The 144,179-nt window shown below is 42.4% G+C and overlaps 2 protein-coding genes and 1 pseudogene across 3 annotated transcripts; 1 reads left to right on the forward strand and 2 right to left on the reverse strand.

The window, feature by feature from the left end:
* Positions 1-18,191: 18,191 nt before the first annotated feature.
* On the forward strand, positions 18,192-99,930 carry EIF2AK3 (eukaryotic translation initiation factor 2 alpha kinase 3). Of its 2 annotated transcripts, XM_043988029.1 has the most exons (17): positions 18,192-18,645; positions 41,963-42,092; positions 62,483-62,677; positions 64,153-64,283; positions 67,507-67,741; positions 67,938-68,100; positions 69,530-69,670; positions 70,238-70,360; positions 71,745-71,965; positions 74,136-74,248; positions 78,871-78,993; positions 82,312-82,461; positions 84,410-85,184; positions 89,228-89,395; positions 91,071-91,172; positions 95,549-95,611; positions 98,776-99,930. In XM_043988029.1, the coding sequence occupies exons 1-17, from the start codon at positions 18,320-18,322 to the stop codon at positions 98,950-98,952; spliced, it is 3,336 nt and encodes a 1,111-aa protein (XP_043843964.1). In that variant the 5' UTR covers positions 18,192-18,319; the 3' UTR covers positions 98,953-99,930. The 2 variants fall into 2 exon arrangements, with proteins under 2 accessions (XP_043843964.1, XP_043843965.1); XM_043988030.1 differs by lacking the exons at positions 18,192-18,645; positions 41,963-42,092 and adding an exon at positions 43,210-43,258.
* Positions 38,761-39,213, reverse strand: LOC122743231 (annotated as a pseudogene).
* A 23,534-nt stretch (positions 99,931-123,464) lies between the features above and the next one.
* Positions 123,465-127,931, reverse strand: TEX37 (testis expressed 37). Its single transcript, XM_043982474.1, is given in 4 exon segments — positions 123,465-123,857; positions 125,627-125,719; positions 127,531-127,572; positions 127,833-127,931. Coding segments are annotated over 4 exon segments (627 nt in total).
* Positions 127,932-144,179: the final 16,248 nt, after the last annotated feature.

Raw genomic sequence — 144,179 nt, forward strand, 5'->3', positions numbered from 1 at the left:
CTGCCATTCTAATAGGAGCTCCTCTGGCTTCCACAGGGAGTCTTTGTGAATCAGTCTTTTTTAAAATTTTCTTTTTTTCTCTCTTTTGTGTCTTTCTTTTTCCACATGGTCTGAACCAGCACCCTAGACTCATAGATGGAGCTGGAATACATACCCCTAGTCCAGCTCCTTAGTTTATAGTTGAGGAAACTAAAGCCCACAGAGGTTAAGTGACTTCCCTGAGGTCCTCATGCAGGCAGGCAGTGTCAGAGGTCCAATGTGAACTGGGGTCACCTAACTGCTTATGCTGCTCCCAGCTTTGTGTGTGTGTGTGTGTGTGTGTGTGTGTGTGTGTGTGTGTGTGTATGGTTTAATATTGGCCATTTATAATTTTCTAGATTCTAACAATTCATAGTAGATAGAGAACTGTATTTGGAGTCAGGAATCCTTAGATCATAGTATCACATTGCTAGCACTGAATCAATAAGCACCTACTGTGTGCTAGGCAGCTAGGAGGCACCATAGTGCACAGAGTGCCAAGCCTAGAGTCAGGAAGACTCATCATCCTGAGTTCAGATCTGGCCTCCGACACTTACTAGCTGTGTGACCCTGGGCAAGTCACTTAACATCTTTTTGGAGAAGGAAAGGACAAACCACTCTGGTATCTTTGCCAAGAAAACCCCAAAAGGGCCCAGGAAGTGTCTGACTCGACTGAAAACAATTGAACAAGTGTGCTAGGCACTGGGAATACAAAAACAAAATTAAACAGTCTCTGTCCTCAAGGAGCTCTGATTCTCTTGAAAGACCTGGGTTCAAATTCTGCCTCGTATACATACTTGGACAGGTCACTACACCTTGATGAGCCTCAGTGCCTTTCTCTGTAAAATTGGGATAAGAATAGCAACTACTTCACAAAGTGGTCATAAAATGAGAGAAAACGTGTAAAGCACTTGGAAGTGTTATATAAATGTGTTAGCATTCACATCAGTATCCTTACCAGTTTATAATCATCAGTGATAGTTATCATTATCACTTATCAGTTTCTCCAAAGAACTTGCTATTCCTTTCCTTTCTTCATTATGTCCTAGCATGATTCATACATCCCTAGGGCTCCGCTGGAAGGCTTGTCACCTTTGCCCAAAGGCCAAATAATTCGCAGGGCACACATTCAGTGGTTCAGCACTTCATAGGTTCATGATTTCATTGGTGAAGATCTTTGTAGAGGCTGATCTGAACTCCTCTGCTTGGTAGATAATCTTTAAGAGTAATTGTGGGAGTCAGCTAGGTGACACTTCAGTGGATAAAGCCCCAGCCTTGGATTCAGGAAGAACTGAGTTTAAATCCGGCCTGAGACAATTGACACTTACTAGCTGTGTGACCCTGGCCAAGTCACTTAACCCTCATTGCCCCGCAAAAAACCCAAACCCAAACCCAAACAAAACAAAACAAAACAAAAAACAAACAAATAAAAAAGAGTGATTGTGACTAAATAATTCATCACCCTTAGGTCAACTCACTTATGGGCAGTCTCTCTATCTCTGTCTTTCTCTCATATCTTCACTCAGCTAATCCTTGGCATGTTCATAGTCTGTCTTCCTTCAAAGAATTGCAAATGATTGGCTTGAGGCCCGAGCACAAAGGAATTAGATATTCTGGTCATGGCTTCCTTGCTGATATAAACCCAGGGGAAATTGGCTAGAAGTTAGGAGCTACCAGCTTAAGAGATGACCACTACCACAGCACTGATAAAATGCTTGCAAAAGCGAATACTGTATGTGCTTGCCCGTACAACCTAAGAAGACTGTTTATGGAAATTCCAAATTCCTGTGTAAAAGATGTGAATTTGATCCTGGAGACAGAATAATCCCAGAATCTATTGAGTCTTTGAGCCAGAGAAGGGAGACTTTAAAAAAATACAGTTTTATTAATATCTTTTATTTTTACATCATCTAAATTTCTTCCTGTGTCTCATCCTGCAAAGTTATCCCACGTGACAAAGAAATTTTTTTAAGAGGAAGAAAAGAAAAAATCAGCAAAACCCATCTATACAATGAAAAAATCTGCCTGTGAAATGTTCCATACTCCTAGACTCTCCTATTATCTCTCCCTTCCCCCCCTACCTTGCCCCCCCCACACAAATGAATGGAGGTGTCTTCTTATAGATCTCTCTTGGGGCCCTGTTGTTCTTTGTAATTTCAAAACATTCATTTTGGATTCCTTTGTGATGGTTATTCTTTCCATTTACATTGTTGTAATCATTGAGTTTATTGTTTTCCTGAGTCTGCCTACTTCACTTTACATCAATTTGTGTTGGTTTAGTCATGTATCTCTGTATTCATCACTTTTTTGGGGGGAGGGAGGCAGGGCAATGAAGGTTAAGTGACTTGCCCAGGGTCACACAGCTAGTAAATGTCAAGTGTCTAAGGCCAGCTTTGAACTCAGGTCCTCCTGAATCCAGGGCCAGTGCTCTATCCACTATGCCACCTAGCTGCCCCCCCTTTAATTTTTTTTTATTCATCACTTTTTACAGAACATTTCATTATATTAATGTACCACAATTTGTTGAGCCATTCACCAACTAATGGGCATTTGGTTTGTTTCTAGCTCTTTGCTATCGCAAAAAGTCCTGCAATAAATAATTTTGCATGTATGAGGCCATTCCTTTTATCAGTTCCTCCTTGGGATATATTCTTAGCAATGGAATATTGGGATCAAAGAGTGTAGACATTTTAAACATTTTATATGCACAATTCCAAACTGCTTTCTGAAATGGTTGTATTATTTTACAACTCCACCAACAGTATATTAATTAGTATGTCTGGAGATTTTAAAAATAGTTTACTTATATTTTTGGAAATCTATTTTTATTCTGAAATTGACAAACAGCAAATAAAATGGTCGTATACATACATGTACATGTACACACATATGCAGGCATATATACATTTATATACATACATACATATGTATGTATGTATGTATATAAATGTATATATGCACATACATATTGTAACGATTGGAATGATGCCACCTCCTGGAGACTTGCTGTGGAAAAGCTCCACCAGGTGGTGAGGGCCTCTGAGGGTAAGCCATGTGGTCAAGGTCCTTGGCGTCAGGAAGTGACATTTGCTCTGGGGGCTATCTATCAAGGCTACCAGCCAATCAACTTGAGGAGCCTCCCATTTCTGGGAGGGGGACATGAAGTCTGAGGCGGACACTGGCAGAGGGGTTCTGGCTCTTTTTGGTTCCTGACCTTGCCATGGTGGGTCGGATGATAGGGTCTCTTAGAAATAGATGTTTACCTTTCTCTCTGATCCTAATGCTCTTTAATAAATACTTAAACATTTAAATACTCTTGCTAAAGCTTATAATTTATTGATGACCACTCATTAGATTTTAGATAGTATAGCTAGAATTTTAGACCCTTACAATATATACCTTCTAGTGAGAGACTAAATTTCAGGAGTGTGAGAAAATGGGTAGTTGTCTCCTCTCAATGTGGATATAACAGTCAGTCATATTCCTCTTGACCTATTTGTAGGACAAAGGTCTCAGATCCCCTCCTCCCCCTCAGGTTAACAAAATCACATGGTTCAAGGTGCCCTGGTCTCAATAAGGTCCACTCCAGAGTTGTGTCCATATAAGGAAGTATAAGGTCCGCCCCTGAGTTATGCCCATACAAGGAAGAGGGGTGGGAACACTGCATTCTGATTAGCTAGTTTTTGCATGTAGATTGTAACCCTTGAGTAATTGACCAGTGATGAAAAAGGGGAGGGTCCATTCCTGTTAGGGACTAGGGTATAAAACAGGGCTTGTGAGCCCCCTTTCTGGGCACCCATTAGCTGCACACTAGGGTGCCTCCTTCTCATGAGAAGAAAATAAAGAGCCTTTGCCACATCCCTGTTGAGTTCCTGAGAATTATTGAGAAGAGGATGTTTTTTTCCCTCACAAGGGGGCACCATGAATCTTGAAGGGACAGTATAGGGCTATGTGGGAGGGCTTAGTGATTCATCCAAAGGTCAAAAGTTTACCCTAGTGACAACCCCAAATTTAATTCCTTCTAAGAAGAACCACTATAAGTACCTTTGCAATATTACTTTAGAGGTTCCTGTGAGTCCTCTATATCATATCCATTTTCTATAGGATGAAGTACCCTCTTGCATGTTACCTGGACTGCCCATATGGAAGCTGAAGACCCTATGAGCCACATTCATGGAAACTCAAGGGGGACTTTAAACAATGAGTAATAACAGTCAGGAAACTGACTAGATAGGAAGATAGGGAGAAAAACGAGCATTTCCCTACAATGGATTTTTAAAAACAAATTCACACACACACACACACACACACACACACATATATGGGTATATATATGTGGTTATCACCACAATGTCATAACAGAAAAGCATTGGCTCACTTGGTTCCAATTTCTTCAAGACTCTTCTTGGAAATTATTTCCAACTAGAAGCCTTTTCTGACCTCCTGATTTTAAAGTTCTTTTCTCCTCTAGTTGATAGCATATTTACTTTATCCTCTGCTGGGAGATAAGTGCTATATCCTTTAGTAAAATGTAAACTGCTTGAGGGCAGGGTCTGGTCTTTATTTTATCTTTGTATTGTAGTGGAACCCCAAGAAATCCAAAATCCAAAAGATTCAAACTCCTTAGGCTAAGGGGAAAACAGCTCTCTCTCCCACCTCAGGTTTGACTGGCAGACATGACCTCAGTACTCTGACAAGCAATACTAAAGTCTCTAAGAGGATATGGATGGATGCCACACATCCTACTGATACCTGTTATCAAAGATTAGTTATCTGACCCCAGTTTTTGCATTTCTCTTTGCTTTGTAATTCCTTTCCCTTTCTTTGTTTTGTAAATATACAAAAGACCAGGTCTTCTCTTACTCCAGTGAGACAGATTTTCCATAGTCTGTCTCCCAGCCATATATCCTCTCTCCTAATCAAGATTCATGGTAAGCTTCCAATTCTTTGGGTGGGCTAGCCCCCGAACCAGGTAGGAAGTTCTGCAGATCACGTTTTGGTGCTGAAACCCAGGAGAAGTCGTCAAACAGGTAAAAAAGGGGTTGCTCATCTGGCTCTTGGATTCCCCAGGTGGGGTGTACACTGTGCTTCTCTCTTCTGTCAGGAGCCTCAGTCATGTTGGGTGGGCCCCCATAGGCTAAGGTCAGATTAGTCAGGCTACTTCTGAATCTTTGTTTCTCTACAGTTGGGAGAAGTCCTGACTAGAGAGACAATTACCCACTCCCACCAGGGCAATGAGGGTTAAGTGACTTGCCCAGGGTCACACAGCTATTAAGTGTCGAGTGTCTGAGGCTAGATTTAAACTCAGGTCCTCCTGAATCCAGGGCCGGTGCTTTATCCACTGTGCCACCTAGCTGCCCCCAAAACGCTTTTAGACTTTTTTTTCCCCCTCAGCATCCACTTGGACTCAAGTGTGGTCTCTTGGTATCTTGGTGTGGTCTAGCCCAGCCCACCACAATGGGATAAGGAAAGAACATTCCATTTGACTCCCCTCTTGGGGAGTCAAAAATTGGAACAAATTGGATTTAGGCAACTTAAAAAAAGAAATGAATGATATTCTATTGTAACACTGAATGGCCATTATATAGTTTAGAAAATCAGGAGAAATGGCCCATGAATGGTACTTTAAATTATAACACCATCCTTCCATTGGATCTCTTTTGCAGGAGAGGAGAAATGGACAGAAGTCCCTTATGTTTTAGCATTCATGTCTCTGATTCAAGATTTGGAGTTATGGGGCTCCTTACCACCCCTCTCTTGTTGACATTCTTGATGAATGCTCCTATCACTCACTCCCCCTATGGGAGGGAAGGCAGAAACCCCTTCCTCAAAAACATTACCCTCCTCTGCCTCTTCCTTTTCCCCACCCCAGCCCCCCACCTTATATCCCTAAACCTCTAGCACTGATCCCTTCTCCAAAATCTCTTACCTCCCCCCCTCCCCACTTCTCTGCTTGCTTCTAACCACAACTCAGTACCCTAGGTGTATCCCCCTTTATATAGTGCCACCACTCCTCAGCTGAGCCCTCTCCACATTTGTAGAAGCCCACTGCTACAGTAATGATGAAACTCCCAAGCCTCAACTTCTGCCCATGCAGGAGATCTCATCAGAGCATGGGATAATTTGAGTCCATGTCCCTTTTTCTTTTTCTTTTTCAAAAATGTCTTCTTATTTTTTTAGGAGCAATGAGGGTTAAGTGCCTTGCCCAGGGTCACACAGCTAGTGACAAGTGTCTGAGGTTGGATTTGAACTCAGGTCCTGAATCCAGAGCTGGTGCTTTATCCACTGTGCCACCTAGCTGCCCCCCCATGTCCCTTTTTTTATGACAGACTTGGCCCAGATTATAGAAAAACTTGACCGCTATTCAGAAAATTCTACCAAATTTATCAAAGGCTTCAAGTCTATTACCCTGCAGTTTGACTTATCCTGGGCAGACCCCATAATTATATCTAATTGTTGTACCCCTGATGAAAAGAGGAGAATGTTTCTAAGCTGTCTCCTTCCCTTGAGGTGAAGTCTTTGACTTCCTCTCAGTCACTTTCTCTAGTGCCCAAATAAAGGACCATTTTAATTCTTTTTTTTTTTTTTTTTTTTTTTTTTTTTAGGCAATGGGGGTTAAGTGACTTGCCCAGGGTCACACAGCTAGTAAGTGTCAAGTGTCTGAGGCCGGATTTGAACTCAGGTACTCCTGAATCCAGGGCCGGTGCTTTTAACCACTGCGCCATCTAGCTGCCCCCGGACCATTTTAATTCTAATTGGACCATGTGTGAGAGTGTAATTCTTTACAGAGGAACACCTAAGGACCCCTACCACCTATTTTTCCCATGACAGTATCACTAGTATCTATCAGTGCACATTTTACAATGGAAACTGTAATGGTTTTAGCATAGGGAACACCCAGTTCCCTCCAGCTACCCACTACCATGTTGACATTTGGCAGTCATTGCTTACTTTTCTAGATGTTCACCAACCATCTCTTTAATGTTCTGTTCTCACTACTATATAGCTCTAGAGAGTCACTGAGGAATTACAAGACTTGCCCAAAGTCACATAGCCAGTATGTGTCACAGGAAGAACCGAAGCCCAGATCTTCCTGGGCCAGTTCTCTAGGGATTGCATCACACTGCCACTCACACTGTACCTAGGAGGCAATAAACATTTGTTGGACTGGAGGTGACCATATGGTCTACCAGCCTTGCATTGGTCATCTCTCTTAGGTTATGCTCTGCCCTGCCAGGGTCATCCTTTGTGTGACATCCAGTTCCTCTTCAGAAGTCTTTAGGGAGGCATTCTGGGAGGCAGAGTTGACCATCACCTCCACCCTTGGGAATTTGTCAGATTTCACTGAGACTATGATTACAAGATTTTGTATAGCCTTGTAGGCTGTGAGGTAAGGGTGGCTCTGGCCATTGCCGTCTCCCTGCTTAGCCTCCTCTATGAACTGCGGAAGCAGTGTAGACCAGTGGAAAGAATGGTAGCTCTGAAGTCCAAGGATATGGCTTCAAATTCCACCTTTGGTGGTTATCTGCAGTATAACCTTGGATAAGACAATAAATCTCCAGGGCCTCACCAGTGAAATGAGAGGGTTGGACAAGATGGCCTCTGAAGTCCCTTCCAGCTCTACGTCTAGGATCCTATCCATTGACCAACTCTTGTGGAAGGGTGACTGGTTAGTGTTGTTAGGGACTTGAATGAAAACAAATGAATCATTTGATTTGAACTCAAGTCTTCCTGACTTCAGGTCTCATGCTCTATCCAGTGTATCACCTAGCTGCTCTGTGAGCATTTTATAGCTGATGAAACTGAGGCTGAGAGAGATTAAGTAGCTTACCTGGGGTCATGTAGTTACTAAAGGTCTGGGATGGAATTTGAACTCAGGTCTTCCTAACTTAAAATCCAATACTCCATGCACAACAGCACTTTAAGGTTTGTAGAATGCTTTACAAATATGAACTCATTTGATCCTCTCAACCACCTGTCAACAGGCAAGCCCCTTTAACAACTTTTAACACACTCTATGAGGTTAAGTGCTGTCCTTACCATTTAACAGATGAGAAAACTTAGGGTAAGAGTAAATTAGGGGGGCAGCTAGGTGGCTCAGTGGAAAAAGCACTGGCCTTGGATTCAGGAGCACCTGAGTTCAAGTCCAGCCTCAGACACTTGACACTAGCTGTGTGACCTTGGGCAAGTCACTTAACCCTCATTGCCCCACAAAAAAACAAAAAAAAAACATAAAAAAAAAAGTAAATTAGGTATGGGGGCAACTAGGTGGTAAGGGGATAAAGCACTAACACTGGATTCAGAAGGACCTGAGTTCAAATCCAGCCTCAGACACTTGACACTTACCAGCTGTGTGACCCAGGGCAAGTCACTTAACCCTCAATCCCCCTCAAAAACAAACAAATAAATAAATAACCAACCAAATAAATAACTAAATAAATGAACAACTAACTAACTAAATGAATGAATAAATGAATGAACAAACAAATTAATAAATAAATGAACAAATGCGTAAATAAATAAATAAAAAGAGTAAGTTAGGTATGTGAAAAAAAAAGGTTCACCATGAAATCCTAGATTCATACCTGGGAAGGATCTTAGAATCCACTGAATCCCATTCATTAATTTTATAGATGAAGAAACTGAGGCACAGAGAGAGTAAGTGATTTGTTCCTGGGGTTATAAAGCTAGTAAATGCCTGAGATGGAAGGCTTTGGTGCCTTTGTTACTTTAGTGTGACTCTGTTAACTTTAATTAATGCAGGGCATATATTTCAAGCCTCTCTCTTTAGGTACATAGTTTTACAAAGTTCTACATTTTAAAAGCTCCAAATAAAACAAATGGAGAGGAAAGCTTCAAGGTTCTGTAACATTCTCCTCCCTTTTCAAAGGGCTTCTTTGAAAATGGCTTCTCTGAATAAAATCAGAACAGAAACCTTGTGGTCAGAGCTGCAGCTGGAATAAAATAACTGAAGATGGACGACACTTTCCTTTACTTCCTGGGTTGGTCAGTAGTGTTTTGCCTAGGAACAATCACTACTTCCTTTTTTCCTTACCATCTCTTTTACCTACCCCAATCCCTTCCCTATAAAGGTGCAAAAAAAAAAAAATCTAAGTTGAATCCACAGACCTACATGGAAAATAACCAGTTGCCATCTGGGAGGGCCCAATCTTGACTGGTAATTAAAAAGCTATTTGAATTCCAGAAATCTCTTCCTGGATGACCACATTTCTGAAACCTAGGATCAAGCTTTCTCTCTGAAATCATAATCCTGACCTGTCAAGATCTAGAAGAGACCTTAGGGCTTGATTATATAATCCAATTCCACCATTTTACTTCTAAGGAACTGACGACCAGAAATGGGAAGAGACTTGGCCAAGGTCACTACTACTACAAGAGTAGTAGGTACCAGGGCCATCTACTTAATTGGGGAGCTTTTTTTGAGAAGGTCAGGAGAGGCTATTAACATATTCAAATTTTTGCTGTTTTCAATAACTCCCATGGGATGGGGAGGTTGGGGCCAAGTGAGGACATTTACTTCTTCCTCTAGGTTTTTCTGGGTCATGATCAAGGCTGGCATACAGCAAGCTGTCCTCTAACTCCAGATGGTAAATAGAAAGACGAAGGTAAGTCAAGGGCAAGAATCCTTCAGCTCCCAACCTCCATTGCTGAGCACATAGTCTGCTGAACTTTAGCCAACTTTACTAGAATCCTCAGGTAAAGAAGGGCTCCTCATCCTGGTGGGCCTCACCCTTCTTCTTATCAATCCACTGCCCAAACAGTGCTTCCTGGTCTTTAGGGGAGAGAGACCAGCTTTTGTGCCCTTCTACCACCCTTGGCTCATAATTCACGGGGCTTGTTTTAGAAAAGCAAGGAATTTGACCACTTACGGAGACCATATTTACTACACTCGGAGACAGAAAGACCTGAGTTCCAATCCAATCTCAGACACTTGCTAGCTGTGTGACCCTGGGTAAGTCACTTAGGCCTGTTTGCCTCAGTTTCCTCATTTATAAAATGAACTGAAGAAAGAAATGGCAAACCATCTTAGTATCTTTGCCAAGAAAACCCCAAATGGGGTGACAAAGAGCTGGACGCAACTGAACAACATTATTGTTGAGACAAGATACGTAAAGTGCTTTGCAAACCTTAAAGTGTTATGTAATCTGGAGAAAAACACATATACACACAATACACATATGTATACACACATATATGTATATATGTGTATTCATACATACATGTATACATATGCATACACACAATACATATATGAAAAGAGAGGGAAAAAATTGAGAGATACATTAACAAAAGCTAAAGGGGGCTCCCCTTTTAGCAGGTGGACATTACATATGTATACACATATACATATATGTATCTATCTATATACACATATACATATGTGTGTATGAGTATATATATGTATACACACATATACATACACATATATATACATATATATATATATATATACACACACACACACACACACACACACACACACACACACACACACACTAGTTTTTATTGGGATTCTTGGAAAATATATGCGGCATGGGGAAATTGCTTTCACCATCAAGGAATAGCTTAAGAAATCCAGCGTCAGGAAGCCAGGCACTGCTACTGCCTGCCCTCCTTGGAAAGGAGCCATTCCCCTTAGTCTCTCTTTCATCAGCCCTTCGGTGAGGGCAGCGTTCGGGGAGAATGGGCTCAAGTCCCATGCCTTCAAAGCCCTAATGCTGCAGTCTCTTTGGGGAGAAAGCCTCAGCTAGTTGGAGTGAGGTGGAATGCCTGGCAGCTCCACCCATCAGAAAGTAACAACCTAGAACTGTGGTTCCTTGGGGAAGGAGAATAAGGGCGGGAACTGACTTGATCTTTGGCTGCATAGATTGACTGGAGCATTTCCAAACACAGCACTGTAGAAAGAGGGACAGAGTCTGCTAGTCAAGCCAACTGGCATTTATGAGGTGCCTGCTATGTTGGCAGCACTCTGCTGAAGACCAAGGATCCCATCTTCCCCCAAATGGGCTAATCCTTGCTCTTATACTCTAACTGTATAATTAAGTCTCTCCCTAACCTGGCCCCTTCCTACTTTTCCAGACTTCTTACACTTTAGGGGCAGCTGGGTGGCTGAGTGGATAGAGCATTGGCCCTGATGATGGGAGGACCTGAGTTTAAATCTCACCTCAGACTCTTTTTTTTTTTTTGTGGGGAAATGGGGGTTAAGTGACTTGCCTAGGGTCACACAGCTAGTAAGTGTCAAGTGTCTGAGGCCGGATTTGAACTCAGGTACTCCTGAATCCAGGGATGGTGCTTTATCCACTGTGCCACCTAGCTGCCCTCGCCTCAGACTCTTACCAGCTGTGTGACCCTGGGCAAATCACTTAACCCCAATTTCCTTAAAACATCCAGTTGTCCCTGCCACCTGTTATGTTTAAAAACTAACTGTTATGACTAAAATCTAATGTGTGGTTGCCTTAAATTAGAAGCTTATAGCACCAGTCTTTGGGCATTAAGCATTTATTAAAGTATATTAGAAGTTGGCAAAAGAGAGAGGAAGAACATGTGGAGTTCAGAAAGAAAAAGCCTAGCTACGCCAGCCCTGCTGCTACCACTGAGACCTCCAACCCAAACTGAGGGAGATGCTCAGTCTCCTAGAGCCGAAGCTCCCTATGGGACCCAAGAGGGGCGATTCCCCACACACAGCTCTTAGCTAATTGGCTGGTAGCATTGATTGACATGACTTACTGGCGGTTCTATTAATAGATACATCTATACTTCCAGAAGCCAGGCAGCTTCTGGATGATATTCACATGCCTTCTCCTCAGGGGGGGCGTTGCCCTGGTTCTCATAATGTCTTTCTCAGCAGGGTGGGTGACACCCTGATTTTCACACTCCCCCTCTGTGCTTCATGAAGAAACATCATTTCCTTACATGAAGCAATGCCATTACAGATACTTATGATTAACAAAGTAAAGGGAATGAAAAGAGAGGAAAAAAATTGAGAGATACATTAACAAAGGCTAAAGGGGGCTCCCCTTTTAGCAGGTGGACATTACAAACAGAGAAAAACTAAAAGGTCACTCCCCTTTAGAAAGTGGACATTATAAACAGTGTATACGATGGGGAAAAGGAAAACAGGAAAATGTCCATTTAAGTCTTTGGAAGTCTTTTCTCAGATGATTCTTGGGATGTCTTCTGGGTGTAGTTGTGGAGTGAAAGTCTTTCAAGACTAGCAAGTCTCAGCTGTAGAGTTTCAGGTGGGATTGTAAACACCAGACCCAAATGGTTCTGGAGGAGAGAGCCCTTGCACAGCCCTCCCTCACTTAAATCCAATTCACTGCAAGTCATGACATCACTTCCTGATGTCTTGGTCCTCTTTGAGAACGAAGGACCACCACCAACAACCTTATGCTTTCCTCCTGTCCACACACTAAGATGTCTAGCCATAGTGGTCTGTTTGCTGTTCTTCGAACTGGATATTCCATCCACCCTCTCCATGCCTTTGCACTAGATGTTCCTGCCTCCTAGTTTTTCCGGCTTCTTTCACAGATCCCATTCAAATCTCACCTTTTGCAGGAAGCCTTTTCTGGTCTCTGTTCTTCCTCTAACCCTACCTGTTACTGCCTTCACTTCTGAGATGACCTTCCTTCTGCCCTGTGTCCATTCCCTATTTACCTTGTTATTTACACCATTAGAATGTAAGTTCCTTGAGGGCAGACCTTTCTTTGTGTCCCCAGAGCTGAGCAGCGTGGAAAGAAGGGATAGTTTAACTTTATATTTCAATTCCACAAATCTTTATCAAGGACCAGTAGTAGGTGCTGAGGGTATAAAGACAGGAAAAACAAAAACTTGTCTCTTGCTTTTAGTGGGACAGGAGATGCATAATAACCTTCCAAAGAAGGGTGAGAAGTCAGTCAGGTAGGTGGAGTGTCACAGAATCCAACAGTGAGAGTATTCAGGGGCTTTATCCACTGGGCCATCTAGCTTCCCCCTAAGGGGAACATCTTGAGGATTCAGCAAAAGAACTTCAAAGAGCTGTGAGTTACCCCTTACTCATATGTGTTTTCTGAGCTTAAGCCTACTTTCCCCTGGATTCTCTATATACTGGTGGGAGAATAGCACTGATTTTTTGGGGGAAGTTTGGTGCCAATTATTCTCACTATACTACATTAGTAAATACTCCTTTCTAAAAACTAATTCAGTCTGGAAGAATAATTGATAATTAACCCATAATCATTGTGGGAAGTACACCAGTGAGAACTTGTTAACTGTATAGAATTAGAAAAGAACACACCCCAACTCAGCCTCCCCATCATAGCTACCCTTAGGAAAGGCATCTGGGAATGGGATTTGGGATAGTCCCCTTAGAGCATGCACTAACTACATAGATATTACTCTCCTCATTTTATAGATGGAGTTGGTGTTGTCAAGGTGTTGACTGGAGCGAACCTGATTCCCTCTTCTGCTGAGCATTGATTTCCCTCTGTTTCCAGTGTTTGGTGGATGGGGTTAAATTCCTCATTCCATCTTTGGGAGAGTCTTATTCTTTCACGTTAATGATTCAGCATTTCAGCTTACCATCTAGAGTTTCTCAAGCATCAGTGGTTGGTGTGAGCTGGAGAGTAAATGGAAGACTCTGCAATTAGGTCAATAGATGGAACCTTCCAAAAGATTAACAGGTAAGAGAGGTCCTTGCCCTTATAATAACAGCTTTGATGCTTGTCCTTGCACCCAGGAACCTTTTGTGTCATCTCTTCCTTTTAATTATTTGCAAATTCAGCTTCATGTTCCCTAGTCTTTATAATTCTGTGGGTCAGGAGAAGAGAGGGCAGCAGCTCTTAGATATATCTCTTCATCTTCCACAACCCTATTCCTGAGACGGAGTAAGAGTTTAGTAAAAACAAACAATTCCTACCATCAAAAAGTTCATTTCATCTCCATCTCCATACTTTTGTACAGGCTGTGACACATCTCTACAATGCAATGAAGAGCTGGCAGGCCCATTTAGCTAGACTATAGAGTACCTGAGTATGAGTGATATGAAATCAGTTTGGAAGGATAGGTTGGAGGCTGACTGTGAAAAGCTTTCTGCTCCAAACAGATGAATTTGTATTTGATCCTGGAGGTGGTTGAGAGTTTCTTGAACAAGGAAATCATGTGGTCAGAACCATGGTCTAGGAAGATTAGTTTGCCAGGTTGAATGAATTGGAAGGGGAGAGATTAAAGGTAGAGACACCAATTAGGAGGCTATTGAAATAGTCTAGGCCAGTGGTGTCAAACTCAAAAAGAAAAAGTACGACATAATGATCCCTGTGGGCAGCACATTGACTTAGAAAATCAGATATTAACATGATTTATGTTTTATTGTATTTTTATTTATTTTAAGTATTCACCAATTACATTTTAATCTGGTCGGGCCATGTGGGAGTGTTGTGGGCTGGTTTGTTGGACACTTCCCAACTAGGCTAGAGATGATGAGGCTCTGAAGTATGGTGGTTGTGGTGTGAGAGAAGGGACATATAGCAGAGATGTTGTGGAAGTAGAATAGATAGGACTGATTGAGGATAGAGGGTAAGGGAAAGTGAAAGTTGAATCTGGACAACTGAAAGCATGGTGACACCATTGGCAGAAACAGGGAAGCTAAGGGATGGGCTTTGGGAAGAAGAGAATGAATCCTGTTTTGGGCAGGTTGAATTTGAGACGATGACGACATACCTAGGAGGAGATATTGACTAGGGAGATGGTGATATGGGACTGGAGCTCAACAAAGATGGGGGCTATCTATAAATATGGGAGTCACCTCTATAGAGATAACAAGGGAACAGGTGAGGGTCCCAGACAAAGCCCTGGGTACACTCAGGGAGAAACAGCAGGATGGAGCCAACACATAACTGTTATGATGATCAAATGAGATGGGAATTGTAAAGTGCTTAACACATAGTAAGAACTATATAAATGTTAGCCATTACCGTTTTTATTAGGCAGAGGGGCTGATAGAGGAAGCAAGCTTCTAGAGGAGATGGAAGGCAATGGGAACAAGACACAGGGAGCAGTACTGGTCTGGGCAAGGAGAAAGGCCCTTTCTTCCTCTGAAACTAGAGGAAGAGGATGTTGAGGGGCTTCCAGTTCTAGATTGTGGAGGTGGGTGATAATGAGATCAAGGTTATGACCATCCCAGTGTGTGGCTGAGGAAGAGGTCATGGAAGTGGATGAATCAAGAAGCCACATTGTTTGAGGCCAGGATTTGGAGGGGTTAGAGCACTGGGTTGAATCTAACAAAATGAATTCCAGTAGAGACAAATGCTGACTTTTATACTTGGGCACAAAAGCACAACTTCACAAGCACAAGGCATGGTTAGATGGGAGTTTTTCTGGGAAAGACTGAGAGGTTTTTAGTGGTCTTCAAGCTCACCATGAATTAGCAGTGTGATGTGGAAGCCAGAAAAGCTCATCCAGTTTTGGGGTGAATTGAGAGACAGAGCTTCCAAGAACAAAAATGTCCCACTGTATCTGCCTTCCTCAAACCTCATCTGGACCATACAGTCAATTCTAGGTGCTGTAGTTTAAGAAGAACATTGATAAACTGGAAAGAGAGTGGTGAAGGGCCTTGTGTCATGTCACATTGAGGGTAACCGACATGCCTCAAACCCACCAGTGAGTTAAGGGGATATCTACCCCAAGCATGTGAAGACTTCCCCCAGCAGAATGGGCAGATGAGAACAGTTTGTTCCAATGGCCATGAAAGTGGCTGAAGCAGGCTCTGTTGAGCCCCAAGAGCTTGGTGAGACATGGAAGACTCATTGACTTTTGTCTTGCCACTGGGCTTCCTCTCTCAGAAAGAGAGAGTGAGTCTGATGACTTTCTGCAACTCAGCCTCACTTAAATCCAATTCATGCATGAGTCAAGACATTACCCCATGATGCCATTGGTCCTCTTTGAAAATGAAGGATCAATGACAATATGAGGATTGGTTGAAGGAACCACACATGCTTAGGCAGAGAAGAAAAGACTTGGGGTGGAGGAACAATGTAGCTGTCTTCAAGAATCTTTAGGGTTGTCACCTGTAGGGGACATTAGACTCCTTCTCTTTGGCCTCAGAGGGCAGAACTAGGAACAATGGGTACAAATGGCAAAGAGGCAAATTTAGGCTGGGTCAGAACTGGCCAGAAGTGGAAAGAGCTGGCATGGAGAGATGGTAGTGGTGGTGGTGGGCTTCCCCTCTCTGGAGGTCTTCAAGAAGAGGCTGGATAAAACCACTTTGGGGATATAGTATGGTAGGGGATTCTTTTGAAATATGGGGTGGATGAGATAGATGGCTACTGGGGTCCCTTCCAACTCTCAAGTTCTATGATTCAGGTTGTATCCCCCATAGTGCACACTGCACACTGAAGGCACTTAATGGATATTTATTAAATCTAATTGGGGTGCAGCTAGGTGGTGCAGTGGATAAAGCACCAGCCCTGGATTCAAGAGGACCTGAGTTCAAATCTGACCTCAGACACTTTACAATTACTAGCTGTGTAACCCTGGGCAAGTCACTTAACCCCAGTTGCCTCACCAAAAAAAAAAAAGAAAAGAAAAGAAAAGAAAAAGAAATCTAATTGGGAGGAAAAGACAAGCATTTGTTAAACACCCACTATGTGTCAGGCGCATGCTAAGAACTTTACAAATATCATCTCATTTGTTCCTCACAAAAACTGGGATGTAGGTGCTCTTACAGTCTCAATTTTACAGCTGAAGAAACAGACAGGTAAGAGATTAATCGACTAGCCTGGGGTCACATAGAGTCTCAGGGAAGATTTGAACTCAGATCTTATTGACTCTAGTCCTAATGCTCATTAGGATGCTCTTGGATTACCAAGAACCAGCCTGGCTTCATCAAAAAACAGGCCATGTCAGGCTTATTCAGTACTAGGTTAGGAGAATGCTCTGGATATAGTTCGCTTAAATTTTATTTTCTTTTCTTTTTCAATTTTAGCAAATCTTTTGATAACATTTTTACTTCATTTGTTAGTTTCCTCAAGTGACAAATGGTGATAATAATAGCACCTCCTTCCCAGGGTTATTGTGAGGATCAAATGTGATTCTGGCACATATAGGCGCTATGTAAAAGCTAGTTATCAATATTATGATATTCTTATGGAGAAGATGGTAAGATTCAGACTAGATGATAACCTACTTAGATGGTGTCAGAACTTGGATGTCCAGAAAAGGACGTGTCGAATGAATGAATGGTAATAATAATTTATATTTCTATGTCATTTACAAAGCATTTTCCCTACTACCACTTCGTGAGACAATTATACCCACTTAGCAGTCAGTGAAATGGGTTCAGAGAGGTTGAGTGAGTTACCTAAAGACACACAGCCTGTGTCAGAATTAGCATTTGAACCCAGGTCTTTCCTAATTGCTTTTCCTACTACAGAGTCACTGGGCCGGACAGCCTTCTGGAGATGTCCTCTTTCCTGGAGGAATGACTATAAATTACTTGGGATTTTAATCGACTTCAGTTACTGGCACGAATACGAACTCAAAGAAAAATTTTTTCTAGTTACCACTCCTTTAAGGTTTAAGGTTGGCTCCGCCCCCACTTTGGACTCCGCCTTCCACTTTCCCTTTCACTTGGGAACTGCCCGGTTGCGTCATGGCCACTGCCCCACCCCTTTACAGTCAGAATCAGCCACGTATGAAGTGCTGCTTCCAGCCAATTAGAAAGAAAGAACTGCCATCCCTCGGAATGGCGTTAGTTTAAGCCAATCATTTTTCAGTAATCTTACAATTCCCCAGCCTGAGGGGAGGTGATCATTCGGCTTCTGACCAATCCTGTGCCAGATCGATTTCCGCGAGTTCTAGCGGTACCACCAATCAAATAGGAAAAATGTGGGGAGAGGAGTCTTCCATTGGTCAGTCATACCCGGAAGAGCGACGGGGTCCGGGAGCTCCAAGTACGATTTGATTGGCACGCGCTGTGTTGACAACCAGAGAAAGCACGCCCTCCTCCCAAGGCTCTGCCCCAGGACACTGAGTGGCAGCTATTGGAACTAACAGATGTACTTAACTCCTGGGGAGGGTCAAGATGGACGAGGAGGCTACCCAATGAGTGGCCTCGGCGCCTGGGGGGCCGCGGAGGAGGCGGGCCTTAGACGTGGCCCGGGGAACCGAGCTGACTGTCAAAGCAGTCTGGGTGTCGGCGCGGCAGCCGAGTGCTTCTCCGCCCGGCCCGGGCTTGTTCGGATCAGCGGGAAGAGGTTCATTACGGCGGCGGGGTCTCCATGTCCGCGCGGGCGGGGCGCCGCTGATGGAGCGCCGTGGCCCCCTCGCTCTGGCTCTGCTGCTGCTCGGGCTCGCGGCGGGGACGGCAGCCGCCCTGGGCCCCTCCGCGGCGGCCGCAACCTCGGACCCGGAGCGCAGCCCCGAGCCCCCGGCGCCGGCGGCGGAGGAGGATGTGACTGTCTTCGGCCTGGGCGCCTCGGCCGCCCCGACTTCGGCCGCCGCCGCGGTGCCCTCGCTGGCTACCGCGGAGGTGACGGTGGAGGACGCCGAGGCGCTTCCGGCGGCGGCGGGGGAGCAGGAGGCACGGGAACCCGACCTGGACGACGAGCCGGAGTTGCGGCCGAGCAGCAGGTGCGTGGGTCCGGACCCAGACACTCTTCCCCCCAAAATTGTACACAGAGGGAAACTGAGGCTAAGAGCCGTTCGGTCACTGGCCCCGAGGGGCAGAACAAAAATCTGAACTTAGGACCCTACCGTGGGCTCTGGAATCAGACGACCCGGGTCCAGATGCTATCTCTGGTGCTGCCAGTAGGACCTGAACCTCCCTGGGCCTTAGTTTTCTCATCAATAAAACGAGGGGGTTGAAGTAGACGGCCCCCGAGTTCGCTTTCATCTCTAGATTTAGGATCTCTGACTTCGGATCTCTTCCTTTGTATCAAACCTATCAGTTTGTTGCTGGAATAGAGACTTTAAGAGATCATTGAGGGGGTAAACTGAGGCTCAGAAAAGGCAAACGACTTGCCCAAGATCAAAGTGGTAGAACCGAGATTTGAACCCAGGCCTTCTGACTCCAGAACCAACATTCTTTGATTTCCCTCTATCTGGGAGTAGACGGGAACTGAAATGATAGCGGCAATTGACACAGCTTTTTTACCCTGGCAGCCTTGAGCTTAGAGAGGTCCTAGATCTGTTCAGCAATTTAGCAAGCAATTGTTTATACCACGTGCAGAGGTGCTGGGTGTACAAATACAGAAAGGAAACAATTTCTACCCTCCAAGAATTTACATTCTTCTGGGAAGTGCTAAGTGTACACAGATAAGTTAACATAAAGTAATTTTCTCAGGAAGGAGAGATGTTAATAACCCGGGACAGAAGAGCCCTAAAATGTTTATCCTGGAAGGGCCTTATAGCTCATTTCATCCAGTTTTCATAATTTTATCTATTTTTCTGGGACCCAGAGAAGGGAAGTGAATGGTCCAGTGTCACACTGTTACTCATTGCTGGACCGGGGTTCTAGTCCCATGCTGTTTCCTCCGAAGCACGCATGTACAGACTTGCCTTTGTCAATCCACATCTGGAAAGGTATAGGAAAACAATAGAGAAAACAGATTTAGAAATACTACTTCATTCCATACACATGGAAACTGGATATTTCTTCCCTATAGTTGCTCTGGTGGAGGACTGACGGGCTCTGGAAAAAAAGATCTAAAGTGGGATGAAGGCTTTTGAATGCTTGATGATTGTTAGAGGAAACTACCCTTTTGAATGGGAAGGCCATAGGAGGAAACCCTAGGGCAGTCCCCTAGACTCCGATGTCTGTGGTCCGTTTGTTATTGTCCCGACCTCCCCTCCCCCACCCCAGGGCTGCATGTGGGATTCGTCTAGGGGTCTAAGTTTGGGCTGTGGGGCTGTTGGCGGTTTCATTATGCCTGTCTTCACACCACTTCCGATTTCATAGAATCAAAATATTTGAAAAGTGCTTTAAAGACTATCCCCCCATTAAGGACATGGTACATTTCATTGCCAAATGAGAATCCAGAGTCTCACCAGGAAGAATGGAAGAGGGTAGGGAGGGAGTTGTTGGAGGAACAAAGATTCCCCGGCAGAGTTTCTGGTTGATGGCAATCTGTGCCACGAGCAGTTATTTTCTTGAACACATTTAATAATCAATCATCTGCCATAATGACTACCACACCTCAGGAGCCGGAGTGAGATTGTTTCTTGGAGAGTCAGGTGGGATGGTTTCCATTTTCAGTCATTGTTCGAAATGCTTGGGGAAAAGAGTTTCGTAGCTGGAGAAAATAAACCTCACTTTCTCACATTCATTGTTTTCTTCTTTCCTTGGCAAAGTTATCTTTTTTTTTTTAAATAGCACTATTTAGATCAAAGCTTCTTAAACTATGGGTTCCGGTAACTAAATGAGGAGCCACGAAAAATTTGGCAACGGTAAAATGTATACCTATTTTATATACCAACACCCGTGGTCCCGTAAAAATTTCTCGGCCGAAAAGAGTGGGAAAAGTTTAAGAAGCCCTGATTTAGATGTCTGACCACGAAGGCGCTGTTTGCTCTTGCTTCCGTATTGATATTTTTCAGCAGGAACTTTTAAAAGATATGGCTACAAAATTATCTTTGAATGTTGACTGTCTACTCCCTTCCCCTCTCCCCTCTCCCCCCACCCCCTTGATACATTTTATAAAATGGTTCTGGATCGAGGATCACTAACAGTTGTCTCAGTTGCTTAGCCTCCTACTTCTTAACAATGCTCTGCTTAAGCACTTAAGCACTGCTCTGGAGTGTAAGTCATCCTATAACCCCTCAGGATTCTGCTTTGAATTAAGTCAGTTAATTTCGTCCTGAATTGCAGCTGTCAAGCAGTATTTGAGCTAGAAAATTGAAATGAACACTGGACTACGTAGATGATTAATCACCATTTACTAACCATAACCAGCTGTTTAAGCTAGCCAAATGAAAACTGCTTCAGTTCCTTAAATTCAGATGGAGATACTATTCTCTCTCTTTCACGGAGTTGTTGTAAAGATCGGATAAATGAAAGCTGTTCTAAATGTACCATGCTGATGATTACTTCAAAGTATTTTGCCGACGACTAATCTTCACAGCAGCCCAATGAGAAATGCTGTCCTATTTAACAAATAAGATTGACTGGAGAAATTTTAAATGGATTAAAGCAACTCTAATGCTTTAAATCAGAATCAAGATTGAGAAGCAAAAGAATCTAACAATGTGGTGGTTTTTCCAAATTATTATAATATCACCTTCTTTAATTTTAGTCATTTCTTCTGTTTATTATTAATTTTAATTATCTATAAGCAATAGAAATATAACACAATGTTTGTGTGCAATATAAATATTCACAAATAAAATTAATCGTTGTATTTTATTAATATCCCAATTCTTCTTAATTCTAATGCCTTCTTTCTGTTATTTCCTGTTTATCCTGCAAATAGTTTGTGCATATCTATTTGCTTATCGGACAGTCTTTCTCTTTGTATGCACTGTGCACAGTGCCTGGCCTGGAGTAGGTGCTTAAATGCTTATTGACTGCCTGCTTTGCTTGTGTAAGCCCTACACTGGATAAGAACTAAAATTGTGTAGGTAACCATTTAATGGATTTTTAAAATACAAAGACCAATTTAAAGTAGACCATCCTTAGTGAAATTTTCATAGCATTCTACTAAAGCAAGCCTCAGTTTAACTTTATAATTAGACACTCATTCTTTTACAACTCTTTCACTGATGTGTGCAGAAAAGATTATTTAAAAAATAAATCTCAAAAGTACTGAGTCAAAACAAATTAGACAAAGTACTATAAAATGGGTGTCTTACCTGGATGCCATTTTCTCCTTATTCTTGTAGAAAGTCACTAATGTGTTCATTTAAAAATAAAGCCACATCAGAACTGGGAAATGTCAGTTCCACTATAACAGCCCATATCCTGTTTGTATAGAGGAGGAGGAGTTAAGGAAACAGACTTGAGTCAACCAAGCATTCATAACCAACAGCTGAGAAGAAATATTTGTAAAGCTATGTAGACAAGAAAATAGGCACTAAAGCTATTTTCTATATTTTATTTTGCTACTCTTAAATCAGTGTGAGAATTCCTAGTTGTTGATTGCAGACTTTTTCTTTAATAGAATTTTTGATGTTTTATTTGTTTCAAAATGGTTAATACTGTACATTAAGTTTGGTGCACTGGATTTAATTGCTTTTGAAAGTTTATTTTAGCTGTGGCAGGATTGTGAGATGTGCTTTTTCTCCTAAGAGACAATTTAAAAACATAGGATTTAGGGCAGCTAGGTGGCGCAGTGGATAAAGCACTAGCCCTGGATTCAGGAGGACCTGAGTTCAAACAGACACTTGACACTTGCTAGCTGTGTGACCCTGGGCAAGTCACTTAACCCTCATTGCCCTGCAAAAAAAAAAAATCCCCCCCAAAAAGCATAGGATTTAAAGTAGGGAGGGGCTTTAAGCTCTTTTACCTCCCTCCCATTTTTCAGTCAGTGAACAATCATTTTTCAGGCACTTTTTTTAAGGTGATGGGGACAAAAGGACAAAAAAAAAAAAAAGCAAGCTGTGCCTGTCTCCAGGAGTTTGCCTCTTGTTGGAGGAAACAACACAAACTGAAATGAAAATTCGAAATCTATGCAAAGGACAAATGCTGGGTTTCAGACAAGTTTTAGCTCTTTACACCATGATCAGTTTTGATTGAAAAACAAATCAGATTTTGAATTCGTTGTGGCAGACTGACCTTTTGAAGGCTTTCAAAGCTACAAAGCTTTATGTAAAGGTGTGGAGAGGATGTGATGAAAGGGTAAGAATCCTGCAGGTGGGAGTCGTTTATGGAAAGGTTTTGTATGAAAGAAAAAATCAAACTGAGTCCTGGAGAGGTGAGCCTTGGTGCTGTAGTTTTTGTACAGTGGGACCTGTATAGAGCAGCGGGTCTAAAGGTGAACATACTTGTTTAGTAATTTATAGGATAGAATAATAACTTACATTTACATAGAGCTTTAAGATATGCTAAGTGCTTTCCTCACTGCAAGTCTGGGAGGGAGGGAGGGTAAGTAAGCAGTAGAATCTCCTTCTTATGGATAGCTTAGGTAGTTGAAGTCACAGCTGTTAGCAGGTGCTAGGTAAGGGATTTGAACCCAGATGTTCTGCAGAAGGAGGATCTTGAAGTTAGTAGAGGTAAAGTCATCTAAGGTTATGCAATTAATAGATGATCCAGTATTAGAACCCAGATCTGACTTAATAGTCTGGTATTCAGAAAGTTGGGAAAAATCCATTCATTTCAACTACCCCATGCTGATGTGCCCTGGGAGAAATTTAGCATTTAAGAGACCAGGAAGTTATAAGCTGAGGGCTTTATAAGTAAGTAGATTACTACTTAAGTCAAAGTTTTACATAGTGGCATCTGGGGTCTCTGTATTTGGGGTTGGGATCTTCAAAGGTAAAATAGGGTGCTAAAATGTCAGGGACTGAGGCTGAGAAGTAGGAATTGGAAGATTTGTTGTTGTTGTTGTTTTTTTTTTTAGTGAGGCAATTGGGGTTAAGTGACTTGCCCAGGGTCACACAGCTAGTAAGTGTTAAGTGTCTGAGGACAGATTTGAACTCAGGTACTCCTGACTCCAGGGCTAATGCTCTATCCACTGCACCACCTAGCTGCCCCTGGAAGATTTGTTTTTCAAGGAAAGAGGTGAAGCTTAGCAATGCTGGTGGGTGGGGTGGTCGCAGATAAAAGATTTGAGAGTTTCTGGAAAAGTGAGATATCAGAGGATAGAGCAGTATAAAAGGGCAAAGAGCCCACAGAAATAAGATGATCTATATAATTTTATCAAATGGCCAAAAAACATATGAAGACCACTTTGATAGCTTTTCTGTTTGTGTGGCTTACTTGTGTCTAGAAGTCTTGTTGGGAGTCTGGGCCTAGAAATTTGGTTCTTTCTCTTGATTTGCAGAGTAAGTGTTATGGCTGTATCTTCCTGACTCAGTTTCTTTAAACTTAATGTGATTTTCCTCTCCTTTCATGAACTCACTTTTCAACTTATTTCCAGCCTTCCTTCCAATTCCATCCCTCAACTACAACTGCTCTGTTCAACCTATGGGCTCTCAATTGCTTAATTTGAGGATTTTGTTTTTGTTCTCATCCTTGACATTTCTGTGATATTTGATTACCCCCCTCCTAAATTTGTACTTCTCCCTGGTTTTTCATAACACTATTCTTTCTTAGTTCCCCATCTACCTCTCTGGCCAGTCTTTCTCTGTCTTCTTTGCTGGATGGTCATTGATGAATACCCCCTGTTGCTTTTTCTAGGATCCACTTCTTTTTCTACAACTTTTCTCTTGGTGGCTTCATCAGCTGCCAAGGGTCCAGTGATCATCTCTATCCAGATCACTGTCAGTTCTATATATCTAGCCCATATATTTTCCCGTAACATTAGACCTGACCATGGGACAATTTTTTTTTTTAGTGTGGCAATTGGGGTTAAGTGACTTGCCCAGGGTCACACAGCTAGCAAGTGTTAAGTGTCTGAGGCCGGATTTGAACTCAGGTACTCCTGACTCCAGGGCCGATGCTCTATCCACTGTGCCACCTAGCTGCCCCACCCATGGGACATTTTGAATTGATGTCCTCGAACTCAGCATGTCCAGAATGGAATTCTGTCCTTCCCCCAGACTCATCACTTTCTTCAACTTCACTATTCTGTTAAAAGGAGTGCCGTCCTTCTAGATACCCAGGTTCTCATTGTTAGTCGTCCTGTACTTCTCACTCTTCCCCACTCTAATTATCAATAAGTTGGCAATCGTCATTTGTTCTACTTCAGATCTCTTTCATCTCTCCCCCACTTTCCTTTCGCAGCATAACCACCCTAATTCTTGCTCTCATTGACTCTTGCCTACACCGTTGTAATAGTCACCTAATTGGTTTTGGCTTCCAATCCACCCTCCACTAGGTGTCAGGTATTTTAAAAGTGCAAGTGTGGGGCAACTAGGTGGCGCAGTGGATAGAGCACCGGCCCTGGAGTCAGGAGGACCTGAGTTCAAATCCGGCCTCAGACACTTAACACTTACTAGCTGTGTGACCCTGGGCAAGTCACTTAACCCCAATTGCCTCACTTAAAAAAAAAAAAAAAAGTTAAAAACATTGAGCCACCTAGCTGCCCCTAGATGGTAATTTTGGGGCAGCTAGGTGGCACAGTGGATAGAGCACCGGCCCTGGATTCAGGACTCCCTGAGTTCAAATCCGGCCTCAGACACTTAACACTTACTAGCTGTGTGACCCTGGGCAAGTCACTTAACCCCAATTGCCTCACTAAAAAAAAAAAAAAAAAAAAAAAAAAAAAGTGCAAGTGTGACCATTCTCCCTAAGGCCAAAAAAAGAGAGAAACTTTTGGGTTGTCTGTTGTCTCTAGGATAAAATAAAGTCCTCTGTCTGGTATTTGAAGCCCTTCACTGGTAGCCTCCACCTAGACTTCCAGACTGATCTGACATTACTCACCCTCACACACTCACTCCATGTTGGAGCTAAGTTGTCCTGCTTCCTCTTCTCTATAATGGACAGCCTATCTCCCACTCCACAACTTGGCCTAGGCTGTTCACCATTCTGTAATTCACTCCCCTCTTACCTCTGTCTCCTTAAGTCCCTAGCCCCCTTTAAAGTTAAGCTCCATTGCTACTTTTTATAAAGAGGCCTTTCTTGATCTCCTCTGAGATGGCTGTGCGTTTACTTTGTTTCTGTTTTGTATTATTTGTGTACAGTGTTGCTTTACACTAGTGTAATGTAAGCTTCTTGAGGGCAGGGACGGTTTAGTTCTCTCTTTGTATCCCTGCTGCTTTGAACATGGTAGTTGCTTAATAAATGCTTGCTGGTTTGATAGCTGAATGAAGGTTAATATGGTATCTGAAAAATATAGAGGTCACTTTCTTTATAAGAATACTCTACCTTATAATCATTGGTTCTTTATTTGTTTGTTTGTTTTTTTGGAAGGGCAATGAGGGTTAAGTGACTTGCCCAGGGTCACACAGCTAGTAAGTGTCAAGTGTCTGAGGCTGGATTTGAACTCAGGTCCTCCTGAATCCAAGGCCAGTGCTTTACCCACTGCACCACCTAGCTGCCCCCATCATTGGTTCTTTAAAAACACAGTGATGGGTGAAATAATTTTCCTCAGCAACCCTGCCAGAAATGGGTGGTTGGCCACTTTAGGTTAAAGTCTGTGAGTTTAAGGTTTGGTTATACTGTTAATGAGTTGCATGCCTGTGGGCTTTTTTTTTTTCCTCATTCTTGGTCACCTTGGGATAGTACAGGTGCAGAGTCAGAGGGGGAGAAGTGAATAAGATACAGCTTCTGTTACTAAAACATTATCTTTATTAAAAGGATTCTGAACTAAATTAATGAGGACCCCAGTTCTAGAGCTGGAAGGGGCCTCATAAGCAGTGGCAGGAATATCCATTTGCATAAGTAATTAGGAATTGTATCCTTTTGAAACCTTTTATTGGAACAACTTGATTTTTATTGACTTTGATGGTCCATGAGAATCTCCTGATGTTCTAATACTGAGCCTGAATCACTGGAGTGGCCTGAACTAGGCCTGGATTAGAATAAAGACTGTCCAGTCCAACTTCTTTATTTTCCAGTTGAGGATGGTGAAGTGACTTACCCAAGGGCATGTAGCTAGTTAACCTTAGAGATGGGAATTGAAGTAGGAATCCAGGGCAAGTATTCTTTCCATGATACTGGGCATATTCCTCATTTCATCTCTAATTTGCTTTAAGGGCAAAAAAAAATGAACATCCTTTTGAACTGATAAATTTTTATCTTATGTTTAATACTCTTTCCAGTTTGGCTGAAGCCAAACTCAAAACTTAGAAGAAAAAGAGAGGAGTAATATTTTCTCCTCATCTAAACTCACTAAAACTGAACTTGGGGCATCTGGGTGACACAGTGGATAGAGTGCCAGGACTAGAGTCAAGAAGATTCATCTTCTGAGTTCAAATGTAGCCTTAGACACTCCTAAGCTGTATGGACCTGGACAAGTCACCTCACCCTGTTTACCTCACTTTCCTCATCTGTCAAATGAGCTAGAGAAGGCAATGGCAAAACACTCCAGCATCTTTGCCAAGAAAACCCAAAATGGGGTCAAGAAGAGTCAGACTGAACTTGGTCTTAGACCACTGAGGTGCTTTTCTTTTGTTCTGGGCATTTGTTTGCCATGCAAGATTATTCTTCAGTTTTTAGAAACTATCTCCTACCTGACTCAGATTGATTTTCCTTCCTTCCTTCTTGCCCTCCCTCCCTCCCTTTCTCTCTCCTTTCCTGTCTTCCTTCCTTTGTCCTTCCCTCCTTTCCTTCCTGCTTCCATCCCTCCTTCCTTTTCTTTCTTTTCTTTTCTTTTTGTGTGTGTGAGGCAATTGGGGTTAAGTGACTTGCCCAGGGTCACACAGCTAGTAAGTGTCAAGTGTCTGAGGCCAGATTTGAACTCAGGTCCTCCTGAATCCAGGGCCGGTGCTTTATCCACTGCACCACCTAGCTGCTTCCTTTCCTTTCTCCCTCATTTTGAAATTCAACTTATTTATAACAGGACAGTTTTAGGTCTCAAATAGTTACTAGGCACTTAGTAAGGGTCTGTTGAATTGAGTAGCTTTGCAGGTTCTGAGAAATAGTTTTAGGATAAAGAATAGGCTCTAAGGGTTAGAACTTAATTGTTTCTTGCTAGAACAAGAAACAAGAATTGAATTTCTTTCAGTACATCATTATTAAATAGGTGCCTTGTTAGAAATCTGAGCAGTGTATTTTGGTACTTGGAATAAAACTGCCTAAAATTTTAAAAAACAATTTAAAAAGGACCATTGGAAACTCTAGGGCCTGGCTTTTGCCTTGCTTTGTGACACCTCCCCTCCCCATGCCACTTGTTCAGCTTGAGGCCTGTCACATAGTAAGAGCTTATCCAGTGTTTATTGATTGACTCCGGAGTAGAATTTAATGATAAAAACCTAACCTATTTTTCAGGTAAAATAACTATTGCCTTAACTGTCATATGATTTAACTGGTAACTTGACCTTATAGCTAGATACTTGGCTTTAGCTCTGTTTTGATTTGGGGCATGGCTAGTCTTGTGATAGCATCTACTCAAACAAGGAAGGTATAATTTAAAGAGCAATATTTATTTAGTAGGTGAGGACTCAGAAATAAAATATAAAGACATGTGCTTTCTTGGAGCATATTAAGATGTCTCAAAATAGTGGAAACAAATAGAAGGAATGGGGTGGTATGGTTATCTTTTGTGTGTGTGTATATGTGTGAGAGGCAGTTGAGGTTAAGTGACTTGCCTGGGGTCACACAACTAGTAAGTGTCAAGTATTGGAGGCTGGATTTGAACTCAGGTCCTCCTGACTCCAGGGCCGGTATTCTATCCACTGTGCCACCTAGTTGCCCCTTCCTTATCTATTTAGCTTTAGTTTCAAATTAATCAAGTACATCAAAATGCAGGTAGTTGAATGAGTACTTGGGAATTCTGAAACTCTTAATCAAGACTGAAAAAAATGTTACCTGTAGGATTTAAAAAAAACAATCAGTAAGGTCATTTCACATGCTTCCTTCAGAATATTTTTGGTGAAGGAATTCAAGATAGTCTAACTCGTGCTACTCATCAGAATGTGAGAAACTGAAATAGAATTTGAGGCAATTGAATTGGAGAAGTGAGTAACAGCAGGTGTTTGGGAGAAGCTCAAGACAGAATTGTTTCTGGTTTTGTTTTTTTTTTATTAAAATTGGGTATCAGGGTGGGAGATAGTAATTTGGACTGAATGAACAACAGTAGAAAAGAAACCTAGTGAGGTTAGTTGATGTTAAGTTGTACAAGGTGATACAGTTAGTAGATGATTCAATATTAGAACCTAGAACTCAAGACTTCTAGTTCATTATTCAGAAAGTTGGGGAAATTTCATTCATTTCAACCATCCTATGCTGATGTGCCCAGGGAGGTTAGTGGTAGAGCTAACTACTGATTATTACTTAAGTCAGAATTTGCAGGGCAGTTAGGTGTCACAGTGTTTTATAAAGTGCAGGGCCTGGAGTCAGGAAGACATGAGTTCAGATTAGACCGTAAGATACTTACTAGCTGTGTAACCCTGGGCAAGTCACTTCACCCTGTTTGCCTCAGTTTCCTCATCTGTAAAATTAGCTGAAGAAGGAAAGGGCAACCCACTCCATTATCTTTGTAGAGAAAATCCCAAATAGGGTCACCAAGAGTTGGACACACCTGAACAGCAACACTTGGGGTCCGCAGGGGGGTTGGTATCTTTAAAGGGAGAATTCTGGAAGGGGGAGTAGAGCAATTCCAAAACAGACTGCTTATTATTTCACTGTAGCTTTGGCGACTTAATGTGACAAACTGTCATTCATGTAAAATTCAGTGCATTCTACGTGAGGAAACAAGTTTTTAAAGGACTGGCAGGCAGAATTATTAGAGGGATTTTAAGTTTATTGGGGCAGGGAGGTGTTGTAGTGGGGAGAGCTCCAGGCCTGGAGGCAGGAAGACTTGAGTTCAAATTTGGCCTTAGATAGTACTAGCTGTGTGACCCCAGGGCAAGTCACTCTGACTCTGTTTGCCTCAGTTTCCTCATCTGTAAAATGGGGATAATAACAGTAGCCACCTTCCAGGGTTATTGTGAAGATCCAATGAGATAATAATTGTAAAGTGTTTAGCGCACATAGTAAGTACTCCACAAATGTTAGTGATGATGATTGCCCTGTATACCACCATGATGTCTGGCTTTTGTTTTGTTTTGGTGAGGCAATTGGGGTTAAGTGACTTGCCCAGGGTTACACAGCTAGTAAGTGTCAAGTGTCTGAAGCCGGATTTGAACTCAGGTCTTCCTGACCCCAGGGCCAGTGCTCTATCCACTGCGCCAACTAGCTTCCCCGATTTCTGGCTTTTCTTATTCATTAAGTGTCTTTCGAAGTAACCCTTTAGCCCACATTTTTTTTTTTGTAGGCAATGGGGGTTAAGTGACTTGCCCAGGGTCACACAGCTAGTAACTGTCAAGTGTCTGAGGCCGGATTTGAACTCAGGTACTCCTGAATTCAGGGCCGGTGCTTTAACCACTGCGCCATCTAGCTGCCCCATAGCCCACATTTTAAAAACTCTAAACTTTAAAAATGAAAATGATTCTTGGGAAGATGTCTGATGCTTTCCATGGCTTTCAACTTATCCTTTCCACTTTTCACCTTTAACTGATGTTTGTTCTTTTTGGTTTTGGTGGGGCAATGAGGGTTAAGTGACTTGCCCAGGGTCACATAGCTAGTAACCGTCAAATGTCTGAGGCAGGATTTGAACTCAGCTGATGTTTGTTCTTAACAATTTACTATCACCTTTTTGCTTTTGCTCCTGTGTTGGACAGGAGAATAGTTCTTTACTTGGCAGAAAGTACCTGTTTACTTACTTTCCTGTTTATATTCTTTTCCAACTGAATAGGGCTTTGGATCCATTTTTGGATCTATGTTCAAAGTATTCTGAGTTGTGACACTTCTTTCCTCCCAAGGTCATTTAATTGACTTGTACTTGTAGCATAGGGATTTGCAGAAAGATGTTTTCTGGAACAATTTCCCCTTGACTCCCTCTCTCCCATCTTGGTTATGATTTTATCTTTTGAAAAATGCTCAATTCACATTCCTTTAGAGTTTCTATGGAATAATAAATCTGATAATTTCTTTGTTTTTGTTTTTCTTTTACCATAAGCTATTTAAATACCCTGTCCATGACATTGTGCTAGATAGGGGAGTTAGTTTATTCCTTCGGGTTCTGTAACATATGCGGTGAGATAAACAGAAGACTTCATTGTCCCATTAGTGTATGTGGCACACCCCTAACCTGGGTCTTGGTTCATGATGTCCCCTCTCCTGGAAGCCCTGCTATTCCCCCGTATGTAACCAAACCATCCATGCCTTCCCTGTCTGGCAGCAGGAGGCTTCTCAAGTCTGCTGCCACCTTTGGAAACACACAAAGTTCTGTGGAATGCTGGTAGCTCTTACCAATTTATATTGATACTTGTGTTTATGTCAATCATTCCCTATCCTCTCTTATGACAAAGAAGAAGAGACTGAAGTGCTTTTCTTGATCTCCTCTCTGGGATTTTCATGGTTTTTTCTATTTCAGAGAGTTCAGTTTACAATCTTTTCATTTATAATGTTGCAGTACAGTGGATTCTACTTATACCAGTAGTCTTTGGTCCAAACATATTTCCCCATGTCAGTCAATAAGCATCTGTTGTGCCTGTGATGTGGCAGACACCGCACTAAGCACTGGTAAATGAAGAAAGGCAGGACAGCGAAGTCCCTGCTCCCAAGGAAATCCCATCGTGCTGAGGAGGGACAACAGGCAAGATAAACTGGAGATAACCTCAGAAGGAAGGCCCCAGGATTAAGGAGGGTTGGGAAAGGCTTTTCGCAGAAGGTGGGACTTGGAGATTTGGGGGAAGTTGGGGAGATGGCTGGAGGTAGTTCCGGGTGAAAATGCCAGTGGATAGATGGGTGGAGTGTCTTGTCTGAGGAACAGTCACAAGGCCAGTGTCACTTGGCTGCTGGTGTGTGGAGTGGAATAAGGTGTAAGGATGGTGGAAAGGAGCCAGATTATAAAGGGCTTTAAAAGCCAAACAGGATTTCATATTTGATCCTGGAGGTAAATGGGAGTAACAAGAGTTTATTGAATGATAAAGCACTGGCCCTGGATTCAGGAGGACCTGAGTTCAAATCCGGCCTCAGACACTTAACACTTACTAGCTGTGTGACCCTGGGCAAGTCACTTAACCCCAATTGCCTCACCAAAAAAAAAAAAAAAAAAAGGAAAGGAAAAAAAAGAGTTTATTGGATGGTGAGGGCAAGGGGGAGAGTGACATGGTTGGACCTGTGCTTTAGGAAGATCCATTTCCTGTTTCTCTGAATAATTTCTTATTGTTCTTGGGTAAATCAGCTGGCTCCTTACAGATATCCTTACCAAGGATGCTCTTGATTCATGTGCAGATGATCCTCATATAGATTTTGTGTAGATAGGAGAGTAGGTAGATAGGTCAGTGGTAGTTGATATTTTCTTGCTTATCTTTTTTTAATGACATTTTAAGATTTGAGATTTTTTTTCTACACCTTTGGTACCTTCCCCTAGTTTAAAAACCTTGCAAATTGGTCCCTCAATGACTCCATAGGTCTTCTTTCTATTATTTGATCCCATTCTGCTATTTCTTCCTGAGACAGCTAAGTGAATAAATAGAATGCTGGCCTTGGAGTCAGGAAGATCTGAGTTCAAATCCAGATTCACATACTCACTGACTTTGTGATTCTGGGCAAGTCACTTAATTTCTGTCTGCCTCAATTTCCTCATTTGTACAATGGAGATAATAGCACATACTTCCTGGAGTTATGAGGATCAAATGAGATAACATTCATTTTTTTCTTCTTTTTTTTCTCTTTCTCTCTCTCTTTCTTTCTTTCTTTTTTTTTGGTGGGGCAATGAGGGTTTAGTGACTTGCCCAGGGTTACACAGCTAGTAAGTGTCAAGTGTCTGAGGTCAGATTTGAACTCAGATCCTCCTGAGTCCAGGGCTGGTGCTTTATCCACTACGCCACCTAGATGCTCCTATGAGATAACATTCATAAAGTGTTTTTTAAACCTTAAACCATTGTGTTAACTCTGGCTATTATCATTTCCATCCTTGTTCTCTGAATTTGGTGCTATTTCTTCTCCTATAAGTATCCCAGGGTCTGTGATTTTTAGGAATCCACATGTAAGATAAAGTTTGTTGTGATAATTTTTGGAAATCTTTTCCATTTTTCTTCTATGTAGTTTTTTTTCTCTTGTCATCCTTTAATGCCCTTGGGATAACTCTACCTAGTTGGTTATCTTGTTAAGCTTTCATTGATTAGTCTTATGTATTGTTGTTTCTCTCTGTTTTATGAGATGATGCTACTTATAATTGCTCATCTTTTTTTGTGAGATTGTACGGATGAGTTTATTTTCCAAACTGGTGTTATCTTTGGCAGGCATCTCTGGCAAGACAGACACAGGTTTGCTGCCTAAGGTGCTTTCTGAATTCTTGTGGTAGTTAATTTATGTGGGTTTAACTTGTGGATGAAATTATAGTTGGTGTCACTGTCATTTCTATTGTCCATTTCCCATTTAAAAAATGTCAAAAGCTTGTTTAATTTAAGATTAAATCTTTTTAGATACCATATCATTTTCTCACTAGTATTCTTTCTTGTTTATTTTAAATTCTGATCTTAGCTCTGACACATCAATGGTCTGACTGGGTACAGATAACTGAGTTAGGGATGTCCATAGTAAATCTTTGCCTGTCTGGTAAAGAAAGAGTAGGTAGTTTCATTCTTGTAGTGTTATTTTGGAGGTTGCTGTGCCTGGTGCCTAACTATTCCTAGTTTGAAGAAAGCTCATGTTATAGAGGCCCACAGGGCTTTGACTCCTTTCATTCTTTCTCCTGAATCATATTTATTTTCTTATTAGATTATATTCTTTGAGGACATGGTCTGTATCACATATATCTCTGTATCTTTCTCATCTAGGATGGTTGGGGTGTTCAGGGAGGACCAGCACCTCTGGTGGGAGGGCTTGTGAACCTTTTTCAGAGCTGCTTATCCACCTTTGGTGTCCACCCAACTCTCACCTGTGACTCCAAGAAGCTATAGTACGTGCAGTGGCCACTCCCTGGTAAAATTATCTTGACAGCTGAACCAGGTTGAGAGTTATTGATAGACCTCAAACCCTTCAGTGAGTTTGGGGGATGTCTGCCTAAATGTGAAGATTTTCCCCTGTGCATTGGGTGGATGAGAACAATTTGTTCCAGCAACCATCAAGGCGCTAAGAGCTGCATCCCAGGCCATTGCCAGTTGTCTTGACTTTTGTCTGGCCACTGGACTTCCGTGACACAGGAAGAGAAAGTGAGGCTGATGACTTTGCAACTCTGCCTCACTTAAATGCAATTCATGGGCAAGTCAAGACATCACCCCATGATGTCATTGGTCTCTTTGAAATGAAGGATGTGTAGTGAATGCTTGTTGGAATTAAATCCAGTCCCAATCTAAATGTCATCAAGTAGGGCTTTTGCTCTTATTTGCACATTAGTTAAACTATATAAAACTATGGAATTGAGTTAAAGATTTTTTTTTAATTTCAATGTTTTATTTTTCCAATTATTCATAAAGACAATTTTTTAAAAATTAAAAAAAAAATTTTTTTGGTGAGGCAATTGGGGTTAAGTGACTTGCCCAGGGTCACACAGCTAGTAATTGTTAAGTGTCTGAGGCTGGATCCGAACTCGGGTCCTCCTGAATCCAGGGCCGGTGCTCTATCCACTGTGCCACCTAGCTGCCCCCATAAGGACAATTTTTAACATTCATTTTTTATAAAGTTTTAAGTTCCAAATTTTCTCCCTCTCCATTCTTTAAGAGGAATTTAACATAGATTATATATGTGCAATCATGTAAAACATATTTCCACATGAGTCATGTTGTGAAAGAAGAAACCATTTACAAAAGGATAAAGCCATGAAAAAATAAAGCAAAAATAGTATGTTTCAATCTGCATTTAGGTTTCATCATTTCTTTTCTTGGATGTGGAGAACATTTTCCATCATGAGTCTTCTGGTCTTGTGGATCATTCATTGTATTGTTGAGAAGCCCTAAGTCTATTATAGTTGATCATTTCACAATGCTCCTGATACTGTACAATATTCTGGTTCTGCTCACTTCATTTTGTATCAGTTCATGTAAATCTAGGTTTTTCTTAAATCTCCTTGTTATCATTTCTTATAGTACAATTGTATTCCATCACATTCATATACCACAGCTTGTTCAGCCATTTTCCAATTGATAGATATCCCTTCAATATCCAATTCTTATAACTGGATTTTTAAAAATAAATTTTTATTTACATTTTTGTTTCTATATTATCTTCATTTCCCAATGTATTCCTCCCTTTCTTTTCCCAGAGAGCCATCTCTTATAATAAAGACTAAAAATGATGAATTGAATTTAATTATTTGTTTAGCCAATAAGAACAGAGGGTTCCAGGGTGTTATAGACTTATTTTATTTATTTATTTATTTGGAATTTTCCTCAAGTTACATGTAAAAATAAATTTTCACATTGATTTTATATCTATATCTATATCTATATCTATATCTATCTATCTATCTATTTTTTTTTTTTGGTGAAGCAATTGGGGTTAAGTGACTTGCCCAAGGTCATACAGCTAGTGTTAAGTGTCTGAGGTCAGATTTGAACTCAGGTCCTCCTGACTCCAGGGCCAGTGCTTTATCCACTGCGCCACCTAGCTGCCCCCACATTGATTTTTTTAACTTTGTGTTCTAAATTCTCTTTCTCTCTCCCTCCCCACCTCTCCTTAAGAACTTAAGCAATTCAATATTTTATACATGTGCAGTCGTGCAAAATATTTCCATATTAGAAATTAACAAAAAAATTATACTTTAGTTTATATTCAGATACCATCAGTTCTTTCTCTGTAGATGTATTGCGTTTTTCTTTGTGAATATCTTTGTGTGTGTGTGTGTGTGTGTGTGTGTGTGTGTGTGTGTGTGACAGTTGGGGTTAAGTTACTTGCCCAGGGTCACACAGCTAGTAAGTGTTAAGTGTCTGTGGCTGGATTTGAACTCGGGTCCTCCTGACTCCAGGGCTGGCGCTCTATCCACTGCACCACCTAGCTGCCCCTGTATTGCATTTTTCATAAGTCCTTCTGATAGCATCCTGCTCATCATTTCTTACAGCACAATAGTGTTCCATCCTAATCTCATTCCACAGTTTGTTCATCCATTGCCCAATTGATAGACATCAACCCAATTTTGAAATCAGCTTTTAAAGAAAATCTCTTTTAGGGTACTGGGTCATAGACTTAGAACTCAAAAGAGACTTTAGAAAGCCATCTATTATAGAATGAAACGCTTTCATTTTACAGATGAGGAAATGAGACCTAGGGAGGTTATATGACTTGTCAGTGGTCATATAAGAAGAGCTGGTATTTGAACTTCGGTCTTCTGACTCTAAATCCCACAATCTTTCCGCTGTACCACACTGCCTTGTCTGTGCTCATTATCTTTAACCAGGAATGGTCTCAGGCATCTAGACCTGCTGGTTATTTCCAGTTCCATGGGGTGGCAGCTTAACATCAGTCACTTACACTTTGATGCTTCAGTGGATTTGTGACCTCCTCAGGGCAGCATTATCTCCATTGATGCAAGTTGCAATCCATCCATTCCTTCTCATCCTGCTGGATTCTTTCAGTGCTTGTTCATGTTGCCTTCCATGCTGTGCTCAGCTTGCAGGAGGGCCCTTTTTAGGTCCTTTTACACTTTGTGGGTGCCAGGGTACTCCTTAAGCTATCTGGTACCAGGTAAAGAGTGCTGAATTTGGAGTCCAGTCCTACTTCTGTCACTACCTGTTTGGCTTTGAGCAAGTCACTTAAGACATGTGGGGCTTCATTTCCTGAACTGTTAAATATCAGGGGGCTGGACTAAAGGATCTCTGAAGTTCCTTCCAGCAGGAAGACCTGTCATCCTTTGTTGTTAATACATAACCTGGCCTGCCTCCTTTCTGATCACATATTTCCTGAATGCTGTCTGACTCCTTGCATACAAGTGATTAGTGGAACAATGCTTCTTTCTCTTCATGCACCAGCCCTCTCTCCATTGACCTGTGGGTCACCCAGGGACTTGATTCTTCAGAGGTTAGGGCATTTGAAAATTCATAACCACGTGGTACTGCCAGGCTAGTTGTCTTGTTTTGTTCTATTCTAAGGTAGGTACAGTTGCCTACATGCAGTCCATCCCACTCTCTTCTACCTTTTCTGAAATCAGCTCATTTCTGGGGCCTGTCTCACATACATAGGCTGGTGGACTGGTCTTCCAACTGTGTGTCTGAACAATAGGCATTTTTCATACCCTTTAGTGGAATCCACTCTAGCTGCTGGCTGTCCATAACACCTGTTAGCTCCATTTGGATCCATGATGATATTCAAAACAACTTTTTGTTATAGATAATGTTACTTGACAAAAGACCAAGCTTGAGAGGAGCCCATAGAAATATTGGTCTTTCGTTCATTTAATTCATCAGTTATGTTGAAAATAAAATAATTTTGTTTAACAAGCATTGTATAAGACTTTCTCCCCTATGTTCAGGGATTACAAATATGAAAAACAATGTAACCTCTGCCTTAATGGAATTTGTCATCTATTGGGGGGTTATTTTGAATACAAAGAGGCCTGATATTTGATAGAGTTAGTGGATCAAAGGAAATAATCAAATGAAGTGTCCTAGAAGAATCTAAAGAAGGAGAAGACACTCTGGGCATGTAATATTTGTGGAATTTAATTTGATTTGGCAGAAATTCACTGGCACTGGTTTTTTTTTTTTTAAAGAACGTGGTTTTTTTTTTTAATGTTTTTATTTTATTTTATTTTTGAGGCAATTGGGGTTAAGTGACTTGCCCAGGGTCACACAGCTAGTAAGTATTAAGTGTCTGAGGCTGGATTTGAACTCAGGTACTCCTGACTCCAGGGCCGGTGCTCTATCCACTACGCCCCCTAGCTGCCCTCACTGGCACTGTTTTAAGGTTAAGGTTAGTGCTATCCAATGGTGTGTCCTATTCATCCTGGTTCTTCAGATCTACCTCTCCATAAAATGAGGGAGAATACTGAGCATCCTGTTTGGGTGAAGCACTTGGCTAGTAGTTGCTATCCAAAAAGAGAAAATCAGGTTAGTATTTGGGTTCCAGCTGCTGGATATTAACAAAGACTGGGGTGCTGGCCAGGGCATGTTGGGGGGATGGGCCTGTGTCATGCTTATGGATAGGCATGGTCTGCTGGTGGTAAGGTTTATTGATTTATTTTTTGCAAAATAGCTATCTGATTGTTCTAGACAGAAATGCACAGAAACATAGGGCTAGAGATTGGAACTGTGATTTCCACTGGTGTAAAACTCCAGATTTTAAGTCTGGGAACTCCTATTAGTTTTAGTGAGTTGCCTGCCCTCCAGAGCACCAAGGAGTTAAGTTGCTCAGGGCCACACAGCCAGTATATTGAATATGCTTCAAAGTAAGAGCACCTTTTTAGTTTGACTTTTTTATTTGTCCATTCTGGTTAGATTTATAAGACATAATTTTACCTTCCTCATTTTGTTAGTTGGAAAAATTCATCTGGTAACTTTGTAGAAATAGGTTGCAGGGGGCAGTTAGATGGTGCAGTGGATAGAGCACTGGCCCTGGATTCAGGAGTACCTGAGTTCAAATCCGGCCTCAAACACTTAACACTAGCTGTGTGACCCTGGGCAAGTCACTTAACCCCCATTGCCTGCAAAACCAAAAAACCCCCCAAAAAACCAAAAAAAAAAAAAAAAAGAAATAGGTTGCAGTTGAGAACTCGACTTAGTTTCTCAGGGATTTTAAGCAATAAATGAGATGCTTTTTCTTTTCCAATACAGAATTAACTTTTGTTTTAATACTGGAAATTTTTATTGTAGTGGAGTAGTATGATGAACAGTTTATTATTATCATTATTTTTTTTTTTTTGCAGGACAACAAGGGTTAAGTGATTTGCTCAGGGTCACACAGGTAGTAAGTGTCAGGTGTCTGAAGTCAGATTTTTGAACTCGGGTCCTCTTGAATTCAGGGCCGGTGCTTTATCCACTGTGCCACCTAGCTGCCCTGGACACAGTTTAGATGATTCCAATTTTGTTGGCAACATCCAAAGCATCCTAGTCTGGAGCCAGTGGGACATAGGGCTTCTTCTCTCCATCAGGCCTGATCAGTGTGTTGACTTTGGTCACATCGATGTCATAAAGCTTCTTTACAGCTTGCTTCATCTGATCATCCACAATGAAGACAAGGGTGTTGTTGTCCTCTGTCTTCTTCATAGCAGACTCAGTGGTCAAGGGAAACTTAATGATGGCACAGTGGTCTAGCTTGTTTCTCCTCGGGGCACTTTTCCGAGGGTACTTGGGCTGCCTTTGAAGTCTTAGAGTCTTGGGTCACCGGAAGGTGGGGGGTGTTCGGATCTTCTTTCTGTGGCTGTGGACACCCTTCAATACTGCCTTCTTGGCCTTCAAGGCTTTAGACTTGGCTTCTGTCTTGGGGGGAACAACTGCTTCCTTCTTTGTCTTCGGCGCCATCTTGGCGGGAAAAGCCAGAATTAACTTTTTGTTTTTGCAGGGCATTGAGGGTTAAGTGACTTGCCCAGGGTCCCACAGCTAGTAGGTGCCAAGTGTTGGAGGCAGATTTGAACTTGGGTCCACCTGAATCCAGGCCTGGTGCTTTCTTTATCCACTGTGCCACCTAACGGCCTCCCCCCCCCCCCCCCCCCCCCCCCCCCCCCCCCCCCCCCGCAGAATTAACTTTTAAAGTTGTAACACATTGTCTTATTTTCTGCAGTTAATTCGAATTACATTCATTGGTTTGAAGTAAGAGAAGCAGCACTTAATCATTTCTAAAGAGAAAGTAACACCACCAACTTTCTGAGAGAAAAATGCTTGGAATAGGAACCTGGCTAATAGATTAGGGAAAAAAACAACTGTTAAGTCCAGTAAAAAATTTGCTCTATGGATTTTTTCTCTTTGCTTTTCATGAGGATAAGGAAGAAGCAGGGAATTTGGAAAGTCAAATGGGAGTGATTCCCTAATAATTGATAAGCAGAAAGTAGAAGATGGGGTTAAATGAAAGTTTCTAGCCAAAGAAAGGCTAGGATTTAAAAAAAAAATTTTTTTTTGTTAGTGGGGCAATGAGGGTTAAGTGACTTGTCCAGGGTCACACAGCTAGTAAGTGTCAAGTGTCTGAGGCCAGATTTGAACTCAGGTACTCCTGAATTCAGGGCCAGTGCTTTATCCTCCCCAAAGCTAGGATTTTTGATCATAGGAATCCTGCTTTAGGAGCCTTGCTTACTCTACTTAAACCCATGGAAACCTTAGTTAAATTAAGTAGTGAAAGATAAAAGAAGATTTATTTTAAAAAGATATAAAAAGTTTTACCTCGGCATTAATATTTCTTTAAAAATTGCAACATTATGCTCTAATTTTTTAGTCAATCACACCAGGTGTTCAGTGGAAGTTGGTAACAGAATTACTGCTCTTGACTTGAGATATTATATCCCAAATCTTCATTTAAACATGTACTTGTGCACATAAAGAGAATTTGTGTGTTTATATGTGAGGGTGATAGTCTACCTTATCTCCTTTTGAGATTGGTAAACTTTTTTGAGTGCCAATATCTTGTCCCTATTTTCACTTTGAAAACCTTTTGAATATTTGAAATAATGCCACGATTCCAGTAAATTACTGTTAAGTGTTTCAGCTTGCTGCATACATTCTGCTGGAATCAGTGATATGCTAGGAAAATAATGGATCTTAAGTGTACTGAGTGAAATAAAATAGAATTCATGTTGCAGAACTGCCCCTTTTGGTTGGTTTGGAGGGTTAATATTGTTACTTGGGACTAAATTACCTTCTTGTTTCCGAAGTGGAAAGGGTTGTTTTTTTTTTTTTTTTTTTTTTTAGTGAGGCAATTGGGGTTAAGTGACTTGCCTAAGGTCACACAGCTAGTAAGTGTTAAGTGTCTGAGGCCGGATTTGAACTCAGGTCCTCCTGAATCCAGGGCCGGTGCTCTATCCACTGCTCCACCTAGCTGCCCCGGGTTGGTTTCTAAAAGTTGGAGATTTTAATATCTTTTTAAAAATCCAAATATAAATTTATTTGCTGTGTTCTTTAGGAAGCTGTGCTGAGAATTTGGAGAGATTTTTGTTGTTCTTGTTCTCTTGGGTTAAGTTCTATTATTTGTTTACTTCTTGGTAAAGTTTATATTTTTCAGAAATTAAATTAAAAGATGGTTTGTAGGGAAATTAACTTCTTAATTAGAGAATTAGCTTCTCTCAGACAAGGACAACCTTGGATTTATTATATACTTAACTAGAAAACTACCATAATAGAGATCTGCAGTTTTAAGCACAGTCCTCTTTTCTGTTCTTATGAATATGGAAATGCCCATATTATTTGGTGTTCAGATTCAGAATAAATACATTTTAAAAAAGAGAATTATCTAAAGACTATTGATGAGACATTACTATCTATCTCCAAAGAAAGAACTGATATTGATGGAATATGCTGAAGCATGCTATTTTTCACTTTCTTTCATTTTTTTAATTCAAGTTTTCTTGTACAAAATGACAAACATGGTAATGTTTTACATAATCATACATGTATAACCCATATCTGATTGCTTGCCATATGGAGGGAGGGAAGGAGGAATAAAAATTGGAACCCAAAAGTATAAATAAAAATGTTTATTACAAAAAAAGGAGAATTATCTTCTGATTCATAATCTATAAGACTTTTGAAAAGTGTGGATTTGTGGAACTTATTATTGAGATGATCATATTTTGGAAAAGGATACAAGTGAAATACTTGCCTGATCACTTTTTGTATTAATGGTTGAATTTGTAGTTTTTATAACAAATGAAAAGAAGGGAAAGTTGTTACTTGCAAACTAATTAGAAAAAGTAAAAAACGATTTACCTCTTCTTTTCATAAATACCTACCTTAATACTAGGCTATAAGTCCCTACCCTAATTTTAGGCCATGTCTTGCTTCTAGCCCATAAGTGTCTATTGTTTTTTTTTTTTTTTTAAGCCTGTGAACATCTAACTTGATGCTAGGTCATGAGTGCCTGTCTTGATAATTCTGGGCCATAAGTGCCTGTCTTAATGCTAGACCTGGTAAAGTGACCATATAGCTGTACTTCCCTCTTTTCCCTCCAAAGATTATTGCTTCCTATCTCAAAACAGATTCACTAGAATTAAGAGTGTTTTTATTTATTAAATGTTTTCTTGGTAGTTCTTTAAGATTTGACTGGTGACTGTTTTTAAAATTATAGGTCCTTGGTGATTATCAGTACATTGGATGGAAGAATTGCTGCATTGGATCCTGACAATCATGGTAGAAAACAATGGGATTTAGATGTAGGATCTGGCTCCCTGGTGTCATCCAGCCTCAGCAAACCAGAGGTGAGACTTTTTTTTCTTTTCTATTAAGTTTTGGTCTAGTTTTTTCTTTTTTGCAGTTTATTAGTATTGTGAGGGGACTTCTAAGAACCACATCTGTTTTAGGACAACAAAACTTGAGTTTTATTGGTTGGAAATCCATGTTTTAAAGCCCTGTTGACAGTTCTCTATGTTTTCTTACAGCCCCCTTTTTATTCCTTAAAATACTATTTCAGAAGAATCCATGTTTCTTTCAGAAAAGCAAATTAAGATACAGCAGTTTTAGCCCCCATTCTTCTTCGTTTTTTTTTTGTTTTTTGGGGTTTTTTTGGTGAGGCAGTTGGGGTTAAGTGACTTGCCCAGGGTCACGCAGCTAGGAAGTGTCAAATGGCTGAGGCTGGATTTGAACTCGGGTCCTCCTGACTCCAGGGCCAGTGCTTTACCACTGCGCCACCTAGCTGCCCCACCCCCATTCTTCTTGAACAAATATTTTAATATCTCTGAGGCCACTTTCTTTTGCACAAACCAATCCCTCTCCTGACCCATGTTGTTGCACATACGGAAAGTCCACCCTGAAGTTGGGAAGAGTCCACATTGGCAGCTCATCTGCAATTTATAGAGAGTTGTTGGAGGGGTGAGGAGATGTGTATGTAACATCGAGAGGTTAGGTGATTAGCCCATGGTTGCACAGCTAGCACCTATCTTATTCAGGACTTGAACCCATGTCTTGACGCCAATCCTGGCCAAGGATCGTTCCTATTTCTTGGAAAGCTACCACCCTCATACAGCCCCGTAGAACAGGATACAGGACATGATTTTCTTTATTTTCTCAAGGAGACTCAAGCCGGATCCCTCCCTGAGGATGTCGGTCAGAAGCTCCTCCCAAATCTATCTCATACTCGTATTCTAACTTGTAGCTACAGGGCGGGTGGGAAGCTGTGTAAAATTTCCTGGAGACCAAGGTTTATGTTGGGTATGTTTTTTCTATGTTAACTTTCAGCTGTCGCACATTTTGATTGTCAAGTGCATTAAGATTTTCAGATGCTATATGCAAAGTCATTACAACTCAATCTGATTTTCTGTGGATTTCCTGGGGTTGTCTTTGGTTTTCTTTTAAGCAAGACTTGGGAGATGATCAGCAAACATAGGATTTTGCCCCTGCTAGAAGACTAAGCTGCTCTCTACCTGAGGTAACGTTGTAGAGTGGTGCAAAGCATGTGTGTGTTTGCAAACCAAGAGTGTGCCTAGAAGAGGAAGCCAGCTGTGTGTTTGCATGAACCAAAGTGGACCCCACATGCCCCACGTCACCAGTGTACTTGTCTATGTGTGTATGTAAATAGGAGAAGCTGCATGGTCAGTGGCTCACTTTCAGATGCACCTCTTGTAGCTATTCTTACTACGATAAAATCGCATCTTCCCCATCTTCCTTTGTCTCTCCATCTTTGGGTTGTCGAAGTTGTTTCGGATCCACTGTTCTACATATGCACACCAACCTCACATACATAGATTGCAAAGAACTTGGTCTTAAGTTCTATGCAGAGGTCTCCACACACTGGTTTATGGAGCAAGAGGCCCCCTTACTACAGTGAACTATTTCTTTTTTTTTTTCTTTTCTTTTTTTTTTTTTTAGTGAGGCAATTGGGATTAAGTGACTTGCTCAGGGTCACACAGCTAATAAGTGTTAAGTGTCTGAGACCGGATTTGAACTCAGGTACTCCTGACTCCAGGGCTGGTGCTCTATCCACTGCACCACCTAGCTGCCCCAACAGTGTACTATTTCAAACTCTTGTCTAGTTGGAGAATGGGTCCTGAGGTAAGACTTTGGATAATTTGGGTTTTCATATTCTGTCCCATAAGAAGTAAAAATGAAAAATCTGAAAATAATAGGTGGCCTCTAATAGCATGGTAGGTTCCCCATCTTTATTGCCCCCCACCCCAAAGGAATTTGGGTCCCTGCCTATGACCAGGAGATGGCTGTCTTCCCCTGTCCTGTTCTTCATACTCACAGAAGATTGTCAGAAGCAAACTAAGTGCAGGTTTTTAAGAGAAGCTGAGGAAGGGACAGCTAGGTGGCGCAGTGGATAGAGCACCGGCCCTGGAGTCAGGAGTACCTGAGTTCAAATCCGGCCTCAGACACTTAACACTTACTAGCTGTGTGACCCTGGGCAAGTCACTTAACCCCAGTTGTCTCACTAAAAAACAAAAAAAACAAAAACAAAGAGAAGCTGAGGAAGGAATTCTGACTGGGGATACTGAGATGCATGTTGGGGGTGAGATTCTTGGCCAGGTACTGGCTGGACAAAATGGAGGCCAAGGTTTCTTCCACTTTAGGATCATGCTTGTTGAGTTCAGTAAAACTAATGTTAGAGATTTGAGAACTTTTAAGGGTTTAATACCATTTATAGTAACAATTCTAATGATAACCAATATTTATATTATACTTTAAGGTTTACAAAGCACTTTACAGTGAATTCATAGTGCAGCATAGGAGTTATATTTATTGACAGCTTCCTTTCTTTGTATAGAGATCCAGTGATCTGGGTTTAGTTTGTTCCTGGCCCAAAGCCTTTCCTGTGATCCAAGAGGCTTTATTCTCTTTTGAGTTTAATTTTATCCCTTGTCTACATAGGGTTTTCTCTGTGATGCCACTGACCACTCCGGAAAACAGCAGTTCCCATTTTTATCCCCCATTTGCTACCCAGAGACCAATCTAGGTGGCATTCCTGGACCAGTTACTTCAAAAAAGTGAGCTTATGTTGTCTAGCTTTTACTGAAGCAATTTCTCTTTTTCACTAACTGTTATTTCCTGTGTTCCCTTTTAATTTCTGAGATCCCTGGAAACCTCTACCTCATTTTCCAGCTGGAGGGGCCACAGAGAGAAGCAGCTTTTACTTATCCATTACTACATAACTCTTGACATTTAATGCTCTTAATTAACATCTATAAAGTTTGGCAAGATCATAAATATACACTTTGAATACATAGAATGGAGTTGTGTGGTAAGGGTAGCTTTTCATCGTTTTTCCTTTTTTCCTTTGCATGAATAATGAGACTCTTGTTGGCTATTACCTTTCCTGGGCTGGCCAGCTAGAACTTTGAAAGCTCAGAAAGAATTTTGTCTTCTTGCTTTGGATTGCAAAGAGTCACTTCTCAACTCACCTCATCAGCCTCAGTAAAATCATCATTGAGTATTAATTAGGCAGTGTGAAAGAGCACTAAATGTGGAATCAGGAGGACCCGAGTTTATATCTTGGCTCCAGGTCTTACCAGATGTATGATAATGGGCTGGTCCCTTAATCTCTCTAAGATTCAGTGTCTCTAAAAGGTGTTAGTAATAATTGCAGGACCAATTTCAGGGGGTTGTCGTGAAGAAAGCATTTTGTAAAACCTTAAAATCTCTCTTTAAATTTACGATTTATGAGTCCTGCCAAACCATTGCCATCCCTACTGATTTCTAGAGCTTATGTAGTGGCAAGCAGTCTTTTGTGGCATATTCTGGCCATCTCCGTATTATTCAGACATTCAAGGACCTCCTTGGATTGCCAGTCTTGTTGCCTAACAATCCCCTTCCACTTTGCCCTAGCCAAACCCAACTACTTGACGCTTATGCTTGGCCATTGCTTTCCAAGTGCCCAATTTTTCCCCACTCTGTTCTCTATGCCTGAAATATCCTTTCCCTCCTTCCTTCTCTGATTTCTTGTTAAAATCCCACCCATTCTTTAAGGCCCGACTCAAGTGCCACATCTTCCATGTAGTCTACCCTGGTCATCGGCAGTTGGAAATAACTGTTGTTTCCTTAGATCTTTCATATCTCCCTGTTTCTACCTTTCTTGTGCCTTTTATCCTGTTCTGCCTTATGGTGATTTTTATTGTTATTTCATATTCATGTATCTTGCACCTTATAGACCCTTAAACATACTTGGTGAATTGAAAATATACATATGTTGTGTGCTTTCTGGCAAATTGTGAACTCATAAGGCAACTACTGGAGGCTTAATGACTTTCTAACAACCTGCCCCAGGCCTTTCGTGTAGTAGCTGAACAAAGGGCCTTTGGATGGGAAGGCTGAAGAACACTGAGGGAGGCAAAAGATTTTTTAGGAGGGAGTAAGTGGTTAGAGTCGCACGTGTGCTTTCTGGTCAAAGAATGAGAGGGCTTCAAGAAGTAAAGCTGTTTTGAAAATGTTAGTGGTGATGGTTTCCTCTAAAATGTTTTGATTAGGAAACCTTTTTTTTTTTTTTTTTTTTTGCGGGGCAGTGGGGGTTAAGTGACTTGCCCAGGGTCACACAGCTAGTAAGTGTCAAGTATCTGAGACCAGATTTGAACTCAGGTCCTCCTGAATCCAGGGCCGGTGCTTTATCCACTGTGCACCTAGCTGTCCCTCTTATACTAACTAATATGCAGTTTCAACCTTGACAAAGTCTACATAGGCTGTCCTAACAATTCGTCATGTAAAATAATAGTGTTTTGATCTTGCATGCAATATTTGTCCCCCACTGTTCCAAAACAAAGGGATTATAACATAAAAGCTTTCTTTAATTGTACAGGCATTAGAATAATATCATACCCCCAGTAGTAGTCAAAGGGTAGGAACAAACAGATCTCAAAAGAAGAATCGCACAGTATTCACAACCACATGAACCAATGCTCCAAATCACTAGTAATAAGAGAAGCTAAAATTAAAACAACTCTGAGCTTTCACTTCATACCTTAAAAATTGGCAAAGGTGACAAACAATGTCATTGATCAATGCTGGAGGGTTGTAGAAGGATAGGCACACTTTATTTGTTGTTGCTGCAGTTGGGAAATGGTATGACCATGTTGAGAAACAGTTTAGAATTATGAAGGGTCAATCCATTTTCCGAACCAGAGACTTCATTACTGGGCTTATTGATAAGAAGATAATCACCCAAGACACCAAAATATTTGTAGCAGCCCCTTTTTTTTGATAGCAAAGAATTAGAAACAAAATAGATGTCCATCAATTGGGGAATGGCTGAACAAATTGTGGTCCATGACTGTCATGGTATATCACTGTGCTGCCAGAAATGATGTGTGATGAATCCAGAGAAGCATGGAAATGTCTATATGAACTGGTGCAGGGTGAAATCGGCAGAACCAAGAAAATAGACACAGTGACTACAACAATGGAATTGGAAAGAATGATCACACACACACAAAATAAAAAATGAATGTAACAAAATGACATAGATCAAACATGACTCACAATGATGGGATATGAGAGGACTCCCCCTGCCTACCCTTTTGTGAAGGAGATGGAGGTCTGCAGGCATCACATGTGGCACAGGTTTTTGGATTTTTTCCATGAATCAATCAGTTGTGCTGGTTTTTTTTTTTCCTGTGAAAAATACTATTTGTCATATGGGATGTCTGTAGGGGAAGAAGGGGAGGGATACCAAAGATAACCATGATGTTCTAAAAAACAGAAGAGAAAGTCACAAGTACAAATACCCCATGTGTTCATTTTTTGGCATACTCGTTGAAGTAGATCCTTATCAATTGTCTCTCAGTTGAAAACATGTCATATATTTGTCTTTGTGTTAAGATGCAGAGGCTTTTTCTAATTGTCTAAAAAAGGAACAAGCCTAACCCCCCTTAAGTTATGTATGATCCCATAGGTAGTGTTTGTTGTGGGGGGCGGGGTTGATTTAATTGAGCAATCTTTAAGCATGAGTTTATTTCCGACTGGTGAGGGGCAGAAAGTGAGATTCAGATGTTCTTCCTTCTCCTTAAGTCTCCAAATCAAATAGGAAATGACAGGACTGTTGGCTTTCAAGGAGCTTCCTGAAAGACTTTGCACACACGCTTAGTGGTTATTAATTGATGAATCGATTGGTGTCGATCTGACCCACAGGCTCATCTGTGTAGAGAGTTCTCAGGGAGGCTCGCCTTCTGCTGATGCAGATTATAGCCTTTTCTATCTGAGTCTGAGAGAGTTTCCTGGGTCACTGAGAGGGGAAGATACCTGCATAGGGTCACTTGGCTCGTCGAGTTAGGGACGGGATAACAACTTGGGTCCTCTTGACCTAGAGGCCAGCTCTCTATCCAAGTTGCCCCACAGTAATAATATGCTTAAATGATCAGAGCTCATGAATATTCTAGAAGGGATTCATCATTAGATACCTGTATTTTCTTGCCATGAACCATGGGTTTGTAGGAAATTTTGAAAGTTATCTTGACTCTGGCCTTAATCACTTTATAACTAAAATTACTCTTTACCTGTAGATGGTGGATTAATAATTTATAAGTGAATAATTCTTTTCATGTTGGAAAAATTAACTCAGTTATTTGCTGATGATTCAGAAACAAATGATCATGGTTTGTATGCAGACACAGTAAATTATTTGCTAAAATCTTGGAAAAATGTGTAATCTAGTGGGAAAAAGTACTCGCTCTGGAATCAGAGGAGCTGGGTTAGGATCTTGCCTCTGATGCTACTGTCAGGGTAGGCAGGCCTCTTAACCTTCCTCACACTCATCTGTATAAAACAAGGAAGTTGGAGTATATGGCTTCTGAAGTCTCTTCTTGTCTTAGGTCTATTACCCTATTAAGTGATATACTGTGGCCTGGATAAAAACACTTCAAACACAAGAGTTTGCAAGTTGGGCAGACTTGAAGCAGGTGGTGGCACAGGGCATATAGAACACTGGGCCTGGAGTCAGGAAGACCTGAATTCAGATCTGGCCCCAGGCACTTCCTAGTTGTGTGACCTTGGGCAAGTCACTTCACCGCAGCCTGCTTCAATTTCCTCAACATTGAAATGGGTAAAATAATAGCGTCTAGCCCTGAAGGTTGTTGTGAGGATTGAATGTGATAATATTTGTAAAGTGCTTAGCCCAGTGCCTGGCAGATAGGAGGCTCTATATAAATGTTAGCTAGTAGCTATTAGGTTTCTGTACTTGTAGTCTCCCCCAAATTTGTGAAGTTCTACAAATAGAGTATTTTTTATTGCTCTGTTAATTGAGTACATTAGACGGTTGACTTTTAAAAATTAAACCAAATTCTTGGTGTTACATTTGGTAGTGTGTTTATCTGAATCAGAAGAAATCAAGTATAACAACTTGTACTTGGCCATCACCTCGACCATTTCAAGTTCTCTGTCTTGAAAAATAACTATCAATCATATGGTGGGGCTGCATTTGGATAATTATGTAAGTAATTGCCTTTCTACTAATTATTGAAATGAAACACGGCTTCAATTTAATTTTGTTTTTATTAGCCCCCTGGAAAAAGTTTTGGCTTATAGCTGAATAGGATGCTGAGAACTGAACTAATTCAGTTCGAGTGTTCGTGCACTGCCAGCTAAGAAATTGATTTGACTAGCCTTCGAGGAGAGGACCTCGATGCACAATTTGTTAGTCACCATATCGCCTTGCTTATTAACCTCAGGGAAGGTGGAGATAATTGTTTAAAATGCATAATGTTCACATTCATGTCGATTCAGGCTTATGGGCTAATTAATGAGTCACCCTTGCTCCTAGTCTTTTAATAGAGAACATTTTCTGGTTTGGGGGTTGAGCAGAGAACAAAAGAGTATTGTGTTGAGTTACTGGCTCTATTGCATGTCTGTCTGAGCCAGTGGTTCCTGATTTCTTTGCAGTTAGGACCCCATGGGGAGAAAGAGTGGTTTTAGGTGTGTGTGTGTGTGGGGGGACTTATCCCCTCTCTGAAAAATTGCTGACTGCAGAGCAGAGATTTCCAAGTGATGTGAGAGACAGTGTGGCCAAGGCTCAAGATCAGCCCTTGGAGATATTGGTGCGGTGGCCCTGAGCAAGTAATCCCTTGAAGACTCTTTTTTGGTTTTTTTGGGTTTTTTTTGGTGAGGCAATTGGGGTTAAGTGACTTGCCCAGGGTCACACAGCTAGTAAGTGTTAAGTGTCTGAGGCCGTATTTGAACTCAGGTACTTCTGAATCTAGGGCCGGTGCTCTATCCACTGCGCTACCTAGCCGTCCCGCTTAGAAGACTCTTAAGCTGCCCAACAGTTGCCAGTCAGCCTTGGTAGAGGAGGTTTCCCTGTACTACAGCAGTCAGGGGGCCACAGAAAAGGGCCAGTAGTAGGCATCCACATTGGTGCCCTTGTCTCTGCCGTGGGCCCTCTGACTGGTTGCCATGTTTTCTCATCCTAGGCCATCCAGGCTCTTAGCCCCGAGCACTTCAGCAGCAGCACCGCCCCCCCCCCCCAAAGCCCTGAGAAGTGAAGTGATTTGCCTAAGTCAGATGGGGGGAAGAGACAAAGCCGGGACTGGAGCCCAGCTCCTCTGACTTCAGTTCACAACCTCTTTCCACTATAGTAGTATCCATGGATGGATGTCATGGGCGGGGGGGGGGGGGGGGGGTCTCTTTACTTGGATTGGGGAAAAAAAGGACATTTCTTTTTTTCATGGATCCCTAACTGATGTTTAGCCTCTTTCAGTTCTGAATGTGGACCCCAAATCTGATTCTGAGAAGCAGTTCAGAGGCTTCGCCGGATTGTAAAAGGGGGTCCAGGACACACAAAAGGCTAAGCACTCCCGCACCAGGCTGTTCTGCTCTTGCCCCCTCATGCTCACACGACTCCGTATATCGAGTAATTTCAGGGCTTGGAGGAAATAAGAAGCCGGAGTGGTGCTCCTGATGCTTGATGCATCCTGTCAACTCTTCGATCTTAGTAGGATATCCGAACAGGCAATGGGATGCTGGACTTGGGAGTTTTGTCTCCACTTGACCCTATTTATGTTCAGCAAATAGAAATTGCCTGTGGATGTCATCGTTACAGCTGTGCTTGGCATGATTTCTGAGGTTGCTTTTGGTTATTTTCAGAATGATCGATTGCCTATTAAAGGAGTTTTGTTTCGAGCGTTATTTGTTTTTTAAGTTGAAGAGCAGTCAACAAGCATATATTAAGCACCTACTGTGTACCTAGGTGCTGGGGCTATTGTATACCGGGAAGAAAGATAGTTTTCTAGAATTTAGGAGGTGGGAAGAATCAGTAGCGTAGACATACTGATCGAATCCACGGGAGCTGAGGAGATTCCCAGTGACGTAGTGCAGAGGGAGCAGAGAAGAGGCATCCTGGGGACACCTGTGGTTAGAGGGTGTGATCTGGAGGGTGAGCCAATAAAGGAGAAAGAGAAGCGGTCAGAGAAGAAGAGGGGTGCCCTGACAAGCTAGAGAGACTGCCCAGAGGTCAGGGATGAAGCTTTGAGGAAAGGCCGTGAGACCATTCTAACTTTGGAGAGAGAAGTGTCATCACTGTGAGGATAAGAAGAGAGTGAGAGGAAAGAAAGTGGAGGCGCCTATCATAGATACAAAGGGCAAAGCTTCTTAAACTGTGGGTTGCAACCCCATATGGGGTCACATAACTGAATGTGAGGATCATGAAATTTGGCAACAATAAGAGGCTATGTATACCTATTTTATATACCTCTATACTCGGGGTCAGGTAAAAATTTCTCAGATGAAAAGGGGTAGTGAGTGGAAAAAGTTTAAGAAGCCCTGTTACAGGGCAATAATTAGCAGGAATGAAAGGATCAAGTTTTTTCAGGATGGGGGAGACATGGACATGTTTGTAGGTAGTAGGAAATAGGCCAATAGAGGGAGAGATATTGAAAATAAGTACTCCTGGGGCAGCTAGGTGTCTCAGTGGATAAAGCAATGGCCCTGGATTCAGGAGGACCTGAGTTCAAATCCAGACTCAGACACTTGACACTTACTGGTTGTGTGACCCTGGGCAACTCACTTAACCCTCATTGCCCCATGTTAAAAAAAAAAGAGAGAGGAAAAAGAAAGAAGGAAGAAAAAGAAAATAAGTGTTCTCCAGATCCAGAAAAAAGAACTGTGGAATCTAGATGTAGATTGAACCATACTGTTTCTATTTTTGTTTTTGTTTTTTCTTTTTGAGGTTTTTCCCTTTTGTTCTGATTCTTCTTTTATAGCATGACTCATGCAGAAATATGTTTAATGTGATTTTACATATATAACCTATATCAGATTGCTTGCTGTCTTTGGGAGGGAGGGAGAGAGGAAGAAAAATTTGGAACTAGAAATCTTATAAAAATGTTAAAAACTATATCTTTTGTAACTAGAAAACAATAAAAATAATTTTATGATTAAAAAAAGAAAAGTGAAAGAGTGGAGATGACAGAGGGAGATGTGTGTTGGAGCAGAGGGGATGGAATGGGATCATTTGAGCAAGTAGGTTAGCCTTGGTAAGGAATAAGTCACCTCTTCAGGTGAGACAAGGGGTGAAGGAGTAGAGAGTGGCTGAAGGCACATGAATGATAGGAGCTGAGGAAGAGGAAGAAGAGGGAGCTCCAGGCTAGTGGCTCCTTTCTTTCTATAAAATATGAGTCAAGGTTCTCAGCTGACAGAGTAGGCTGGAGGGAGGGAGAGCCATGGGAGGGTTGAGGAGGGATAATGAGGTTTGGAAGAGCTGCTGTGAGGAGGCAGCTAGGTGGCATAGTGGATAAAGCACCGGCCCTGGATTCAGGAAGATCCGAGTTCAAATGTGGCCTAAGACACTTGATACATATTAGCTGTGTGACCTTGGGTAAGTCGTTTAACCCTCATTGCCCAGCCAAAAAAAAAAAAAAAAAGGAAGAGCTTCTGTGGAGGGTGGGAGAGTCAGTCGGTAAGGAAGACTTGCCAAGCAGCAGTGAGTGCCCACTTGAGGTTGTGTAACATAAATTTGTAGTGGACTCACTCAGAATAGGCGAGTGACTTTTCCCCACCTTTGTTTAGTTGTGTAGGACTGAAGGCACAGAACGATGGGTATGATCCAAGGCTGAGGCTTGGCTAGTTCTAACATGATATGAGGGGGTCATTTGTGGGTAATACAAGATCAAGAGGATGACAGTCTTGTGTGGCTGGGGGGGGGCAGTAGTTGTTCATGGGAAGAAAGGTTGGGGAGTTGAGTGGTTAGGGGGTTTCAGGGAGAGTTGGTGTATATGCTGAAGTCCCCTACTATGAGGACAGGAGTTGGAGAGAAGAGAAAAATTATGAGCCAGGTACCGAACTCCTTGAGGAAGGAAGGAGGTCTGTTACATCAGCTACTGAGAGATGGTAGATATGACTTGCATGGACCCCAAAGGAAAAGAGGTTCCTGAGTGAGGGAGGGAGGGGGGAAACCAGGAAGAGGCAGTGGGAAGCAGGAACCTTCCGACTTTCCTGCCTTGACCAGTGAGCCAAGAAGAATGAGTGAAGGGACAGCCAGCACTGGAAAGTACTGGAAACCAACTAATCTTTTATCTTTGCATTTTATTTTCATCCCACATAAACTTGTTACTTTGGGGTTGAAGACTCTTTGGGACAGTTAAGCATGCTACATGTCTGAGCATTGGTTTTGTAGTTTGTTGCTGTTGGATACTTGTAAGAGCTAAAGGGAAGACAGTATTTGAGAATTCCCATTTTAACACCGAAAGCAAGGGAAAAACGGGCAAGTGTTGTGTGTGTGTGTGTGGAAATACATGTTTCATCCAGGTAAAGTGTGTATTTGTATTTAGTAGTGTTCATCTGTCCTCTGGTACAGTAACTAGCCTTCCCTTGCTGTTCTTAGCTCCTTCAGCACATTCATTTGGAATACTGGCTCCAAGCTAGCTTCCCTTTGCTCTGAAGCTAGAGTGAAGATGGTGAATTTCCCTAGTAACATGTTCCCCTTATATTCATTATGCCTTTTGATTTGCTCAGAAATAGAGGGTGAAATACTTCACTTAGCTTCTTGGTGACTGTACAGATAGAGGTTTTTCTGATTGGATGTTTACATCTGTGTTTCTGACCAATGTGGCAAATTTTAATTTTTATAAAAAGAAAAAAATAATGAAAATGCATTCTTCTTTTTTTGGACAAAAAAGCAGGCATTGACATTTAAAAATATGACTAATGGGAAAAGCAAATCACTCAACAATTAGGGGACGTATTGCTGAGCATTGAATTGGAACAAATAGCTACTTACCATCTGACAGATCAGTGGAATGTATAAAATGCATCTCTGTAACCTACATTTTCTCTACCGAGAGATTTCAGCTGACTCTCTGGGTGACTCATTCTTGGCTTAAGAGGTGAGGTAATGCTTTTGTGAGGGGGTGATGTCATCTCCCTACCTGAAGTGCATGCTGATGCTGCTTCCTGTAGCTTTTCAGGAAAAGCACCATCTGGGTTCACAGCTGGAATTGGAAAGAAAATTCATTCTTTACATTATATAAGTGGTGACAAATGTTAGCAGACGTGCATGCCTAATCATAAAAGGGGCTTTAGAATCGAGGAGTAAATAATCTCACAGCCTTATATAGGATGAATCAGAAATGCAATCTCTTTCCTTGGACATAGTCTGTTACCTATACTGATAAATAGCTGCCACTTCTCTAAAAGGGCAATTTTCAGGAAGTCTTAAATTTTTTTCATTTATTAGCGAGGTCAGTATTTTCAGAGCCTTTTGGATTTTATCTTTCCCTCTGGCTCAGATCTGTTTAGGTCTATTCCTAACAGCCATATAGAACTGAGAATAAATGAAAATTCTTATTACTTTTTACATGGTCAGATAAAAGGAAAATTTAGCATCTTCGCTAGACTAAGGGAATTGTTACTCTTACCATATCTTTCTACCTGGTAGTCTAGTCTCACTGGATCCACTACTGCTGAGCATGGTTTTACTTAGGAACTGTAATAGTCTATGAATACATTCTACTTAGGGAGAACTGAGAAAAAATGATTTTTTTTTTTTACATTTTCTCTACCCTTTATTTCCTTCCTTTCTTGTTTGATAATATTCATTTTTCTTCCTCCATGTTAGAGTTATATATAAGACTATGAGGGTAATTTAAATACCTATGATTAAATTCTGGTGACAAGGGGCAGCTAGGTGGCGCAGTGGATAGAGCACTGGCCCTGGAGTCAGGAGTACCTGGGTTCAAATCCGGCCTCAGACACTGAACACTTACTAGCTATGTGACCCTGGGCAAGTCACTTAACCCCAATTGCCTCACTAAAAAAAAAAAAATTCTGGTGACAAATTACATTCAATATTTTAATGTAAACATATGTAGACATGGATATAAAAATAAGGGATTACATATAAATTAAAGGATAATAAAATATTTGCTTTGCGAGTTTGGGCAAGCCACATTATTCCTCTTGGTCTTTCTTCAGCTGTAAAAATAGGGATGAAAATCCCTTTCCTCTCTTACCTTACAGGGCTGTTGATAAGACCAGTGAAATAATGGATGTGAAAATTCTGTATAAATTGTCGAGCACTATCCACATGTAGATTTTTGTTTGCTGAGAGTACAGGTATTGTAATATGAGAGCAATACAGGAGATTCTAATTGAGAAAGTCATATTATCGTAGGCTGTTCATCCAATAGACTGTGGGCTGACTTTATTAAGTGTCCAAACATGAAGTTGGATACTCGCCAAAATACCTCCAGGAGAGGAAATATGTAAAAGCCCTTCACATGTTCCCTGTGGTGTTTAAGAAGAAAGCGGACATAAGAGAGGCACGTGAAGAGTGAAAGTCAGAGTGGAGCGGCTGGGGGCCTTAGAGCATTACTAGAAAGCAAGAAAGGGAAAATAGGGACAGTTGAAGATCCTAAAAGTCCTCAGAATGGACTGAAAAACTGTACTAAAATGATGTTTTCCGGGTTTAACTGCTTACAGCCTAGTGCATGTGCTTTAAGGTTTGCACAGCTCTTCACAACCACCCAAGGAGATAGGGGCTATTATTGTGATGAAAGGTGAAGGGGCTTGCTCAAGTCACACAGCTAGTGTCTAAGGCAGGAGTCAAGTTCCGATTGTCCTCCTACAAGTCTAGCTCTCTATGGGCTCTACCACCCGTCCATACTTAAAGGAGCAATATAAGCACTATATGAGTTGTGTTGACTATTAGTGCCAAAGGCCAACAGAACTGGGAGAGATCACTTCAGGGAAGATTTTCATGGAAAAGGTGGCATTTGAGTTAAGCTTTCAGGGGTGGGTAGAATTTTGATAGATCTTAGTAGCAGGAGTTGAGAGGGAGATAAGTCTAAGTATAAGATGTGTTTAGGAAATTAAGAACAGTCCACTTTGGTTAGAGTATAGGGTGAGTGTAAGGGAAAAGTGGGAGATAAACTACAAGGCTTACTCGGAGGCTTCTAGTGGCAGGCCTTGAATGCCTGGCTAAGGAGCCTGAATTTTGTGGGCTGGGTATTGGGCAGCGGCAGAAGGGTTAATGGCTGAGGCTGCTGGCATGTGTAGAATGGGCTTGGAAGGGGAGGGATTTGCAGCTGAGAGACCACTTAGGAAACCTTGACTCTTTTCATGGTGGTGGTTTTGGGGGGAGATTTCATCAGCTAGAGTGACAACTCTACCCTATCTGGACCTCTCTTTTCCCATCACAAGGAGGATGTTGGGCAAGAGTCTTTGAGTAATAACCAGTGCTTCTCTAGTACCAGGTAACGAAGACTAAATTGTGGTGATGGAATGGATAGGGATGGGGAATGAATGTGAGAAACGTATAGGAGGAATTAATTTGGTGAAGTGCTCATTCTGTGCCAAGCCCTGTGCTGGGCGAGTTGGAGATACAGGGATGAATGGGAATATCATGTCTTCCAGGGGATCGAAGGTCACTCTGAAGTTTTTTCTCCAGCTTGATTAGAAACATGTTAGCGTCCTTAACAGACCATTGACTCACACACAGAAGCACTCAGCCAAGCCACAACGGACATGATAAAGCTCGTGTACTTTATTTCTAGGACAGGCTTTCATTTAGTCTGCTTACTTGATACAGTTAGGTACAGCAGGCGTGGGACTAATAGGATTTTTTTAGAGATGAAAAAAGTCAGCACAACTAATGACCTTGAGAAAATTCATGTTGTGTGCCACGTGTCACAGCTGTGGACCTGTGCCCTCCATGAAAAGGGGCATTCCCTTGGTTCTGCTGACTTCACTTTGCATCCATTCATGCAGATCTCTCCATACTTCTCTGGATTCAGCACACCTACTGTTTCTAACACCACGGTGATATTCCATTACATTTGTGGGCCATGAGGCAGGGACAGTAAGAGGTGGCAGCTGGTAGTCTAATAGGGAGGGAAGAAGCAGAGAAACTATAGAAAATGGCATCAAGAATTCAAAAAAGTACCATCTTCTGGCCCATTATTCCTTGTGACAGTGATGGTGGTGCAAAGCACGGTATAATTAATTAATCAATGTAATACCACTGAAAGAGCACTAACTTTGGAGTCGGGGACCTGGGTTCAAATCCTGTGTCTGACACTACCTGGCTGGCCTTGGGCCTATTTCCTCATTTTTAAAATTAGGGAGTTGATGTCTGGATCCTTTCTAGCTGGTTTTAGAATTTTTTGTTTTTAATGATGACTCAGAGTTATGGGGAAGAGGTTAAGTCCAGGTTACTGTGGGGAGACATCAGATCCATTTTAGAAAGATTTCCACCACAGGGAAAAAAAATTAAAATTAAAGGGAAGAGGCATGAGAGAGGAAAACTTTCCACTAAACTTATACTTAGTACTTTATGGTTCCAAATTGAGGTGTGGTAGTAAAAATGTTGGGCTAGGAGTCAGGAGTCTTGGGTTTGACTTCTGGCTTACACCAGCTTGCCTGACCATGAGCTGGTAAACCTATAAAGTGGAAATAGTAATATTTGCTCAGCCTACCCTAATGTTATTGCAAAGGAAGTTTTTTTTAACCTTGAAAATATTGCATGGAGTAGTCATGCATATCATTGAGTTTAATTCACACCAGCCCTATGGGGTAGGTGATGTGTTATCCCTGTTTTATAGATGAGTAAATTGAGGCTTAGGCTGACATTTCACTAGACTCATATAGTTAATAAGTAACTGAGTCAGGAGACAAACTTAGGGCTAATTACCCTACTACACCATGAGGACCTGAGATGAGAAAATCCAGTTATGTGGTGTTACAGGACTCAAAATGCACCTTTTTCACTTAATCCGAGAGAGATGTGAAGTTGAGCTTCTTTGATAACTCTGTGCAGTCTGAAGCTTTGCTTTGCAACAAACCCAGGCAGGAACCTTGACCCTGCTTCCTTTTCCAGTTGACCCGGGTTCCCCTTTGTTGCCAAGCTTCTGGGAAGGCCCTGTGGTTTCAGGAATGAACGCTGGTCTTCTAGTTCGCAGAGAAATGGCTTCTATTCCTGAGTCTGGTGCTCACCTTGGAAAAGACTTTGCATCTCTGAGCTTTGTTTCTTCAACTGTGACGTGGGAATAATCATGTTTGTGCAGCACCTGCCTCCCAAGTTGTGGCTTCAAAGACTTTCTTCCTCTCTCCCCTCCCTGCTCTTCTGTTGTTTCAGCACTGTGATCTCAAAGTCATCACCAAGTCCTGCCTCTCCCCTCCTCCGTTTTCTGCTTCCTTCACTAGCCTCTCTTCCCTATCCTGCCCCATCAATGTGGCAAACCTAGCGTCCGTCCTTGACCCTCTCTTCTCTCTCTACACTTTTCTTTTCCTTAGTGGCCATATCTACTTTCATGGTGCCAATGATCACCTTCCTGTAAGATAAATAAAAGCCTCTACTTCTAGCTCGGTTAAGTTAAGGTCCCTGTGTTCAGAAATATGAAGTATTCAGAAGAGAACACAGCTATCTTCTAAGTTTGTTTTCATTCCCTGCTCATTGCTTGATGACGTCTCTCCAGTGGGTGTCATGTCACCTCAAACTCCTATCCAAAACTGAAAGCACAGACTCTCAGAGGCCTTCTATCTAATCCAACCTGCCCCTGCCCAGCAAAGGTTGTCCACCTTCATCAGAAGACCCTTTCCCACTCATGAGTAAATTGAATTCTTAAGCAATTCTGAGTGACATCAAGCCTAGATATGGCTCTCTTCCACACATTATTCCTAGTTCTGCCTTCTAGAGCCAACCAGAGAAAGCCTTATCCCACTCCCACATGAGCCCTTCCAGTATTTGATGCCAACCGTCCTGCCTTCACTAAACTCTTCTCCATCTTACACAGTCTCAGTACACAGAACTGATCCTCCTATGGCAAGCTCTCCAGACTGTTCGCTGGCCAGTTAGTCTTGTGACTTTTGTCTGGTGCTGCCAGCTTGTTAATGGTCTTTCTCTGATATATTGCTTTGATCTGAGTATAATCGTAATCATAATAATTTTTTTTTTTTTTTTGGCGGGGCAATGGGGGTTAAGTGACTTGCCCAGGGTCACACAGCTAGTAAGTGTCAAGTGTCTGAGGCCAGATTTGAACTCAGGTCCTCCTGACTCCAGGGCCGGTGATTTATCCACTGCGCCACCTAGCCGCCCCCGTAATCATAATAATTTGTCGTCGTTGTTCAGTTGTTTCAGTCATGTCTGACTGATGACCCCATTTGGGTTTTTTGGGTTTGGGTTTTTTTTTTTTTTAGTGAGGCAATTGGGGTTAAGTGACTTGCCCAGGGTCACACAGCTAGTAAGTGTTAAGTGTCTGAGGCTGGATTTGAACTCAGGTTCTCCTGACTCCAAGGCCGGTGGTCTATCCACTGCGCCATCTTGCTGCCCCCGGTTTTGTTTTTTTTGGCAAAGATACTGGAGTGGTTTGCCGTTTTCTTCTCCAGCTCGTTTCATAGAACAAGAAATGGAGGCGGAGAAAGTTAAGTGACTTGCCTAGGGTCACATAGCAGGGTAATGTCTGACATTATCTTCCTGACTCCAGACCCTGCGCCACCTGGCTGCCAATAATAGCTAGCATGTATATAGTGCTTACTGCACTAAGTCCCATGTGCTAAGTTCTTTACAAAGAGTATCTCCTTTGATCCTTACAACAGTCCTGGGAGGCAGGAACTCTTCTTATCTCCATTGTACAATTGAGAAAACTGAGGCAGGTGGATTCTGTGACTTGCCTGGGATCACCCAGTAAGCAGGTAGTTGAGATAGGATTTGAACTTGGGTCTTTCTGTCTCAAGGCCCAATTTTCTACCCATGGTGCTCTCTGGCTCCCACCAGAAGAGTCACAAAAGACAGCTTTGAGAGAACTTAGGAAGCCACACTGATTAAACATAGGATGACTAGAGATCAATTAAAGATCAGAGTTTAAATAAATAAACATGATAAAAAGAAAATGAGAAATGAGGAAAAAAACTATAAAATGATTTTAAACCCCATGAAAACCGCACTGCATGGGGGAGTCCAACAAGGTGTTGGCCTCTTGTGCACTCAGCATCGATTAATGCAGCTTGAGATTGTTAGCTTCCTATAGGCCGCCCCTCAGACATGGGCCTTGAGTGGGCTCCTTTTCTTGGAGGCTGCATGACCGTCTGTCATGTGTTTCCTAGTAGGAATCCCTTTGTTGTATGAGTTAGATCAGATCACTGCTGAGGTCTCCTGCCCATCAGCTTCTCTGATTCTGTGATTTATCAACTTGTTGACTCATATTGAGCTGATAGTCCACTAAGAGCCATGATCTTTTCTAGGGAAACAGTTGTCGAGACTTGTCTCCCATCTTATGTAAGTTGATTTTCTTTAACCCAGGTAGAAGACTTTATTCTTATCTTCATTGGATTTCCTCTCTCTCTCTCTCTCTTTATTTTTTTTTTTTTTGCTGAGGCAATTGGGGTTAAGTGACTTGGCCAGGGTCACACAGCTAGTAAGTGTTAAGTGTCTGAGGCCAGATTTGAACTCAGGTCCTCCTGAATCCAGGGCCGGTGCTCTATCCACTGCGCCACCTACCTGCCCTGGATTTCATTTTAATAGATTTGATCACCTTCTTCTAGTCTGTCTGTCAGGATCTTTTTAGGTTCTGACTTTGTTATTTAACATGATAGCTACCTTCTTTGTAACTTAGGAGTCCTCAAGTCACATGAAGGCCTCAACAGGGAAGAGACTTGCCCATAGTCACAAAGCCGGCATGTGTCCAAGCTGGGCCTCGACCCTATGCCTTCCTAGCTTGGAGGCCAGCTCTCTGTTGCCTTGCTGCCTCTCAGGAAGCACTTAATAAATGTTTATTGAATTTTGTCTACCTGTCCTAGCAATTCAGTCCCGAGTCTAGCAAATGTCTGATATTTTCCTCTCTGATGAAAGGAGTACAGGGCCCCATCTCCAAGTTTGCATCTTCTATTAGTGTTAACACAATTATGGACATTTAATGTAGTGGTTAAGGGCTACAAAGGCCTTTCTCACGATCATCACATTTGATCCTCACAGTAATGCTGGGAGGTAGATGAAATTATCGCTCTTTTATAGATTAGGAAATCGAAGCCCCCAGAGATTTTGTGACTTGCCTAAGTTGTCACAGCTCATAGATGCAGAGGGAAACTGTGGCCTTGGAGCTAGCTGCCAGCCTGGTGCCTGGGCCTTTATACCGAATTGCCTCTGATTCTGATGAAGATGGCAGCCCATCATCTGGCCCTTCTTTCTGCTGACTGGCAGAAACCATCCTGTTTCCTACAGAAGGTTCTCTTTGGCTCATGTGAAACCTAATAAGCAGAGTTCTTTAGAAATAAACGCAGCTGGGGAGTTCCTCTGTAGTTGGTTTCACCAAAAAGGTCAAGTGTAAAGAATCTTCATTTAAGAATAATGTTTTGTTTGTGGATGTGATGGTTTCTGGTTCTAAACTGAGGGAAACAGGACATTGTCTGTTGAATTTATTGGCTTTTCCTTGGTAATTATGAGAGAAGAAGAAAGAAATCAGAGTCCTAGGCTCTCTGTCGGTGCTTCTGACTACAGCATCTAAGCATGGGATCATAAGGAGACATGCTGCCCATGTTTGGAATTGTCTTCAGTTGAACCAGATGAAGAAGAGGATATCTAGCTTCCCCCAGGTATCAAACGAACACACAGACTAAAGTTTCTTATGAACTTGAAAGTAGCTTCTGAAGAACAGTAATAATAAATTCTGGAATAGACTAACATTTCCGATGGAATTTTGTTGTCTGTTTGCTCTGATTTAGGAGAAATTGCATAAGCGATGCAGTCCAATCTGTAATCCTTCCTTCTTTAATAACTACTTACACACGCTAACTTTGTTTTTATGTCGTTTGTTAAATGAAGAAAGGAAAAAAATCACTCGGGCTATTTGTTTTAATTAAGCTACCTTTGAGTGTTTTTCTTTTTTCTTTTTTTTTTTTTGAGGAGGACTTACTGTATTGGTCTGAAGATAGGCTGTATGTTTTTCCCCAAATCAGATTTTTATAAAGCCTAAGTGGCTTTTTCGTGTATGTATATACACGTGCATTTTTTTTCTTCTTAAAGGATCTCATTTTAGGGTCATGACCTACATTTAAGAGCAGTCTATCCTTGGATCAGTCCCATAATTGCCTACTATAATGGTGGTTTTAGAATGAAATCCACAGATGGCGTCTATTTAATTTTCCTAATATTCGTGCCCATAGTTTGATGTTTGGTCAACATGACTGAACCCTCTGTTAATAGCCTCCTTTTAAACTTCCTGATGTTTAAAAAGTCATGTTACTCTTCTAGGTATTTGGGAACAAAATGATCATCCCTTCCCTGGATGGAGACCTCTTCCAGTGGGACCGAGAACGGGAAAGCATGGAGACTGTTCCTTTCACAGTGGAATCTCTGCTTGAGTCTTCATACAAATTTGGAGATGACGTTGTCTTGGTTGGAGGCAAGTCTCTTACCACATACGGGCTGAGTGCACACAGCGGGAAGGTGAGCAAGCAGGTGGGGGCTCTCGTTTGGGGATGGGGAAGGAAAGGCAGCACCAAAGGACACAGTGCTGAGGAATGATGGAAAGGAGTTACTTGAGGCTTTACTGTTCTATATCCTCTTTTGGGGGGGGGGTAAGACTGGGCTCTGCTTCTCCCATCTTCTTTTTTTTTAAAGTAATAAACATTTTTATTTATAGTTTTGAGTTCCAATTTTTATCCCTCCTTCCCTCCCTGAGGTGGTAAGGAACCAGATATCTACATCCTTCTTTTGAAGAGTTCAGAGTGTTTTGATGTATGCTTTTATTGTGTAAGAAGAAATTTATAACAAAAGTTTACCCAAATCCTGCAGACCAAAAACCTAGGAACATCTGTGGCAATAAGAGATGATCAGAAAGATTTAGGCTACCTAAAACTCTCCTTCTCTTCCTTAATCCTTTAACTCTGTGGTCTATAAATCACAACACGATGTGGGTAGACTTAGGATTACACCGACTAGAAGGGTTAAGTCCAATTATTACATGCCAAAGAATCCAGATCTCAGGATGTTCTCACATGCATTTCGTTTTGACTTTGTGAGAAAGCAGAAATATCTCCTTGCTGTGCCCTTCTCCTCTCCCAACCAGTGCACCTGGGTGAGATTGGGAAGGTGACATGATGTCACCTCATGAAGGTCTCCTTCCCTCCTGCTCTGACCCTACCAAGGTCACTTTACTCTCTTGAATCTGAATTTTCTTACTTGTATAATGAGGGAGCAGAACAGACTAGATGATTTCTTTGGACCCTTCCAAATCAAAGAATCCTCAGGTTTATGATTCTAGGTGCCACTACAAAAACTGGTAGTGTAGCAGGGCTATTTTTTTTTTCATTTAGTGCCTGCTAAGATTCCTTCTTTGCAAAAATTTGGAGACATGTTAAAGCTGTTACAAAAGGTGTCTGACACCACCACTAAACACTGGCATTAGAACAATATTCTTTAGACTTATTTTTTACTGATGTAGAAATATTCTCTAACTTACCTGTTTCTATGAAAGGATAAGAATACTTACTCTCTTTTCCTCAAAGAGTTACAGTGAGTGCCAAATAAAATAATCTGTAGGAAAGCATGTTGTGAAACTATTACTGAGAAGGTAGGGAATAGAAAGTTAGACGGGCCTTCAGGAAGACCTGAGTTCAAATCCCACTTCAGACAGTGACTCTGGGAAAACCACTTAACCTCTGAGTGTCAGTTTTCTCATTTCTAAAATGAGGATCATAGTAATAGCCCTGATCTCACAGGATCTTTGTGAGGATTGGATTAAGTAGCATCAGTAAAGTGTTATGCAAACCTTCACATACTATCTAGGTGAGGGACTGCTACTTTTAGTATTACTCCCCGCCCCCCACCAATTCCAAGAATTATATTATCGTCTCTTCTCTTGTTATTTGTGCCCTTTGGATATCAGGGCCTGATTGTTTTGGTTGCTTACCGCTTTGCAGGTGAAGTATATTTGTTCAGCTGTGGGCTGTCGCCGATGGGATGATGAGGACTTGGAGCAAGAAGACATTCTCCTTCTGCATCGAACACAGAAAACAGTCAGGGCTGTTGGACCACGGAGCGGCCATGAAAAGTGCGTATTCATAGGCAGTAGCTTTTCACTGTTCAGAATTTTGTGTAAGACAGAAGTCACACCTTTCTTTCTAGAGGTTTGACTTGCCAGGTGCTAATAGAGTGTGGCCCACAACACAGCCTGACTCCAGCACACTAGTAGAGGTATGGTCTCAGCAATGTGGATATGGCTTCTGGTGGTGCAGATCACAGCCAACCATGCTGGTCCTGTCCATTCTGGGCTGCTCTTCATGTCTTTCTAGCTGTTCTCCCCCTAATGTGTGAGAGGCCTTCTTCAAGTCCTCCTGACCTTGTCAGGATATCGAGGGAATGTGGAGGCTCTCCATTGGTTACGGCTTGTTCTTGCCCCACAGCCAACCCACCCTGTAGATCGTACGTTGTTTTGGTGCCATCTATTATGCCACTTTTTCATAATTCTTTGTAATATGGTGCCACCTGCTTAAACCCCCTCCATACCTCTCCATTCCAGTTTGAAGGGGGCTCAGCTTCTCTTGCTGAAGCAGTTCCATAACTTGCATTCATTCAGCAAAGAGATGACAAATAGGGCCCTGGGTTTCTGGGAGAAGCTAGTGATCCCAAAGGCAGTCCAGACCACTCTCTGTTCAATTCTCTGTTGAACTCATTGTCTGGTATAGCCTGTTCAAGACATAAAAGTGATAGGTTCACTGTCCTTTTGCATGTCATACTATGGACAATAGATACTTTTCCCCCACTTACTTTTTTTTTTGGTATGAATAATTAGACTGAACTCTGGAGTGATCATCTATCCCATTCAGGAGTGCCCAGGGCTTGATAGCAATACGCACTAGATCATGTGCTGAGAATAGCATCTGGAACCCCCTTTCAGCTTGGACTCTATACTGGACGTCCCCTCTGGCTTGTTTATACCTCACTTGATCTTTCTGTTCAGAAGGTCACCAAAGTGAGCTCTCTTGTTGCATCTTTCAAGGACTCTTGTGTAATTTTGACTCATGCAGGTAAGCACCGGATTAGAGGAGGGCATTTATGAGGCGATGGTTTGCTCTGCCAGACGACATGCTTTTTTTTATAGTTAACAGAAAAGCACAGCAGGAGTGCTTCGTGTAGCATTTTACTTACTAATGAAAAACCAAGAGCCAGCAAAGATCTCATCATAGAAATATGCAAGGTGGGCAGAGGAGGTGAGCCAGTCATTCTGCACCATCGGCATGTGTGCAGGGTCAGAACCAGAGCGAGCTTCTGGGATGCTGGTGTGTCCCATGGAGAGAATCTTTGGGGGCACAGAGGATGAGGAGGCTTGGGAAGGCTGTGGCCTGTGTCTACATCACGGACGACGTCCTCAGGCTCCCCACCTGTCTTCAAATGAAAGGGCTCATGGAGGTCACACCTCGTCTAGACTCCCTTTGTCAAAATGTTCTGTAAAGAGTGTGATCTCTCAGGGCAGCCTCATTGAGCAAAGACAGATTGGTTAACAAGACTTTCTGCTCAGTTTGTTCTACCCGTTAGACTGTTCTCATTTCTCTTCACCAGGTAATTGTGCCCTTAGTTCTTGAATTTTGGTTTTATGCCTCTTGTCTCAGTGTTATTTCTTTTATCGACATGGTTCTTTGCAAATTGCAAATTGCTCATGTCACTCATACACTGCAGTGTGGGGATGGGGGGATGGACCCACGATTTCACTGATCTCACAGACCTGCAAACGAGCGGCTTCCTCCACCCATGCTGATTGGCTTGCTCTCCACCACATATTGTCTTAGAGAGTTGCCTGGGGTCACACAGCCAGGGTGCCTCAGAGTCAGGACTAGAACTCGGATCCGTTTCTCTCCTTTATGTCAAGCCATGGTGAGGCACAAGAATGGGATGTCCTTGGTTTGAACTGCTTGCCTAATTTTTAACTCTGTTCCACGCTTGCATCAAGCACCTTTAAATTTAAACTTGGCCGCAGAATGACAACATTGTTAGATCATTGTTTTGCCCATTTAAAAATAAGCCAGGCTTTTAGATCTGGCTTGTCTGCTCTGATGCAGAATTGTACTTTCTTCCCTGAAAATAGTCCTTCATCAAAAAGACAATGAATGTTTCTTCTTGTTCCTTTAGGCCAGACTGTGAGTGGTAGAGATTTTGGATAGCCACTGACAACCTGGCGTCTGCACTCCTGATGGAATTCCGTCCATCCAGTGTGTAGTGAGTGCCGAGTCAGCACAGAACTTACCTTACATTTGGACACGCAATTCAGCCAAGGCTTCAGCCGCAGGAAGTTGCTCTGGCTTAAGAGCCATTCTCTAAATGTCGTCTTTAATGGGAGTCTGATAGTCTAATGACTCATTTCCCAGGCCAGCTATTCTATAGCTAAGTGACGGAGGACTACCTTTGTCAATATTTAAATGATTTTTTTCCTACTGCTGGGACATCACATAAACAGATGGCCTTCAGTGGCATTTCAAATACGGAAAAATTAAAGGTGTCTTGAGAGAGCTAGTGTCTTATTGTCTTGTGGGATGGGCGGTTCAGAAACCCAGTATCTGAGTCAACAACTCTGGGTTTTAGAGCTGGGTGGGAACCTTGGAGTCCAACCCATTTTACAGGTGAAGAAACAGAAGCCTGGCGAGCTTAGTGACTTACACAAGTTGACACAGGTGGTAAATAAAAGAGGGAGGCTTCGAATCCAGGTCCTTTGACTCCAGATTCGGTACTGGGTTTTTAAAATGGAGAGATGGCAGAGGGCAGATGATTCTAGGGCTACCTATCCAATTATTTTAGTATCTCCATTCTCAATCTGGGGTGGCGTTTGGGTGGAAAGAGCGTCAGTGTCTGAAACCCACTCACATTCAAAATGTTCTGCTCAAAATGTAAGAAAGGTGTTAAGTCTTCTTTGAAATAGATAGGATTTTTTAAAAAGCTCTCAAGCGCCCCCTAGTGACACAAGTCAGTACAACAATATGTTTAAGTAATGAGGCAAAATTGGTGCAATTCCTTTCATCAAAACTTAAAGTCTTCTTATGTTTCTTTCTTTCTTTTTTCTTGGTGAGGCAATGGGGGTTAAGTGACTTGCCCAGGATCACACAGCTAGTAAATGTCAAGTGTCTGAGGCCGCATTTGAACTCGGTTTCTCCTGACTCCAGGGCCGGTGCTCTATCCACTGCGCTGCCTAGCTGCCCCGCTTATGTTTCTTTAAGTTAGAAGAGTGGTTTGCTTAGCTTTGTTATTTAAATGTAATATCTAAAACGTGTCTTTGTAAATTTAAGGTGGAATTTCAGTGTTGGCCACTTTGAACTGCGCTATGTTCCAGAGATGGAAACCAGAGCAGGATTTATTGAAAGTAACTTTAAATCCAGTGTTAAAAAAGGAGAGTCTAAAATAATTTCAGATGTGGAGGAACAGGAAGCCGCCCTGCAGGACACTGTGATAAAGGTCTCTGTCACTGACTGGAAGGTTCTGGCCTTTAGCAAGAAAGGTGGACATCTGGAGTGGGAATATCAGGTATTGAAGGGGCAGGGTGTTTGTCACTGTCGGCCAGGTTTATTCTGATGGGCTGAAGGGTCCCCATCCTTTGTGGGGGGGGGGGCGGCGTTTCCCGAGATCCTTTTGTAATTCAAACTCTGTACAATTACATGAAACAGGCAAACACATGGCTGCTTGGAAGGTAAAGTCTAGCTCTAACCTTCTCTTTGTTCAGTTTTGCACACCAATTGCTTCGGCCTGGTTGGTTAAAGATGGGAAAGTCATTCCAATTAGTCTCTTTGATGATACAAGTTATGCATCTGAAAGTGAAATTCTAGAAGATGAAGAAGACATCGTAGAAGCTGCCCGAGGAGCCACAGAGAACAGTGTCTATTTAGGTAAGGGAGAATGTGTCCTTTATCGTACGGATCATGGGCCTGAAGACCTGAGCTTTTCTTATTTCTTTTTGACTGACTGCAGATGTTTGTTGAGTAAGGCTGAGTGTAAGTAACTGTTGTTCTTGTGGTTCCTCGTTAACATCTAGATCTCAGGCTATTCAGTAGAAACACTGTTTTCATTTATTATCCTGACTCCCATTATGATAAGGCTAAGGACTTGGGGGTTATTGATATCTCCCTATCCTCTGTAAGTCCCTTGAGGGAAGGGATTGTCTTGTCTATATTTTGTTTTGTACCTCTCATGGGGACCTATACCAAAGAAACTTATTCAATGTTGAATTCACATTCATGTTTTCTCACCATCTATTCAGGCAATGGATCTGAAGAAAATGCTAGTGTTCTCATGGCCAGTGCAGAACTTGAGCTTTTCACATGGTGTTTTTCACAATTGTAGTAATTATCATTTGAGGTAGAAAAATATTCATGAAAATTATTTTCTAAACTTCCTCTCCCATAATTACTGTAGCCATCTCAAAAAAAGGGGTTATTCCTTGAAAATAAAATGTCCCCTTCTGCTTGCCTGCTGCTAAACAACACTGGAGGAAATAGTGTAATTGTTCCAAGTGGGTCTACTGGCTGGTGACCCCCACCCCCTGAGTTGTGTCATAGCATTTCTTTTTATTCGATTTAATGTCTATCACAATAGCCACAGTAGTGGCTCAGATATTTTCTTCTTTCCTCAAGTCTCATGCGTGACCCATCATTCCCCTCTGTCTCACATGATTCCTGTCCTCCAGGAGTTTGTAATCAGAAATATGGGTCAGTACCTTTGACCAGCCAACATTTGGAGGGAGCCTTACTTAGAAAGTGTGTGTAACATGCTTTGTTCAGATTAGAACAAGGTGTGTGTGGGGGGGGGCAGTGGGAGGATGAAATTCCCTTTGGTTATTTGTTATGTAGTGTCATTTCTCTTCTGGTGAGATTAAATTCAGTTCGACAAACATTTATGAAGCTCCTTGTCCGTGCAGGGCACTAGCTGGTAGGTCCTTGCCCTCCTGAGGGGATAATACACGTAGACACTTCACGAGGGAGTAGATTATGACTTGAGAAATCCAGAAACACAGCTTCTGTGTTTGTCTTTTGGTTGAACATTTGTAGATAAGACCTATATCATACATCTCAGTGCTCCAAGTTGCAAAAGACAAATTGATTTATGTTTTAGATTCAGTTCTGATCGTTAGGCAAGGTCCATGAGAAATTGTGTTTTTCTAGTATCATCAGAATAACTTTTTAGCCAAACTTGAGTTCTTTCTGCCCTTGTTGTTTCTCTTTAAAAGCACCAAGTCATTCATTCATTCATTGGAGAACGAGAAAGTCCCCCTCTGTCCCATGTTCAGTGGGGTTCATTGTTTTCTGGTTTACCCTCTAGGGATGTACAGGGGCCAGCTTTATCTGCAGTCATCGGTCAGGATTTCAGAAAAGTTTCCTACGAACCCAAAGGCTTTGGAATCTGTCAGTAATGAAAATGCAATTATTCCTTTGCCCACAATCAAGTGGAAGCCCTTAATCCGTAAGTAGTAAAACATTTGCCCTCTTGTACAGTTTTAAGACTCTCATAAGTCCTAGTCATTACCATCTTTGCTGTGGCTGCGTAGGCATTTTCTACTTTTTTTTTTTTTTTTAGTGAGGCAATTGGGGTTAAGTGACTTGCCCAGGGTCACACAGCTAGTAAGTGTTAAGTGTCTGAGGCCGGATTTGAACTCAGGTACTCCTGACTCCAGGGCCGGTGCTCTATCCACCGCGCCTTCTAGCTGCCCCTATTTTATACATTTAAGGTCTTCTCTGCATGATTCTGAAAAGCCAAGTTTTACTGATAAACCAGAGGGCTAAATGTTCACCTTCATTACAAACGGATTTTAATGGTAAAGTGCAGATTGCAATTTTGTTAGGTTGGATAGATAATTGTTTCTATCCTGAATGTTATAGTTCATAAAGTCTGCTTTTACATGCTACTTAAAAGTCTCATCGCCATGAATAATAATGGAATATTCAGGACAAAACGAGCAAGAATCTGTTTGGAATACTTACCCATTTGTGTCATCACCTATTGATTGAGACTTTCCCCTTCCATTTGCAGATTCTCCTTCCAGGACTCCTATCTTGGTGGGCTCTGATGAATTTGACAAATGTCTTAGTAATGACAAGTTTTCTCATGAAGAATATAGTAATGGGGCCCTTTCCATTTTACAGTATCCCTATGGTAAGCGTGAATGTCCTTGGTGTGAAGAACTGAGTGCTCTTCCTTGGTGATCTTTAAGTAACAGAAAAAATGAGAATCGGGAGATAATTAATTACTAGAAAGGAAGATGCAAAGAAGTTTTGGAGGTAGAGCAGTGAGGCAGGATTGCTTTTTCTTGACCATAATTTTAGCATATGTAGTGTCATTTTTTTTGGTTGGAACCTATAATTTTATTGACATGGGGAACTCCTGGGTAGAAAACACCTGCTGATGTAGAACAGCAAATATCAGCAACGTCTAGTTTCCGAGGCCACCTGGGGCACCGAGAGGTTATGCAGCCCAACACATGTCAGAGGCCAGCTCTCTGTCTCCTCATAGTAAGGAAGCTCAGCGTTGCAGAGGTGGCAGGAGCATTGGAGATCAGCTCGCCTGTCCTGTTTCAGAACAGGAATCCCCCGGAAAAGGCCCTGACAAGCAGTCTCTCTTATTCTTGTATGAGCGTTTGAAGACACACAGCAAAGGGGAGCCCAGTAGTGACAGCCACAGAAAGGACATGAGCCTGATTTTCATTAGCAGTTATAGTCTGGTGAGAAGTTAGATGGAAGGCGCTGAGCTGCTGGGCATGCAAACAGTTGGGTCTTCTTCAGTAAAACTGGTAAGAAGGGGAGCGTTCTAGGTGAATTAATCTGGGTTTAGGGTATATTGGCATTTCAAGAAGACATAAAAGAAATAGTGATGCTTTGTCCACTTGATACTCTGAAATTCCACGTTTTTGGTTTTTATTTTATTATTTTTTTGTTTTTGTTTTTGTTTTTTTTTGCAGGGCAGTGAGGGTTAAGTGACTTGCCAATGGTCACACAGCTAGTGTCAAGTGTCTGAGGCCGGCTTTGAACTCAGGTCCTCCTGAATCCAGGGCAGGTGCTTTATCCACTGCGCTACCTAGCTGCCCCCGGTTTTTATTTTATTTTGCGGGACAATGAGGGTTAAGTGACTTGCCCATGGTCACACAGCTAGTGTCAAGTGTCTGAGGCCGGCTTTGAACTCAGGTCCTCCTGAATCCAGGGCCAGTGCTTTGTCCACAGCGCCACCTAGCTGCCCCCAACAGTAGAATAATTTAATGTGCAAGTCACTTATCAATGAAGGAAACTTCAGGGGAAACTCATCTTTGGCAGTCTTACATGAACCCAACAGGGGAGTGAGTTGAACTGTTTTAGTTCATTTAGATCTGCTGAGGGGGATTCAGTGGCAAATGGAAAGCCCTTCCGCTTCAGTGAAACGCTCAGTTGTGGATGAACTACTTGAAGACAAACTTTAAAACAGAAAGATAAGATTAGTTCATTTCATCTTTATCTCTAATGACAAGTGATCTTTCAGCTAATTTTTTTGTATGAATTTTTTTGGAAAGATAATGGCTATTACCTACCATACTACAAGAGGGAGAGGAACAAACGGAGCACACAGATCACTGTGAGATTTTTTGACAATATGAATTACAACAAAAATACCCGGAAAAAGGACCCTGTCCTCCTTCTGCACTGGTGGAAAGAAATTGTTGCGACCATCCTGTTTTGCATCATAGCAACAACTTTTATTGTGCGCCGAATGTTCCACCCTAATCCTCATAGAGTAAGTAATTTTAATGGAATTTTTGAAGGGTTTATGGATATAGAAAAAATGGATTTCTTTTACCCACTTCGGTGTCAGAATTTCAGATCGCATGCTAAAGACAATGAAAACTGGTGCCATGACTTAGTTTTTCTTTTTCTTTTTTTTTCCTTTTCTTTTTTTTTCTTTTTGTGAGGCAATTGGGGTTAAGTGACTTGCCTAGGGTCACACAGCTGGTAAGTATTAAGTGTCTGAGGTCAGATTTGAACTCAGGTCCTCCTGAATCCAGGGCTGGTGTTCTATCCACTATGCCACCTAGCTGCCCCATGACTTAGTTTTTCTATTGTTAGAAGCATTTCTCTTCATTGCCAACATATAATGATTTTTTTCAAGCATTAACAACACTAGTTGTGCTGCAGATATGTCTGGTTCTACCTTGGTGGGCTTGTTATTTTAATTTAAAAAAAAATGGAAGCTGAGAGCCATCTTGCCATCTTCGATGGATCTTTTAAAAAATGTATTTATTTTGTTTTTATATCATATTGAACCTTTGTTTTTGTCTTAATTTGTATTTCTCTTTCAATTGTAATTTGGAGCATGTTTTTATATTGTCTTTGATCATTTGTTCTTTGGAAAACTGTTCATATCCTTTGACCACTTATCTATTGGGGAATGGGTCTTAATATTATTTGTGTCCATTCACTATTTTAGTATCAGACTTTGATCAGTAATATTTGATGTAAATGTTTTCCCTTTTCTAATTCCATCTTAATTGATTTTTTATGCAAAAATATGTTTATTTTTGTAATAAAAATGTCTTTTACCTTTTATTTCTATTACTTGTCTCAGTGTTCTGCCCTTAACTACACCTGTTAAAGGGACCTAATCCCATTCTTGTCTTGTATTTTCATGGTATGACCTTTTATGTTTAGCTCACATGTACATTTTGTATTTGTTGTATTATATGTGTGAAATGCTGGTCAGAAGCCAATAGTTCCAAAAATAATCGCCCGATTCCCCAGGTGTTTTTGTTTTGTTTTGTTAAAAAGAGGGGGGGAGAGGGAGAGAGGGAGAGAGAGAGAGAGAGAGAGAGAGAGGGAGGGAGAGAGAGGGAGGGAGAGAGAGGGAGGGAGAGAGAGGGAGGGAGAGAGAGGGAGGGAGAGAGAAGGAGAGAGAGAGGGAGAAAGAGAGAAGGAGAGAGAGAGGGAGAGAGGGAGAGAGAGGGGGGTGTATGGGGTAGAAAGGAGTCCTTCCCCTTGTAATTTATTTTCTTGATTGCTTCTGTTTCTTCTTTCTTTAGTTGGTTCCAATGATCTACTGTTTTGTTTTATAACCAGTACCAGATAGTCTTGGCAACTCTGCATTATAATGTAGTTAGATATCTAGTTGTGCTATGGTCCCTTCATTTAGACTTTTGGGGGGAAATTATTTCCTTGAGATTCTAGATCTTTTATTCTCAAGGTAAGACCAGATGTTAGCTAGGTGGCACAATGGATAGAACACTGGCCCTGAAGTTGGGAGGACCCGAGTTCAAATCTCACCTGACACTTTAAGGCAAAAAGCCACTCTGGACCATCCTGATATTTATCTTGCCACTGGATCCAGATGGCTCTGGAGGAGAGAGTGAGGCTGGTGACTTTGCACAGCCCTCTTTCACTTAAATACAATTCACTACAAGTCATGACATCACCTCCCCATGTGATGGTCCTCTTCGAGAGCAAAGGACAAACAAGGGTCAGATGTATCTGTAGCACAACTAGTGTTGCTAATGCCTGAAAAATCATTGAAGAGAAATGCTTCTAACAGTATCAAAGTCAAGTCCTGGCTCCTGTTTTTGATGTCTTTAGAGTAAGATCTGAAAGGAATATTTTTATTCTGTCAAGTTCTTTAAAAGTATCATTTTGGTCATTGAGTTTATCACTACATCTCTAAACTAACTATATAGGCATGGCCCTCTAATAAGTAATGAATATCTCTCCAAATTATTTGATTACCTTGATTTCTGGGAGGAGTGTTTTGTAGTTATATAAATCCTTCGTATGTCTTAGTAGGTTGACTCCCAGATATCTGGTACATTTCATAGTTATTTTGGATGTTATTATTTTTCGTATTGTTGATTATTAGTTTTCATTAGTACTGTAGAGAGATGCTGGTGAGACAACTCTTTTTTTTTTTTTTTCATCAATATCAGCAAAGGAAGGAATCTGAAACCCAGTGTCAGACTGATAATAAGTATGACTCCGTAAGTGGCGAGGGCAGTGACAGTAGCGGGTCTGACTCAAAGTCCTCTGGATATACATCAAGGTAAGAGTCCAGGATCATAATGTGAAAGCTTTGTTTTTCCTGTATGATGAAAGTCCATTATATGTGAGAAGCAGCAGTAATGAAACCTAACATAACTTGTTAATTTATGGGCTCCCCTATCAACCACTTAAATTTATATCTGCTTCTGCTAGAGGATTCTTGGGTGACATTTACTACTTGTTTGAAATATGTTTACTTCTCGTGCTGCTTACTCTTTTAAAAACTATTTATTTCTCCTGATATTGCGTGTGGGAATTAAGAAGTGAGAAAATGAGAGGCCTTTCACAGATGGAAATTGAACACTTGGCACAGTAGATAAGGCAGGGGGAGAAACATGAGTCCTAGGTCAGAGGACCTCGGGGAGTGTGAGGTCAAACCCTTTCATTTCTCATACAACGAACCTGAAGGGGGGCAGCTAGGTGGCGCAGTGGATAGAGCACTGGCCCTGGATTCAGGAGGAACTGAGTTCAAATTCAGTCTCAGACACTTGACACTTACTAGCTGTATGACCCTGCGCAAGTCACTTAACCTCCATTGCCCTGCAAAAAAGAAAAAAAGAAAAAGAAAAAAAAAGAATCTCAAGGATGCACAGGTAGCAGAGTTTGGGCCTGAACCTGAGCCCCATGATGCCCAAACCATAATGTTCTCCACTACCCAGCTTGCCCCCTAACTAAGGAAACAGAATAAATCCCTTTATAGAGACTGGGGAAGTTGCATTCAGAGGAGGGTGCACTGGTTATGTGGCTGCTTTGATTTGGGGGGTTAAAGGAGGTAGTGAAAACATGGATTATTGGAATTCTCAGGGAGCTGCTGTTGGTTGTTGGGGAGCTTATTGATCAGCCAGTGAATTACCCCAGGATCTATTTGCTCTCTGCTCCTTGTCTCATTGCTTCTTCTTCTTCTTTTTTTAAAAATTAAATTTAATTTGGTTTTTTTTTTTGCTTTGAATAGAATTTTCTTTTCCAAAATATATGTGAAAACAAATTTTAACATCAATTTTTTAAAACTTTGTGTTCCAACTTCTCTTCCTCCCTCCATTCCCACCCCCTACTCACAAGAACTCGAGCAATTCAAAATAAGGTTATACATGAGTAGTCATGGAAAATATTCCCACATTAGCTAGGTTGTGAGAGAAAATAGTAAAAAAAAATCCCCCAAAACTTCAGATTAAGGGATTGTCAAAAAGGAAAAGAAAAAAAAATTTTAAATGTGTTTCCATCTGTTTTCAGATACTATCAGTTCTTTCTCTGCAGATGGGCTGCAATCTTCATAAGTCCTTCAGGGTTATATTGGATCATTGCCTTGCTGAAAATAACCACATGCTTCCCAGCAGATCATCCCCCACTATTGCTGTTATTTTGTATACAGTACATTTCACTCTTCTTCAGTTCATGTAGGTCTTTCCAGGTTTTTCTGATAGTATCCTGTTCATCATAACCTATATATAATACCTTAAGCTTGACAGAGAATTTTCTTCATAAAAGCCCAACAAAGTAGGTACCGTACATTTTGCCATTATAATCAATCATCATAACTATTTCCCTTCATCCCACTCCCTTCCCATGACATTTACTCTATCTTCTTTTTACCTATTCCTCCTCAAAAGTGCTTTACTTCTGACTATCCTCTCCCCCGCTCTGTACTGTCTCATTGCTTCTTAGCATTTGGAGTGGAGAAGGGCAAGAAAAAGGTGGAAGTCCTGCCACCTTAGTATTTCAGGTAGACAGTTGTATGGGATAAAAGTTACAATTTGCATCTAAAATGAGTCAGTCAATCCCCACAGTCTGGAAAGGCTGGCTGGAGCTTAACTGCAAAGGACTTTGTAGTTTCTCTTTTATCCTCAAGACAGGGATCCTCTGGTACTTGAGCAGGAGAGTGACTTGTGTTTTAGGAAGATTATGTTGCCAGCTGAGTGGAAGCTGCTTTGGAGGTAGGAGAGGCTGGAAGAAGGATTAGAGCATGTGGCAGTGGTTGAGACAAGAGCTGACAAAGGGCTGGATGAGGGTGATGGGGGTCTTGGTGGACCACAGTATGAGCCAACAATATGATGTGACAGCCCCAAACCTCGAATACAATCGCAGACTACTTTAAGAAGGGCCTTCATTGCTGGAATAGAGAGATGAGGGTCTTACTTGCATTCTGCCCTTATTGGACCTCACCTGGAATAGTGTATTTGGTTCTGGGCCAGGACATTGGTACCCCGAGGAGGTACCCCTTCACCATGGTGAAGGGCCTTGAATCAGTGAGGTAGGAAGACAGCTTAGAGAAGAGAAGGCTTTGGGGCTGCAGGGAGAAGGATAAAAGCTATGTTCAAGTATTTCCTATTGAGAGGGGATCAGACTTGTTCTGTTTGACCCCAGGAACTAAAAAGAGGCTGGACATCAAGAAAAGCCTCCTGACCAGTAGAGCTATCCCCGAGCAGAATGGGGCACCTAGGGAGGGGGTAGCTTCTCTCCCTTTGGAGGTCCTCAGGCAGCGGCTGGGTGACTGCTTGTCAGGTTTGTTATAATGGTCCTTTTGTGCATGAGGTCGTGAACCTAGATTGCCTGGAATTATGGTGCTATTTTCAGGAGAAATAAGAAAGTCTGGAGGAGGGAAGGGGTCTGGGGGAAAGACAGTGAACTGCTTTTTGGCGGTGACGGTTTGTCATGCCCATGGGAAATATAGGTGGTGATGTATAACGGATAAGAAGTGACGCAGGTCAAAACTCAGGAGAGAGTTTGAGGCGGGATATATGCAATTGAAAGTCATCGGTGTGGAGGTAATGTTTGATGCCATGAAAACTGATGTGTAGAGTGAGACAGCCCAGGATAGAGCATTGAGGAGCACAGCAGTTAAGGGGACCAAAGATGATCCAGTAATGGAGGGAAGCGTTAGGAGGAAAACCCGGGGTGGTCAGCAGTGCCAGACGCTGTGCAGAGAGGTGTCCAGGAACCATCGGATTTGAGAAGAGTTGAGATAATTGGTAAACTTTTCTTCTCTCTGCCCTCCTGTGAAGAAGTGAATTCTGAAATAGCCCCTCAGTCAGGCAGTCATCAAATAAGCAGTTAGGGAGATGAGGGGTGTGGAAGAGTAACTGGAATAATTGAAGGTTTGATAGTGCAGTCTGTGGGCTGTTAGAGTAGTTATAATCCTCTTAAGTAAAAGGCGATAATTATCTATTTTTGAAAGACGAACAATGCCTACATAATGGGCGTCTTTCATCTCTCAATCCCCTTTAGCAGAGCAGTGACTCAATGTTGTTTTTTCCAGGGTAGGCTTCCAGCTCTTTCACCTGCCTCTTTGTGGCCGGGGACTTGCATTCTGAGTATAACTAGTTACAGGGGGGATGCAGATGATAGCTATGGCAGCTTTGCCCACTGGGCATCAAATCTATTATTGATCCTCATCAGGACCATACTGTAGCCCAATGAGTTAACTGGCTGAGTCGTCATGTAGAGGCTATAAGTCAGAGAATCTGGGGAGCTGGAGGGGACTGCAGAGGACCCTCCCACCCCATGCAATAACCCCTTCTGGCAGTGTTGGGTAGGACCGGTGATGAGAAAGATCATCAGCTAAAAGAGTTCTGATATCATGGAATGAAATCCCCTTTGGGTCTACATACCAAGACAAAGAAGGGGGCAATGCTACCGAAAAGAACTAACACAGCAGGGAGAGGGGGAGCGCAGAGCCTAGAAGGTTGAGGAGTTTGTGTTTGTGCTGTGGGTGATGGGACAGAAGAACACAGAGGAGAATTACTGGGCTCTCCTTGAAGGAGAAACGGTTCCCAGTGAAATGGAAGCTTGTTTTCAGATTCCCAGAAAAGCATTGGCCTTTAGAGGGAAAAGAAAGGGCACTGGACAACTTGGATGTGTGTTTTTGCAGCTTTGGAATTTGGGTAGTAACGGCGGTCCATGTTGATGTCATGTTTTGACGTTTATGTGGTGGTCAGTGCACAGGTCACTGTGCACTGTGTCCTTGGGCACGTGATTCAACATTTTGTTTCCTCCTCCGTGAGATGAAAGGGGAGAACTCATTTATAAAATCCCTTTTTTGCCCGGTAGCAATAATCCTATCTTTCTGACCAAGATAGATTTAAAGTTTTTAACACAGAAGATGACAAGGGGGTATCATGATGAGAATCCCTTATCCTCTTCATCCTCAGAGGGAGGTCACCTGGGCTTTCAGGGTGAGGGCAGGGCCTCCCAGCTGAGAACCTCCAAGTCTGAGCTCAGTGACAGACCACCATTCGTTCAGGACCAGCTTTAGGGTGCAGAGGCTCATCACTGCCAGCCACAACCACTCTGAAGGACCGTCTCCATTCTGGAGACAGATTGGTGCATTGGTGGGGGAAATAAATACCCACATCCATGAAATGACAGATTCTTGAAGTATTGAGGGTAACAAAAGATCACTAGTCTAACTTCTCCATGTGGGTAACTTGAGTGAATTAATTAGACCAAAGTAGTAGTTGTTTCTGTGTGGATAAGAAAAACAGGATTGTGAAGTAGGAAGGATCGCACATGGGTGATGAGATCCCTTCAGCTTTCAGGCTTCTTGTGGGTCGTTCCCTGAGGGTGTAGACTTGGACTCTTTGTTCCCGCATTTTCACTATTTAAAACGTGTGTACATTTCCTTTTCAGATATCTAACAGATTTTGAACCTATTCAGTGCATGGGTCGTGGAGGATTTGGAGTGGTCTTTGAGGCTAGAAACAAAGTTGACGATTGCTATTACGCCATCAAAAGAATCCGTCTCCCCAACAGGTAATGAACATTGACTTTAGAATCAAGTTTGGGGCTCATTCTTTGTGATAAAACCTTGTGGGAGGTCATGACAGGTTGCCTTGAAGGAGGATAGTCATCTGCCCTCATTAGTTATTTACTGAGCGCTTCTAATAAGCCAAGTACTGGAAAGAGATGTAGGAAATGGGCATTATTACCGTGAAACCAGTATTAGAAGGAATTGTCATCAAGAAGCCAGCATCTGCTCCATCCTCACCCTTTTGGATCACTCTGCCCCTCACCTTCTCTCTGGAGACGCTCCTCCCTGGGTGGTTCTCGTCACCCTGTCCTTCTCAGCCTGCTTTACCGCGTCTTTGTCCGTGTCATCTCGGCTAACTGGGCTTGGCCTCCAGGGCTCTGTCCTCAGCCTCTTCTCTTTTCTCTCTACTCTCTCACCATCTCCCTTGGGTTTAATTATCATCTCTATGCAGATGAGGCCTAGATCTATTTATACAGCCTGATTCTCTCCTGAGCCTCAGCCTCATGTTACCAGCTGCCTTTTGGACATTTCAAGCTAGGGGCCCTCCAGATATCCCCAACTCAACATGGTGGTTCTTCAGATGTCCTCACTTCCAAGGCCACCCAGCTTTCCGACCTCAGTGTGACCTTCAGCTCTGACCCCTCACTCACCCCATCTATGCAGTCAGTGACCAGATTTTTCTTTTTCTACCTCCACAACATCCCCTGTCTACACCCCCTTCTCTCTCTCTCTCTCTCTCTCTCTCTCTCTCTCTCTCTCTCTCTCTCTCTCTCTCTCTCACACACACACACACACACACACACACACACACACACACAGAGCCACCATCCTAGCTCAGTTCTTCCTCATCTCTGGACCACTCCTGCATCAGCCTTCTCATCGGTCCCCCTGACTCAAGTCTCTGTCCTGCCCCAGTCCATTTTCCACATCATTGCCTATGTGATTTTCCTAAAGCAAGGGTCTGACCTTGTCCTCCCCCTACCCAGCAAACTCCTGTTATCTACACGACTACATATTATTTCCTCTATCTGGCATGTGGAGCCTAGCACTGCCTGCCCTGCCAGACTTGGTATGCATTCCTCTCTTCCAGGCCCCCTACAGTTCTGCTATATTGGCCATCTTGCTGTTCTTCAGCTCCCATCTCCATGCTTTTGCATTTGCTCTCCCCCACACCTGGAGAGCTCTGCCTCATAGAATATGAGATCTACATACCACAAACCAGTCTGTCCCTTGAGATTTGTCCAGTATTGCCTATTCAATATCAAATTGGATGTTACCAAGACATTCAGCGTGTCTAAAACAACTCATCACCTTTCTCCAGACTTCTCTGTTTCTGTCCAAAGCACCACTGTCCTTCCAGTGTCTCAGGTCCATAATTTAGCATTAGTCTCTCCTGCTCTCTCTTGCTCATCTCGTGTATCCACTCGGGTTCCTAATCTTGCTCTTTCTACCTCCACAGCTTCTCTCCCATCCAGCGCCTTCTTCCTCCTCACACAGCTTCCATCTTGGCTCAGCCCCCCATCACTTCTCCTCTGGGTTATTTCAGCAGTCTTCTCGTTGGTGTCCTGAATTGTTCAGGGGTTCACTGCTGCCAAAGTCATTTTACTTAAGTGCATATGTGACTGTGTGACTCCCACTCCGCCAACTCCAGTGGCTTCCTGTCACCTCCAATAAAGTATATGCTCTTCTGTGTAGCCTTTAAAGCCCCACAGAGCCCGGCCTCAGCTCACCTTTCCAGCTTCACTGGATATTACCCTCCCTTCTGCATTGTGTGATGCAGCCAGACTGGCTTTCTCTGTGGTCTTTAGGGCTCCGGACACAAGATCTCTTGTCTCCTTGCCTTTGCATTGGCTTCCCTGTGCCCACAATGCACGGCCTCCTTACTTCTGACTCACAGAGTTCCTTTATTCCTCTAAAATGCATCTCAAGTACCATATAATCCAAACCAATGAACATGAAGCACCTACTAGTGCCAGGCACTGTGTTTAGCTTGGTGGATATAGTTAATAAAAAGGAAGATGGCATACCTGCCCCCAAAGCAATCTAAGGGGGAGGCAGGAAAGCAGAGGGAGGGGATACTGGGGTGTCTTGTTCCATGGAGCTGAGACCAGGCAGGGCAGCAGATGTGAGATGGAGTGATCTGAGAGTCCAGCTTCTGCCCTCTCTAAAGGAAGGCTTTGGGAGGGGTTCGGTACTTGATCTCCAGCCCTCCAGTCAGAGGGGAGAAGAGGCCAAGGGAGGCCATGCCAATCAGGACTTGAGTTACCAGCATGGTGGTGAGTTTAGATGTGATGAACTCATCCTGGGAGGGCATCTTGTTCTACAAGTTCAAACCAGGCAGGGCAGCAGACACAGAGTACAATGAGTTCTGCCACTTTTTACCATCATCTGCATAAAATGTTCCCACAAACTGCTAGTGCCCTCCCTCCCAGGGTCCCCTGTATTTAACTTCTTTGTGTGTATATGTATATATGTGTGCATTACCTTTGTAGTTATGTTATATGTTCATAGCACATATTTATACACACATATACATATGTGTAAAAAAATTGTCTCCCCCATTAGAATGTTTCTCATGAGTAGGGATTGTCTCATTCATTGCATCTCCAGCGCATGACCTTGTCTAGTATACAGTAGGGGCAGTTAGGTAGTGCATGGGATTGAACACTGGGCTTGGAGTCCTGAAAACCTGAATTCTAATCCAGTTTCAGAAACTTCCTAGCTGTGTGACCTTGTGCAAATCACTTAACCTCTCTCTATTTGCCATTGGAGAAGGAAATAGCAAACCACTCTTAGTATCTTTACCAAGAAAACCCCATGGGCTCAAGGGGTTGAGAAGAGTCAGACATGATTGAAACAGCTGATCAACAGCAAGGACGGCTGCTTAAGAAAAATCAGTCGATTGATTACGGAGGACTAAGCAAGAGTTTAAAATGTGTAGAGATTTATTTTTAAAAGCCTAGCATAGTGATTGACCTATGGTAAGCAATTAGTGTAGATATTGATTTGGTGAATGAATAAATAGCTCAGTCATTCAGCTCCTCAGAAAAGCCCCCTTTGAATGAGGAATGAAGTTTCCCTGACACATGACATGGGCTCCTGTAGGAAAAGAACCTTTAAGGCATTCTCCTGTCTTCTTCTTAAGATTTGCCGTTTGAAACAGAGAAACTAGGATTACTTAATGTTACACCCCCAGGTGAAATATTGTCTTTGTAATTGTAGAGAGCGAGGTAGGGCGGTAATTTAGAAAATTTTTTCTCTTTTGTTTATGATGAATTTGTCTGAGTGAACAACCCACTGCTTTGCATCTTTAATGACAGGGAATTGGCCCGAGAGAAAGTGATGCGGGAAGTGAAAGCTTTAGCCAAGCTTGAGCACCCAGGAATTGTGAGATACTTCAACGCCTGGTTGGAAACACCCCCAGAAAAATGGCAGGAGAAGATGGACGAGCTTTGGCTGAAAGATGAAAGGTGACCTCCTTGCTAAACTTCTCTTCTCGGAAGGCTTTCGCCTTGTTTGAAAGAAGATGATTCGTGCATCTTAGGGGGAAATTCTTACATGGAAAGAACAGCACCTTTTTGTTCTTAGCGATCAGGTTTCTTATAACTTTTCCCAGGCTACTTGTCAAGTAAAATTTTTATTTTTATTTTTTTATTCATTCATTCATTCATTTATTCATTTGTTTGCGATTAGCAAAAATATATATTGACATCTGTTGTCTTTACATCACACGTGTATTTCCTGAATATATCCTACCCACCTCCACTACCTAGTGAGCCACTGCTTGTAATGGAGAATAAAAAAAGACAAAGAGAAAGTAGTGCAACAAAACTAACTGGCATGTTGATTGTGTCTAGAAATTAACTCCATATTTTATGCCCATAGACTCCCCACCTCTGCTAAGAATGGAAGTAGAGACGTCTTCTCAACTTGGCCCCAGAGAGCAGTTGGGAAAATGTATCTACTTCCATGGGGGCAGAATGGTGGCAATAGCCTCAGCAAATAAAAAAGTGTGTGTGTGTGTGTGTGTGTGTGTAAATTTTAATTTGCTCTTGAGAACAATTCTTGTCCTTAGAAAATGTGGCCCTCTGAAATTTAGTTCAGTGAGAAACTTGCAAATGATGTTTCTCAAGTACAGAGCTTTCTGTGGACTTTTAATATTCCCTTCCTTCACACATTTATCCTTTTTTTGGTGCTAACTTTCACTTGGGAAATTAATGATGTTTTAAAACTCTTCTTTCTTAGATACTTTTGGGCTGCACATTTTAAAACTGAGACCTGTTAGGCATCTTAAATCAGTAAAATCATAACAAGGAATTAACTCCTTCCCCTCAACATGTGATCAGATGAATTGGCTACTTTTATTTGTACAAAATATGCTTCAATGGGGCAGCTAGGTGGCGCAGTGGATAAAGCACTGGCACTGGATTCAGGAGGACCTGAGTTCAAATCCAGCCTCAGATACTTGACACTTACTAGCTGTGTGACCCTGGGCAAGTCACTTAACCCTCATTGCCCTGCCCCTGCTCCCCCCGCAAATAATAATAAAGGATTCATTCTTTCTATACTTCAGCAAAAAAGGAATCCAGTGGCCTCAGAAAGGGATCATGGTACTATAGTTACAGTGACTAAAGCAAAAGAAAAAACTAGATTAACAAAATAAACACAAACAGTTAAGAGAACAAAGTTTCTCAAATAATGAGGATGGACTAACTTCAGATTTTGTACACCAGCCCCTTCTCAATTGAATGATAGTAAGGGGAGCACCTCTTAATGTGTGTGATCTGCTCACTCAGAGTATTGATGCATTGCTTTTAGTTTAGCATGTTCCCTTCAGATGTGGCCCCATGGTGAGATCATGGGCCTGCCCCCTACTGTTTGAGCATTTTAGAGGCGCTCTGGTAATTAGGCTGTCCAGTGGCTAAATACACATTGAACAAAATGGGGAGGGAAGACAGAAAAGCCAGGAAGGGACCCGCTCAGGGATCTTTTTTGCTTATATAGTCATAGGAGACGATGTGACCCTGTCCTGGTGTCTCTCAGGTGGACAGACAACCACTGAAATTGGCCCTCAGGCCCAAACAGAAGGGTTTCCCAGGAAGGATTTCAGCTAAAAAACAAACAAACAAAAACCAAACCTGCTTCTTGTGGGGCGACAACCCCCTGATGATTCCTTTTGAAACTGTAACATAAAAAATCCTTTTAAGTAGACTTGTTCAAATGTATTAGTATTATGGAACTCACTGTTTTATGCTGCTGTCTTTCACTTAAAAATCTTTGCTCTTGGTTATCAGATGGTTTAAATATGTGACTGATTGTTTCGGGGGCTCTGTGCATTGTGAATACCTAATGCAATTATACAAAGGGTGAAGATAAAAGGAATCTTAACCCATCTCCCCCGCCTTTATTATCCTACAGCACCGACTGGCCTCTCAGCTCTCCGAGCCCAATGGATGCACCGTCAGTTAAAATACGTAGAATGGATCCATACTCCACAAAGGAACACATTGAAATCATAGCTCCTTCACCTCAGAGAAGGAAGTCATTCTCAGTAGGGATTTCCTATGGCCAGGAGAGTTCTGAGAGTCATTTCCCTCCCCTGGAGTTTTCCGTCACTAGTAATGGGGATGTGAGTGGCTCAGTGGACCCACTCTTAAACCTGCAGGACAGCTGCCTCACAGACTGCGGCGTCGAAGATGACACCATGGACGGGAATGATGAGGGCCATTCCTTTGAACTCTGTCCTTCCAACGGCCTTCCTTACAGAAGGTCCAGGGACAGAACCTCTTCTTCCATTGTTTTTGAAGACTCTGGCTGTGATAACACCTCCAGTAAGGACCTCAGACCTGCTGCATTACACAATGGTGGCCAGTGTGCACGCAGACTCAGTGCGCTCCAACAGAACGACCGGAAGTTTTCCTCTGAAAGACCTTTGTCCATCTCTCCTCCAAGACCAACAACCTTAAGTTTGGACCTCACTAAGAACACTGCAGAAAAGCTCCAGCCAAGCTCACCAAAGGTTTATCTTTATATTCAAATGCAGCTTTGCAGAAAGGAGAATCTCAAGGACTGGATGAACCAAAGGTGTACCCTGGAGGAGAGGGAGAGGAACGTGTGTCTGCACATTTTCCTGCAGATAGCCGAGGCTGTGGAGTTTTTGCACAGTAAAGGGCTTATGCACAGAGACCTCAAGGTGTGTATTCCTAAAGGCGCCATGTGGGGTTGGGGCTTTCCAGAGAGAGAGCTGCCCCGGAAATCAGGAGCCTGGGGGTGCCTTCCATTACTGCGGGGTTCTCTTGTCTGGGTGTGAGGGGTAAGGGGATAAAGGATGTCCTTTTTTTAATGGGGCAGTGAGGGCTAAGTGACTTGCCCAGGGTCACATAGCTAGTAAGTGTCAAATGTCTGAGGCCGGATTTGAACTCAGGTCCTCCTGAATCTAGGGCCAGTGCTTTAACCACTGCGCCACCTAGCTGCCCCAAGGATGTCCCTTTTATCTCTCAAGTCCTGTGATTCTACTCCAGATAGATACACTATTATGTTGGGCTGCATGAGAAATTCCTTACCACGCAGTTTTGGATCCTTTCCAGAGGACATTGCTTGTTCTGAGGACAGGTGACCTCCTTGATGATGTCGGCCTGCCCTGGCCGCTGCTTCTTCATTCAGTCAGTGTCTGCTGACCAGATTCTTTGCTGTTCCCAGACGCTCCCTCTGACCTTTGCGCTATTCCCTGATCATGAATTAATTAGTGCCTCTGCTACAGGGTCAGGGAGGCCAAATCCATCTCTTGTTTTTATAATTGTTGGTAGCAGTGGTCAAGGAAGAGAGCCCTGCAGGACTTTCTGATCGCTTTATGCTTCCGTTTCAGAAAGATGAAGTTACCCGGCGACTAAACCTAATTTAATCATGTATTTCAGTCTTAGGCAGCAGTGATGTTGAGAGCACAGGACTGTCTCCCTAAATGTCACTGCTCTTTTAATCATAACTTGGGCTAGTAAGAACAACAGTGGCTGTGTACGTAGCACCTCAGGTCTGCAGGTGCTTAAGCTGTATTATCTCATTAGGTCCTTACAACTGCTTCCCCCCTGCCCATGACAGCAGTGCAGGTGTGAAGTCCATTTCACAGATGGGGAGAATGAAGTTCGGTGAAGTGGAATCACTCGCCACAGCCACATAGCTGAAAAAGATCAGAAGTGGAACCATCTGTATTTTAATTTAACAAGCATTTCTTCTGCACCTAGGGAGTCCTCAGTGACACCAGAATTGCCTGACACTTTTTACTTGCTGTAGATGAACTTTTGCTTGAACATATACTGCTTTGCTCCAGATAATCATGGCTGTGTTTGGTGGGTGTGTCTGGTCAGTTATCAAAATAACCTACCTTTCATTAAGTAAACACATTTCACAGGTTGGGACTGCTTGAACTTTAGCTTGCTTTCTGCTCTTACAGATGTTTGTTCCATGTGCAGAGACCAGCCCATGGGCTAGAATGAGTTCCTCACCACTGGTTCTCAGTTTTTGTGGCTTCCCATTTCCCATGATGCTGTTTGGCATCACCCCATAAGGACCTAACCTTCATTTCTTGAGAGGTAGCGTGAGCTAGCAGTAGAAAGCAGCCTCAGAGTCAGGACAATGGATCATCCTTTCCCGTTTTCAAAGAAATTCACTTCAGCATATGTTTATTTAACTTATGTCCTGGCGTAGCGTGTAGACAGAGCTAGGATGGTGGTCAGGAGAACTCAGATTAAGTCCTACCTCTGACACTAACTGTGTGACCCGGCTCAAGTCCCTTGGCCTGTAAGTAACATGGCCCACTCCCTCGGACTTACCTTCTTAGTCCTAATGTTCCTCACACCTAAGCAGCTCTGAAATAAATCATCGATCCATCCCAGACTACATGTGTGTAAGGCCCTTAGAATAAGGTGAATTGTCCACCCGCAGTAATAAGAGAATGATGAGGTTTAAGGAACAGGTGATCTAGCCATTCTAATTGCATCTTAAGACATACCTGTGGTTGGCTTGATATTCCTTAGTTGTTTGAGTCATAGAATTTAAGAGCTGTGAGAAAGCTGAGACAGGGATTCCACTTCCCTCCTTTTATAGATAAGGTAATTGAGCCATAAGTTTTTGACTGTGTTTCTTATCTTGGGAAGAATCCTTAAAACCTTTTTTTTTGGGGGGGAGGGGTCAAAGCTGGACCTCTCGAGACAGTTACAAGAACTTGGCAGGGGCACTTAGGTTGCTGATTGGTCATAGTTGTAGCTATAGGCCAATAAGGATCAGGAGTCACTGCCCGGCACTGAAGGTCAAGGGCCACCTGATGGATTCATTGGGTTGGAAGGGAGGAGATCAAGAAAGGAAAGAAAAAGACATCTTCAACTTCAGAGAATAGGGACTCTCTGGCTACATAAGTAACTGCTTATTGCTTAGGTACGCAGAGCCAGCGGCTATAAACGTACATTTCCTGTAATCAGGGAAGGGAATAAGGGAAGTTTTTGTCGAATAATGGTATTAATACTTTGTTTTACTTTGGGGGGGGTGGCAATGATGGTTAAGTGACTTGCCCAGGGTCACACAGCTAGTAAGTGTCAAGTGTCTGAGGCTGGATTTGAGCTCAGGTCCTCTTGAATCCAAAGCTGGTGCTTTATCCACTGTACCACCTAGCTGCCCCACTTTTTTTTAAAAAACTTTTACTTTTTACTTTAAAAAACATTTTTTAAAATGTTTATTTATTTTTATGCAGGGCAGTGAGAGTTAATTGACTTGCCCACTGTCACACAGGTAGTCAGTGTCAAGTGTCTTAGGCCAGATTTGAACTCAGGTCCTCCTGGATCCAGGGCCGGTGCTTTATCCACTGTACCACCCAGCTGCCCCCTTGTTTTACTTTTATTTAGGGAGGCTTATAGCTGACTCTGGTTGGGCAAAATGGTGATGATCTAGATTGGATGGATTGATTGAGATATTGGCTTCTTTCATAACATACTACAGAATTCCAGGAAGAGAGGGAGTGAGCCTCTTTCCCATTGTATTTGATTCCTTGGAGTGAAGCTGTGGAAAGGGGCCTTTTTGTGTTTCTTGGTGTCCATTTTCACTCCTTTATGAAGGGAGAGCTCATTCGCAGCTTTCTAGGGTCTGAGAAAGGAAAAGCAGAATTCTTTTATTTATTTATTTAAATTAAAATTTTTTTTTTTTTTTAGTGAGGCAACTGGGGTTAAGTGACTTGCCCAGGGTCACACAGCTAGTAAGTGTTAAGTGTCTGAGGCTGGATTTGAACTCAGGTCCTCCTTACTCCAGGGCTGGTGCTCTATCCACTGCACTACCTAGCTGCCCCGCAGTTCTTTTATTTTTAGTGGAGAAAAGTCTGCATTCTGATGTATCCGCTTCAGTGAGCGGTCGTTAAGTGCCAGGCATTCTGCTAGGCACCAGTTAGGGATAGAAAAGGTCTCCATTCATACGGTATAAACAAGGTCCCTCGGGCACCCCCCATCACTGGGTGTTCTAGTCAGTGTTATCTGCCTCTGCCCTTTGGCCAACTTCCTACTGGCACCTCTGCGGGAGAATGGGTGTGGTAAGAGGAATGATATCCTAGCATCAGTCTTGCTGCCTGTTGGCTGCCCAGGTCGGTGAGGGGGAAACTTGAAAATAGTGTTAAAATAAGTTACGTGGATTTTGTCGCTCTCTGCTTGTGAATAGATCTGAGTGGAGATCTGAACTGATTTGGGGTGTTGGGATACTGGTGAGTTGCTCAGGTGCCATTGTGAGTGGACTGCTTTCCTTTTTGTACACTTCTGGGAACTCTCCATATAGGTTTTCTTGTTAGTTTAACTTCTGTCTTAACAGAGACAGAAGGAGGGAAGGAGGGAGGGAGGGAGGGAGGGGAAGAGTGCAGGTGGTTCGAAGGCCAGCATAGCTAAGTTCAGAGAGTATCCTCAGAAGGTTGGCCTCTGGGTGATGAACTTTCTGGCTGGAGCAAACTCAAGATGTCGAGGAGTCATGCTTTGTACCAGTAGGAACACACTCGGCAGAATGACCACACATCCAGTCACAGATCTTCTGAGACTGACTGAATGCCATTGAATCTGTTTTCTGTTTATTACCAGGCTGTCTTAAAAACCAGCCCCATTTGTGGTTGAGAGTCGCCTGTGCCTCAGATTCCTTCCTCTCTTCTCTCCAGTAGTCTCTGTGTTAATTTTCTGTGGTTTCCCTCACCCCTCACTCCCTCTTCTGCTGCTTCCCCAGCCTTCCAATATATTCTTTACGATGGACGATGTGGTAAAGGTTGGTGACTTTGGACTGGTGACTGCTATGGACCAGGATGAGGAGGAGCAAACGGTTCTGACCCCGATGCCTGATTATGCCAGGCACACAGGACAAGTGGGGACCAAGCTTTACATGAGCCCCGAGCAGGTGAGAGGTTCTTCCTTTAAGAAAAGGGTTAGAAGGAGGAGCTTATTAACAATTCTGATGGAAACCTAATAGAAGCTAGCTGGCTATTGCACAGGAGGCTCCACGTGGACTCTTTGTGAACTCTGGTTATAAATATATCTGCTTATGTTGTTGTTGTTGTTTGTCCTTCCCAAAGAGGACCATGACATGGGAGTGATGTCATGACTTGCAGTGAATTGGATTTAAGTGAGGCAGGGCTGTGCAGAGTCACCAGCTTTACTCTCATCCAGGCCCATCTGGGTCCGGTGGCAGGATATATAGTAGGATGACTGGAGATGGACCCAGATGGTTAAGACATTTGGGGTTAAGTGACTTGTCCAGGGCCACACAGCTAGTCAGTATCTGAGGCTCGATCTGAACTCAGGAAGATGAGGCTTGCAGACTGGTCCTGGGTTCTGTGTACTATAGCGCCACCTAGCGGCCTCAGAGCAGTCTTTAACAAGTCACTGATTTCCTTAGTCAAGGAATGGGCATTGCCTCAGGAAAGGCCTTAGCTTAAAAGGCCAAGCAGAGACTCCCCACTGCCCTGGGACCATCTCCAGTCGTCCTGATCATGTATCTTACCCAGATGGCTCTGGAGAAGAGCAAGGCTGGTGATTCTGCATAGCCCTGCCTCACTTAAATCCAATTCACTGCAAGTCATGATATCACGCTGATGTCATGGTCCTCTTTGAGAAAGAAGGACAAACAGCAAGTCAGTGGCAGCTTGGAAGACTGTCTCTAGTGAGACAGCCCAGGGATCTGGGCTCCTCCCTGTGTGGGAGTGACTCAGTGGGAGTGGCACATTGTCTGATCTGAGGGTGGCACAAAGCCAGCCTGGGTAGGTAAGTGTCAGGATCCAGCCAGAAAGCTCTTGATAAAGAGCTGCAGCATCAGGTCAAGGCTAATGAAAGGGAACTGCAATAAGGGCTTGGGGATTCTCCGGATGAGCCAAGAGGAAGTGCGGCTGGACAGTAGTTTGACTAAAAAGATCCCACGGTTTTAACAAACCCCAAGTTTACTATGAATCAGCCGTGAGACACAGCAGCGCTCCGAGCTAATGTCGTTTTAGGCTGCAGTGCAGGAGGGCATCTGGCCCCGAGGAGGAGGTGACCGTCCCAGTGTGCTAGGCCCTGGTCAGACCGCGCCTGCAGGCCTCTGGTTAGGTTTGGGCACCACATTTGAGGAGGGGCTTTGATGAGCTTAAGAGGTTGCAGGACAAGTTCTGGTGAAGACCCTCCGGGTCAGGCCAGATGAGAACTGGTTAAAAGAACCAGGGATACTGAGAAGTTGCCAAGAGACAAATGCCCTCCGTGTTAGGGAACGTCCACTGAGCTGCTGCCCTCAAGGGGAAGGGGCTGCCTTAGGAGGGAGGGTGGGAGCTCCCCATCATTGGAACCGCCTTGCCAGCAGGTCATGCTCAGGTGTAAACCAGCCAGGGGCTTCCTGAGGCTCCTCCCAGCTCCGTGGAGAACTCATGAGAACATACCTGGGGGGCTTCTAACCCCAGCTGTATGATTAACAGTGTTTATTCTTCATACATTGTCCTCGCTGCTCTGTGTGGCCCAAGAGATACCCGAATGTGCCATCAATGTTGTCGATGCCTCTTATTCACTGTTGTTTATTTCACTAATTCCCATCTCATGTTGGATTTCAGATTCATGGGAATAATTATTCCCATAAAGTGGACATCTTTTCTTTGGGCCTGATTCTATTTGAACTGCTATACCCATTCAGCACTCAGATGGAGCGGGTCAAGGTGAGTATTTCTTTTAAAAAGAATGAAATTAATATAATGATAAACTATAGAAGAATAAAGTTGAAGGAAAGACTAAAATTTTAAAGTAACAAACTAATCAATATTAGAAATGAAACGTGGGGCAGATAGATGGCGCAGCCGATAGAGCACTGGCCCTGGAGTCAGGAGTACCTGAGTTCAAATTCGGCCTCAGACACTTAACACTTACTAGCTGTGTGACCCTGGGCAAGTCACTTAACCCCAATTGCCTCACTAAAAAAAAAAAAGAAAGACATGAAACTTGATGGGGCACTAGTTGGCACAGTGGATAGAGCACCAGGAGAACCTGAGTTCAAATCTGACCTCAGACACTTGACACTTACTTGCTCTGTGACCCTGGGGAAGCTGCTTGACCCCATTCACTCACCAAAAAAAAAGAAGGAAGGAAGGAAGGAATAAATAAGTGAAACATGACATAAGGAGGGCAGTCACATGAAAGGTGAGATTCCCCAAGGAGAATTGTACCAGTAGTCAATTCAGAATTATTTATACTAATTTTCTTCAATTTCAGTTAAATCTTTAGCCTTTAAATTATGGCTGCTTGAATTTGTTTCCATAATTTTGCTTAATCTTCCTATAATTTCCCAATTTATTGAATTTGTATCGTGCATCCATTATTGTATTAAAATGTGTGAGGGAGAAATAGAAACCTTATTCTCACCCATCAAGACATTTGCCATCTAGTTAAGGAAGGGAAAGGAACACATGTGAACCAAAAAAATAAGTGATTCCAAGTGTGATGCGAAGGCAGAAGGTCGGTAGTTGAAGAAAGGCCTCCAGGGCCGGCTTTGGAGAATCAGAAGAGCAGGTTAAGGCATGCCAGTCTGAGGGAATAGCATTCATCCTTCAAACATCCACTGATTCCCCACTACGTGCCAGGAACAGTGCGAGGCACTGAGGCTGCCAAGACAACAAGGAAGCTGTGTCTGCTCCAGAGCTGACTCCCCGTGTTATTGACTGGAGTGAGGGTGAGTCTTCTAGGAGGCTCCCTGGCCCTTTGAGAGAACAGGGAGTGTAGCAGAGTGCCCATGACCAAGAGCTCCCCAAGAGCTTGCCTTAGTACCCTGAGCAGAGGCCCGGGGGCACCGAGGGGAGAGATACAGGGGAAGAGCAGCTCAGGTAAGATGTGGGGGGGTGGGCAGGCAGATGTGGCTGCACCTTAAAGGGCAGCAGGAGAACTTGGGGCTTTGTGCAGTGGGCAGGACCCCAAACTGGTGTAGGCTCCTGAACAGGGGCTGCATGTGAGGAAAATGGCAAAGAGCGGGGCCTGTAGGGATGGAGCATGCTGGGCACTGGTTTGTAAGTTTGGCTGAATCGTTTTTCCCTCGTTCTTTTCATTCTTTGTTCCAAGGGATGGTTCTCCTCAGAAACTGGGGTTCTGTCCTCAGAGGGAAAGGTGGTGGGGAGGGAGGGAAGAGAACTAGGTTCAGAAAGGAAGGGGCTGCAAAACCAAACCACAATAAATGCCTTCAAAGGATTAGTTGGGCCTTATGTTTTTCAACCCCAAAACCTACTTTCCAAAAGTCCCATTTTCAGAACAAAATTAATTCACTCCTAGCAATGATTATGTCAATACAGAAGCCGGCCTCTGACCCTTAGGCTCCACATATGGCTTGTGTTAAGTCACTTGCTTTTTCTCATCCCTTTCAAATGTTCCCAGAGAGCTTAGGCAGGAAGTGAAGATGACCCCCAGTGACCATCACCTGGTGGAGCTGGGGGTCACTTGTTGATCCCAAAGGTGGTCTCTCCTCCTGCCCATCCCCTCCTCACCTCCTGCCTCTCTTGTTCCTTTACTACCCTGTCAGAAGCTTACCCAGGAGGTGGGAGGGCACATTCTTTCTAAATCTCTCTCGTGATATCTTTGCTCATTAACCAGACAGCAAAACTGTGTGTGCTGTGCTTGTTAGCTCTGACAAGCCTACGCCTCTCCCCTACCTGGGACACTGCTACTCAAGCCTGCCTCCTGATTCCCAGCAGGGGCGAAACACCAAAGTTCCGCCTCAGCACCAGCAGAGACCCCTGTAGTCTCCCACCGGCCAACTGCTCGGCCCTCTCACCAGACTGTGCGCTTACTTCTGTCCAGATGACACTGGCGCTGCAGCTGATTCAGAGGCTCTGGGGGGTCTCTTTCCCTGGCTCGGCCTGCCTGGGACTGGATCTGTGTCAGGGTGACAATGAGCAGTGATTGAAAATAAAGAAAACCGGGGCAGCTAGGTGGCACCGTGGATAGAGCACCAGCCCTGGATTCAGGAGGACCTGAGTTCAAATCCGGCCCCAGACACAACACTAGCTGTGTGACCCTGAGCAAGTCACTTAACCCTCATTGCCCTGCAAAAAAAAGAAAATAAAGAAAACCACCTCACCTCAGGCTTGCCTTCTGTGAATCCTCTCATTCATAATGCTGGCTACAACTGCCTCAGTCACTACTTGAATAATTTGGTGTCATGAGATGAACGTCCTTCTGCTTTCATCTCCTTCCCTACCTGTCTTCAGCCCCCTTCACTTAGAGAGATGATGTCACCCTGATTATTGCCAGACTTTGATTCGGGCTGGGCAGCACTGAGTGTCCTCCTCATTCCCGACTCCACTTTCATCTGACTGTCTGTTTGTCTTAGTGAGAATGCCTAATTACGTGGCTGGTAGCGATCAGGTTTCTCTGAGAGCTCAAGGTGCTCAGTCTCACCTGTAGCATGAAACAACCACTGGGGAATAGTGACGGCCGGGGGGCATTGAGCTGTCATTTTTCACCTGGACAGGTTTTCGTTCCCGTTTGACTCACCCTCAGTTACCCGCTTGTTTCCCTTTGATACATGTTTTTTGTTTTTGCATCCTTGTCCTCCTCCCTTTCCCCTCAGTTTGTCCCGCTTTCTCTAGGAGCCTTCCTTTGTAAAAACAAAAACCAAAAACAGTTCAGCAGAACAACTCCCAGTGCACGGCACGTGCCACATCGGGGGGCTCCCCCCTCTCTAACGATCTCTTTTCTAGGGCCAAGATAGGTCTTTATAGCTGCAGTATTCAGTTTTATTTTATTGTTTACTTTTTGTTTACGTTATTGAAGTCATCTCTAAGGTTTTGCTGATTCTGCTTACTTCAGTCTGCACAAGACCATACGAGTCTTCAAATGTGTCTCTGGATTCTGCAGGAATATTACATCGCATCCACATACCACAGTTTGTTTAGCCATTACTGATCAGTAGCCCATTTATAGAAATGCTTATCTGCACGTTAGTAAGTGGGACCCAGAAACCTAATCCCTATACTTAAAAACAACAAAGCCAATTAAAAAAAACATTTTATTGAATTGAAAAATGATGAGCTCAAAGAGAAGTTGACAAAAGACTTACTTGTTAAATCTAAGTTTTAAAATTGTGTTCTTTTTAAAAATCAGCTCATTTTAAAAATGCCCTTTGTTGTTCTCCCCATCCGGGGCCAGGCTTTTCTCAGGGCCTTGACCATCCTTGGGTATAGGCATGCTTCTCCCCCATCTGTGGTATGAGACCCTTCCAGTATGTTTGAATTTCTTCCTTTTTGTATGTCAGCAATTCAGGTGTAGTCATGGCAAAGGTAACTCAGGATTCTGGTCTGTTCTTTAAAATAGATGCATTAATGCCCGTCCAATTCCATTAGGACGTAGGGCTCAGTATGGGGAAGGGGGTGGAGCCTGTAGAGACCACCTATCCAGCCCCCTCATCTTTCAGATGATGACACTGAGGTCTAGAAATATGAACTCACTGGCCCATGGTCACCTGGTAGCAGGTTCAGAGCCTGGACTCCAACGCCCTTTCTACTGTGTCACGCTGCTTGCTAGCTTCCAAAGACTCAGGGAAGGAGGAAGGGGGAGTGAATGTGCATGTAGCTCCTCTATGTCCCAGGCCCTGTGCAAGGCCCCTTTGCAGGTTTGATCCTCACAGCCAAAGGTGACAGTTGCCCGAAGTGTGGACTGTCATGTTGGTGTGAAGGTCAGGGGGTAGACAGCCCAGGCATGTTTCTGCCCTGCAGGGAGGTAAGGGGCCTCTTCTGGGTGGGTCTGCGGGCCCTTTCATCTCTCGTGACGCCCCAGAGTCAGCGCCACGCAGCACAGGCTTTTCCCGCACCACTGGGATCTAATGCCATTTGCGCCATTTGCCTGGCTGGGATCTCCTGACGCAGTGCATGCTGGGACTGTCTGCAAAGCAGCTAGACAGACTTTGGGGCAGGAAGAGATGTCGAGTTTTCCTCCTGGTCATTCTGCCCATCAGAGAAGTTTTGTTTTCAAAATGTTGGAGTAGATCTAGGAGGGGACAAGAATGAAAAGGATGGAAAGATGCTCAGCACGGATTTTTTTTTTTCTTTTTCAGACATTAAGTGATGTCAGGAATCTCAAATTTCCACCACTGTTTGCTCAGAAATATCCTCAAGAAGTAAGTATGTTTGCATTCTGTCATCCTCCTTGCTCTCTAGAAGCCCAGAATAGTGGAGCTGGAAAGGACCTCTTGAAATCACCTGGTCTCCCCTTCCCCTTTTGTAGATGAGGAAATTAAGGCTCCAAAAGTGAAGTGACTCGTCCAAGGTCACTGAGTAAGCACCGGCAGACCTGGGACGATGCCAGGGCAGTGATTTTCCTGTGCTACCCTCCTGTCTCCCCCACATAACATTTAAGTCACCTGCTCCACTCACTCTGGAAGAGTGATCATAAATATGTTGTAGGAGACGTGTCGCTTTTCAGAGTACTTGCATGTCGTAGCCTTGGCGGTCGTACTTCTCTAGTTAGAAAAAGGTGTTTGCATCTCACACTATTAATAATTCCCCTGTGTCCCACTAAAAAGTTTCTTCACTCAACCACATTTTAGTTTCTTGTCAAATTTCATAATTCATCATGCCACATTTTCAAATGTATTGAGTTCAAAAGTATTGGAATAGGGCAGCTAGGTGGCGCAGTGGATAAAGCACCAGCCCTGGATTCAGGAGTACCTGAGTTCAAATCTGGCCTCAGATACTTGACATGTACTAGCTGCGTGACTCTGGGCAAGTCACTTAACCCCCATTGCCCTGCCAAAAAAAAAAATGTATTGGAATAGGGGCAGCTAGGTGGCGCAGTGCATAAAGCACCAGCCCTGGATTCAGGAAGACCTGAGTTCAAATCCAGCCTCAGACACTTGACACTTACTAGCTGTGTGACCCTGGGCAAGTCACTTAACCCCCCATTGTCCTGCCAAAAAAAAAAGTTCTTGGTCTTCCCTTTTCCCTCTGTTTCCCCCCAGAGCCCTGAAGCTTTTTGTCTTTGTCTTTTTGTATATTCCTGCTTACATTTACCTTTGCCCACATTGGCATGCATTTCTTTAGACTTTTTTTCAGGTTTTCCTTCCCCCTTAACTTTCTTCCACTTTCCTGCTGGTCTCTGCCCACCCCATCCTTCTTTTGTTGTCTCCATTGCCTTCATCCTTTCCGGCTGCTCCTCCTTTGCCTCCCTCCATCTTCTGTGGTCTTTGGACCAGATCGATGCCTTTTCCTGCCTTTCCCCCGACAGCCCCCAGTCCCTCTTCTCCCTGCTGCCTTCTTGGGACTCTGTTCATCCTTCAGGAAGGCCCCCATCTTCCCTCCCCTTTGTTTTCCTGACACCATCTGCAGTCTACACCTTCCTGGTCTGCTGGACAGTCAAGTATTATTTTTCCTACTGCCGTGATTAGCAAAATGGGAAACAGACAAATCAAGAGACTTGCTTGAGTTCCTGAAGCTAATTAGTTGTGGGGCTAGCAATTAATTAACTTCATCATCAGCTGAAAACTAGTAGTTTCCTATGCAATGGGCTGGCCCATCTGCACATAGGCCACTCTTCTACAAATTTGCCCTAACATAGACTGACCGTTTACAAGCTAAAACATCTAGTCTAGCTTTGATCTTCCCCTGTCTTCTCTCTCCCACACAGATCTAGTCTCATCTTGCTTTAAGCAGCAGAACTTTTAAGTAAAGCATTTTGCCTCTACCCATTCAGTTGCTGATCTTCCCTCTTCATGTTGCTCAGACATCTTCCCCCACTATCTTCTCCTTTCCCTCTGTGTCTCATGAAGAGATGATTCTTTTCCTTGCTGGGGCAGGCCTCGATAAATGCACAGGTGATTGCATCCGTCCTGTCTTCTCCAGCACATTACCCCCTTTGTAATCCTCTCTGCTCTAATCTTCAGTCTCTCCCTATCCATTGGCTCCTTCTCTGTTGTCTATAAACAAGCCAGTGTTTCCCCTAGCCTTATTCTACTGGATTCTAACATCGTTGCTGGCTGTTGTCCTCTATCTTTCATTCCCTTATTGGGATAAACTCCTTGAGAAAGCCATTTACGGCACAGCTAGGTGGTGCAGTGGATAAAGCACTGGTCCTGGATTCAGGATGACTTGAGTTCAAATCCAGCCTTAGATACTTGACACTTACTAGCTCTATGACCCTGGGCAAGTCACTTAACCCTCATTGCCCTGCAAAAAAAAAGAAGAAGAAGAAGAAGAAGAAAGAAAGAGAGAGAGCCATTTACAACCTGTGGTGCCACTTCCTCTCCTCTCCCCAATTCTCAACTCTTTGCAAATATGGCTTGTCATTCAGGCTCCAAATGCTCCCTCTCCAGTGGTTTCTTAATTGTCAGATCTAATGTCCTTTTCACAGCCCCGATCCTTCTTGGCCTCTCCTCTGGACGCTCTCCATCACTTCCCAGGTTTTCTCTCCTCTCTCCTGGCTCTCTTCCTACCTTTCCAAATGCTCCTTCTTGGCCTTTTTTTCCCCCCTGGTTCTTCATCCAGATCATGGCCACTAACGGCAGGTGACTCCCCAAGCCTCTGGTCTGGGCCCTTTTCTCCTTCAGGGATGTCTTGTTGGGCGATCTCATCAGCCCCCTTGGGTTCATGGTTCCCAGATCAGTGGATCCACCCCTGACCTCCCTCCTGAGCTCTAGGCACCATCCAGTCACTGGACTCCTGAGGCCAGGGTCACCATCTGCAAAGTGGGGATCAGAACAGCCCCGACCAAAGCTGAAGATATTCAGCTCTTATTCAGGGTTGTCGTGAGGCTCGAATGAGCAGATATTTGTGAAGCGCCTAGCACAGAGTAGAAGCTACGTGAATGTTGGCTGTTATTAGTTAAGGTCTGAAGTGACAAGCCCAAGGTGACAAGGCAGTAAGTGGACGAGCTGGGCTTTGCCCTCAAGTCTTTAGGCTCCAAAGGAGCCTCTGACCAGCACAGCTGCCTTTGTCTGAGGAGTGGCCTCTCTTTTGATTCGACCAGACCCGCTCTCTTCAGACTTTTCTCCTTCTAACTATGTCCTGGCTCATCCAACACTTTCTGCACCTTGGACACTCAGCCTCTTCTTCATCCCTTGAGGGTCTCAGTGGAATGAGTGGAGGTGAGAAGAGGATACAGTCAGGCTTGATCCAACAGTCTGAGTTCTCCAGCAGATTGTGAAAATCTTTATGTGTGACAGGGTCCCTGGTTCAGAAATGAGGCCTCTGTTGTCAGAAAGCCAAACATTGTTGACTGATGTGAAACCTTGCTTCCCGAGCTGACCTGAATTCTTTTAACCTACATTTTATTTCCTTAATATTTCAGTACACGATGGTTCAAGACATGCTTTCTCCATCTGCCCTTGAGCGACCCGAGGCCACGGACATCATTGAAAATCCTCTGTTTGAGGGCGTGGAGCTCCAGGGGAAAACCTTGCTCAGGCAGAGGTCTCGCTCCCTAAGTTCATCAGGAATGAAGCACTCCAGGCAGCCCAGCAAGTAGTGGTGTCCTGGCACCCCGGCCCTCCTTATTCAGCCGGCCTGTCCCCTGCGACCCTCCCCCCAGCTCCCAGGGTTACAGCCCAACTCGCTTCTTAGACTTGAAAATCATGTTCTCGGACCATTTAAACTTGGCCTCCTCAGGCAGGGCATGGGAATGTTGATCAATGTTGGCTCTTCAGGAAAGTCCCTTTCACTTTAGTCCCTCGGCCCTGGCTGGCCACTCTTCCCACTCCAAGCATCTTTTGGGCTTTCATGTGTTGGGATCTCTTTAAGCCCCACCACCTGGACTTCAAAGAGAAAGAGATCCCTAAATGTATAGAGAATGCAGATATTTTTATAGCACAGAAGAAGGTTCCCACGTTCCATGATTCTGTTGTTCTAGAAATTTACTCTGAGGATATCATGGTGATTTTGAAAGTGGGCTCCCCAAAAGCAGACTCTCTTTTTGTCCTGGTTGGGTCAGTTCGGAATCTGCACTCCGTACAGGTCAGGTAGCACAATGATAGAGAAGCTTCTGTCCAAAGCTAGTTTTCTAGGGGTATCTGTGGTATGAGATGGTCCTAAGCAAAGGTTAAAGGCGGTTAGTTCTTGCACTCCAATAGAGGGAAATGAAGCTTTTGATGTCAATTGGCCTTAGGCACTAAGGTTTTTTTGAAGGCAAAAAAAAAAAAAATCTTAGTAAGAAATGAACATATAGTACAGCTAATTCTTAGAATTCTGAAAATTTCCAACCTAATGAAATCATACGTCTTAACCGTAACCTTGTAGATTGGTACTTTTTGAAACCTGATTGTAGACTACTGCTTAATCACCTAACTTATCTGCCTAATATGGTTTTATTTTTCACTGTATATATGTTCATTTTTATTTATAAAAATGCTGAATCAATCCATTTGGGTTGGTGGTGTACAGAACACACATGAAAGTGTGTTAACTATTGTGACTTCTTTCAAGTCTAAATGATTTAATAAAACTTTTTTATTTATGGTGCGTCTCTTCCTTTGTGAAACACACAAAACAGAGGTCTCTTAATTTCCCAGGAGGGAATTGTTGGAATGGAAGGGCTGGTCACTCCTGGGAAGCCCGTTCTAGGGCCCAGAGGAACATTTAGAAAGGGATTCCACAACTTCAAGAGGAGCTCACTTTCCCTTCTTTTCCTCTATGTAAGGTTCACAGAAGGCATCAGCATCAGCAACAGCAAGAAATACATTTATTGGTTGAGTGCCTAAGCATAACACAGTCAGATACAAATCCTTCCTCTGTACAGGGCTTCCCTTGGCGATCTCATAAGCTGCCATGGGTTCAATTATTCTCTCTCTATGCTAGTGATTCTCAAATCTACGCACCCAGCCCTAGCTTCTCGGCTGACCTCTGGTCTCACATTTCCAGCTATCTTTTAAACACTTTAAACTGGATGTGTCCAAAAATGAACTCGTTATTTCTCCCTCCAAACCTTCTCCTCCCCGGGAATGTTTTTGTTTGATCAGAACAGCTCCAGAAAATAGTCTTCCTTGGGCCTGCAGTCTGGGGTGGGGATGGGGTGGGGTAGAGGAGAATGATAGGAAGGTGGGTCTTGGAAGTAGTGAATTAGAAATGGTAGATCACACCTCTAGAGGCCTTGTTCAAACACTGGAGGTGAAATGTCATTTCGTCTGCCTGCTCACCCCCCCACTCCCTGGGGACTTGCCATATTGGCGATGGATTTCACATTCACACCAAATTGGTGTTAGATTTAACACTGACGCTTGATTGGCTTGGCCTCCTGCTGCTCATTACTACTGAGCTCAATTGCTTCACCATCTTCAGCCTCCCTGGGAGGGAGGCTTGCATTTTGAGAGCAGGTACCTTGCCTTATGAATCTTTGTATTCCCCCCTCCCCCCAGGTGGTACAATGGATAGAACATGGATCTGAATTCCGATCTGGCCTCAGACATTTACTAGCTATATAACCCTGGGCAAGTCACTCTACTTCCCTTGGAGCAAACATGAAAAGCTTCCTGCACCATGCTTGGCCTGATTAATATCTGGATTAAATACTCCTGACTCAGTGAATGTCTGAATTAATGAAAAACACATTTGTCTCCCGATGATTGATCTAGTTGCTCCAACTGTGTCAGACAAAAATCTTTTCACTTGACCCAAGTTACCCTGGTTATGTAGTTCTCACCAGGTTGGTGCCTTAATTTGCTAATGATTTTCCCAAAACAAAACAACTGTTCCCTGTCGGTTGGTGAGTACTCCCTTCTTAGGACAGGGTAGGCTGTTGCGACATTTGTTCTCTCTCTTAGAAGTATGGCTCTGGGAGGTTTTTTTGACTAAAAATCAATGGTGGGGCAGCTAGGTGGCACAGTGGATAGAGTACTGGCTCTGGAGTCAGGAGGACCTGAGTTGAAATCCAACCTCAGAAACTTGATACTTACTAGCTGTGTGACCCTGGGCAAGTCACTTAACCCCAATTGCCACACCAAAAAAAGAAAAGAAAAACCTATCTCTTTTTCCTCTCTCTCTCTCTCTCTCTCTCTCTCTCTCTCTCTCATGAGGGTGGTCTCATGTTGATGTTGTAGTCCACAGCCTTTGAGAACACCACCCAACTCAGGACCAGTCAGTCCCACCCAAATCAATCTTCAGGTGGGGCCCCTGGGTGTCTGCCAAATCCCATTATTTTCTCACAACACATATATACTGTGTTTTAGGATGCTTTTAAAAAAAATTCCATTTATTTTATTTTTTCCAGTTACATGTAAAGGTAGTTTTCAACATTCATTTTCATAAGATGTAGAGTCCCAAATTTTTCTCCCTCCCTCCCTTTCCTCCCCCCTCCACAAGACAGCAACCAATTAGAATGCTTAAAGATCCTTTCTTACAAGAACCCTTGCAATGTCTCTCTCATTGACTATTCCATTTTCCCCTTCTTAAGCTCAGGCTACTGTGGAAACCTAGCAAGGGCTTCATTTTTATTCTCTTTATTTCCTACCCAGCCCTACTCTGCATTTCTCCTTCATGCCCCCAAGGAACCTCCTAGTCATACAAAATCATATCAGCTCTGGTACTCACTTATCTCAGTACATTCTGTCCCTAGGACCCTTCCCTCTCTCTGGTTGGAGGGAGGACAGTGAAAGCATTTCTCAGGACATCCGTTTAAGGAGAGTACCCAGGCTAGCTATCTTCTCATTTGCCACCTACCTGCTCTCTTCTATATTTCTCCATCATGGGTACCTCCTCTCCTTTACCCCCCCTCCCCCCCTGCCCCGGGTCTTCCAGCTTCCTTTTGTATGTTGTCTTCCCCATTAGATTTTAAACTCCTTTGACAAAAATCTTTTCACTTGGCCTGAGTTACCCTAGTTATGCAGTTCTCACCAGGTTGGTGCCTTAAATTGCTAATGATTTTACCAAAACAATACAACTATTACTAGAGACCCATTAGCCAATAGGAGAGAAATTGTGAATGCCTGGGATTGCTGGCGCCTGGAACAAAGCCCCGGTTGCTCCATCCTAGTTCTAGCTATGGTTGTTGGACAAAGGATAAGAAACCTTCCAAATAGGATCCAGCAGGGTTAGAACTTTGTAAAGGTGACAACTCTATGATGTTTATACCATATTTTGTCTTATTTTCTTATCTTCCCAGCCCCCAACTTCCTAGGAAAGCTTTTAAATCCCAACTATGGTCAGGTTTGAGGGCAGCTAGATGGTGGCAAAGGGCATAGAGCGCTGGGCCTCCAATAAGGCACTCATCTGAGTTAAAATCTGGCCTCAGGCACTTACTGGCTGTATAACCCTGGGCAAGTCACTTCACCCTGTTTGCCTAAGTTTCCTTGTCTGTCACATGAGCTGGAGAAGGAAATGGCCAACTGCTCTGGTGTCTTTGCTGAGAAAACCCCAAATGGGATCACAGAGTTGGACACAACTGAAACTACCAAACAACATAAATGGTCAGGTTTACTGACACCTAACTCAGAGACTGAGGATTCAAATTCCCTAAAAACTAGGCAAAACTTAGCCACAATGGGAAAGTGGAAACAGAAGTAACATATTTCTTTCGAGGTAATTGGAGTTAAAATGACTTGCCCAGGGTCACACAGCTAGCAAGTGTCTGAGGTAGGATTTGAACTCAGGTCCTCCTGACTCCAGGACCAGTGCTCTATCCACTGCGCCACCTAGCTGCCCCTTGGCACATAGTAAGTGCTTAATAAATGCTTATTGAATGATGAGAGAGAGAGAGAGAGAGAGAGAGAGGGAGAGGGAGAGAGAGAGAGAGGGAGAGGGAGAGGGAGGGAGAGAGGGAGAGGGAGAGGGAGGGAGAGAGGAAGGGAGGGAGGATGATGATGGTGGTGATGTTGATGGTGATGAACTACTTGGGGGGCGAGGTAGGGGTTAGGGTGGGGAGTGGGAGGATCTTGCAGAAGGAAAATACTTAAGGGGGACTTTAAGGACAGCCAAACAGCTCAGCTGATAGAGTGGCTGAGCCTGGAGTCAGGAAGACCTGAGTTCAAATGTGATCTCAAATACTAGCTCTGTGACCCTGGATAAGTCACTTAACCTCTGTTTGCCTGTGTCTGTAAAATGAACTGGAGAAGAAAATGCGACCACTCCAGTATCTTTGCCAAGAAAACCCCAAATGAGGTCAAGAAGAGTCAGACACAACTGAAAAAGGAGAATTTTCTTATTCAAAGTGCTGTTAGTGGAAGAAGGATTCGGACCTGTTCTCTGGCCCCAGAGGAATGATGGGGGGAGTAGCAAAAAGGCAGATTTTGTTTAAAAGTGTTAGGAAAACTTAGTAACCACCTGCGTAATCAAAAAAGAATCAGTTTGGGGCAGCTAGATGGCACAGTGGATAGAGCACCAGCCCTGGATTCAGGAGTACCTGAATTCAAATCCGGCCTCAGACCCTTAACACTTACTAGCGGTGTGACCCTGGGCAAGTCACTTAACCCCCATTGCCTCACTAAAAAAAAAAAGAAATCAGTTTGCCTAATGAGGTGCGCTGGACATCTTCTTATGGAAACTAAGAGCCGTGGATGCTACAAAAGGGAATCGTGCTCAGGGAAGGATGGATAAGCGGCCCCTGGATCTTTCTCCCCGGGTCTACCTGGTTCCTTCCAACCTGGAAACTGTAACTGATTCATTTCCTCTGGAACTCCCGCTTCCGAACGGGGAGTAACAGGGTCCGCCATGGTTGAACTCAGAGAGACCACAAGAGGGCAGCAAAACACCGGTAAAAGACCAAACCAGCCACCCTTTACAGAAGACAAATCGCAGAGAAGGTAAATATTTTATAGTAATAATGTAGCGCTTCATGTAGCGCATTGAGGTTGGCAAAGCACTTTACGTGCATTATCTCTTTTGATCCTCACGACCCTGGGAGGTGGGTGTATTATCACCCTCATTTTACAGATAAGGAAACTGAGGTTATTTGCCCAAAGCTAGTAAATGTCTGAGGTAGGATTTGAACTCAGGTCTTCCTTACTCCAGCGCCCTCTGCACTGCACCACTATTTATACTAAAGGAACCTCAGAGTCATAGAATATATATATATATATATATATATATATATATATATTTTTTTTGCTGGGCAATGGGGGTTAAGTGACTTGCCCAAGGTCACACAGCTAATAAATCAATTGTCTGAGGCCAGATTTGAACTCAGTTACTCCTAAATCCAAGGCCCGTGCTTTATCCACTGTGCCACCTAGCCGCCCCCACAGAACATATATTTAACCCTAGGGAATGTCAAAATCCTGCTGGACCTGGAAGGTGTTTTATAAACCTTAAATCACTGTAAATTCTTGCTGTTCTTGTTATAATTCTTGTTATTTTTTCGTTGTTTTTATTGTTAATTGCCATATTCTATATCCAAATTGCTTTAAAGATGTCTTGTGTCTATTTATATGTATAGATGTTTTCCTAGATAGAATGTCAACTTCTCTTTTTTTTTTTTTTGCAGGACAATGAGAGTTAAGTGACTTGCCCAGGGTCACACAGATAGTAAGTGTCAAGTGTCTGAGGCCAGATTTGAACTCAGGTCCTCCTGAATCCAGGGCTGGTGCTTTATCCACTGTGCCACCTAGCTGCCCCTCAACTCATTTTGCTGCCAGGCCCTATTTCATCTTTTTCTGTCTCAAGTGTCTAGGCCAATGCCTGGCACTAGTAAAGGCTTAATAAGTCCTCTTTGATTGATCAATTAATTTGTTTCCACAAAAAGGTGGGCCTTGATTTCTGTCCTTACTTCCTTGTGTCTATGCCTAGTAATGGGATGAATTACCAGGCCAAAGGGATTTTTCTTAATTCCAAATTGCTTTCCAGAATGGTTGAACCAATTCACAGCTTTATTCACAGTGTATTGGTATAGCCTCTCCACCACTATTTCCACTTATTATCATCTTTGCCACTTTGACAGATGTGTGGTAATACCACCTCTGAATTTGATTTCTCTTATCAGGGATTTGGAGCAATCTTTCTTTAGACAATGGCCATTCTTTCAAACACTTCATAGAATCATATGTATTTATTTAGCTTTTAAGGGGACCTTAGAGATGGGGACTCTTTGTGACCTCATTTGGGGTTTTCTTGGCAAAGATATTGGAGTGGTTTGCCATTTCCTTCTCCAACTCATTTTACAGACAAGGAAACTGAGGCAAGCAGGGTGCAGTGACTTGCCCAGGGTCACACAGATAGTAAGTTTCAGAGGTCAGATTTGAACTCAGGAGGATGAGTCTTTGTGACTCCAGGCCTGGCTCTCTGTGCACTATGGTGCCATCTAGCTGTCCCCACAGAATCATAGAATCTCACATTGTAAGGGGACCTCTGTGATGATCTAGGGCTGTGGGACCCCAAATGCAGTCATGTAATTGAATGTGAGGGTTGTGAAAATTTTGGCAACAGTAAAAGGTTATATACACAATTTTTGGTTTTTTGTTTGTTTGTTTTTGTGGGGCAATGGGGGTTAAGTGACTTGCCCAGGGTCACACAGCTGGTGTCAAGTGTCTGATGCCAGATTTGAACTCAGGTACTCCTGAATCCAGGGCCGGTGCTTTTTCCACTGTGCCACCTAGCTTCCCCTGTACATGTATTTAAATACCTGTATACCAGGGGTTGCATAAAAATTTCTCGGTTGAAAAGGAATCTTGAGTGGAAAAAAGTTTAAGAAGTCCTGGTGTAGTTCAGTGCATACTTTCCATCTTCTTCTACCCAACAGTATTCATCCTGCCTTTGTTTGAAGTCCTGCAATGAGGGGGAACCTTCTCTTTACTCAGCATGAATTTAAGATCTTTCCTCATCCTGACCACTCCCATCAGCCCACTAGAATTCAGAGGGATCAGGAAAAGCTTCTCATGGGAGGTGGGATTTTAGCTGGGACTTGAAGGAAGCTAGAAAAGTCAGGAGGAAGAGATGAGGAGGGAGAGCGTTCCAGGCACAGAGGACAAAGATAGAGCCAGGAGGGGAGGAAGGTGTCCAAATACCAGAAAGAGGGAGTGGGATCGGGATTTTGACACCAAACAAACAGGGGATTTTATATTTAATCCTGAAAGTGATAGGAGGGCATCAAGGTGGCACAGTAGATAAAGCACCAGCCCTGGATTCAGGAGGACCCGAGTTCAAATCCGGTCTTAGACACTTGACACTTACTAGCTGTGTGACCTTGGGCAAGCTGCTTAACCCTCATTGCCCTGCCCGCCCCCCAAAAGTGATAGGGAGTGGGTAGAGTTACATGGTCAGACCTGCCCTTTAGGAAGATCAATTCAGCAGCTGATAGATGATGGATTGGGCAGCTAGGTGGTAAAATGGATAGAGCACTCAAGTCAGGAAAACTCATCATCCTGAGTTCAAATTTGGCTTCAGAGATTTACTAGCTGTGTGACCCTGGACAAGTCACTTAATTTTGCCTTAGTTTTCTCATTTATAAAATGACAAACCATCTCAGTATATTAAGGGCAGAGTCATGAAGGATACTCACTTTTATTGGGCATGACCTGGATGAAGAATAACCAAATCAACCCAGGGACAAATGGGGTGACCAATGGCTTGTCCTCATATCTGAGTCAATACTTGATGTCATTAATTGACAAGTGGGCACAGAGAAAGGCAGTGATTGCAAAATAGGGTTTGACTTAATAAAGAAAAATATTGAAGAGGTCAGAAAGTATTGATTTCTAGCTGGCAGAGCTCTTAGAGGCCATCTCATCTAAACCCAGGCTGTCCATGTGCCATTGACTCATCAACTAGTTAAAGAAAATGTCAAAATCAACTCCATGTTAAAAGGATGAAGATGAAAAGTCAGTATATGCAAAGATATCAGTTTCAAACCAACTGGTTGACTCTGAAACTTGGGAGATGGATCATAGTTAAGACATCAATTATTAGCATTTCTTATAAAACATAAGACATATGGAAAGTAGCCACCACCACCACAAAGAGACCAAGAGCCCAGAAACTACCTGTGCCAGTAAGTACTTACCATGTAGAAAGATGGTCATCTGAGTTCAAATCCGGCCATGAATGGGGAAAAATCATCAGTCTTTAAGGGGGGCAGCTAGGTGGCACTGTGGATAGAACACTGGCCCTGGATTCAGGAGGACCTGAGTTCAAATCCAGCCTCAGACACTTGACACCTACTAGCTGTGTAACCCTGGGCAACTCACTTAACCCCCACTGCCTCGAAAAAGAAAAGAAAAAAGAAAAAAGAAAGATAGTCAGGCAAGGACAGCATTGATTTAGGGTTGGGCAAATTCATTTGCTAAAAGTTACAGAAGAGAAAGTCAAGACATCATAAACAATATTATTCACACAACAACGAAAAGCTGAGGAGGGGAAATAAGCCTGCAGAAATCCTGGAATGAGACTCCACTAAGCTAGATTGTCTTATTAGGTGAAACTGGAAGGACAACAAATAGATATGAAATGAAAAACATACCAGTAATCTATCATTATCAGGAATGACCCTGAAAATGTCATCTTTGTACCTCAATAGCTCAGTATCCTAGGTGCTCTGTCAGGAAGTAGAAATAGCACTTCAAACAATATTGGGGAAAGTATCCATAACTGACCAAATGCACACAAATAAATTTGTACTGGAGGTGATATAATTTTAAAGAAATGTGGTGGTTTCCCTCAAAAAACAACATTAAATCAAGCCTCTAAACAGATTCTGGAACTACAGAACCTACAAAAAGAGAGACAAAATCCTGCTATATGAGATAATTTAGAAGACTTCAGAAAAGGTCTATGTCACTTGGGTGAAAGGGAGGTGACACAGTGTCCCAGCTGGCAGCTCACCTCAGCAAAACTCGGCTCAGTACCACTTGTCTCAGCTGACAGCTCACCTCAGCAAAGCTCAGCTCAGTGGGCTGCTCTCTCAGCATAGTAGCTCAACTTGACACAGCTGAGAGTGGGGCAGATGAGAGCAGTAAGAAGCTTGCAACCATGAACCCTGTGCCCCAGGAGCAGACTTCAACTTGATAAGTTTAAAAATAGCCTACAACATGAGCAAGAAACCAAAAAAGGACTCTTACTGTTGACAACTTCTATGGTGAAAGGGAAGACAAAACTCAAATGCAGATGAGTTGGTCAAAATGCCCACAAGTGAAGACTCAAGAGGGAAGATGATCTTGTCTGAAGACCAAAAAGTCTCCTTTGAAGAGCTCAAAAAGGCTTTTAAAAACCAAATAATAGAGGTAGAAGAAAAATGGAAAAAGAAATAAGAGAAATGAGTTACACTGCAAAAAGAAGCACAAAAAATGACTGAGGAAAACAATTCCTTAAAAAATACAATTGGCCAAATGAGAGAAAAAATTGGCCAAACAGAAAAAGAAGTGCAAAAGCTTACTGTGGAAAATAAGGCCTTAAAAATTAAAATTGAGCAGATGGAAGCAGATAACTCCATGAGACAACAAGAATCTGATGAGCAGAATCAAAAGACTGAAAATATAGAAGAAAATGTGAAATACCTCATTGGAAAAACAACTGACCTGGAAAATAGGTCCAGGAGAGATAATGTGAGAATTATTGGACTACCTGAAATCCATGATCAAGAAAAGAGTCTAGACACCATATTCCAGGAAATTATTAAGGAGAACTGCCTTGAAATTATAGAATCAGGGGATAAAATCATCATTGAAAGAATCCACCTAACACCTCCTGAAAGAGACCACAAAAGGAACACTTCAAGGAATATTGTAGCCAAACTCCAGAATTATCAGGTGAAGGAGAAAATACTCCAAGCAGCCAGAAAGAAACCATTTAAATACCATGGAGCCAGAGTCAGGATTGCACAGGACCTGGCAGCTTCAACATTAAGGGATCACAAAGCTTGGAATATGATGTACAGGAAGGCAAAGGAGCTTGGATTACAACCCATGATCAACTACCCAGCAAAACTGAGCATTCTCTTTCAGAGGAAACGATGGATATTCAGTGACTATGGGGACTTCCAAGGCTTCCTGAGAAAAAGACTAGAACTGAACAGAAAATTTGATCTCCAAATACAAGACTCTAGAGAAATATAAAGAGGTAAACAAGGGGGAGAAAAAGGTTATTCAATGATGTTAAACTGCTTGAGTCCATATGAGGGAGGATAATACTTTTAACTCTTGAGATCTGTATCTCTGTAAAGGTATTGTTATTAAATCAACTTTGATGTGATGATATAAAGAAACTTAAGGGGCAGAATAAAAGAAGACTAGGGGAAGAGATGAAGGGGGAGGTGTAATGGGGTTAATTATATCATATGAAGAGGCACAAAAAGAACCCATTACAACAGAGGGAAAGAAGGGAGGAGTGAGCACTGTTGCAACCTTATTCTCATCAGATTTGGTTCAGGGAGGGAATAAAATACACTCCCATTTGTATAAGAAAACTTAGCTTACTCTTTAAGGAAACAAAAGTGGAAGGGGAAAGGGGGTGGTATTGATAGAAGGGGGCACAAGTGGGGGGAAAGGGGGCAAGAAAAAGAAGGGCAGCTGATAAAAGGGAGGGCAGATTGAGGGAGGCAGTGGTCAGAAGCAAAACACTGATCAAGTGGAATAGGGGGAAAGAAGGGGGAGAAAGAGTACAAAGGGGAAAAGAAGATGGAGGGAAATAAACAGTTAATAATTTTAACTGTGAATGTGAATGGGATGAACTCTCCCATAAAACGGAAGCAAATTGCAGAGTGGATTAAAAGCCAGAATCCTACAATATGTTGTTTACAAGAAACACATTTGAAGCAGAGAGATACACACAGAATAAAGGTAAAAGGTTGGAGCAGAATATATTATGGTTCAGCTAAAGCAGGGGTAGCAATCCTTATCTCAGAAAAAGCAAAGGCAAAAATAGATCTAATTAAAAGAGATAAGGAAGGAAACTACATCTTGCTAAAAGGTACTATAGATAATGAAGTAATAACAATATTAAACATATATGCGCCAAGTGGTATAGCATCCAAATTCTTAGAGGAGAAGTTAAATGAGTTACAAGAGGAAATAGACAGGGGCAGCTAGGTGGTGCAGTGGATAGAGCACCGGTCCTGGAGTGAGGAGGACCTGAGTTCAAATCCGGCCTCAGACGCTTGACACTTACTAGCTGGGCAAGTCACTTAACCCCAATTGCCTCACCAAAAAACTCCCAAAAAACAAGAGGAAATAGATAGTAATACTATACTAGTGGGGGATCTGAATCTCCCCCTCTCAGAATTAGATAAATCTAGCCAGAAAATAAATAAGAAAGAAGTGAAAGAGGTGAATAGAATACTAGAAAAGTTAGACATGATAGGTGTCTGGAGAAAATTGAATGGAGATAGAAAGGAATATACCTTTTTCTCAGCAGTACATGGCACATTTTCAAAAATTAACTACGTATTAGGGCACACAAACATCATAGTCAAATGTAGAAAGGCAGAAATAGTAAATTCATCCTCAAATCATGATGCAATAAAAATTACATGTAATAAAGAGCCATGGAAAGGTAGACTGAAAATCAATTGGAAACTAAATAATTTCATTCTAAAGAATGAGTGGGGGGCAGCTAGGTGGTACAGTGGATAGAGCAACAGCCCTGGAGTCAGGAGGACCTGAGTTCAAATCCAGCCTCAGACACTTAGCACTTACTAGCTGTGTGACCCTGGGCAAGTCACTTAACCCCAATTGCCTCACCAAAAAAAAAAAAAAAAAAGAATGAGTGGGTCAAATAACAAATCATAGAAACAATCAATAACTTTATCCAAGAGAATGACAATAATGAGACAACACTAAAATCTATGGGATGCAGCCAAAGCAGTGCTTAGGGGAAATTTTATAGCTCTAACTGCTTACATGAATAAAAAAGAGAAAGAGGAGATTAATGAATTGGGCATGCAACTTAAAAAGCTAGAAAAAGAACAAATTAGAAATCCCCAATTAAATACTAAATTAGAAATCCTGAAAATTAAAGGAGAAATTAATAAAATTGAAAGCAAGAAAACTATAGAATTAATCAATAAAACTAAGAGCTGGTTTATGAAAAAAACCAATAAAATAGATAAACCACTGGTTAATTTGATTTAAAAAAAAGAAGGAAGAAAACCAAATTACCAGTATCAAAAATGAAAAGGGTGGGGGTGGCTAGGTGGCGCAGTGGCTGAAGCACCGGCCCTGGATTCAGGAGTACCTGAGTTCAAATCCGGCCTCAGACACTTGACACTTACTAGCTGTGTGACCCTGGGCGAGTCACTTAACCCCCATTGTCCCTCAAAAACAAAAACAAAAACAAAAAATGAAAGGGGTGATCTTAACACCAATGAAGTGGAAATTAAAGCAATAAATAGGAACTATTTTGCCCAACTGTATGCCAAAAAATTTAACAATCTAAATGAAATGGATAAATATTTACAAAAAATACAAACTGCCCAGGTTAACTGAAGAGGAAATAAAATCCTTAAATAAGCCCATATTAGAAAAAGAAATTGAACAGGCCATTAATGAACTCCCTAAGAAAAAAATCCCCAGGGCCAGATGGGTTTACAAGTGAATTCTATCAAACATTTAAAGAACAATTAATTCCAATATTATACAAATTATTTGGAAAAATAGGTGAAGAAGGATTTCTACCAAATTCGTTTTATGACACAAATATGGTGGTGATATCAAAACCAGGCAGAGCAAAAACAGAGAAAGAAAATTATAGACTAATTTCTCTAATGAATATTGATGCTAAAATCTTAAATAAGATATTAGCAAGGAGATTACAGCAAGTGATCACCAGGATAATACACTATGACCAGGTGGGATTTATACCAGGAATGCAGGGCTGGTTCAACATTAGGAAAACTATTAACATAATCAACCACATCAATAAGAAAACTAACCAAAATCATATGATTATCTCAACAGATGCAGAGAAAGCTTTTGACAAAATACAACACCCACTGCTAATAACAATAGAGAGCTTAGGAATAGGTGGAGCTTTCCTTAAAATAATAAGCAGTATCTACCTAAAACCATCAGCAAGCATTAAATGAAACAGGGATGTCAATTATCACCTCTATTATTTAATATTGTACTAGAAATGTTAGCTTTAACAATCAGAAAAGAAAAAGGAATTAAAGGAATTAGAATAGGCAAGGAGGAAACAAAACTATCACTCTTTGCAGATGATATGATGGTATACTTAGAGAATCCTAGAGAATCAACTCAAAAATTACTTGAAACAATTAACAACTTTAGCAAAGTAGCAGGATATAAAATAAATCCACATAAATCATCAGCATTTCTATACATGACCCACAAAGTCCAGCAGCAAGAGATAGAAAGAGAAATTTTATGTAAAGTAATGGTAGACAATATAAAATACTTGGGAGTCTACTTGCCAAGACAAACCCAGGAACTCTATGAACACAATTACAAAACAATTTTCACACAAATCAAATCAGATCTAAATATTTGAAAAAATATCAATTGCTCATGGATAGGCCAAACTAATATAATAAAATGACAATTCTACCTAAATTAATGTACTTATTCAGTGCCATACCAATCAGGCTACCTAAAATTTATTTTATAGAGCTAGAAAAAATAATAACAAAATTCATCTGGAAAAACAAAAAGTCAAGAATATCAAGGGAAATAATGAAAAAAAAATGCACAGGAAGGTGGGTTAGCTGTCCCAAATCTAGAGCTCTACTATAAAGTGGCAGTCATCAAAACTATGTGGTACTGGCTAAGAAATAGAGTGGAGGATCAATGGAATAGACTAGGCACAGGAGACACAGTAATAAATGAAATTAGTAATATATTGTTTGATAAACCCAAAGACCCCAGCTTCTGGGATAGGAACTCAGTATTTGACAAAAACTGCTAGGAAAACTGGAAGATAGTATGGCAGAAATTAGGCATAGACCAACATCTTACAGCTTACCCTAAAATAAGGTCCAAATGGGTACATGATTTAGACACAAGAGGTGATAACCTAGGTAAATTAGGAGAAGAAGGAATAGTCTACCTTTCAGATCTTTGGAAAGGAGAGCAGTTTATGACCAAACAAGAGATAGAGAATATTATGAAATGTAAAATGAATGATTTTGATTACATTAAATTAAAAAGGTTTTGTACAAACAGAAGCAATGCATCCAAAATTAGAAGGGAGACAGAAAACTGGGAAACAATTTTTATGGCCGGTACTTCTGATAAAGGCCTCCTTTCTAAAATATATAGGGAACTAAATCAAATTTTTAAGAATCCAATTCATTCCCCAATTGAGAAATGGTCAAAGGATATGAACAGGCAGTTTTCTGATGAAGAAATCAAAGCTATCTATTGCCATATGAAAAAATGCTCTAAATCACTATCAATGAGAGAGATGCAAATTAAAACAACTCTGAGGTACCACCTGACACCTATCAGATTGGCTAATATGACAAAAAAGGAAAATAATAAATGTTGGAGAAGCTGTGGAAAAATTGGAACATTAATGCATTGTTGGTGGAGCTGTGAACCGATCCAACCATTCTGGAGAGCAATTTGGAATTATGCCCAAAGGGCTATAAAGCTGTGCTTACCCTTTGACCCAGCAATACCACTTTGGGGTCTTTTTCCCAAAGAGATCATAAACAAGGGGAAAGGACCCACATGTACAAAAATATTTATAGCTGTTCTTTTTGTGGTGGCAAGGAATTGGAAATTGAGGAGTTGCCCATCAACGGGGAAATGGCTGAACAAGTTGTGGTATATGAATGTAATGGAATTCTATTGTGCTGTAAGAAACAATGAGTGGGAGGAGTTCAGAGAAACCTGGAAGGACTTGCATGAATTGATGATGAGTGAGATGAGAACATTGTACACAGTATCATTATGTGTTGATCAACTGTGATAGGCTAGATTCTTCTCACCAATCCAATGGTACAAGAAAGTTCCAAAGGACTCATGATGGAAAATGCTCTCCAATTCCAGAGAGAAAGAAAAAAAAAAGGAACTGGAATATGGATGCTGATTGGACCATACTACTTCTTGTGTTTTTGGTGCAGTGGATTTTCTGTTTTGAGGTTTTTCCTTTTTGCTCTGATTCTTCTCTTATAACATGACTAATGCAGAAATATGTTTAATGTTATTATGTATATATAACCTATATCAGATTACCTGATGTCTAGGGGAGGGGGGGAGGGAGGGGAAGGAGGGAGAAAAATTTGAAATTGGAAATCTTATATAAACAAATGTTGAAACCATTTCTACATGTAACTGGAAAATAATAAAATACTTTTATTTTTTTTTTTAAAGAAACGTGGTGGTCCACTTCCAAGATATCTCAAAGGCAAAGAGATAAAAAGAATGGAAAAGATTGCTGTGTTTTAATGCAAAAAGAACTTTACTAGGAAGACATTTCATGTGTACAATCCTTATAAGAAAGAACCATAAATTAAGAGATGAAAGAATAACTTTGAGGTCAACCCTAGCATTTTACAAATGAGGAAATCAAGGCAAAATACATGTTGAGACTTGCACAGGGGGGCGGAGCCAAGATGGTGGAGAGGAAGCAGCAAGCTGCCTGAGCTCTCCTTCTGTTCCCTCAAAACGAACATTAAATCAAGCCTCTGGACAGATTCTGAAACTACAGAACCTGCAAAGAGACAGAGAGACACAGTCCTCCAACCAGAGATAATTTAGAAGACTTCAGGAAAAGGTCGGTCTGATTCGGGCAAAGGGAGGCCCAGCGCAGGGCAGCAGCCCAGCGCCGAGGGGGTCGGGGCAAGTCAGCAGGAGCTGCGGGCCACAGCCGAACAACTGAAGCCCCTGGAACCTGGCTCAAAAATCTGGTGGCCAAGAAGGACAGTGGAAAAACCTACTTGCACCGGCCGAGAGGGCCACGAACGGGTCAGGTGGGGGATCTCCACACACCATAAAGGCCTCAGAGTAAAAACCCGGTCACACAGCACCTATACCCCTGCACAAGAAGCCCAAAACAGGGACCCTGGTGCCCCCAGAGCAGACCTCAACTTAAAGAATAAATAAATAAGCTGCAATAATGAGTAAGAAGCAAAAAGGAGCCCTCTCCATTGAGAGCTTCTGTATCAATAGGGAAGAAGCCAACACAAACTCAGATGAGGACAATAGCCTCAAATTGCCTACATCTGAAGCCTCATGAGGGAAGGTGAATTGGTCGAAAGAACGAAGAGCTCAAAAAGGATTTTAAAAATCAATTGGGAGAGGTAGAAGAAAAAATGGGGAGAGAAATGAAAGCAAAACAAGAAAACTATGAAAAAAGAATCAGCAGTTTGGAAAAGGAAGCATGTAATTTCACTGAAGAAAACAAAACCTTAAAAAATTCACTTGACCAAATGGAAAAAAGGGTACATAATCTCACTGAAGAAAACAATGCCTTAAAAATTAAAGTGGGACAGTTGGAAGATAAGGAATCCATGAGACACCAGGAATCAGTCAAGCAGAATAGAAAAAATGAAAAAATAGAAGAAAATGTGAAATACCTCATTGGAGAGACTTGCACAGGATCACACAACTAATCAGTGCCTAAGGTGAGATTTGAAACCAGGTCTTCTCTACTCTAAATGCAACACTCTGTCCAGTATATGAGACTGCCTCATTAAGCTATTATTATCCTGTTTTTACAAATGAAGAAACTGAGGTTGAGAGAAGTTGAGAGACTTACCCAGTGTCACACAGCTAACAAGTATCTGAGGTGAGACTTGAACTCAGGTCTTCCCAACTCCAAGTTCAATGTTCCATCTATGACACCAAACTGCCTTTGTCTATTAACATATCCAATCAATCAGTAACATTAATTAAGTGCCTACTGAGTCAGGCACTTTGCTAAGTGGGGAGGGAAACAAAAAAAAAAGGTCAAAAGATAGTCCCTGCTTTCAAGGAGTTTACAATCTTAAATTGGATACTGCTTGCAAACAAATATATGCAAAGACCTAGAGTCAGGAAAACAAGTTTACATCTGGCTTCAGATATTTAGTAGCTGTATGGGCAAGTGTTTGCCTCAGTTTCCTCATCTGTAAAGTGAATTGGAGAAGGAAATGGCAAACCACTCCAGTATCTCTTCCCCAAAAAACCCCAAATAGGGTCAATAAGTATTGGGCATGACTGAACAATAGCAATGCAATTAATGCCCAATTGTGTGAGTTAGTTATCAGTTTATCTCCAGTTTTATCTAAATAGAGAATGTTTCACTTCACTTCAAACCCAGTAGATGATTAATAACTGTCAACTAAATAAAGTTACAGGCACAGTCTTTAAGAACCTTATAATCTAGTACCTAGGAAAGGGTAGCCACACAAATAATCATGATGTGTTTGTTTCCTTTAGGAAGTTGTCTCCAACATTTTTTTGACTGTGTACTTCTATCCACACATACACACACAAATTCTGAGTACAAACCACAACTATATGTATATTTTCTTATTTATACATTTTATATTAGTCAACCAATTAATATTGTGTTTAACATGTGCCAGCAAGGATTTATTAATTATGTAGCTAGCAACTAGCATTTTTAGAACCCTTTAAGGTTTGCAAAGTGCTTTACAAATATCTCATTTGAGCCTCACAAAAATCCTGGGAGGTAGGTGCTATTATTATCCTTATTTTGCAGAGGAGGAAACTGAGGCAGAGAGTGAAGTGCCTTATTGTTCAGTGGTCTAAGTTATATCCAACTCTTTGTGACCCCATTTAGGGTTTTTTTTTTTTTTTGGTGAGGCAATTGGGGTTAAGTGACTTGCCCAGGGTCACACAGCTAGTAAGTGTTAAGTGTCTGAGGCTGGATTTGAACTCAGGTACTCCTGATTGATTCCAGGGCCGGTGCTCTATCCATTGCACCACCTAGCTGCCCCTTAGGGTTTTCTTGGCAAAGATACTGGAGTAGCTTGCCATTTCCTTCTTCAGCTCATTTTATAGATGAGGAAATTGAGGCAAACAAGAGTCAAATACTTGTCCAGGGTCACACAACTAGAAAATATCTCAGGTCAGATTTGAACCCAGGAAGATGAGTCTTTCTAGCCCAGAACTCCATCCACTGTGCCATCTAGCTGTCCAGTGAAGTGTTTTGCCTAGGGTCAATTACCTAAAGTTTCTGGAGAAGAATTTGGACTGGAGGCTTAGTCTTTTTTGTTTGTTTGTTTGTTTGGTGAGGCAATTGGGGTTCTGACTTGCCCAGGGTCACACAGGTAGTAAGTGTAAAGTATCTGAGGTCGGATTTGAACTCAGGTCCTCCTGAATCCACTGCTTTATCCACTGTGCCACCTAGCTGCCCAAGGCTTAGTTTTTATCTGTTGGACATAGTATACTTTGTCTAGAATAACTCAGACCTAAGTTCAACACTTACTGGCTGTGTGATCCTAGACAAGTCCCTTATTTGCTTAATCCAGTTTCTTCAACTGTGAAATTGGGAAAATTAAGCACCTACCATTCAGGATTGTTGTTTGGATCAAATGACATGATATTTGTAAAGCACTTAGTATATAAATGCTTGTTTCCTTTCCTCACCTAGATGGAGCCTTAAATTCACTGTCCTAAATGTTGGAGATAGAAAAGCAAGAAACAGGCCCTGCCCTCCAGGGGCTCACAATTTGATTGTAGAAACAACATGCCAACAAAGGATAAAGCAGAGATCATTTCAGAGGGAAGGCACTAAGATTAAGGAGAACTGAGGAAAGACTTCTTGTAGAAGGAAGGACTTTAGTAGTAAACATTTATTAAGTACCTATGATATGCCAGACACTGTGCTAAGTGCTGGGGGATACAAAAGGTGCTGAGACTTTGTAAAGCCAGGAGGCAGAGATGAGAAAGGAGAACCAGGGTGCAGCTAGGTGGTACAGTGGATGGAGCACTGGCCCTGGATTTAGGAGGACCTAAGTTCAAATCTGGCCTCAGACCCTTGATATTTACTAGCTGTGTGACCCTGAGCAAGTCTCTTAACCCAAATTGCCTCACCAAAACAAAACAAAAAACAAAGGAGAACCAGGCAGGGGGGACAGCCAATGAAAATGACAAGAGACAGAGTGTTGGGTGTCAGAAAAGTCAGGAGATCAGTGTCACTAGATTGAAGAGTACCTATGGGGGAAAAAGATGTAAAAAGATTGAAAAGTTAGGCAGGGGCCAGGTGAAGAAGAGCTTTAAATGCTAAACAGGAGGTTTTATATCTGCATAGTACACTAGGGAGACAATGTTCTTGTTGTTCAGTCATGTCTGACCCTTTGTGACCCGCCAAGCCCTTCTAAGTTCATGTTCATTGTTTCCATGACACTATCTATCCATCTCATCTGACGCTGTCCCCTCTTCCTTTTGCCTTCAATCATTCCCAACATCAGGGTCTTTTCCAATGAATCCTGTTGTCTCACTATGTAGCCATGGTCGTTAAGCTTTAGTATTTGACCTTCCAGTGACTAGTCTGAATTAATTTCTTGAAGTATTGACTGGTTTGATCTCTTTGTTGTCCAAGGGACTCTGAAAAGTCTTCTCTAGCACCACAATTTGAAAGTGTTGACTCTGTGGCACTGAGCTTTTCTATTTATAGTCCAACCCTCACAGCTATACATTACATATACAATACATAGCACTGACTAGATGGCCCTTTGTTAGCAAGGTGATGTCCCTCTTTCTTGGTATACTGTCTAGATTTGCTCTAACTTTCCTTCCAAGGAGCAACTGTCTTTTAATTTCATGGATACAGTAGCTATCTGCAGTGATCTTTGAGATGTCTTTTTTTTTTTGAGGCAATTGGGATTAAGTGACTTGCCCAGGGTCACACAGCTAGTAAGTGTCAAGTGTCTGAGGCTGGATTTGAACTCAGGTCCTCCTGACTCCAGGGCCGCTGCTCTATCCACTGTGCCACCTAGCTGCCCCTGCAGTGATCTTTGAGACTAAGGATATAAAATCTGACACTGCTTCCATTTCTTCTCCCTCTATTTGTGAAAAAGTGATAGAACCAGTTGTCAAGATCTTGTGTGTGTGTGTGTGTGTGTGTGTGTGTGTGTGTGTGTGTGTGTGTGTGTGTGAAGCTTCCAGCCAGCTTTTACACCCTCATTAAGAAGCTTCTTAGTTCCTCTTTCTGCTATAGGGGTGGTATTGTCTGCCTATCTGAGTGTGTTGATATTTCTCCCAGCAACCTTAATTCTGGCTTTTGGTCCATCCATCCTGGCATTTCACACAATGTCCTCTGCATATAAGTTAAATAAGGTGACGATATTCAGCCTTGTCATACTCCTTTTCCAATCTTAAACTGATCAGTTGTTTCACGTTTGGTTCTGTTACTTCTTGACCCACATACAGGTTTCTCAGGAGCAAAGTAAGATGGTCTGGTGCTCCCATCTCTTTGAGGATTTGCCACATTTTGTTGTGATCCACACAGTTAAAGGCTTTAGTCAATGAAGCAGAAGTAGATGTTTTTTCTGGAATTCCCTTGCTTTCTGCATAATCCAGTGAATGTTGGCAATTTGGCTTTAGTTCCTCTGCCTCTTTGAAAACCAGCCTGCTCTTCTGGTGTGTGACCCTGGGCAAGTCACTTAACCTGCTCTTCTGGGTAATTCTCAGTTCACATTTTGCTGAAGCCTAGCCTGCAGAATCTTAAACATAACCTTGCTGGTGTGTGAAATGAGTGCAATTCAGTAAATTGAACATTCTTTCACATTGTCCTTCTTTAGGATTGGGACATAAACTGCTGTTTTCCAATCCAGTAGCCTTGGTTGAGTTTTCCAAATTTGCTGGCATATTGAGTGCAACACTTTAACAGCATCATCTTTTAGGATTTTAAATAGCTCTGCTGAAATTCCATCATCTCCACTAGCCTTATTGTTTGCAATGCTTTCTAAAACCCAAATGGGTTTTAGACTTCATTCTCCAGGATGTCTGACCCTAAATTAGTAACCACATCATTGTCATTATTGGTGATGTTAAGATCATTACAAATACTTCTTTTGTGTATTCTTGCCACCTCTTCTTTTTGCAGGGCAATGGGGGTTAAGTGACTTGCCCAGGGTCACACAGCTAGTAAGTGTCAAGTGTCTGCGGCCAGATTTGAATTCAGGTCCTCCTGAATCCAGGGCCAGTACTTTATCCACTTCGCCACCTAGCTGCCCCTTGCCACCTCTTCTTAATGTCTTCTTACTTTTGTTAAGTCCCTACCATTTTTGTCTTTTATCATGCACATTTTTGCATGACTCGTTCCCTTGATATCTCTAATTTTCTTTTTTTTTTCTTTTTGCGCGGCAATGAGTGTTAAGTGACTTGCCCAGGGTCACACAGCTAATAAGTGTCAAGTGTCTGGGACTGGACTTGAACTAGGTCCTCCTGAATCTAGGGTGCCACCTAGCAGCCCCTGATATCTCTAATTTTCTTTAAGAGATCTTTTGTTAGGGAACTACTAAAATTTATTGATTAGGGATGTGTTTATAACATGTCAGACTTGCACTTTAGAAAGGTCAGTATTTATTGTGATATAAGAAATGATGAGCAGGATGCTATCAGAAAAGCCTGGAAAAACTTACATGAGCTGATGCAAAGTGAAATGTACTTTATACAAAATAGCACTATTGTAAGATGATCTACTGTGAATGACTTAGTTATTTTCAGCAATACAATGATCCAAGACAACTCTGAAGGACTTATGAAAAATACAGTCCATTTACAGAGAAAGAACCGATGGTATCTGAATACAGATTGAGGCATACTTTTTTGTTAGTTCCTTTTTCTAAAGTTTTTTTAGTCCGTTTTCTTTCACAACCTGACTAATGTGTTTTGCATGACTATACATGTATAACTTATATTGAATTACTTGAGTTCTTAAGGAGAGGTGGGGAGGGAGGGAAGAAGAGAATTTGGAACACAAAGTTTTAAAAATTGATGTTAAATTTTGTTTTTACATGTAATTTGGAAAATAAAATTCTAAATAAGATTTAAAAAAAAAGAAAGGTCAGGGGGCAGCTAGGTGGTGCAGTGGATAAATCACCAGCCTTTGATTCAAGAGGACCTGACATTTGACACTTACTAGTTGTGTGACCCTGGGCAAGTCATTTAAGCCTCATTGCCCCACCAAAAACAAAAACGAAAAAAGAAAGGTCAGTATTATACATAGTAACAGCAACATTGTGCATTGATCAACTCTGATAGATTTAGTCCTTCTCAGTAATACAATGACCCAAAACAATTCCAAAAGACTCATGATGGAAAATGCTCTCCACATCCAGAAAAAGAGCTGATGGAGTCTAAATGCAGATTGAAGAAAACTATTTTCACAGTTTTTTTGTGTGTTTTTCCCGATGTTTTTTCTTTTGTTCTATTTCTTCTTTCACAACATAATTAATGAGAAAATATGTTTTACATTATTGCACATCTAACCTCTATCAGATTGCTTGCCATTTTGGGGAGTGGGGAGGGGAGGAAGGGAGAGAGAAAAATTTGGAACTCAAAATCTTTCCAAAAGTAGATGTTGAAAATTGTCCTTACATGTAATTGGAAAACATAAAATACTATTTTTAAAAGGTCAATATTATTGTATTAATGATGTACATTCTAAATCTTAAACAAACATTTCTTTTTAGAAATGAGATAAAGATTAAATTATATTTGATCCTAGAAGTATCAGGGAGCAATTTGAGTTTGTGATAAAATAGTGGGAAGGGGTATGTGACCTGGATTGCTCTGGCTTTCAGGAAATCATTTTGCAGGTATGTAGAAGATGGATTGGAGGGGGGAAAGATTAGAGTCAGGGAGATCAATTAGAAAGCTACTGCAATAGCCTAGGAGAGACATGATGAAGGCCTGACCTAGGGTGGGTGCTATGTGAGGGTAGAGAACAGGTCAGATATGAGACACCTAGCAACTGATTAGATATAGGTGGTTGTAAGATCAGGGAGAGGGAGGAACCAAAGATGATGCTGACATTGTGAAAATCTGGGTAACTGGAAGGTTGGTGGGACCCTTAATTGCAATAGGGATGTTGGGAAGTGGGATGGGTTAGAGGCAGAGGTGAGGAGGAGAAGGAGGCTGGGGTCAAGGAAGAGGAAGGTGATATAATGAAAGCTGTGATACATATAATTCAGCCATGCCTGCTCATCCTCTGTGACTCACTGTGTCTTACCCCAATGAAAGCTGGAGAACAGGGCTTCTACTGTTCAATCACCTTCAACCCAGAACCCATCGTCTGAGGTGCAGCTGTTCCAGCCATGAGGGGAGCTGGCCAGGGAGAGGGAAGAGGCAGGAGAGTGGGCTGGAGCTAAAAGGGCCAACTAGGTTTAGAATGAGGGAGATTGGAGCTGCACCAGAGCTGTAAGGGAAGAGTCTGAGATTAGGGGATTACCATAGGTGTGGTTGGGTTAGAGACTGGTCTCAGGACTGGTGATCAAGGAGAGGGTGAGATGCTACCTGTCTTCCCATCTTCTGATTGGTTGGCATGGTAAATTCAGGACCAGCCTTTCTTGGAGGTGTGGGTAGTCCTAGCCTTACTTTGGAGATCACTGGCTCTAACTGGTCAGACTAAAATCATTGAGGAGTAGCATTTTATTATTCCCTTTTTACAGATGAGGAAACTGAGGCTTGGGAAAATTATTCCCATTGGAATATAGTAGAGTGCTCAAAGACACCATTGTGTCATCTAGAACCATTTTCAACTGGTAATCAGCTGCTTTTTATCTTAGCTCCCTTCCTCTCGCATCTTTTTCATCACCTGGTGCTCACTGAAACCGAGCTTTCAGAAACTAGCCCCACGTCTGTTGGTGCCCTCTCCAAGGCTCATTGCTGCATCTCTCAGACCCTCCTAATGCACAGGACCAAGGGAAGGAGTTTGACTCCTGCTTGATCTTTACTGATACGTTCAGACCCTTCCTCTGCTTCCATTACTAAATAACCCACTACTTCTATCTTCTACCTTCTACTAAGTCTGTCAAGGCATGGTACGCTTAGTGATAGCTCAATGAGGCAACCTAAAGAAATACAGGAACAGGGCTGTGAGTTGCACTTTCATGATTTATTTAAATCCTGACCCCTGCACTCCTAGGGAGTGAAACAATGAATGTTGCATAGCATTCTCTCCTACTGGCTTTCTGTTGGGCTGTCAAGGTTACTATAGGTAAAATGGTTTCAAGGGTCCCCATCGAAACGGGGTAGGTTTCTGCTCCGAGGGGAATTGTGTGCCAGTCGGCTCCCTCTGTTCACCAAGCTCAGGAAGTGGATAATTAAGTTGCAGAGGCTTCGGGAATCTCTTAGACTGATACCTGGTTTTGTGGACCGGTATTCGATTTGGGTCCAAGGAAGGATGATAATCACTAGGGCAGATTCTGGGCTGTTCCTGAGGGGCCTTCTGGGCTAGTTTCTGAGTGAAGGTGGAGGTATCTAGGTCTCTTGCTGTCATTTGGGGCTCCCTAAAAGCTGGGTATCCTTTCGCCAGCATCGATGTAGGTGTGGAAACAGGTGGGCAAAATTCTTTCTGCCGTAACTGGAGTTCGACCCTCCGTTGCTGTGGAACCAAAGCAGACACAAATCAAGAGCTGAGAGGAGGAGGGGCTCATCTACTTCACATTCCCCACCACCCCACAGGGGCCCACAATTAATTTTTCATCTACCTCCTTGCTGCTCCTCAAACACAACAGTGCATCTCCCACCTCTGAATCTTTGCCGGGGCTGTTTGCCATGCATAGAATCCTTTTTCTCTTTGCCTTTGCCTTCCTTTAAGACTCAGTTGGAGGGGGGCAGCTAGGTGGCATGGTGGATAGAGTATCATCCCTGGGGTCAGGAGGACCTGAGTTCAAATCTGACCTCAGACATTTGACATTTACTAGCTGTATGACCCTGGGTAAGTCACTTAACCCTCATTGCCCCCAAACAAATATATAAGACTCAATTCGAATCCCACCTCATGCAGAAGGCCTTTCTTTATTTTCTCCCCCACCCCAGCTGCTAACTCCTTCAATCTGAGATTATGGTCCATCTATTCTGTATATATTTTGGAGTTACCTGCTTATTTACATAATGTCTTGCCCTGTAGAAGGGAAGCTCCTTCAGGGTGGAGGGCTTTACCTTTCTTTGTATCCTCACTGCTTACCACAGTGCTTGGCAGGAGCAAGGGCTTAATAGCTGCTTGTTGACTGACTGACTGACCTTAAAAAGGGAAAGGGTCGTCTCGTGTTGGAAGCGCTCAAGCCCTCCAAAAATCTGGCTGATCTCTCTTTAGAAATCTGTACCTTGGTTTCCAATGAGGGAAAGTGACAGAGGAACTACCAGTAGTCCTGAGGTTTGGCTCACCTTGCTCTAATTCATTTGCTATACTGTGAGTTGGCCCTCACTAACTTTTGTGAGCCTTAGTCTCCTCATCTGTAAGAGAAAGCGTTCAGCAGAGGGCTGATTTCCTTAACGTAGGGGCACTTCCTCCACCAGTGTAGGCTGGCACCTTCTCCACAGTTTTAGAGAATCACTAGAGCACAGAGATGTTAATTGGGTTGCCCAGCAAAGATGGGTCAGAGGCAGGGATTGAACCCAAGGTCTTCCTGGATCCAAAGCAAAGCAAAAATAGTCTTTGACCTCAAGAAGTTTACAAATTCTAATGGAGAAAGCAACCTATGTGCAAATAGGCATGTACAAGATAAAGTCCTTACAGCAATAGCAAGAAGAAAAGTGGAAGGAATAAACATAAGCAAGAAGGGAAGAATATGATCACTTATTTGCAGATGATATGGCTCGTTTGGAGAACACCCAAGTTTTGCTCAAACATCAACAGCATTGATAACGTCACCAAAGTTGCAGTATATGAAGTCCACTTAAATCATCAGCATTTCTATGCATTACCCACAAAACTCAGCCTGAAGAGATAGGGAAATTCCATTTACAAGAACAACAGGATGTATACAATATTGAAGGATCTAGTTACCTTTAAGACACATAAATACAACTATAAACACTTTTGCTCTCACAGATCAGCTGATCTTTTTTTTTTTGGTGGGCAATGAGGGTTTAGTGACTTGCCCAGGGTCACACAGCTAGTAAATATAAACACTTTTAATAGAAATAGACAAGTCTAAATAATGTGTGTGTGAATGCCTATGTGCAAGTGTGTGCACAATGAAGTTCCAACTACTACTGAAGTAGTACATTCGTCCAGTGTCATATGGTGGTGGTCTACAGTATTCTCCTGTTCCTAATGAGATGAAAATTAGTTATTTTAATGAAAGAAGAAGAAAATAAAGGAAAGGCCTGAGGGAGATGAACAAGCTCTATGGATGTTCCATTTACCTCCTCAGGATTTTCCAGATGGGGTTTGTAATTGCTGAAGTCCTTGTAGTCGGCCATGTAGGAACTTTTGTATATACTCAAAGACAGAGGTGCCTGCAAATATATAATAATAAGAAGAAATAAAATAAAGAGGAGGTACCCCCAGAAGAATGCCCCCTTATGGTCTCCCTAGCACTTAGTGCCTGGCACATAGTAGGCTCTTAATAAATGCTTATTGATTGATTGGAAATGCCAACTTTACTTGCTGCCAGATCAGATTCTCATTATTACTGTTGGTACCTCTTTGCTGGAGCCATAGCATAGACTAAAGACCCCCTCCCCCCAAGATGAGTTCTGTGTTCCCACCTTGGCACTGGTCATTTGGTAGCTATTGGGTATTAGGGAAAATCACCTGACTGCTCTGTCTTAGTTTCCTCATCTGCAGAATGGGAGCATATATCTGTACTACCTATATCTCATGGGGCTTGTTGTGAGAATTAAATGACATAACAGATATTAAATGCTGGGGAAACCAGAAGGCACTGTAACAATTTTTTCTCCTAGGCCTATTCCTCACCTGTGGAGACAACTGGTAGTGCAATGGATAGAGCAGTGACCCAAGTTTAAATATAGCCTCAGGCTGTGTGACCCTGAGAAAGTCACTTAACCTTTGTCTGCCTCAGTTGCTTCAAGTGTAAAATAGGGATAATAATAGCACTTATTTCTTCTGGGGTCATTAGGATCAAATGAGATAATTGTAAATTACTTAGTGTTGTGTCTGGCACATAGTAGGTGCTCTATAAATGCTTATTCCTTCCTTCCCCACTCCTCAGAAATAATTTATCCAGAGGAAAAAGCACTGGACTTGGGCTCAGGAGAGTTAGGCTTAAAGTCCCTGATACTTAGGGTCATTGATTTATTAATATTTATTATTAGCTTACATTAGATTGTAAGCTCCTTGAGGGCAGGAACTTTCTTTTGCCTCTTTGTATCCCCAGTGCTTAGCACAGTGCCTGGCGCATAGTAAGTGCTTCATAACTGTTATTGATTGATTGATTTGTAGCTGGAAGGGACCTGACTCAGTCTAATCCCCTCATTTTCTAGGAAATAGAAGCTAATTGACTTGCCCAGCAGTCATAAAACTAATAAGGCAGAATTCAAACTCAGATCATCTAATTCCAAATCTGTCGTTCTTTACACTATATAACTTCCTATGGGTGGTGTGACCACCGGCACAGCATCTATAGAGCGGGAATAGTAGTTACAGAGAGACAACATGACTTGGTAACTAGAGAGCTGGCCTTGGAGTCAGGAAGACCTGGGTTCAAATTCAACCTCTGACACATGCTGACTGTGTGACCCAGGGCAAGTCATTTTAGTTCCTTGAGGATCTAAGTAACTCTCTAACACTACAATTTGCAGAATAGGGTGAATTCCTCACTGTCTCTGTGTTGATGAAATTACAGCTCTAGTAAAAAAAAAAAGGGGGCGGGTAATCATAACACTTCTTAGCTGTGTGTGACTGGGCAAATCACTTAACTATTCTGACTCCCTGCTTTTTTATCTGAAAGAAGGGATAATAGCAGCCCCTACATCACAGGGCTGTTGTGAAGATCAGCAGATAATATATGTGTAGCACTTTGTAAACTTTCAAGTGTTATATAAATGTGAACTATTAATATCTAATAATCCAACACCCTCTTTTTACAGATGAGTAAACTGAGGCCTAGAGAAGCCAAGGGATTTGCCCAAGGTTCCCATACTTGAGTATTAATCTCCATTTTCCTGCCTTGTAGGAAATGTGCCGATGGCATGTGAATGCTTCAGAATCCATTGAAAGGATTAGCTAAGAAATGAAGCTACCTCCCAATGAGCAATCCCTGAGATGTTGGAGCAAAGGGGAAAGAAAAGTCCTAGAGGCTCACCTGGCTGGGATACAACATACCCTCCATGATGTACGGGAAACCCTAGGGAGAAGATTAGTTAGATACGGCAAGTAGGCAGATGCCGGGGCTTGGGGGTGGGGGTGGGGGGCGGGAAGCCCACACTGACCAGCTCCAACCCAACTAAGCAAACCCTCCCTAGCCTCCCTGTTTCACTCCACCTTTCCACCACTTTACCTATCAGGCAAAGGGAGAGGGTCCAGACAGGTGGGTGATCAACCTCAGAGGAGATGGGCAGAGCAGGAAGGTATCTAGCCACAAGGACCAGGGGCTCAGAGACAGACCTCCAGTCCTTGGAAGGCCTATGGCCAAAATGTTGGGTACTGGGGCAGGATTCCAGCTCTGGGATCAGAAAGTGGGATGGCAGGCGGAAAGCCCTTCATCTTGAGCTGACCGATGGCAATGATAAAGACCAGTGTGGAGGTGGTCGGCTGAATGGCATGTGGGTAGTAACCCAGGAACAAAGAGGTTTGACACAGTTTTGTTCTGTGTCATACTGAGACTGCCCATCCAATCTACCAGTGAACCAAAGCACAGGAGTAGTCTCAAATGCTAGAATGGGTGTTACTAGGCAGAGCCAACCAACCCAGAGAGCCCAAAGGCACTGGAATCGGGGCTCAGCTGAAGGAGAATCCCCATAGCAGGAATGCTTGGTGCTGAGTAAGTCTGTGGGCAGGTGGGAGAGACTACCTGGGTGGCAGGTCTGACTGCTCTCCAAGGGGATTGTGGTGTCTGTTGAGCTCAGGGGACTGTATCCAGGACGGGGACAAACAGAGCCCTGCATTGTGACATCAGACAGAGAACATAACCAGGGCTGGACCCCAGAATGGTACAAAGGGCTTGGTGCATAACAGAGACTTTTGGTGCCCTGTTAGATTTCCAGGACCTGGGCCCCAAGTGACAATGAATGATATGTTACTCAAATAAACCTCTTTTCTCCTTCCTCCCTCTACTTGATTTGAAAACACCGGAGAAATGCCAAGTCACTAAAACAAAATGAAACAGAATTGTAGTGGCAAACAGCCCAATATCATGGCTGTTCCTTCCCATTAAATCTAAACAGGGGTGTAGCTAGGTGGCACAGTGGATAAAGCACCGGCCCTGGATTCAGGAGGACCTGAGTTCAAATCTGACCTCAGACACTTGACACTTACTAGCTGTGTGACCCTGGGCAAGTCACTTAACCCTCATTGCCCCACCCCCCAAAAGAAAATTTAAACAGGTTCAGATAGGCTTTATTGAACACTTGCCCATGGTTTCTTTCTGCATGAAGGGGTGTCCCCTTCTAATTTTCATGTTGATGTATACAGTGGGTTCTCCAAGGGGCTCTCTAACAGAGAAGCCCAGATGATGTCATTAACACTTGTGGTCCCTTCAAATTCCTTTTAGGTCTGTTCTCCAGTCTAACTAATCAAGGAATTTAAAATCTATTATTCTGGGGCAGCTAGATGGTGCAGTGGATAAAGCACCAGCCCTTGATTCAGGAGGACCTGAGTTCAAATCTGGCCTCAGACACTTGACACTTACTAGCTGTGTGACCCTGGGCAAGTCACTTAACCCTCATTGCCCTGCAAAAAAAAACAAAGGGCAACTTCATTCATACTTGCAAAAAAAATTGATTATTCTTTTGTTTAATGTTTATTTTCCTGTTTATACTAACAGTATAATAATATATGATATCATGGTATGTATATATAATCTATAATAATGTATAATGACTTAATAATAAAAACTCAAGCACTCTACAAATTGATATATGCCTGACCTACTTCCAAAAAGTGATGTAGCTCACAAAATCCAAAACCTATATATCAGAGAGAAATTGATAATGAAAAGAGTGGAAATTGAGGGGATGCCCATCAATTGGCTGGATAAGTTAAGGAATATGTTTGTAATAAAATACTACTATGTTGTAAGAAATGAACAGGTTGATTTTAGAGAAACATAGAAAGACTTGCATGTAGATATAGAGAGTGAAATAAAATATAAAATAGATCATTTTGATTATATAAAGTTAAAAAGCTTTTGCACAAACAAAACTAATGTAACCAAGATTACAAGGGAAGTAGAAAACTGGGAAAGAATTTTTGAAACAAATATCTCTGATAAAGGCCTAATTTCTCAAATATTGATCAGAGAAATGCAAATTAAAACAACTCTGAGATATCACCTCATACCTATCAGAGTGGCAAATATAGCAAAAACAAAAAATAGTGGATGTTGGAGGGGATGCAGGAAATCTGGGATGCTAATACACTGTTGGTGGAGTTGTGAAAAGATCTGGAGAGTTCAGCTACCTCCTTTTACAAGCAAAGATGCTGAGACCAAGAGAAGGGTGATGGCACTTTCTTTTTGGCTATGCTCTGTATGGGGCTAAAATTCTAGCTAGTCTGTCTAAAATATCTAATGAGTGGTTACCACTAAATTATAAGCTTTAGCAAGAGTTAGACTTTTAAGCATTTATTAAGGAGAATAAGAATTTGGTGAAGAGAGGGAAAAGCCTAGATTCATCCATCTTTCAAAGGGAGAGTGCATTTCTCGCTCCCCTTTCCACTAGAGTCCTGATGAAAGAGAGCGAGAGCACTGGCCTTGCCCCCTCTTCCTCCCACAAGCAAACATCATTTCCTGATGCCAAAGAGCTGCATGTCTTGCCCTCAGATGCCTTCTCCTCATGGCGGAGCATCCTGCAGTAAGTTTCCAGCAGGTGGTGTCATTCCAATCATTACAGCTCTTAATAAAGCTTTTGGATTCCACCAATTACATCCTCTGGAAGGAGAGAGGCCTTGGACCCTCCTCCCCAAGGTTCCTGAGTGGCCCTAGTTCTTTGCCTGCCTTGTCAGTTGTTCTTTCATTTGAAGTGAGGGAATAGTAGTATCTCAGCACCCCAGAACCTGATCTTTGCAGCCAGTCCAGCACCAAATGGCCTGAGGAACAAGGAGAACCCATCAGGACTCAGCCCTGGGTAATTCAGACAAGGAGTCATCCAGCAGTTGGTCAGGAACTTAGTGGGACCAATATTATGTAGGCACTGTGTTAAGAGTGAGCCTTCTCTCCCCAGAGATAGGGGGAGATAAGAGTGTGTCCCAAAGGTATTGCAGGGAGGGGGAAGTTTGTATGATTGTTGTTGGTTTTTTTATAACTTTGAAATAAATATGCCTTGGTAAAAACTAATTGCTTTTAGGTGGTTAAATGGAGCTTTTTAAACTGGTGGCTAACAGTGGGGGAACATGGTGGGAGCCCTATCCAGCAGCATTAGAGAAGAGATATCCCCAAACCCCTCAGAGTGGGGACCCTAGGATGCTGAGGGGCAGATACAGTCAGCCTGGCCTAGGATTGTAGGCCAGAGTCTACTCAGCGACATGTTTCTCCTTCTGAAGTGGGTAGTGATCCAACCACCAAATGATGGAAGGTAGACTTGGAAGACCTGAAAGACTAAATCCTGAATCACTGAGGAAAATCTTTTTATCCTGGAGCCCCACTTTGGCGGGGTCACACTGGCTGTCAGGTATCTTTGGGGGGGGGCGGTTAATGAGGGTTAAGTGACTTGCCCGGGGTCACACAGCTAATAAGTATTAAGTGTCTGAGGTCGGACTTGAACTCAGGTCCTCCTGAATCCAGGGCCGGTGCTTTATCCACTGCACCACCTAGCTGCCCCTCCAATGTCTTTTAACCACCAACTTCAATGTCCTCAACAGGCCCATGGCCCAACAAGAAAAGAGACAGAATGACATCTGAAGCCTCCATGCCAATTCCCCTTTACCCCAATATCAAAGGGCAGCCAAAGAAACTAGAATTTTCACACTCTAGAAACATGAGATAAAAGAAATTTGGTGACTCTGCAGATTGTATACATCCTGTGGATCCAAGTGAAAATGTGAATGGCAATCATAAGGCTCATAGAGGCCACCAAGGCCTCAGCCCAGCCCTGGACAAACTGGATCAGGTGATACCTCAACTCATGCCACTGTTATCTCACCAGCTCAGGGTCAATCACAGAGTTTGCAATGAATAATGTTGTGTGTTACCTACAATATAACTATGGGTCGGTCACTACGTTAAGTACTGGGACTGAAAAGAGAGGCAAAAAACACAGACCCTGCCCTCTCAAAGAGCTCCCAGTCTAATGAGAGAGGCAACTGTATACATATAAGAAATACAGGTTAAATGGGAAGTAATCTCAGAGGGAAAGCACTAGCAATGTATGCATGAAATCGGGAAGAAAAAACAGAAAACGATTTCTAGCAGCTCTTTTTGTAGTGGCTGAGAATTGGAAATCAAAGGAATGTCCATCCATTGAGGAATGGCTAAACAAGCTGTGGTATTTGATGGTGATGGAATACTACTGTGCTCAAGCAAGATTATTTCAGAAAGGCTTGGAAAGACCTGTATGAACTGATGTCTAGTGAAGTGAGCAGAACCAAGAGAACGTTGTGCACAGCAATATTGTTTGACGAAGAACTGTGAATGACTTACCTATTCTCAGCAATACAATGATCCAAGACAATCCGAGAGGACTATTGATGAAGCATACTATCCACCTCAGAAGAACTGATATATTGATTGAACTCACACTGAAGCATGCTATTTTTCACTTTCTTTCATCTTTTTCTTTTATTCAAGTTTTCTTGTACAAAATGACTAATATGGTAATGTTGTACATAATTGCCCACGTATAACCCATATCTGGTTGCTTGCTGCCTCAGGGAAGGGGGAGGGAAAAGAGGGAAGGAGGTATAAAAATTGGAACCCCAAACTATAAATAAAAATGTTTATTACTTTAAAAAAAAGAAAGAAAAATCAGACTTTGGAAACCCAGAAACACTTATATTGATACTATTTATGCCAGGAAACTGTTTTGTTTTGTTTTGTTTTTTGCAGGGCAATGAGGGTTAAGTGACTTGCCCAGGGTCACACAGCTAGTAAGTGTTAAGTGTCTGAGGCCGGATTTGAACTCAGGTCCTCCTGACTCCAGGGCCGGTGCTTTATCCACTGTGCCACCTAGCTGCCCCCAGGCAACCATTTAAAAAAAAAAATCATTTATAAGATGAAAGACTCCTGTCTCAGCCTTTAGGACTCTTGTGACAAGAGGCTAAAAATGGTTTTACAAAACCATTCTTAATGCCCATCACCTGTCTCAAGGGCTTAATAAGTGCTTGTTGATTGCTTAAGAAAGCAAGTAAACAAAACCAAAAGCAAAACCAAAAACACTCCAGATGGTCGAGAAGACCCCATAATGAAATGAGCCTGGTAATCAGGAGCCTCGATTTCCCCTGCACTCACACCCACTAGCTTGGGGACACTGGCTAAACCCCTTCTCTCGGGGCTTCCGTTTCTTCCTCCCCATTAAAAGGGGGGAGGACCAGAAGATCCTTCAGGCTCCGGCCAGCTCGAACGTCCAAAGGCCTCAGGATCCCGCTCTGCCGAATCTCGTGGGTGCCCACACTACTAATTATCAGAGACAAAGGTAAATCTGGATTCTCCACATTACACTGTATGCAAATTGGGCATGTTAATAGATGTGAAATCACTGAAGGACATTCTTCTCAGAAACGTGAAACTCCAGGCTTACATTAAAGGGATTACAATCCATTTCCTTCTTAATTCTTCTAATGCTCCATGGGAAGCCCTCAGGCCAGGGATTAAAGTTCTTACTCCTTTAATTAGGAGCAAACCTGCCCTTAAAGTCTGACACACAGATAGCAAGTAAACATTACTGAGGCCTTTGTGCCGGGGAGGCCAGGGTATTGATCTTCTTCCAATATAAATAAGCCCCAGTGGGCTGGGCCAGTGTCCCCCACTGGGTCTTGGGCCTATGTTTACTTAGTCAATATGTTGGTTGGGGTTTAGGCGGGGTGGAGGGGGAATGGGTGGGGAGGAAAAGCCATAAATTTGACAGTTTGGAAATGTCCTCCTGTTTAGAGGTAAGTGGACACTTGTGCTGGGCTCTCATTGGCCTAGGAGAAAGCAGACCAGATTCCATGCTGGGCATCCATGACAAAGTAGCCTTTCTCACCTGGATAATGGGGATAAAATTCTCTTAACAATCTACCTAGGGTTGTGAGGATTGAATGATATAATGAATCTTAAACAACAACAAACCAACCCTAATGTTTTCTACAACTAGGTGACTTTTTAGAACAAAATCTTATATATTCATTTACATTTGTGTCCATAGTACGGAAGCACATTAAAATTTGGAAATAATGTTTATATTTTGCAGAGCCTATAGAATATAGGTATTAAGAATCATTAAAAAACATTCCTATATCTTTAATGTGATTGTACATAAAACTATATCAGATTGCTTTACCATCTTGGGGGAGAGGGGAGGGGAGGGAGGGAGGGAGAAAAATTTCAAACTCAAAATCTTATGAAAATGAATGTTGAAAACTATCTTTACATCTAACTGGAAAAAATTATATTAAGATTGAAAAACAAAGAAAAAATATGTATATGAAAAAGAAAAAAACATTCCTTGCATTCTTTGTTTGTTTTGTTTTTTTGGGTTTTTTTTGCGGGACAATGGGGGTTAAGTGACTTGCCCAGGGTCACACAGCTAATAAGTGTTAAGTGTCTGAGGCTGGATTTGAACTCAGGTACTCCTGAATCCAGGGCCAGCGCTTTAACCATTGCGCCATCTAGCTGCCCCTCCTTGCATTCTTAATCTCTAATAATAGTCCAAATGGCCTGGAAAATCACTGATCCATAGAGAGGCTGAGACGAGAGAGGATTCTACTTAGAAGAGATTTTTTCAAAACAGTTACCTGGCATATTTGGTTCCAATTTAAATGCTTCTGAGTATCCAAAGCTTGGTTTTTCTTTCTGAGTTTGTTCCTGCCTACACGGCAATCCCTCCAAAATTACCTTTCAGGTAATCTGTATATACCTTAGTGGGCCAATGGACAGGACACTGCCTAGAGTCAGGAAGATCTGAGTTCTAATCCAGCCTCAGACACTTATTAACTATGTGATCTTGGGCAAATCACTTAATTTGTCTACCTCAGTTTCCTCATTTGTAAAAAGAGTAAAATAATAGCACCTACCTCCCAGGGTTGTTGTTGTTAGAATAAAATGAACACACACACACACACACACACACACACACACACACACACACTCAGACACAGAGACACTGCTTTGCGAACCTTTAGGAGCTATAGAAGTGCTAGTTATTATTATGGTATACAAATAGTTGTCTCCCTCATTAGAATGAGTCCTTTTGCCTTTTTTTGTATCTCTGGCACTTAGCACAGTGCCTGAAATATAGTAAATATCCAGGACATGAGGCTAAAATAAATGTAGGGGCAGCTAGGTGGTGCAGTGGATAGAGCACTGGGCCTGGAGTCAGGAGGACCTGAGTTCAAATCCAGTCTCAGACACTTGACACTTACTAGCTGTGTGACCCTGGGCAAGTCACTTAACCCCAATTGCCTCACCTAAATAAATAAATAAGTAGATAGATAGATAGATAGATAAATGAATGAATTAATGAATGAATGAATGAATGAAGTACACTTAACCCTGATTGGCCCCTCCCCCAAATAAATAAATAAATTTTAAAAGTGTAATAGTTTGAAAATCAAATTGTATTTGTGTGTTTAATATGAGGGTGGAGACTTTTGGGGATAGTCGTTTTAGATCTGCAGCTTGGGTGACCTTCACCTGCCTTCTCCCTAGTGTTCTTCACTTGTATTTATTTCTAATGTGAACACTACCTTTATTTTCCCCTTTCATATGCATCATCATTTAGCACAGTGTAAATGATTAATAATTGCTTGCTTGTTGACTGGGGGCTTCGGTTATAGGGTAGGTTACATGGCACTATTTGTTGCAGACTCTGAGATTGGCTTTGAGATGCTGAGATAACAACGCCATCAGTGGAGGTGTCTCACCTGATCCAGTTTGTCCTCTTCCTCTCCTGGGCTGGGGCTGAGACCCAGAACTTGGGGAAGGGGTGGAGGGTGAGGTCTGACCTATGAGTGCCTTTCACATTTTCACTTGGATCTATATATTCAACCCATAGATTCACCAATGACCTTTAAGTTTCCTCATTTAGTTCTGTTATCACTGATCCTATATAATCTCCTTCCTTCCTCAGAAGTTTAATTCTTGGCTCATAGCCTTCTTGTTCATTCAATTCTGCTCCATCTTCTGACTCCTGGCATTTCTACTGGCTGTCCCCCCGCATGTCTGGAATGCTCCTATTCTTCATCTGTGCCTTGTATATAGTTGTTTGCATGTCATCTCCTCTATTAGATTGTGACCTCTTGGAGGGCAGAACTTGCCTCTTGCCTTTCCTTGTCTCCCTAGTGTTTAAGCACAGTGCCAGGCACAGTAGGCATTTAATAAATGTTTGACTAACTGACTGCTTCTTTGAAAATCCTAGCCTCTCACTTCCTTATGTGGGGTGTGTGTGTGTGTATCCTCGTGCTGTCCATATACATTACAGGTGTACACATGCGTCTGTCTAGATAGGGCATGAATAGATATCCCCAGAAGGTCCTCTGCCCACTCTTCTCCTAGAGAGACTTTGATTCCTGCCAGCAGAGGGACCAGGAAATTGGCATTCCAGGAGGTCCACTCTGTTCTCAGAAAAAGGCTAAAATTATATTTCTACCTCCCTCTCTAAATATTATTAATCTAGAGGAAATAGGGGCAGCTTGGTGGCACAGTGGATAGAGCACCAGCCCTGGATTCAGGAGGACCTGAGTTCAAATCTGGCCTCAGACATTTGATACTTACTAGCTGTGTGACCCTGGGAAAGTCACTTAAACACAATTGCCTCACTAAAAAAAAAAAAAAGTGAATCTAGAGGAAATAATTTAGGTTGAAGCTATATTGTGGGGTGGGGCAGGCGGAGCAATGGTGGTTAAGTGACTCGCCCAGGGTCACACAGCTAGTAAGTGTCATGTCTAAGGCTGGATGTCCACTGTGCTACCTAGCTTCCCCAGAAGCTACATTCTTGATTGGGATCTCTTGAAGGGGAAGAAGTATTCCAAGTTTTATATTGGAAGCTTGACTCTTTCTCATAGAATGTTAGTTTCACAAAGACCATATGTAGTGAATAGCAAATCCCTTTATCTAAGATGATAGCAAACAGAAATCAGAGAAGATACAGGGATGAAAATACACCAGAAAAAAAAAGAACAAACAAACCAGAATGAATGTGATCTCCCACTAGAATTAAGATTTCAAGGGAATCAAGAGATAGCCTCAGATCTCTAACTAGGGAGATTCCTAAGGTCTCTAGTGTAGGAAGTTCAAGATACATCCTGGCTTCTTCCTAGCATTTTTCTCTCCCTTCAGGAACTTCTCCCTGAAGAGAATATGGCCCTCACAATGTTTTTGTCTTCTCTCTTGAGACTAGAAGCCAAACACCCCCCTCCCCAATATTTCTTTTCTCTAAAGCCTTCACCAACCTCATTCTTCATGCTAGAGTGGAGCGATGAGTAATCAATCTCCACCAATGAGGAGAGTCCCACGAAAATATACTTTGAGCTGTGAATTACATTCAACTTTCTCAACTCACCTTTGTCTCATCCATTTTGACCACACACACAGGAGGGACCACACCTTCTACACCTCTCTTGTGGTACTGTGTACTTACCTAGACCCTTTGGGGAATCAGTCCACCATTACAATGTGATCTATCCTCAAATTCCACACTGCCCTGTCCTATTGTTGATCATACTTTGCCAAATCCCAGTCTTGGATTCCTCTTCTGTCTCCTTTTATGCATATGTTACTGAATAGAGCCAGAAAAAAAAAATCAAGAAACTGTGCTGATTTGGTCCATTAAAAATATATGTTATATAATCTCAACTCTGACCTCTCTGTAGGAAGGCAATATTTTTATGCCTCCCTAATTAATTCTCCCATTTACAACATCAACTATCTCAACCTTTTCATCCCCAAACCTCCTTAAACATTTCACATCTCCCCCTTTCCCTACCATTTCCAATGAGCATCTTGTCTCATACTTCACTGAAAAAAAAAATCAAGACCATTTGCTAAGAGTTCCCTTTTCTCTCCTCCCCATTTCATATCACTCCAACATCTTCCCCCAGTATCTCCTCCTTCATTTCTATCTCTCACTAAGAGATGGTCTTTCTCCTTACCAAGACAAACACCTCTGCATGCATTTCATTCTGACTTCCCCAACATATGATCCCCTCTATCATTCCTACCCTATCCCTAATCTTCAATCATTCCCCATTTTCTGGCCCCATCCCTGCTGCCTACACACATACTTTTGTCTCCTGCTCTGAAAAAGTCCTAACTTTGTCCTCCCATCCCTGCTAGTTATAATCCTGTATTCTTCATCCCCTTTTCAGTTAAATTCTCTGAGAAAGCTGCCTCTGCTTCCTCTGGCTTCCAATCTCATCATTAAACTGGAAATGCCCTCTCAAAAGTCACCAAATGGCTTCTTAATTGCCAATTCTTTTCTCCACCCTTGATGCTTTCTGCAGCTGTTGAGGCTACTGATCATTCTAGCCTAGGGTGTGTGTGAAAATCTCTTGGACACTCTCCTCTCTAGGTTTTTGTTCCATTGCTCCCTCCTGATTCTCCTTCTACCTGTCCAATGGCTCCTTTGCATGCTTTGCTGGATCTCCATCCAATAACCACTGATGGATGTCCAAGGCTCTGTCCTGAGCCCTGTTCCTTTCCTTCTCTATTCTGTTTTTCTTGGTGATCTCATTACTTCACATGGGTTAAATTATCTTCTCTCCAGTGATATGCAAGGTGTCCCCAAAGTGTTAGTGCAATTTAAACTTTCTCCCCCCCACCACATTTTTTTTTAATGTGGAGCAGTGGCTGAAGCTGTGGGCCTGGAGTCAGGAAGACCTGAGTTCAAATTCAGACTCAGATACTTCCTAGCTTGTGACCCTGGGCAAGTCATTTAATCTCTACCTCAGTTTCCTAAACTATAAAATGAGAAACATAATATTACCTATTTCACAGAGTTTTTGTGAAGATCAAATGAGAAAGTATTTGTAAAGTACTCAGCACAGTGCCTGGCACATAGTAGGCACTTATCAAAAGCATATTCCTTCAATAAGCTTAAAACTGCACTAAGATTGTATTTAGTGCTAATTTCTCTACTGACCTCTTGTCTTGGATCCTTAACTAGCTTTTTCACATCTTTAACTGGATATCTTGGGAGGTGTCCAAAGGAGAACTGATCCTCTTTTGCCCCAGACCCTTCCCTCTTTTGAACATCCCTATTTCTGTTGAGGGTAGCACCCTCATCCCAGTCACCCAGACTTGAAATCTAGGTGTCTTCTTTGGGTCCTTACTCTTCCCCTTCAAATCCAATCAGTCATCAAGTCTTGTCCTTTTTTTTACTTTTGTGACATGCACCCTTCACCCCTCTAACATTGCTCCCACCCTGGTGCAGACCCATACCACCTCATGCCTGTTCAATGGTAATAACCTTCTGGTTCATCTTCTTCCCTCATCTCTCCCCATTCAGCTGTTAAATTGATCTTTCTATTGTAGCAGCCTCTGGTTCAACAAATATCTCCTACTACCCCATAAAATCCTCTGTTTGACTTTTAAAACCATTCACAATGTGGTCCCTCTTTACCTTTCCAATCTTCTTACAAATTATGTATGCCCTGCCCTCCCCAAACCCATTCACATACTCTTATAGTTGTTCATCCTTCGTTCTGAAGAGAGCCATGAGATTGGTGTGATGTCATGACTTGCACTGAATTGGATTTAAGTGAGGGAGGGCTGTGCAAGGTCAGCAACCTCACTCTCTCCTTCAGAACCATCTGGGTTCAGTGGCAAGCTATATATAAGGACTACTGGAGATGGCCCCAGATGTTGAAGGCAATTGGGGTTAAGTGACTTGCCTAGGGTCACATAACTAGTAAGTGTCTGAAGATAGATTTGAACTCAGGTCCTCTTGACTCCAGGGCCAGTGCTCTATCCACTGAACCACCTAACTGCCTGAAGAATTAGATTCTAGAGCCTGGAGAAAGAAGAAACAGATGGGGAACTTACTAATGGTCATTAAGTACAGTATCTTGTGGGATGGAGGTGGGGAGGAGGGTAAAGAGGTTTTTTTTATGACCAAGGGAAGAAATAGGCTCAGAGTCCAACAAGCTAAAATTATCACTTTAGGGAATCAGGTTAAACTTGACTCTAGGGCATGGGTTCTTAACTCTTTCCGTGCCTTGGCCTCCTTTAGATGTCTGGAAAGGCCTGTGGATGCCTTCTTGGAAGAATGTTTTTAAATGCCTAGATTTATAAAGGAAACCAATAATATTGAAATCCAGTTATCGGCGTATTTGAAAAGAGTTCACGGACCCCAGCTGAAAAACAGTGATTATCGGGGAATGGGGATGGGGGAAGGGTAGCCCTGGGGGTGCAGTGAGGGCTGGTGACAGATTGAGAGCTAGAAGCCACAGCTCTGGCATGCACTGAACATGGAAGAAGGGAAAACCCTCATCAGGTTGGGTCTGCAGTATGGCTTCCCTCCTGAGATTTTGTTTTCTTTATGTGAAATGTAAGAGAAGAGTCTGAGAGTCCGAAGCTACTTTGAAGGTGTGTAATTTCCCTGCTGGGTTGGGGGTGGGGGTCCTGCCTTCCCCTTGGGTGACTCACAGCCCTTCTAGCACTTTGTGGACCTGTGTGACCAACAACATCACCACCCCCAGGGCCAGCCTAAGCATCACCAGTCTCAGTGAGGCTGGTCTTCTGCTCTTCAAAGACAGGGATATTGTCTCTACTGGAGCCATACCTGAAGTATTTACAATTTGTGCTCTGCTGGTAAAATGGCTGAGAGTTTGGGGTCCTCTTCATTCCTCCATGAGGCCCTGGTCATACAGGGGTTCTTCATTTGAGGTTTGGCAAAAACTATTTGGATAAATGTATTTCAATAGAACCAGTTTCCTTTGTAATCCTATTTATTTCATTTTATGCATTTAGAAATGTGATTCTGAATGGGGTCCCCAGGCTCCATCAGATTGTCAAAGGGGCCCAGGCCACATGAATGGCCAAGAGCTCCTGCATTAGTGGAGCCCCCCCACCTTAATTAGTTAATAAACATTTATTGAGAGCTTACCAGATGTTTGGTACTGTGCAAGGTGCTGAGGATAAAGAGACAAAAAGGACAGAGTCCCTTCTCATGAGACATTTACAAGCTAGCTGGGGAGACAACATGGGCATTCATAAGTACTTATACAATTCAGTCAGTCAATTAGTCAACTATTGTTTATGAAGCAACACAGCTAGGTGATGAGGTGGACGGAGAACCAGGCCTGAAGTTAGGAAGAGTCATCTCCCTGAATTCAAATCTGGCCTCAAACACTTACTAGCTAACAATTTTGGAAGCATGTACTATGTTCCAGAGCAGCTAGGTGGTACAATGGATAGAATACTAGGTCTGGAATCAGCTCATATCCAACTTCAGACGTTTACTATCTGTGTGACCTTGGGCAAGTCACTTAACCCTGTTTGCCTCCATTTCCTCATCTGTAAAGTGATCTGGAGAAGGAAATGGCAAACCCTTCCAGTATCTATGCTAAGAAAACCCCAAATGGGGTCAGAAAGAATCAGACATGACTGAAATGCCTGAGCAGCAACAAAAACTATGTGCCAGGCATTGTGATGAGTGCTGGAGATACAAAAAGAGGGCAAAAAACAGTCACTACCCTCAAAGAGCTCATAGTCTAATGGGGAGACATACTGTCTAATGGGGGAAACAACATGTCAACAGTTATGGCCAAACAAATGGTAGACATGATAAATTTACAATAATCAATAGCAGGAATGTGCTAGCACCAAGAGGGATGAGGACAGACTTCTTGCAGAATATAGAGTTTTAGCTGGACCTTAAAAGAAGCCAAGTAATGGAAAAAGCAGCGATTAGGAGGGCAAGAAGGGGAGCAGTGGCTGAAAATTCTGGGAATCAGGAGATACAAAATAGATAAACGATCATTTGGGGGAAAGGCACTAATAGCTGTAGGCATTAGGAAAGACTTCATGTCGAAGGTGACTCTTGAGTTAAGTCTTGAAGAAAACTAGAGAGCTGAGGAGAGAGTGCTTTCTAAGCATGGGGTCATAGCCAGAGCAAAGGTATAGAGGTAGGAGATATAATACCACGTGTGAGGAATAGTAAGATTGTTTTGGCTGAACTACAGCATGCACAAAAGAGAAAGATTTGTAAGAAGATTGGAAAGGTATTTGGGGATCCAGTTGGGAAGGGCTTTAAATGCTAACCATATGGGAGTGGTGGTATATGGACTGGAAACTGGACTTGGAGCTTAAAAGACCTGAGTTCAAATTCCACCTTAGATACTAACTACCTATGTGACCCTGAGCAAGTCACTTACTCATTTTGTTTTCTTATCTGTGAAATGAGGGGGTTTGCATCAGCAAGCATTATACATAATGGAGATAAGTTAGAGGCATTCCCAATAAGATCAGGGGTGATACAGGGATGTCAATTATCACCTCTATTATTTAATATTGTAGTAGAAATGTTAGATTTAGCAATGAGAGAAGAAAAAGGAATTGAAGGAATTAGAATAGGCAAGGAGGAAACAAAACTATCACTCTTTGCAGATGATATGATGGTATACTTAGAGAATCCTAGAGAATCAACTAAAAACTTACTTGAAACAATTAACAACTTTAACAAAGTAGCAGGATATAAAATAAAGCCACATAAATCATCAGCATTTCTATACATGATCAACAAAGTCCAGCAGCAAGAGATATAAAGAGAAATTTCATTTGAAGTAACAGTAGACAATATAAAATACTTGGGAGTCTACTTGCCAAGACAAACCCAGGGACTCTATGAACACAATTACAAAACACTTTTCACACAAATAAAATCAGATCTAAATAATTGGAAAAATATCAATTGCCCATGGATAAGCTGAGCTAATATAATAAAATGACAATTCTACCTAAATTAATGTACTTATTCAGTGCCATACCAATCAGACTACCTAAAAATTATTTTATAGAGCTAGAAAAAGTAATAACAAAATTCATCTGGAAAAACAAAAGGTCAAGAATATCAAGGGAAATAATGAAAAAAATGTACAGGAAGGTGTGCTAGCTGTACCAAATCTGAAGCTTTACTATAAAGCAGCAGTCATCAAAACTATCTGGTACTGGGGGCGGCTAGGTGGCGCAGTGGATAAAGCAACGGCCCTGGATTCAGGAGTACCTGAGTTCAAATCCGGCCTCAGACACTTGACACTTACTAGCTGTGTGACTCTGGGCAAGTCACTTGACCCCCATTGCCCCGCAAAAAAACAAACAAACAAAAAAAAAAACCTATCTGGTACTGGCTAAGAAATAGAGTGGAGGATCAGTGGAATAGGTTAGGCACAGGAGACACAGTAGTAAATGACTATATTAATGTACTGTTTGATAAACCCAGACTCGAGCTTCTGGGATAGGAATTCAGTATTTGACAAAAACTGCTGGGAAAACTAGAAGAGAGTATGGCAGAAACTAGGCATAGACCAACATCTTACACCTTATATTAAAATAAGGTAAAGGGGCAGCTAGGTGGCGCAGTGGATAGAGCACCAGCCCTGGAGTCAGGAGTACCTGAGTTCAAATCTGGCCTCAGACACTTAATACTTACTAGCTGTGTGACCCTGGGCAAGTCACTTAATCCCAATTGCCTCACTTAAAAAAATAAGGTCAAAATGGGTACATGGTTTAGACATAAAAGGTGATACCACAGGTAAACTAGGAGAGGAAGGAATAGTTTACCTCTCAGATCTTTGGAAAGGAGAGCAGTTTATGACCAAACAAGAGATAGAGAATATTATGAAATGCAAAATGCATGATTTTGATTACATTAAATTAAAAAGGGTTTGTACAAACAGAAGCAATGCATCCAAAATTAGAAGGGAGACAGAAAACTGGGAAACAGTACTTCTGATAAAGGCCTCATTTCTAAAATATATAGGGAACTAAATCAAATTTATAAGAATCCAAGTCATTCCCAATTGAGAAATAGTCAAAGGATATGAGCAGGCAGTTTTCTGATGAAGAAATCAAAGCTATCTATTGCCATATGAAAAAAGTGTTCTAAATCACTATTGATTAGAGACATGCAAATTAAAACAACTCTGAGGTACCACCCGACACCTATTAGATTGCCTAATATGACAAAAAAGGAAAATAAATGTTGGAGAAGCTGTAGAAAAACTGGAACACTAATGCATTGTTGGTGGAGCTGCAAACTGATCCAGCCATTCTGGAGAGCAGTTTGGAACTATGCCCAAAGGGCTATAAAGCTTTGCATTCCCTTTGACCCAGCAATACCATTATTAGGTCTTTTCCCCAAAGAGATCATAAAAAAGGGAAAAGGACCCACATGTACAAAAATATTTATAGCTGCTCTTTATGTGGTGGCAAGGAATTGGAAATTGAGGGGTTGCCCATCAATTGGGGAATGGCTGAACAAGTTGTGGTATATGAATGTAATGGAATACTATTGTGCTGTAAGAAATGATGAGCAGGCAGATTTCAGAGAAACCTGGAAGGACTTGCATGAATTGATGATGAGTGAGATGAGAACATTGTACACAGTATCAACAACATTGTGTGTTGATCAGCTGTGATAGACTTGATTCTTCTCAGTAATGCAG

Source organism: Dromiciops gliroides, chromosome 2, assembly GCF_019393635.1.
Source record: "Dromiciops gliroides isolate mDroGli1 chromosome 2, mDroGli1.pri, whole genome shotgun sequence".
In the NCBI taxonomy this organism is placed as follows: domain Eukaryota; kingdom Metazoa; phylum Chordata; class Mammalia; order Microbiotheria; family Microbiotheriidae; genus Dromiciops; species Dromiciops gliroides.

Bases quoted from the DNA above. Each gene is read 5' to 3' on its own strand.
- EIF2AK3 (XM_043988029.1), top strand. From the start codon at position 18,320: ATGGAGCGCCGTGGCCCCCTCGCTCTGGCTCTGCTGCTGCTCGGGCTC. The intron at 62,678-64,152 runs GTGAGCAAGCAG...ACCGCTTTGCAG, and splicing joins TGAGTGCACACAGCGGGAAG to GTGAAGTATATTTGTTCAGC. The intron at 95,612-98,775 runs GTAAGTATGTTT...TTAATATTTCAG, and splicing joins CTCAGAAATATCCTCAAGAA to TACACGATGGTTCAAGACAT.